The 144,179-nt window shown below is 37.2% G+C and overlaps 6 protein-coding genes across 14 annotated transcripts; 2 read left to right on the top strand and 4 right to left on the bottom strand.

The window, feature by feature from the left end:
- Positions 1–423: 423 nt before the first annotated feature.
- Positions 424–7,183, top strand: nprl2 (NPR2 like, GATOR1 complex subunit). Of its 3 annotated transcripts, none has more exons than XM_067459412.1 (11): positions 424–545; positions 726–817; positions 1,491–1,659; positions 1,740–1,848; positions 1,940–2,076; positions 2,638–2,735; positions 6,187–6,223; positions 6,299–6,392; positions 6,496–6,610; positions 6,816–6,958; positions 7,044–7,183. In XM_067459412.1, the coding sequence occupies exons 1-11, from the start codon at positions 468–470 to the stop codon at positions 7,109–7,111; spliced, it is 1,140 nt and encodes a 379-aa protein (XP_067315513.1). In that variant the 5' UTR covers positions 424–467; the 3' UTR covers positions 7,112–7,183. The 3 variants fall into 3 exon arrangements, with proteins under 3 accessions (XP_067315513.1, XP_067315515.1, XP_067315514.1); XM_067459413.1 differs by having other exon boundaries at positions 452–545; positions 726–770; XM_067459414.1 differs by lacking the exon at positions 726–817 and having other exon boundaries at positions 436–545.
- Positions 7,184–7,694: 511 nt separating this feature from the next.
- uqcrc1 (ubiquinol-cytochrome c reductase core protein 1) lies at positions 7,695–19,624 on the bottom strand. The gene is made up of 13 exons (XM_067459411.1): positions 19,523–19,624; positions 17,417–17,557; positions 17,133–17,219; positions 16,608–16,737; positions 16,276–16,474; positions 13,848–13,927; positions 13,626–13,741; positions 13,402–13,545; positions 11,122–11,282; positions 10,936–11,021; positions 8,671–8,759; positions 8,484–8,559; positions 7,695–8,063 (listed from the first exon to the last, which is right to left on the bottom strand). The coding sequence occupies exons 1-13, from the start codon at positions 19,583–19,585 to the stop codon at positions 7,999–8,001; spliced, it is 1,437 nt and encodes a 478-aa protein (XP_067315512.1). The 5' UTR covers positions 19,586–19,624; the 3' UTR covers positions 7,695–7,998.
- A 5,213-nt stretch (positions 19,625–24,837) lies between these two features.
- On the bottom strand, positions 24,838–41,784 carry rae1 (ribonucleic acid export 1). Of its 5 annotated transcripts, XM_067458363.1 has the most exons (13): positions 41,658–41,784; positions 41,207–41,312; positions 41,027–41,131; positions 39,909–40,001; positions 39,174–39,260; positions 38,932–39,018; positions 37,665–37,736; positions 37,311–37,418; positions 34,417–34,523; positions 34,234–34,309; positions 33,858–34,052; positions 26,735–26,820; positions 24,838–25,205 (listed from the first exon to the last, which is right to left on the bottom strand). In XM_067458363.1, coding segments are annotated over exons 2-13 (1,107 nt in total). In that variant the 5' UTR covers positions 41,297–41,312; positions 41,658–41,784; the 3' UTR covers positions 24,838–25,204. The 5 variants fall into 5 exon arrangements, with proteins under 5 accessions (XP_067314464.1, XP_067314460.1, XP_067314461.1 ...); XM_067458359.1 differs by lacking the exon at positions 24,838–25,205 and having other exon boundaries at positions 26,731–26,820; XM_067458360.1 differs by lacking the exon at positions 24,838–25,205 and having other exon boundaries at positions 26,731–26,820; positions 41,654–41,778.
- A 12,524-nt stretch (positions 41,785–54,308) lies between these two features.
- gga1 (golgi-associated, gamma adaptin ear containing, ARF binding protein 1) lies at positions 54,309–100,114 on the top strand. Its single transcript, XM_067459410.1, has 17 exons — positions 54,309–54,448; positions 56,080–56,164; positions 64,581–64,656; positions 65,695–65,793; positions 75,119–75,242; positions 75,499–75,602; positions 75,850–75,930; positions 76,614–76,751; positions 76,938–77,019; positions 77,131–77,241; positions 78,017–78,154; positions 88,774–88,844; positions 91,859–92,040; positions 92,186–92,403; positions 93,718–93,887; positions 93,965–94,075; positions 98,827–100,114. Exons 1-17 carry the CDS (start codon positions 54,406–54,408, stop codon positions 98,935–98,937), a joined length of 1,944 nt encoding a protein of 647 aa, XP_067315511.1. The 5' UTR covers positions 54,309–54,405; the 3' UTR covers positions 98,938–100,114.
- A 544-nt stretch (positions 100,115–100,658) lies between these two features.
- On the bottom strand, positions 100,659–118,085 carry ddx17 (DEAD-box helicase 17). 3 transcript variants are annotated; one of them, XM_067459408.1, is made up of 14 exons: positions 117,969–118,085; positions 117,736–117,866; positions 117,374–117,530; positions 117,084–117,180; positions 115,669–115,802; positions 115,505–115,570; positions 115,203–115,344; positions 107,535–107,695; positions 107,133–107,305; positions 106,862–106,972; positions 106,714–106,775; positions 106,559–106,618; positions 101,802–102,035; positions 100,659–101,611 (listed from the first exon to the last, which is right to left on the bottom strand). In XM_067459408.1, exons 2-14 carry the CDS (start codon positions 117,789–117,791, stop codon positions 101,061–101,063), a joined length of 2,004 nt encoding a protein of 667 aa, XP_067315509.1. In that variant the 5' UTR covers positions 117,792–117,866; positions 117,969–118,085; the 3' UTR covers positions 100,659–101,060. The 3 variants fall into 3 exon arrangements, 2 of the variants coding, with proteins under 2 accessions (XP_067315509.1, XP_067315508.1); XM_067459407.1 differs by having other exon boundaries at positions 117,736–117,843; positions 117,969–118,079; XR_010908597.1 differs by having other exon boundaries at positions 101,474–101,611; positions 101,689–102,035; positions 117,736–118,081.
- Positions 118,086–119,648: 1,563 nt separating this feature from the next.
- Positions 119,649–143,026, bottom strand: aldh1l1 (aldehyde dehydrogenase 1 family, member L1). The gene is made up of 23 exons (XM_067459406.1): positions 142,880–143,026; positions 139,179–139,324; positions 138,657–138,891; positions 135,767–135,932; positions 135,563–135,664; positions 134,274–134,363; positions 134,034–134,174; positions 132,282–132,407; positions 132,015–132,106; positions 131,749–131,893; positions 127,385–127,504; positions 127,157–127,284; positions 126,485–126,635; positions 125,015–125,085; positions 124,783–124,888; positions 124,604–124,691; positions 124,327–124,420; positions 123,950–124,049; positions 123,730–123,828; positions 120,955–121,120; positions 120,775–120,880; positions 120,373–120,572; positions 119,649–120,259 (listed from the first exon to the last, which is right to left on the bottom strand). The coding sequence occupies exons 2-23, from the start codon at positions 139,303–139,305 to the stop codon at positions 120,204–120,206; spliced, it is 2,709 nt and encodes a 902-aa protein (XP_067315507.1). The 5' UTR covers positions 139,306–139,324; positions 142,880–143,026; the 3' UTR covers positions 119,649–120,203.
- Positions 143,027–144,179: the final 1,153 nt, after the last annotated feature.

The following is a 144,179-nucleotide window of genomic DNA, read 5'->3' as shown; positions in this document are numbered from 1 at the left end:
GGTCGGGAATCCTTTTGCAGAAATGACTGCTTCAATGCGGCGTGGCATATATATATATATATATATATATATATATATATATATATATATATATATATATATATATATATATATATATATATATATATATATATATATATATAATTCACTGCAATTGTGTAAAGGTGATCATGAAATAAAACAAAGTGATGATGCAAAGCTATTGTAAAAAGCAATATAATCTAGCTACAAGAACTTTTTTGGAATCTGATTATGTAAACCAGATTACGATCACTTACTACCCAGCAGTCGTTATATATTTTTGCAAATACCATGATACTGTTAAGCCACATTTGAATTTTAAAATCAGTAGCGGAGGAGCACAGTAGGTGGCGGTATGCACCCATTTTGTTATTTTGTTACCCTTCCGTGAACACACTGAAGAAGACGTTACATCAACATTAGACGAGTTCAGTTCGGTACTGAACATGGGTACATACAGAAGAATAGATTGTATATTTTTCAGTGAGTTTCATCCAACTTTAGGACCAAAGATCACATATCAGGTAACATCATAGATTTTTTTTTTTTTTTTTTTTGCGAAAGAGAATAAATAAGTACAAGTAGGCTATGTTTGACAGCCTGGTTTTGATTTTGTAATCGAGACGCCCATTATGCACACAATCATATGAATGTTTATTCATTATATTGGAACAAAATTATATATAATTTGTGTTTCATCGAAGGTCCCGGAAGAATATATTTCGAGGGAACTTTTTGATACTGTGCAGGTATACATCATCACCAAACCTGAACTGCAGAACAAGCTAATAACAGTGTACGTACTAAACTTTACTTAACAGTTACCAAGTCATCTCATTGCGGCACGGATTTTATTTGTTAAATTGTATTTATATATGCGCTGTTGTTTTAGAGCACACATATCATCCCAACTTTACGCTTAATTGTGCATTTAAGAATCATTTCTTCAACTTTACTAAACAATTAAAACTGTGAACAGTGTATTTCTATTGATAAAAATGTATATCATTGACGAATTAGCTCTCGTCTATACATAACCGTTATGACTTACTGTCTTCAGCGAACACAAATCAGCTCCACATAAAAAAAATATTTTTTTGTCGTCAAAAATAGTTAGACTTATGGCTTTTGATTTCTAAATTTGACGTTTGAAATGGATCTAAAATTTCATTTTTTGTTTTGTTTTCTTTATAAGGCTATAACGAAAAAGTGCATATACTCAACCATAAAAAATCCACAAGCATAAAATGGAAAATATATTAGCATTATAAAAACTATTTAGGAGGCAAACATCCACAATTTAAAAAGAAAATTCTCCTAGTATGGCAAAAACACAAGGGATAATTTCAGTCCTTCCTCATTCATGTATACTAGAGCTTTACTACCATGGTAAAAAATTAAACTGCCTGACAATTGAACTGATTTGCCTTAAATGACTTTTATCTGTTTTATCTGTGTAACTGATTAAGGACTGCCATGGAGAAGAAACTAATTGGCTGTCCAGTGTGCATTGAGCATAAGAAGTACAGCCGGAATGCCTTGCTCTTCAATTTGGGTTTAGTCTGTGATGCCAGGACAAAAACATGTGCTTTAGAACCTATCGTCAAAAAACTGTCTGGCTACCTCACAACTCTGGAGGTAAAAATTTATTTTATACGTATTTCTGTTGTGGTACTTCAACAATTGGTCTAACATCAGTCTTAAATGTTTTTGATTAGCTTGAGAGTGGATTCATTTCAAACGAGGAGAGTAAACAGAAGCTGTTGCCTATCCTTTCCACACTTCTTGAGGAACTTAATGTTACAGGAGCCTGCACCCTACCAATTGGTTATATATGTTTGTTTGTTTTTCTCTCTCTGTTTCCATGTCAGTGATTGTCACTGTTTTTATAATCACTCTTCTTCCTCTCTCATAACAGATGACTCTAACACCATTCACTTGAAGCTAATTGAGCAAAGAAAGGATCCTCTAGTTGTTCAGGAGTATGATGTACCAGTATTTACCAAGAATAAGGACCACTTTATAAAGTCACAATGGGATCTCACCACACAACAGGTCTACAAAAAATGTTCCCCACTGTTTAATTTTAATCTTACTATTTGACTTGATATCATTTTTTGTTTTGTATAAAATCAGACTTGGAAAATTAGGCTCTGTTTCAAATTGCACATGTTAGTGGTGCATGAGCAGAGTGGTGTTTTTGTTGTTTTTGCCACCCATGTTAACAAACGGGAGTGTTCACTTTGGAAGCAGGAGAAATTATACATTTTGCAAAATTGATTTGTAGTGTAGTGTGTTTTGTTATGGAGTACTTCTGAAAAGTAAGGGAGAAACATACTCATTGTTTGAAAAGGTTCTAGGTTTTAGCTTGGAGTAACCCAAAATCTAAGCAGTTTATAAACTCAAGGTTTGGTTATACAGCAAGGTTTGATTTTTACAATTTAGGTATGTTACAAGATTTTACAAAAAAATAAGTTTGTAATACTGACCATTGATTACCAGTTGTTTGCAGTGTGAAACAGGTGTACTATTTTATTTGGCATATTGTCTTCAAATATTTGTTACCATCAAATTCTCATTTATATTATTTTCCTTTTTCTTTTCTTTTTTTTGCAGATCCTACCCTTTGTAGATGGATATCGACACATTCAAAAGATCTCTGCTGAGGCTGATGTTGAGCTTAATTTGGTGCGGATTGCTGTTCAGAATTTATTGTAAGTGCGATATTATTCCTATTTTGAGTAGCTGTCATAATCTCAATAATAACTTATTAAAAGGAATATTCTGTGTTAAGGCGTGCTTCCACTGAAATTAACAGGAACAATTTGTCCAAGTAACATTTTCCCCCAGACCTCCTTTAGAACTTTTTTTCCAGCTGTCTAAAGTACGGTGAAGATTAGGCAAATTAGTCCTGCGATGTAGGACTGTGCGCGACTTTCCAGTTCCCGCTGGACTTCGTCCTCTGCATATAAGCTTGATAAAGTCTGAACCTCGTTGTTGGTCCATTGGTCGTATTTTACTACTCAATTGTTGATTTGAATAGCTAAAACTCTTACGGCATGCAGCACAACAGACTTTTAAAAATGTTGGTTGAAATAATATGCTGCATGAACCAATACCAATCAGCATGTTCAGCAAGTCCCACCCCCGAAAGTTTTTTTTTTTTTAAACTATAAATTAATTTAGATCCTGATCCCTGTGGTCGAAATACACAGAGTACCGTCCCGAAGTCCCTAGTACCTGGGTTAAAATGCGTCTTTAAATACAGATTAACTCTACTGCATTTTTTCTCAGCTGGCTTTGTACAGTTTTCATTTTGAAAAAATGCATAATAGTAATTCATAACAAAACAAAAATGTCTTTAAAGTGTCATTAAAATCCTCCTGTCTTATTACTTTCTATTACATTCTAACCTCATATTTAAAAAAAAAAAAAGTTTAATTAAATAAAAAAGTGTGTAAAGCTGTGGAAAAGTGGAAGTGTAGACGGTGGGAAGAGGGGAGACAATAGCAGACCTACAACACACTCATTATACAGACAAATGACAATTAAAATATGAGCAGAGAAAAACAACAGAGCTAGGTGCACTGATGTATTTAAATGTAACTATCCCACTGTATATATATATATATATATATATATATATATATATATATATATATATATAATATCAGTGTTTCCCACAGAAGAAAACAATGTGTGGTGGTGGCGGTGAGGGGGGGTTGTTCCATGTCAAAAGGGGGTGGGGGGGTCACTAAAATTTCACATTTAAAGAAATCTAGTATTTGACCATGTCTGACATGTATTCAAATGTAAAACCTTCAAATAAGTAAGCAGTTATGATCTGCAATACTTTAAGCAACTTGACTATTATTTATTAAAGACCAACTTAAGTGCTTTGGAATGTGCCGAATTATTCAATGTTACCCCCTTTCCACCAGAATGAACCGGGTGCTAGTTCAGAGCCAGTGCTAGTGCCAGTTTGTAGTTAGTTCTACTTTTCCACATGCTGAGAGCCACAACAGGGCCATTTCTTAAATGTCTCTCTCTGAGTGAGTGAGTGAGTGAGTGAGTGAGATAATTTTTGTATTTAAATACACCTTTATTAAAACAATAACATGTTCACAATAATAGTACTAACTTACAAACTCAAAAACAAAATAATAAAATAAAATAAAATAAACCATTTTAAAATGCAAGCATTAAATCATCATTTTCATTTACTGTACAAAGGACCTCATTTATCCCCCAAATGTACATGACACATTCCACACATGTTCTATTCTAAGCCGAGCTGCCACCAAGCCTTTGAAAATCTTCAACTCATCCAGAGAACCCTGCCCAGACAATTTATTCTTTCTAGATTTCCAAATAGCCAGTTTTGATGTACCAGACAAAAAATTCTACAAAATCAACTGACTTTTTCCTGTATACTTTGGCCCATATATAAACATTTCAAATGATAACGCTTCACCAATTTCAAAAAACCATTGAGATAAAAATGAAAACAAAACATTTAGCCGAGCACACTTATAATGAAAAAAACGTTTCAATGTCTGCACAGAAGGGACAACCCATCCCTACAGAAGGATCAATGTGCATCACGTATCTGTTTGTGACTATCGCCCCATGTACAATCTTCAGCTGAAGGTCGCCGTTCTTTTATCAATTGGGCCTTAATTTTAATTTTTTACATTTGCAAATCATTTAAACAAACTTCTTTCATGTTGTTATTATGGGGTATTGTTTGTAGAATTGATGAAAAACAAATATGAATTTAATTAATTTTGGAACATGTCTGTAACAACAAAATGTGGAAAAAGGGAAAAGCTGTGTATATATGTATATATATGTGTGTGTGTATATTTTTCCCAGAACATTGCTTAAACTATCACACTGCCTCTGCCGGCTTACTTTCCTCCCATAGTGCATTCTGGTGCCATATGTTCCCCAAGTAAGAGAAGCACACGCACCCAGCCATCCACATGATGTTAAAGAAAACGTGATTGATCAGACCAGGCCACCTTCTTCCATTGCCCCATGGTCCAGTTGTAATGTTCACGTGGCCACTTTTGGTGCTTTCGGTGGTGGAAAGGGTTCATCATGGGCACCCTGACCGGTCTGTGGCTATGCAGCCCCATACACTACAAAGTCCGATGCACAGTGTATTTTGACACCTTTCAGCATTAACGTTTTGAGCAATCTGAGCTACAGTTGCTCTTCTTGATCGGACCACACAGGCCAGCCTTCGCTCCCCACTTGCATCAATGAGCCATGGCTGCCTGTGACCCTGTCACCAGTTCACCACTGTTTCTTCCTTGGACCACTTTTGATAGATAATGAAACACCATCTTAATATTGTGTTGGTCCCCCGTTTGCTGCAAAAACAGCCCTGACCCACCAAGGCATGGATTCCACTAGACTGAAAGTGTGCTGTGGTATCTGGCACCAAGATGTTAGCAGCAAATCCATTAAAGGATTAGTTCACTTCAAAATTAAGTTTTCCTGATATTTTACTCACCCCATCTCATCCAGTATGTTAATGTCTTTCTTTCTTTAGTCAAAAAGAAAGTGGTTGTTGTTTTTTTGAGGAAAAAAAAGGATTTGAAAATGTGACTGAAAGGTTAGGTGTGTTGTTGTTTACAGGCTACTTTGTTCATATTTACCAAAAGGGGCAATAATTGTATATAATAATAATTATTAGAATTTCAATAATAACTTGAAACACTAACACATGCGCTCTGTTACATATAGAAAATATTGTTTGTCATATGCTGTGTTTTGTTAGTCAAACTTCATCTCTGACCATTGTGGGTGAAACCTGGAGTGAAGTGGAAACCAATACAAATACAATACATTTCTGGCACTTTTGGTTGTGGTTTGCATTTTGCCAATTCTGCTTTTAAACTTTTTGCAAATGCCTATTTGTTTTAAACCCAGTATATTTTTGTAATTTGGAAATACCTCCTGACATGAGGCATCATTTGACCCTTGACACAAATGAATAGAAACAATGATGAATGCACCTGATTCATTTTTAAATATGCAATGCACTAAAACCTTGAATAGATCATTACAATAGTTATAGTGTTGCAGAAACTACACATTTCATACATGTAAAAGGAGCTAAAGTGTAATGGACTAAACAATGGTACTGTTTCACAGGTATTATGAAGTGGTAACTCTGGTATCCATATTTCAGGTAAGTTTTTGTTGTTTATTCTAAATTTTATTATAATCTTTTTCTTACATTGTTTTTGGTTTTCATATTCTACAGTACTCAAATGTTTACTGCACAACACCTAAAGTACAAAACTTGATAGATAAGAAGTGCCTTCAGGAAGAGTGTCTACATTACGTCAGTAAGCTAGGTGAGCAAGTACAGAGATTGTAAATGTGCGTGACATGAATGTGTAAGTATGAGTGAAATGTTTCTAATTCACAGTAGACATTTTACTATGTGTATGTCACCAGGTCAGAGAACAAGTCTCAGGGATGTGTTCCAGTTGTATTGTGGTTTGACCCCAGGTACAACTGTGCGCGACCTGTGTTCTCGCTATTCTCATCAGCTACAGAGGGTGGATGAAAGGCAAGGCCATTTGAATATTGTTGTCCACAGTTAACATGCCACTAATAAGACATGTCAGTCGTGTTTTCTGTTAACTTACAGAATAGTATGTAGAGATTAGAAATTAAGAATGTTTGTGTCCTTTTGGCTCATTTAGTTGTTGGTTAAGTACTAGTTTGAGCTTAAGAAAATATGCCGTATTTTTATTTTATTCATGTTGTTGTAGGAAGTTGATTCAGTTTGGCTTGATGAAAGGTCTGATTCGGCGCCTCCAGAAGTATCCAGTCAAGGTTGTTAGAGATGACCGGAGTCGTCCACCTAGACTTTACACTGGCTGCCATAGTTATGATGAAATCTGTTGCAAAACTGGCAAGTATTATGTATGCTATTGCTTTTTCACATAAATATTCCTTTAAAAATTAAAGTGCTGATTATTTCTTCCATGTGTTTTCAGGAATGAGTTACAGGGAGTTGGATGAGCGCTTGGAGAATGATCCGAACATTGTTGTTTGCTGGAAATAATGCTGGTGGGACAAAGTTATGATTACAGAGTAAAAGAATTATGGTTTCAGATATTCTGTTCTGTACCTTTTTATTTATGTATATATTTCACATGTATTTGATGCTATTATATTTAGTTCAAAATCTGAACACACAAGCTTGCTGATTGAATTAGAAGACAAGGCCTCCTGAGACCAAGTTTCCTGTTGATCTTAAATACATTGTTTTAAAAGTGTTAACTTGTGCATTCACGTTTAAATAAAGCTTAGAATAAACAAATTTAAACAAAAAATGTTTTTTTTACTTTACAGATTATGTAATCTGTGGTTGATTATGATATTTGATTACGTCACTCCATAGCTGTCCCAATAAAAGTGTGAACACATTTTTTTTTTCCTCTGACAGAATCACTAGATTGACATCCACAAAATGCTCCCCAATACAAAACTAAAAGTATGTGTGCTTGTGTATTTTGATAGTATCAAAAAATAACCAATCATCCTTAAATGGAAAATTTGTTGTAAAATATTTTAACACCACTGTCAGGTAAATGTCCTTTATTCTTCAACTATTTCTTCTTTTTCACGAAGGTAACCAAAGCAAATTCAATAAACACTGATGTGACTGTTTTATTTGAAGTTGGTATGAGAGCTATTGCTATATACAAAATGACAGAAATAAAACAAATCAGATAAATTCATAAATAGCTCTGCTCCATGTCTGACATTGTAGATGTAAAGGTTTCAAATTATTACTTTCGATCTCTTCACTAGAGCTTTTGGAAAGAGATAAATGGGCAAACATGCTACCCATCAAATTCATATAAAGACAAGGTATGAATATGACGGGAGGGCAAAAGTTGCAAAGAGAGACAACACATCAGTGAAAGCTGATGGCCCAAGGAACATTTAAAACCGGAGCCAGTACATAGCACTTCTCATTCTGTTATAATCTGGCAGCTGCTCTACTGGACCTGCATAAAGAAAGAAAAGTGTACAAGGTTACAAAAGTTTAGTTGTCAATACCAGGTAATTGTTATTATTCTTGATACCAATTTCAGGAAATAAATAAATGGTGATATTTAACTGTAAAATCTAAATTTGTATAGATAGAAACTATATATTCAGAGTTACATTTATATATTCAGTTATAACTATATGCAGGATTTACTTTTATATATTCAGACTTACAAATTAATTTATATATTCAGTAATTATATATTGATGATTTAAATATAAATGGCTGCATATATTGGGGGGGGGGGGGGGGGGGGGCAAGAAAATATATGACATGCTAAAATAAAAGAAGCCCACGTGTATTCACTTCAAATGTAGAATTGCAAAAAAATATGAAGCATAAAATGTATATTAAATATAAAAATAAATGGACCCACCGACTGCAGACACAGCTGGACATTTGTCATAGATGTATTTAGAGCAGACATCCCGGACAACCCTGGGAGTCACAGCCTAGTAAGACAAACAAACAAAATTGTATTTCTTAAAATTAAACAATCTTCAAATTAATCTCAAAAAGTGCATTTACTCATCCACTGTGGGATTGTTTGGTAGACAATTTACCTCAATTCTGGCATCCCACTCTGCCAATGGGATACGGCGACCATAGTTTAGTATGTGCCTGCCAATATCATCACAAACAGGTGTAGTTCCTGAGAACAGAAAGAAGAAACATTTTATATATTAGTCAAAGACGTATTACAGTTAAGTAATACACATTACAGTAATACACTTTTTTTCAGGAAATTACTAGCCCTATTGTTGTTGTACATAATGTATTATTGGACAACAATGGATAAAATAAATCATACTTTTCTTGATACCTTCACTTAAAATTGTTATAAGAATACACGCATGCAGGAATTTTAAACGTTACAAAAGTGAGAACTTTTTAAAAATCTTATAAAGCATTTTTTTCAAGTAATTACTACATGAATGATGTAAATAACATAACATGGTACTTAAATGCTAAATGGTGAATGAATGACCTTCAAATGTACTCCGATATATCGTTAATTGCGAGTTCCAAGCACATGAATGACCAAGTCATATTTACAAATGGGAAACTTGGAATTCTAAGGCTATATCGGTGCATGCCTAGTTTAAAGTTCTTCTATGTAATTGGTGCACATTCAATTTAACTTCAACTTATAAGCAGAGCTGAATCAATTTAGAGCATTCAGGTCACACCAAAAAATTGCCGGTAAACTTGACAACATACTTCCCAGTATGGAAATGCCATTTTACCTGAAAGTCACAACACGAATGAAGCCCAAAGCTTTGTTTACAAAATAAATAATAGGTTAGCAATTAAATGTTACATAGCAACCATGGAAACATTTGGATAAAGACCCATAAATGTAAGCCATTTGTCAGCTTTATATTGTGTTTTGTGATCTGGTAACCCAATCTTCCAAGCATTTAACAATTTAACCAATAACGGGCACCTGCATATGTTGTTAAAGGTTTCTTTTTAACAACAGACCAACTGGTGGCACACCACTACTAAAAAGAAGCCAAAAACGATAAGCAATTGATTAAACCAGACAGACGGTTAAAAAAAAAAAAAAAAAGACTAAAAAGATAAGCCAATTAATGTGTAATAATAGGTTGTAAACAAACAGTAAGACTGTATAATAATGAGAAGTTTTGAAAGAGAGGGTTAGATGTTGTATAAGCATCTCGGCTTTGTTGTCTTCCCAATAGGAAACTTTTTCCACGACACTGGCAGTGCAACATCAAATATAGCCCCTATGTCTTACACCTGCAGAAGACCTTTTAGAACAAGTGTCAGTTGCTATAGAATATCAGGATGGTCTCTGTTCTGCTCATGTCCCACATCCCTCTCAAATGTGCCGAGCACTATATCTGACAACAGGTTTTTTCTGTATAAAGGGAAACTGCCAGTGACTTAGAGAAACGATGTGAAATTGACTGTTAAGCAGCATTAAAATGATCTTTAAATTGTGATTAAATTATATACAGAACAAGAAAAAAGAACAATCCCTTTATAATCGCCTGAGCTTTAAAATCACACAGCATGAGTTTATCAGTGACGCCCAAACTCCCAGTGTAATCAATAATGCTGCACTGCACAATGTTTCTCTTTTTTACATTGTTTGCACTGTTATTGTGATGAAAGTATTTTAGAGAGAGTGCAGAAATCGAGGTGCAATGACAATATCACTGCATTAGTTCTACGCATTAAATGCGTCTTTCATGCGACAGCATTAAATCTAAATATAATGCTAAAATCAGCACACTTCACAATTAGTAAATTTCGCAAGCTGTAATAGTAAAAATGTAGTAAAAGTTTGAGAGAGTTCCACACGCATTGCCCCTTCCATATGCAAAGATGTTAGCCAATCAAAACTGGGCATTTACATTGAATTCTCATAGCAGACACACCTCTTCCATCAGTTTTCAAATCTAGGGCTAAAATTAGGGTATAAATTAGCCTTTTATTTCTAAATTATGATGTAATTTATGTTAAAAAAAAATCATAGTAACATTATAACTGCACCCCATAAAACAAAATAATAATAAAAATGCAGTTCATGACCCCTTTAAGCCAAGTAGTGAATGTTTTCTGAGCAGTGAGATATCCATATTTATCCACACACTCACGCAGAGCCAAAGCACGCAATCTACTGCAAAATGCATGCAGTTTTCTTTAACAGCTAATCAAAAGTTACATAGTGTGCCTTTAAAAATAACACACTGTACTAAAAAATGTTTTGTGATCAGTATCCTTGAATGACTTATGGGTTTTGATGCAAAGACAATGTATACACTGTATGGGTAAATGAGTATGTTTAAGTTTATTACCATTGAGCTGTCCCACTAAGCTAGCTTTCAAAGCATTTTTGGCTCGAGCCACATCACTCTCAGTCACTGTGGTGCACAAATTCATCCTGTAATACAGAAACATCAACAGTATTCATCAGCTCAAATATTACTACAACACAAAAGATGACAACAGATGATCTTGTGTCAAGGATGCCAGTGACTTACCAGGCATTCTGTGCCCAGTGCATCATGTCCTCTATTTTATGTTTGTCAGTAACAAAATAAATACCCAGCAGTCCAGTGTCACTGTATGAGGAGTGGAAAGCTTGGAAACTGTGACACAGGTTCAGTTCTGCAGCCAGGCGAGCCAGGCGACTGCTTAAGTGCTATTTACAACATAAAAATAAAGAGTAGCATTATTTCATGATCATAATGCAACCACCACTATATTTGATAAATTAAGTGGCGTAAGTTAGCATGGGTACCCGCCACTACAGCAGTAACAAAGAGGGAAAATGGAATGAGCAGTATGTATGTATGCATGTATGTGTAATTCAGCCATTCAACCTAGAGGCTAGGGCTAGATCTCCTCCTCCACACTTGATCACATCAACTGTTATTTTGTTACTTTTGTTGTCTATGATATTATATAAGAATGATAAGAACAACCAGGAAATACAAGAAAGATAAATAAAATTAGCAGTGCATTACTTTTTTCAGGTACATAATATTTAAGAGAAGCATTCAAGAATACTACAGAAATTTAAAGGTGCACTATGTAGTATTTTTGCAGTAAAATATCCAAAAACCACTAGGCCAGTGTTCAGTTGAGTACCTACAATATCCCAAATATCCCAAAACTATTTGTAAATTGTGAGAAAATTGCTATTTTAACTAAGGACCGGGACGTTTCAGCATAGTGTTTGAGGAAGTTGCCTGTCAATTGCGTCATATTACCCTCGTTGTCATGTTTTATTTGGCAGAAGCGATTTACTCTTAGCAGTGTGAACAAGTGAACGCACGGAGTATTGTCATAACGTCACTTTCAACACACTTAAATGTATCTAATATGATAAACAGAGCTGCATTACCTCATAATCATAACCGCAAGAGCAGAAATACTGCAGACGCCCCGGCGACTGTGCCCGTCCCGTCATAATAATAGTCCCGGTGTTCGCGAGGCGGTATTTGTATAACAATCACTCCAGCAGTCTTGCTCAGGTCCACAACACTCGGTCCTGCTCTGCTTCATACTACAGTAGCATTAATAACCGCATACATGAACATGATTTCTGCTCGTGTCCTATTTTCCACCGGCTGTGAGGTGAAGAATATGATCTAATATGATAAAACAGAGCTGCGTTACCTCATACTAATGACTGAAAAATTAGAAAAAGAAAAACTGTCTGTGTCCCGTCATAATAAATGTCAAATTGCTCGCGAGCAGTGTTCGGAAACAATCGCTCCAGCAGTCTTGCTCAACTCCACCACACTAGGTCCTGCTCTGCTTCATACTACAGTAACGTTAATAACCGCATGATCCGCATCCATGAACATGATTTCTGCCAGAGTCCTATCCTGATTCTTTTCCACCGGCTGTGAAGTGAGGACCACATGTCACAGCTCAAACTTGCGTCATCAAACTACACCTTTGTTTTGAATAGGCGACCTCTTAGCGGACGGAAAAATTACATAGTGCAGCTTTAATTTGTGTTCTTAAGATGAACGAAGATCTTATGGGTTTGGAATAACATGACAGTGAGTAATTTCTGACATGGGGGGGGGGGGGACTAACCCTTTGAGACAAAACCAACTGCATTTATGCAAATACCCACCCAGGCTGGCATTGTGACAATATTCTGTGTAAATAGTACCTTTTGGTTCGATTCCTCAGTTATTGTGATACATTTCTAGTATCCTACAGGCTTATGTAATATATTGATACAATACCATATCAGTTATTTTTTATGGTACCCATACAATGTACCAATATTGGTCAATATTGGACAAACACTGGCCAATTTTGTATATATAATTAATTATATTCATTTCCACAATGTTTACCTTTAGATTACTTCAGTCATCTTACACTGAAAAATGTAATCTTTAAAAACATGAATATAATTTTTTCCCATATTGCACACTATAATGTTGTGATTTTTTATTTACTTAGACAAAATAGTATAAATGGCATTAAAATAATGATCAGTTTTCAAAACATCATGAAAAAAATGTAATTTATCATTCCTGTGCATGTAGAAATCAAGAGACAAGCTGATTAACAATGGGTTTTTAGAGTTGCTCTCTGCTGCATTTCATTAAAACAGAAAGAAAGCCTCTCATACTAGAATTTCCCTAGAGCCGTTTGCCAGAGATTGCATGAGGAATCAAGAATCCCTGAAGCTAATCAGAATCAAATCACAAGGTACCTAGATTCCCACTTCTACTCCATACATGCAAAAATAGGTTTAGGGGATTGAAGTTTAACCAAAGTAATAAACTAACCTTTCCACCACCGAATGTGATGTCATAGCTACCAATGATGGAATTGGCAACCATGAGTGGCACGATATCAGGACTTGCAGCTCCAGCTCCCTCTACAGCAATAGCAACGTGCGCTAGTGGCATGGCATCATCACGCATACGAATCTAAAAGCAAGACAGGATAAGATGGCAAGTCAAGACAAAGTCAATGGCAAGAAAACAAGACCCTCTCATGCAATTCATACCTCACTCCCAGTGAAACGGCACGTGGACAGAACAGGTACAGCATCACCCTCGTATTCAAAAGAAACACCACTGAAATGCTGCTTAGCTAGAGCCACAAGCTCATCATGATTCACTCCTACAGCGGAACAGAGACAGTGTTTAAGCAATAAACTTTGGTATCTGTGGCTTTTCTATTATTACACTACTACATGACGAGTTTGATAATTGTCCAAGAGCAGTACCTCCAGCTGTAGCCAGGACCATGCGAGGAGCTTTATAATGGCTATTGATGTATTCCACCAAATCATTACGAGTTAGTGTCCTTGAAAATTCAGAGGAAACAAAAAAGAAAGAAACAAATCTGATTAAATATGGTTGTCAATCCAGCCACTTTGCAGTGTACCAAGCAGCATAAAAAACTAAACTTTGTACTCTTTAGATTATGAATAGGTAATAAACAGAAAGCAAAAGAAGAGCTGTTAATCTCTGCAATAATTAGTGCAAGTTCACAGAATTCTGCACTCTAGCAAAAACTCGTGTTGTAATGAAAATAAGCTGTCTTAATTGTACAATCAAGATCTTGTTTACACTGTTGGTTATATAAAAGGATTTGCAAGTGTGCGGCTCATGTTAAACTAAACCTTGTGCATTTTCAGTGTTGATAAGTGGATTCTGACTAATATAGTGACTAGCACCTTTGATAGGCCATTGCATTTACATTCTAAACAGATAAGATTGTGTATGGCTACAATGCTCAACATGAAAAAACATGAACGGCAGGTGCCGGTAGTAGGCTGCTGGTACGTTTGACAACCCTATTTACATGCACTAATTTTCATCAATCCAAATTGATACAATCCAGTTATACCATTATAGAGTTAGTGTATAAAGTTAAAACCAGTAAATGTGGTTTACAGGTTTCATAGAAAGAGAATGGTATGAGCCAAATCAGTCACGGTAAGAATACTGCCATGTTTGCGAACTAAATAGCTCAATACAAGAAGCAAAGCGAAACACAAAGACGTGAAGTAAAGCGTCATCATGTTTTAAGAGGGCTTTGATTAAGTGGTGGAAATAATGGATGAAGGGAAAAGAACTAACAGCTTACATCTATACACCCACCACAGGTGTAGTGTGCAAACTCAAAATACATCAGTTACATAGCTCAGATTTGTGTGTGTGGATTTCAGGGATGTTTAGATAACTATAAAAGTTCACATGTTCACTTTTCTTTTAGCTATCAGATCTATTTAAAGGTGCACTATGTAGTATTTTTGCAGTAAAATATCCAAAAACCACTAGGCCAGTGTTATATATTTTGTTCAGTTGAGTGCCTACAATATCCCAAATGTTTCCAACTAAATTGTAAATTGTGAGAAAATTGCTATTTTAACTATGGACCAGGACATTTCAGCATAGCATTTGAGCGAGTCGCCTGTCAATCGCGTCATATCTGCACTACCCTCGGTTTTATTCTACAGAAGCGCTTTTCTCTTAGCAGTGTGAACATGTCACAGCAGCACCGAGCAAACACACAGAGTAACGTCATAACAATTTTAAACACGCTTAAATGTATCTAATATGATAAACAGAGCTGCTTTACCTTATAATTATGACCGGAAAAAGCGGAAGTGCGCGCGCCCGACGACTGTGTCCCGTCACGTCATAATAAAAGTCCCGGTACTCGCGAGCCATGTGTTTGTATGCCAATCGCTCCAGCGGTCATGTTCAGCTCCACAACACTCGGTCCTGCTCTGCTTTACACTACAGTAAGGTTAATAATCGCATCCATGAACATGATTTCTGCCCATGTCCTATTTTCCACCGGCTGTGAGGTGAAGGCGACATTTCCCAAGATACTGCGCTCACACTTGGCGTCATCAAACTACACCTTTGTTTAGAATAGGCGCCCTCCAGCGGACGGAAAGTTGCATAGTGCACCTTTAAATGCTTCAGTTTGTTTTTATATAATCATATTAAGCATTTAGAACTCAATTACATTACTCATTTTATTATAAGCCTAATAAAGAATTTCTCACAAGGGAATTTTTTTGGATTCTTGCCATTTAAAAGTTAGAAAATCTTGGAAATTCATAAGCAATAAACATTTAATAAGTAATAAAATTATTAATTCATAAGTAATAAACATTTAAATTTGATGATTTAATGCTGCCTCAAGCCATTAACACTGTACAAAAACACTTTAAGGTTATCCCAAATCATCTTAGTGTAACTGCTTAATTTTCTTTTCATATTATATTATATTATATTATATTATATTATATTATATTATATTATATTATATTATAGAATTGAACTCTCCAGTGGGAGATTAAATACATTTCTTTTGTAAAGACTGGTACAGTTAACAGCACTGAAAAAAAAAAGTTTTATTTAGGGACTTCTAAATTAACTGCTTTTCAAAGTATGATTTGATATCACCAAGTTACATCAAAGAATGTTTTTGTTTAGGTGGCCAAAATGATCACCCACCCAATAAAGAAAAGTTTTGCTCTACAATAAAAAAATGGTGAACACTGGTCACCGGAGCTATCGCGAGCATAAGCGTTTTTTGGCTTTAATGACATGCCTAAAAGGAAAGCTGACAAATATATGAAAAGGTAATTTACATGACGTCTTTCAATCCAATTGATGAGGCGGTGTGCATACCTGGCGTTGACAGAGGGACCAAGAACACTATGGCCCAAAGGAGTACCCTGGAAAGCAGTAGCATGAAGCAGATCCAGGCAAACATCCTGCAAGCTACCTTCCACCTCCTCCAGCTCTCTTAGCACCACACTCCTCTGCTGCTCCATCTCAGCCTCACTCAAAGATGAGTTCTGCACTACTTCTGCCAACAGCTCTACCGCTAGAGGGAATGATACAACAAGAGACATAATTAATAACATAAAATACCATTTTAGATTAATTAATATATATTAGAATAAATAAGCTGCACCAGTTGGAGAAATGGGTCAATTTTATTATTTTAGTTCTTTAACCTTTAGGCAAGTCCTTGGCAAGGGTCTTCATGTAGTAAGCGGTATGTTCCCGAGAGGTGTATGCACTCAGGTGAGCTCCTATAGACTCCACTGCCTGTTCAAGAGCAGACTGAGGGTGTTTCTTTGTGCCCTTGATCCAAGAATAGTTTGGAATAGGAAGGAAAAAATGCAAATTAGTCAATCTGTTTTTAATTCTTCAATTGTTTTGCAAGCATTTTTTCATTTGAATAAAGTAATTTGTATTTCTGGTTTGGTTTATAATTTTCATTGAGTAATAAAGTGTTTAAACAGCATTAAGGAAGGAAAAGCCTTCAGGAAGAACATAAAAGCTATTTTAAAAACAAATAGGGCTGTAACAATCATTTAGTGAGATATTTTACAGAGACAGTTTTTCTTCTGACAACTGTTGCGGTATACGCTGCTGTTTTAGAAGAATCTTAACAGCATAATATAACACACTTTTAGTAAGCAGCAATACCCCAGCAACATTAATTTAGAGGGAACAAGTAAAGATATCATGTATACTTTAAATGCCATATGCTCCAGGAAAAATCCAGCACCATTATTCTTCTCAGACTCATATCTGCTCCCACAACCTATCCAAAGGCCGACCTGTAAAAGCCAGGGAAAAAATAGCATAAAGGATTAAGTTAACAGTATTCAGCACTTTTGTTGTTGATTTCCTTTTGGCTAAACATGTAAATGGAAAAAGATCACCATTTATGTTTTCTACTCCTTCTATTTTTATAAACACACGCATACATACATATACACATATAAACATAAGTTTATTAAAAAAATCTAATCACCGTGCATGTGGCCTGGTTAGTCTCTTCAGAGGCAACCCTCAAGCCATTGCTTAGGGTAGTGACCCGAGTTTCTGGAGCTCCGAGCAGGCTCTGAGCATATGACACAGAGGCCTGTCCTCGTCTCAGAGACAGCAGAAGAGGCTAAAATAAAAACAAAGATAGACATAATGGTGCACATTCCTTGTAGCAATTTCAAAAAGCAAATGACAAAAACAAAACAAAAGATTTTCACAGAATAATGCAATGATATAGCCTAGAAATCTAGATGCACCCCAGCAGCAGCAAATCTAATCTGCCCGCGAGTGTTGTCTAGCAACTCTCAATACCCTGCTGAGCTGTAAACAGCAAACTCTTGTCGGGCCAATCACATCGTGTATAGAGTCGTGGGCGGGGCCATAATGACGACGGCCGAGTTGCGTTTGCGTGCTTCTAGTAAACACAGAAACTGGCGAATGGCAGTCTTTCGAATCACCTTTGACCACAACCCTGGAAGACTTTGAGTTAAGCTTTTCTCTGAGAAAAGAACGGCACTGAAGTCATTCTCAAAAAGTGAAGATGTGTTCGGAGTTTTGCCAACCGGGTACGGCGAATGTTTAATCTATCAACGAGCTCCGTTTCACCTTCGTTGCTCTGGTTGGTTATATCGCTATTCTATCGTGTGCAGAGGGAGTTTGAAAGACAACCGTTTATCCCGCTCCTCGGATTGACCCCTGTCAATGGTGAGTTTCCAGACCAAACATCTTGATGTGGGTCTGGCTTGTCAGGCTAGCAATGATTTGGACTAGAAGTTTTTTTAATGAAGCGTTTGATTTGGCCTGTAGCTCAGAGATTTCCAGGTTTTGTTTTTGTGTTTACACTTTAAAATTAAAATAATAAATGTCAGTGTGTCAGTAGTAGGGAAGCATAGCTATGTTTTATATTCATAAGAAAATACATACACAAATATACAAAGAGGAGAGAAAAAAAAGTGATGTGAACATTACGCTATGTTAATGTTTTAGATTTATGTATTAGACCATTTTCCATAAATGTAAACGGCTGTTTCTGTGCTCATCATTGATGTTTTCTGATGCCACTTCCCCACTTTAGAGGCATCCCAGTAAACACTGCTAATAGGGAATAGAAGTGAAGGTGGGAGAAATTGGATTTTATAGCATCCATGTGAAAACAAACTTAAAAAGAGAAAATCTAGAAATCCATAGTGCATTCCAGTAAATTACTCATGGGACGTATTAATTGTCTCTTTAATTTAGAGGACAGACCAAAATTGCACAGTATCTATCTGTTGTCTTTGTGATATTTTTCATACTGATATATTTATATCTTCTTTGTTTTGCCCCTTAGGCCCCTACGCCTTTTTTTGGGTTAATAATATTATTATAATTTTTTTCTATAAATATTTCAATACTTACATATGACATTTAAAAAAATGCTGTCAAAAAGATCAGGGTGTACTAACAAAATCTCTATTATTAACTAAAAATTGTAAACAGTATTGACTCAAAATGACCGAACAGCTCACTTTAAAGAACAGCATATTAATTGAATGTTCTTTGTGAACAGTCAAAATAAGTGAGCTCTTCTACGTTAAACCAGATTCTATGTTGTTGTGTTGTAATTGTTTGATGCCCCATTGGGGACAGCCCTCCAGTTAACGTATTATTGTTATTTGATTTAAATTGACGAAAGAGAAATCTCACAAAGTAATAAGTTACACGTTTAACGTCTACAGTTTAACTATATAAAACGAAAACATGATCTATATCAGGACGACGTCCGTTTTCATTGACCTTGTCAGCTAAAAGTTCAGATTGTTAAACTTACCAAGAAGAAAAAATAAACATAAAAGTGCAATATCTAACTTAGTAGAGATACAAAGTGATTTGCACACAGAACTATTAAAAACTCGTGTATTGATCCTCAAAACACACACCGGTAAGTGATCTAACCTTCAGTAACTGAGCTATCAGCTAGCTAACCGGCATTGACAAGGCCAATGACAGCCACTGTGACTATGGAGATCGACTGGTTAATATGCGTGTACTTAAATATGATGTTGGAAATTCCTAAAGCCAGCAACACATTTCAAACACATAAAATACTCACATAGCCAGCTTTAGCAAAAGCTCGATTCACTGCCCCAGTGATCCGCCACATAGAGGCAACCATCTTGTCTACAGTGTGCACCTTCTTCCGTCTTCTTCCTTTTTTTTTTGTTGGGCCGATTCGCATCGATTTCGCACATTACTGCCACCTACTGTAAATTTGATCCAGAGACTCTAACCTCTCACTCCCCGTCCTTACCCAGTTTTTTTTACAGATTAAAACCTTATGCTACAGCCAGCGCTGCATGTTCAGATCCTCTGGCTTATTTTTATTTTTATTGTTTTACAAAATAAAATAAAATAAAATAAAATAAAAAGTCTTCTTCTTCGCCGTCTGGATTTAATTGCGGTTGGCAAAACATTTTAGTGCATTACCGCCACCTAATGGGGTGGAGTGTGAAGAGTTTATGTAGAAGGGAAAAAAGGAAAACAAAACAAAAACCTATTTTTTTCTGAACAGGGTCAGAAGGGTTTCTATGAGAATTTCCAGACTTGAGTCAGATTTTCCTTCTTTTTGGGCTTATACGGCTTGATAAGATTTAAGAGCAAATAAAAACCTTGTAGCAAATCAACCTCTTCACCCACTGAATAGCAATCAATTCTGAGAAGTACACAAACAAGAAATTAGATATTCTTTTACCTACAGTATTTTAAAGTCCATGCTGTGTCTACTGCAGCTGAGATCTTTCTTCCAGCAAGTACAGACTGACCAATGGCATTGGGAATATGGAGGTATAGCTTGCCACTGTTTGACTAATTCCATAATCAAAATTCCCGTTCCAATTCAGATTTTGATGCAAGACTTTTATTTTTGAAAGATGAGCGTAAAAGCAATTTATAGTTTTGTCAGACCTAGTAAAGAATGGCTGAAAAAACAAGTTCTGATTCAGCATCTGCAGTCAGATGAGATGTTGTCAGGACAGGTTATATGTCCGTTTGATTATTCTAAAACTATTTTCATTCCTTGTTACAAAATAAAAAGTCTCTCACCTGAGAAAAAAAGTGGCAAATCTCTATACCTATCATCTTCTGATTCTGGTGAAACACCTTTATTTCTCTTTTCCAGCAAAACATTTACTCAGTCAAGGTTTTTAATTTCAAAAACATTTTATGTTGCAGGCCTATAATAAACTCACAGGCTTTCTTGCAAGAAGATTGTGATGTTATTTTTTCTTTAAATTTGGTCATATACATGTAACCCAGCCAAGTTTAACCAACAAAAGGTTATTTGTAGTCAAGTGTCCTTTATTTATATAGCGCTTTTTACGACATAGATTTTTTTCAAAGCAGCTTTACAGTTTTAACAGGAAAATAATGCAGCAAAGTTTTGGCTGTACAGCCGCTCTAGAAGAAAATAAGAGTCATGTCGGTTATGTTGATTAATTTCTGTTGTAAAAAGGTTATTAATTTATATGACAGCTCTGGAGAAAAGTGATGTCATAGCGATGGGTAAAACTGGTGTCAATGCAGATAGATGAATAATACTGTTGAATATTATGTGCCCCCAACTAAGCAAGCCAGAGGCGACAGTGGCAAGGAACCCAAACTCTCCAGGTGACATGGAAAAAATGGAAAAGATGAAAAAGGAAAGAAAAAAACTTGGAAGAAACTACGCTCAGTCAGGGGACCAGTTCTCCTCTGGCCAACAAATGAACAGTATATGATTATGATTCAAGTGGCATTACAGGTCAGAAGAACATTCAAAATATTTACCCAGTTCCATCTGGTTAAAAACTGGATTCATCACGCCAGTAAGTACAACAATAACAAAGAAATACTTAGGTCTAGCATGTTTAGATGTTACATGTAATGATTAATTTTGTAATTTGAAAATGAAAATTTACTATCCCATGAGGCTACTGGAACCGCAGTGAAGCGACATAAAGTTGGTAGATCACATAATGGCAGCATAGCAAATGTAGTATGTCTGGATTATGTTCTTACTACACACACACTCATATTTTATATTTATAATAAAAATGTGAAATTGCTGTAGGCCAGCTGAGGCCTAAAAGAGTTCGTTAAAATTTCGAGAAGTCAGTTTTCAGCACTGTGGAACAACCTTTCAAACACATGCTGAAAGCAGTAGACCAATCACAACAACCCGGGTCGTCAGAGCAAAGTAGGCTGGTGGAAGAAGGGGTTCGGAGAAACCATTTTCAGATTCTTTAAGAAATTATGTGATGTGCAATGCGTGTTCTTTGACATTTGATGCATGTAAATCTATTGTAGGAGAAAAACAAAATTATATATAATTTTGATAGAGCTTTTATTATACCGGAGATGACCTCTTCCTTTCATACGCATGTGGGGTAACCCAGCACTGTTTTATATTAGACACATTATTTGAGTGTGTTGAAAGTCATAATACTATTCTGTACGTTTGCTCGTCAGCTACTATGAGACACTTGTTGCATACTGCAGTAAGCTAGATCGATATTAGGCATGGTAAAACGTGGAACTTATGTTTAAAACGAGATTTAAACAATAACACTAACTGTGTTAAGCTTTATAATGATTAGTTTATAAGGATATATAACTATTAGATTTCTGTTGATGAATGTATCCAAACAGTTGCTCATCTAATGAAACATAATATATTAAAGCATCTTAGGTGTTTCTATCGTTTCCACAACAAAACAGATATCTAGCATAACGCAGGTATGATGTCATTGATAAGCAGGCAGGCATGGACAGGCAGTCCATGTCCTGGTTAAAAAATAGCTTTTTACTTTTAAATTTAAAAAAGGTTAAAATTGCTTATTTTAGAAAATATGGCCACATCACACCAGTCCTCAGGTCTTTACACTAGCTTGCAGTTACATTTAGGATGGCTATTAAAATACTATTACTTGTTTAAATCACTCAATGACCTAGGACCCCAATACATTGCAGATATGCTGATTAAATACAAACCCAACAACTCACTCAGATCAGCAGAATCAAATCAGTTAGAAATACCAAGAGTTCACTCAAAGAAATGTCTGCTTTTAGCTTTTTTGCCAGCCGTAGTTGGAACCAGTTTCCTGAACAGATCAGATGTGCTCCAACAGTAGCCACAAATCCAGACTGAAAACACATCTGTTTAGCTGTGCAATACTGAATGAGCTCTTTGCCACTGTACGTCTGACAGATTGCACCTCATCTTATCTATGCATCATCTTTTTAATCTTTTAATAACCGCTTTAGTTTACCTTTGCTCTTATCTGTGGTTATCATTTTATTATTTTTAATTCTCTTTATTTCTCTCTTATACATCAGTTGATTATTATTTTTGGTTAGGGCTGTCTGACTGGAAGAGATTGGAAAAGGAGAGCAATGTGTTTGCTTCATTCTGCTTGTGGTAGCGGACTCAAGAAAGGGGAGGCCCTGTGGGGCAAAGGTAACGTCCCCTGTAGGAGCCCGTCCTGGACCAACTTGTAAGATCCAGGAAACATTGCAAAACCTGCTCCAATTCTTCCATATCTCAGATAGGAGTAGAATCAGGCAGATAGGGATCTATTTATTACCATGTCCTCCTTTTTATATATATCGGCAAACAAGTTACCAATAGGTTCAGTAGATTGTCAGAAAACAAACAAGACCCAGCATTCATGATATGCACGCTCTTAAGGCTGTGCAATTGGGCAATTAGTTGAAAGGGGTGTGTTCAAAAAAATAGCAGTGTCAACCTTTGACTGTACAAACTCAAAACTATTTTGTACAAACATTTTTTTTTCTGGGATTTAGCAATCCTGTGAATCACTAAACTAATATTTAGTTGTATGACCACAGTTTTTTAAAACTGCTTGACATCTGTGTGGCATGGAGTCAACCAACTTGTGGCACCTCTCAGCTGTTATTCCCCTCCATGATTCTTTAACAACATTCCACAATTCATTCACATTTCTTGGTTTTGCTTCAGAAACAGCATTTTTGATATCACCCCACAAGTTCTCAATTGGATTAAGTTCTGGAGATTGGGCTGGCCACTCCATAACATTAATTTTGTTGGTTTGGAACCAAGACTTTGCCCGTTTACTAGTGTGTTTTGGGTGTCATTGTCTTGTTGAAACAACCGTTTCAAGGGCATGTCCTCTTCAGCATAGGGCAACATGACCTCTTCAAGTATTTTAACATATGCAAACTGATCCATGATCCCTGGTATGCGATAAATAGGCCCAACACCATAGTAGGAGAAACATGCCCATATCATGATGCTTGCACCTCCATGCTTCACTGTCTTCACTGTGTACTGTGACTTGAATTCAGAGTTTGGGGGTCGTCTCACAAAACTGCCTGTGGCCCTTGGACCCAAAAAGAACAATTTTACTCTCATCAGTCCACAAAATGTTCCTCCATTTCTCTTTAGGCCAGTTGATGTGTTCTTTGGCAAATTGTAACCTCTTCTGCACATGCCTTTTTTTTAACAGAGGGACTTTGCGGGGGATTCTTGAAAATAGATTAGCTTCACACAGACGTCTTCTAACTGTCACAGTACTTACAGGTAACTCCAGACTGTCTTTGATCATCCTGGAGGTGATCATTGGCTGAGCCTTTGCCATTCTGGTTATTCTTCTATCCATTTTGATGGTTGTCTTCCGTTTTCTTCCACGTCTCTCTGGTTTTGCTCTCCATTTTAAGGCATTGGAGATCATTTTAGCTAAACAGCCTATCATTTTTTGCACCTCTTTATAGGTTTTCCCCTCTCTAATCAACTTTTTTATCAAAGTACACTGTTCTTCTGAACAATGTCTTGAACGACCCATTTTCCTCAGCTTTCAAATGCATGTTCAACAAGTGTTGGCTTTATCCTTAAATAGGGGCCACCTGATTCACACCTGTTTCTTCACAAAATTGATGACCTCAGTGTTTGAATGCCACACTGCTATTTTTTTGAACACACCCCTTTCAACTAATTCAACTAATTGCCCAATTGCACAGCCTTAAGAGCGTGCATATCCTGAATGCTGGGTCTCATTTGTTTTCTGAGAATCTACTGAACCTACTGGTAACTTGTTTGCCACGTAGCAATAAAAAAATATACGAAAAACCTTGATTATTCTGGTTAGTCACATTGTACTGCTATTATTTTGAACAAGACTGTATATATATATATATATATATATATATATATATATATATATATATATATATATATATATATATATATAGTGCCTTTTGGCGTCAATACATTTCTTTTACAAATGAACGTGAAATACCTTCTCAAGCACAGTAGTTTCTAAGAGCAATGTGCATGTGTGTGCTTATTTTTTTTTATTAAAATCTGCATCTTTTTCCCACCTGCAAGACATTAAGACAAGTGCGATGTCAAAATGCAGAGAAAGCTTAAGATAGATTTATTATTGGTTACATAACGTGATTATACACCAAGCAGAGAAAGAAAAGCAAAGATGAAAATGCATTTCCTTTGTAAGGCAGTATCAAGAGAAACGAGCTGCAAGTAATGAAGAAAAAAGGTACATCAAATTACACCAGAAATGCTAAAGCATGGCTTCCTTACTCATATCAAAAGCCACTGCCCACATCACCATTGCTTATGAGCAGTTGGCCCCCTTCTGATTGGTCCATAAAAATTACACATTGCCATGCCATTGGTCCAGGTGTTAGCCCAACTGAGGTCTCGCTCCCATATTTACACACTAAAGCAGGTCTTCCAAGAGGTGATGTGAAGCTTGACGAATCTAAAGACAAGGAGGGGCAGGCGTCAGTCAATACATCATTCTGCTATTCAAATCAATTTATTTTTGGTTTTGTGTTCCCATGAACAAAAGTAAAGTGAGGTCAAGAGAGGCATAATGCTTCATTATTATGTCTTTATTCTCTGACAGGCCAATTCCAATGACTCAAAGTTTTACAGATCATTTTCCTGTATTAAGAGAGATTTTTCTAATAAGCAGATCAGAGACCATAATTAATTTATATTCTCGTCTGCATAGAATATCCACACACAGTCACCCAAACACCTGAGACTAGTCAATTTATCAGCACAAGAAAAGAAACGCAGACATGCCATAAATGTTAATTATAAATGTTAAATTAGCGCCTTGCTCAATATCAATATACTGCACATTGCGGCACAGATCATGCTACCTCAAAACAGCACATCTGTGTGTGGCTGTACAGGGTCATCAGACCAATACAGACAGCCAAAAGCAGATGTTTCTTAAGACCAATTCTCTGACTCCCTAACATGTCTGGCAGTATTTCCAGAAAAATTAAGCCATGAAAGCAAAGTCATTAAACAAAACAAAAAAACACTTATCTATAGAAGACCAGCAGACATATCATTCAAAAGTAAAGCATCCAATACAAATCTTTTTAATTATTCACATAAGATTAAAATCCTAGATGATCAAATCTGATTTACGAGCTCCATTTAGAAGAATTTGAGTGTTAAATTGGAAGTGGAAGTAACGAATTGTCCTCTTCAATTCATTACTTGACTACTGGAGTCAACTATTATTTACACCAGTAAAAGAGTCAATACACAGTTTTTTTCCCTAATAAGTGCATGGAAAAATGTGTCATCATTTTCAAAGTCCATTTTGTGCAGGCACACAACATTAGGTTTCAGAAGTTAAAAAAATATATATATATTCTTCTGTAAAACAACAATTGAGTGGACAGTTAAAATAAAATATGTTTGTGCATGATGTAGAGTTTAATTTCTAGCTTTTTCTTTTATTTTGATCAAACAAATTTTAAATAGTTTCTTAAATAAAAATCTTATGGCTCCATCTGAAGTTTGCTTAGGGCTCCAAGCAGCCCTACCTTTCAGCTTGAGAACAATTAAAATAGAAAAGAAACATCACAGCTAGATTTATGAATATTACTACAGCACTGCAACAAAAAGATTAAATGGTAAATTTACTTACTAGGAAAGTTACTTCCCTAGCATTGCTTTGATTTATATAGTGGCTTTCCACTAGTAAACAAATGATTCACCATTATACTCAATGGGTATTACACTTCAATCCTGAACGTTTCATTTCAAACTTAAATAGAATCTTTCCATTTACCATTTTATAAACAATTTTATGCTTCTTCATAATTTATCCCACTAAACTAAGAGCAACTTATTTATCCATAATGAGATACCGAAAGAAAGCATCACTACTGCACGCAAAGGAAAGTCAGGGCAAGTCAGGAAGCACATCAGCCCTTGCCCAGTGAAAGACAGTCTCCATGGTAATGGATATCCCGCTCTCACCATTTCTTGTTCCGAGGCTTCAGTTCCTCAGCTGCATTCCTCAAGAAGATGTAATTCTTTTTCTGAGGATTGTAATATTCGTGTCCCTGTTTAAGCAGAAGGGGAAAAAAGTGAGCAGAGGTCACAGGTTATCACTTTAGTTCACTAAAAAGACCTAGAAGTTAAAGGGTTAGTTCACCCAAAAAATGTAAATTTAATGTTTATCTGCTTACCCCCAAGGTATCTAAGATGTAGGTGCGTTTGTTTCTTCAGTAGAACACAAATTAAGATTTTTAACTCCCGAACATTATTTATGGTATTTTTTTTTACCTTATAGCAAACGAATCTCATCTAATATTCCAAACACCATTAATTCCGTAGAGCAAGGTCAAAACCCTACGCGATCATTGGATGGATGGATGGATGGATGGATGGATGGATGTATATATGAGATTTGCCTGATATGAGGTAAAAAAAAAAAAAAAAACATAAATTCTGCTCGGTTTCTCGCAGAAATCAAACGTTTCGTGTCTTAACAAATCAATGCCGTCGTCACGAGCCACGGGGTGGATTCGTATGTCTATGTGCTTTTTACTCGGTTGGAGTTAAAAATCTTCATTTGTGTTCTACTGAAGAAACAAACACACCTCAGATGCCCTGCGGGTAAGCAGATAAACATCACTTTCATTTTTGTGTCTGTGTTCATTTTCATCTCTGGATCACTTGCCGACAACAGCAACGCCCCTACCATTGTGTTCATTTTCATAAAATAATATAGTTCAGTTAGAGAACAGACACTACAATTAAAAACTGAACATCTCTGTTCAATATAATTTGAGCAGGTGTAGCAGGATGCAGCAAGCAGGAGTAGGGGTGTCCATGGTTAACCGATTGACCGATTAACCGTTAAAAATTGCGTAACCGAGTGAAACATTTTGCTCGGTTAAGTGGCGTCAATGACGTGCCTTGAATTTAGTTGTAATATATGTTTTCACCCCTAGAGACCGCCAGAGCGCTCCCAGACATTTGTAATATCCACAAGAAGAAGTCATGACCAGCTTTCTAAGCGGGCAAAGAAAGCGTGGGAGCACTTTAAAAATGAGAGTGACGGGGCAAAATGCAAGTATTGCAATGCAGTGCTTACCGCATTTTTCAGGCTATAAGTTGCTCCGGACTATGAGTCGCATCAGTCAAAATATACGTCATGAAGAGGAAAATAACATACGTCGCACTGGAAAGGAGTCTAAAAGTCGCATTAGGGCAGAAGCAGAGCGCGAGCCGCGCGCGCTGTGCATAACGGATCAGAAGAAAGAAAGTTTGAAGTGAGAAACTTGTGAATGACTAGAGAAAAGCAGACGTTACTTTAACTGTAACGTTAATGAAGAAAACAAAAAAGCTAATCGCGGACTGAAAGCAAGATGGCCAGAGCTGAAGGGACGAGTCCACAGATGCTTGAACTATCTGCCGGGAGAGGCTCAGCCGCGCGAGTCAAACGCTGTGTCTGTGTGAATCATTCTCGGCTGCATATTTTACTAACGTTACATGCTCTAATCGTGCAGGCGCCCTCGCGGCCACTCGCATTGCTCGTGAACTGGAGCGCATCTCATCCTAATTTAACGAAACTCAGCGTACGCCTCGCAGACATGAAATAGATCTTAAGAAACTTGAAATGTCTTTTAACAATTTAAAACGAAAAGAAATAGGCTACTCTCTGATTGTGTAATCCATGATGTGCATTTCTCTCTATAGGCGCGTTCACTACGAAGATGGTGGTCGTCAAATTAATAAACTAAAAATAACCCTGACGCACACTATGGTTAAGCGAGTATTAACCGCTAAGGGCCTCGGTTAACGGTTAATGAAAAACTTGAAAACGTGCAGGCCTAAGCAGGAGTCAGATTACATTCATCACGAGAGCTAATGTAAACGTGGCCGCAGTATACATTCACAGCGCGTGTTCAGTCTGCCGTGTTTTTAGTTCATGACTTTGGAAGCTTAACTTTCATGGGAATTAATTTGAAAATTACGATGATACGAATATACTCCCAGGTTTCTACTGATACAAAGCCATATGCTAAATCACTGAAGTAACCCTTTAATGGGCCTATTGGGCAGTTGTGCAATTGAATTATATTGTTGGTTGGATGCTAAAAATATTTAAATTAAAGACTTATTGAGCTAAAATAAAGATATTATGGCTGCATAAGATAATTTTTTATGTTTAGCCACTTCCACATTTGTTGTGGAAATGTATCACATTATGTGTTTTATTACATAAATCTATTTATTATAGAAAGAATGTGTTTTATGTTAACTAATTCAGACAACCTAGACTTGATTTTGAACACATTAAAAGCGAATCCTTTGCAGTCTCTTTAGGAATTATTTTTTTCCTGATCACTTTAGCATCATTGTTTGGGCTCTAAAAGCAATAATGATGAAATTGACAATAGGAGCTTACCGTAATTTAAAGGGTTAGTTCACCCAAAAATGAAAAATCTCGTATTAATTACTAACCCTAATGTCGTTTGACACCCATAAGACCTCAGTTCATCTTCTGAACACAAATAAAATATTTTTGTTGAATTCCGATGGCTCAGAAAGGCCTTCCTTGACACCAATGTCATTTCCTCTCTAGAGACCCATAAAAGGCACTAAAGACGTCATTACAAAGCCCATCTCACTACAGTGGTTCTACAATAATTTTATGAAGTGACAAGAAAAGTTTGTGCACAAAAAAAAAAAAAACTAAATAATGACATATAGTGATGGGCCGATTTCAAAGCAAAGTTTCGAACATTATGATTCAGCGTATAGAGGGAATGCATTGACGTCACTTTCCCGCCGGAACACACCCAAGTTGAGCAAACGATTATCATTTAAAAAAAAGTTTGGGCTCAATATAGTGGTCTACAATTTACCACAGATTCAGTGATCCATGGATCCATGGACATGCAGCCAGGAATCGTGTTTTCCTGACATTTTTATGGACCTGATTTACGGTTAATAAAAAATAAACAATAAAAGCGGTCAATCATTCAATAAACGCTATCTCACAGATTTCCGCAGTGAAGCTGGTGTACAATGAATCTCTTATTTTACAATGTCTGCATTTATAGAGACGCGCGTGTGTTAACCAAGCGGCAACCTCCCGCGATCTCTCTTGAAGCCAATACGGAAGTAATGTAAACTGTAATTCCTTAACTGGCCACTAGAGGCAGGCTCCAGAAGGGAGCAGAATCTCATTGAGCCCCATGTTAAAATTCTCAACTTTAAAGCAGAAAAAAACATGTTTACAGCCTGGTACAAATTGTGGTTTTGGCTTATAAGGCTAATTTTAATCTTCATGACAACTCTGAGGGGGGTGAATTTTTTTATAACTCATTCGTTTCCGTTATATAAAGCCTTAAGGTTCTGCATAATTAAGGGCGTGGTTACAAGTGGATAGCCATTTATCCGCCGTCTATAGTTATTGCGTCACCTCAGCTCCGCGCACATCCCGCCTTTTTGCCCATTTTCTGTTATCCGGGAGTGACACGCGTTGACTCGCTCACAAGATGGCAACGCCCAGCTCGCCCCTACTTTAAGCTTCAGAACGGCTTATCAGAATCCTATGGGTGACGTCACGGACACTACGTCCATATTTTTTTACAGTCTATGGTGTTAACTGAACTCAGCGCCTGCTGGACAAACACTCGAGAGTGAGTGAGGGATTCCAAGTTTAACACCTGTGATTGGCCAATTCTGTTGTAGATATCTACAAACATGTCTGTGATTGGTTACATTACTCACTGAGGCGAAAACATGTTGGAAATGAAATCATTTGACGAGTGCAAATACAGATACACACTGGATTAGTGTTGTCAAAAATATCGATATTTCGATATATATCGATACTGGAATATCTGAAACGATACGATTCTCAGTTTTTACAGTATCGATATCAGCTGCGCTCTCCTCTCTGACCGTCAGCGAGTTGACACACACACCGGCATATTCTCACTCAGCCCGGTTAACCTCTGAGCACGGCGAACGCGCGTTCTGCTGGACTTTTTCCTCATGACAGTGTGTTAGTGTTAGTGTGTGATCGGTCTGAATTTCGCGCGGGATTGCACATAAATTAATTCTACTAATCCACGCAGATTTCGTGCTCCACATCTGAAGCGCACACACACAGCCTACCGTAATAAAGCCGCCTCTGACATGATACAAGTGCAAACATTTGCTTCCTTTTCCAGCTTATTATTGGTCAAATACACTCAAAGAATTATCAGTGCACATCTGGAAGAGTATTGACGTAAACACAGTCGCAAACAGTTCAGGAAGAACGAGTAACAGGAACAGTGTTTAGGACTAACATGCGTCTGTTAGTCTTAAAGGGACCGCAGTCATTTGCTATTCAAACTACAAAAAGACAAACGATCAATCTGCTCTCTTATTTTTTTACGGTCTATGCTCTTGACTGATCAACTTGTGTAACTTTAACAGTTTCATCTGTACGCTATTGAATTTTTTTACAAAGAACATTATCCAATGTTGTTTTAAATGTAATTACTATGCATTTTTTTAATTCAGTTTCTTATCTGAATGTTAGACTTACCTGAAAAAATAAAGCAGTCTGTTTAATTTGTATCTTCTATTCTATTGCATTTATTTGTGCTATTGTTTGTAATCTGTTTATTTGTTCTTATTTTATTACTGTTTACTCGTCTTTTTAAATTCAATTTACCATTCGAAATCAAGCTTTCTTGTGCTGTGTGTAAGCTATTGCAACACAATTACCCCATTGTAAAAAATACATTGAGATAGCAAAAATTTGTGAGATAATTTTAATAGTAATTGATCAATTGATCAATAATTGTTCAAATCAAAACGATGCCCAACCCTAAGGAACATGCTGGCCACATGAATTTTTAGTAAAAAATAACAATGAATAATAAGTTCTGTTGTCATATTAAGCATCTTATTTATTTTTTTATTTTTTTACTGTGGTATCGATTTAGTATCGATATATCGATATTTTAGTCTGATATCGTACCAAAGTCATAATTTTGGTATCGTGACAACACTACACTGGATCATTTGCTAGCTCCTTTTCACTAATATGCTATTATTATGAATTCTTACGGAGGATTACATATCCTAGACAAGCAGTTCTGGGCAGCGTTTCCCTCCTAAAGCAGAAGCAGCAGCAGGTTGGGTGTGGTTTGAGTGAGAAAATTACAAGCTATTATCAAATCCGTCTCAAGCTCGGAACGGCGATGTCCATTGGGTCCGTGGATAAGCCAGGCCTGGTTTTGTGTGTTTTTGCTGCATTCACGCTGTAAACCAGTGCTGCCTCTCAGTTTTTGCCACTTAGTAGGGCGTAATCGCAGTCGCTCCAGCTGACGATGACGTCAAGTGCATTCCCTCTATTGATAATAATACAATACGCTGATTCATAACCGTTCAAAACTTTGTTTTAAAATCGTCCCATCTCTATATAAGTCGTTATTTAGTTTTTAGCGCACAAACTAGGGGTGGGCGATCTCTCTATATTTTAAATATATCGAGATATTTTTTAAACTCGATATGGATTTTGACATATCGTATATATCGATATATTGTTTATATTTAATTCTGATTCCGCCACTTTGCATGTTTGCCTTCTCTGTGTTGTGCTCGCGCGCCTCCCGCCTCCTTGCGAACACGGCAGCGTCCGCAACCAGGTTAGGATTGGTCATCATGTTGACAAGCGCGCGTGTTGTTCAGGACTCAGTTTAGAGACCACGATTTTCCTTCTAACACAACTGCTTGCTAAAATTCATAAAGAAATATTAATGTTCATCATAGTTCAAATCGCAAGTTTCACCCACTGTCAGGTGATTGACATTACTGGTGCGAGATTTATGATTTGTGTCTAACTGATCGCATGGTTTTCGGTTAAAATGTCAAAATGATCGCATATTATTTAAAAACATTTAAAAATTATTGCAATATCATTATTATTATTATTATTTTGTCAGCTTTATCACAGGATTATGATGAATCTATGCATGTTTTAACCAAGAGGGAAAGACGCGACATCCCGGTTGTCCTGAGACACAGTGGAGTGCTCTTCTGTAAGTTGTACTATATCATATAGTCTACCTTCTGACGTTCATATTTCGTTCTGTAACTGGAAAAGAAGGGAAGCTCGCCTCACGTGTAGCCTACATGATCTGCATTATGAGGCGCTCATGCTTTATATTAGAAAAGAGCGCGACATCTAGCCTACTGTTTGAATTTTGATACAAATTTAACAGGAAGTGGTGTTATGACAAAATCAGTTTATTTATATCTCAGTCATGCCCCAATCTTTCTGCAAAATGCTTACTGTTTACTTTAACTGTAAAAAAGGAGTCTTTGATTCATGTTTTGAAGGCATGAAATGAATGAAAAGAATTAAGGCTATATGTATTATTTCTTTTATTTTACAGTTAAATTATTATTATTTATGTAATCAGGGAGTTTTTTTATGTCAAAAGCACATTGTTCCTACATGAACTGACTACCTCTTTGCACTTCAATAAAAATATTATGACTTTATGATATATGGCATATTTGTTTTTGCTGTAGTTTTTAGGGGGTTATTTTTCCTGTAAAGATATCGAGATATATATCGTATATCGAGATATATTTTTTGCTCCATATCGCCCAGCCCTAGCACAAACTAATTCTCCTCGCTTCATAAAATGATTGTAGAACCCCTGTTGTGAGATGGGCTTTGTAAAGACGTCTTTAGTGCCTTTTATGGGTCCGTGAGAGAGGAAATGACATTGGTGTCAATGAAGGCCTGTCTGAGCCATCAGATTTCAACAAATATATCTTAACTTGTGTTCCGAAGATGAACGGAGGTCTTACGGGTGTCTAACGACATTAGGGTAAGTAATTGATGAGAGAATTTTCATTTTTGGGTGAACTAACCCTTTGAGGTTAATTAATTAGGCCCGAACTGCCTATAATACTACTACAATTGTTTTATACTTCAACAAACAAATCTAAAATCAAATCTAAAGACAATTGTCTGACATTAGGAAAAAGATCAGTTATTTTATTTTACTCTCTAAAACTCTCCTATTATTTCCTATTATATACAAATGTTAAATATGTATTGAGAATGTACCTTAGACCAGTCATAGCTGGAGGCATAGGCAAATATGTTTCCATTGTTGTTGAAGCAACAGGCTGTTATTGGTTGATCTAATTGTTCAGAGGTCTTCAGCTTAGTGCGGGCATCTTTGTCCCAGAAACTGAAGCGCCCATCAGAGCCTACTGTTGCCAGAGTGCCATGGACAGGGTGAAAGGAGATAGCATTTACCTACAACAGAAAAACAAACAGCAATACCATTTCAGTTTGATTAACAACAGACAAATTAGGCAAGTATTATTTACTGAATATTGTCTTTGATACTGCAACAATGGCCAGCCTTAAACTAGACTATATACTCGAGCAAAATTTGCATTGCATTTAAAAAGTACACAAAACCTAGAACACTCACAGCATAAATATCTTGAGGTGTGGCAGTATTGGTTCCATTGGACCTGTGACACTTAAAGGTGAAATTGTCCTTGGCTCTAAGTCAAAATATATATATTAGTTAGATAAAAAGATAGCATACATATTTAATCAGTGTTACTGTATTAGCGGTTACATTTATAAACCAGATCAGATACAGACTCACGGGTTAGGTGGGTTTATGTAGTGAATGGCAACTCGGCCCTCAATGCTGCCCAGTGCAAATCCAGTAGGTTTACTCTGCTTATCCTTAAAGATAGCCACACAGCGGTGCTAAACAAAAAAAAGACAAGTTTAATACACTGTTTGCAACAGTATCTGCAGAGAAGGACAAATGAGCAATGAATCAACACAAAAAACACAGTAGAGCAGAATGTATGCAAACCAACTACAGAGAGGTTGGTAAACGGAAGAGATTGCCCAAAATTAAACAAAATGACAAAAATAAAAAGTAAGTACCATAAAAATACTGACAATAAAGCTTATGTGCTATATTCAAAGTCCTCTTAAGGCATGCAATAGTATTCCTCAATCCTCACACAAAACTAAAACAACTAAAAGTAGTTATTCACCAGAATTTTTTTTTATTTTTTATGTTAATTTGTGCCTCCATATATTCAAACTTGGCAAATAACAGATGGTTACAAGATAAAAGTGAAACAACAGCATTGATTCCTGATTCATATAATTTAAATGCCAATAATCTATTTAAAATGCTAAATATTGATCATAATTTGAAGTAGTGTATAGAGCTGTCAGAATATCAGATTTTTCACTACACTGTTATCGTGACATCAATAGAAATTACTTTTTTTTTTAAATAATGCATTCGAATAGAAATTAAAAGGAAATGATTCAATAATTAATATATGAAAATACCCAAGACATCTTGACCACAGATAAAACAAATTTCACCATAAAACATACGATAATCCACAAAACTTTATCCAAATGAGCACACTTTTGGACTAAAAGCCCTGATGCATAATAAAACACAAAAGACATTAGCACTAGCAGTTAACGTTACTTTTAAATGTAACATTTCCTGTTTAAGGAGGACTAGTAAAATAATGGCAACTTACTCTCTGTACAGTGCAAGATAATACTATTGATCAGTAAGTCCTGCAGACTGGTTTGATTAATGTGTCACTTTCACAGAATCCCAGGCAAGCTAACTTTTTAGTGAGGGTAAAGTGTCTCGTCTATCATATCTGATGATGTTTTATGCAGGAGTAGCAGCTGCATGCCGTGTCTGCCTTTGTTTTAAGACAGATGGCAACCAGCATTTAGGTTCAATACCAAAATCTACATTGGTAACGTCTGGATGTCAAACAGAGACTACACCTCTAGTAGAGTGTAAAAGCCAAAATTTATTTTTAATTTTTAATTAAACATTTCTGACTTGCCAAAAACAATGGCAAAATACACAAGTTATTATAATACAGTTTTTACTCCAAATAGTTTTTTTTTTTTTTTTGAATTGTGTAAAATATGGTGCATATAGTTAGCAAAATGCTCCTTTCTAGTCATTTTTGTATCAATTAAGTTTGTTCATAGAATGGATTTTCTGAGGTAAACTTAAAATGACATGACATTGTTATGAAATGACGCTGAGCAGAACTTCGCATCCGTTATTCAACGGTGTTCGATATTGCAGGTTAGAGACTCCAGTGAGTCAGTGTATATAAAAATAATGTAGGACCTAGATTTTATTTAAAATATACTTGTAAATACGCTAATAAGGCTTTTTGAGTCGTTTTTGTGAGAAATTTTTACTTCCGCATCTAAAAATGCCCAAACCGGAAGTGACATAACGAGAGGGAGTGTGGTGAATATAAACGATAGGAAAACAATGGATCGCAATGACAGTTCGGACGCTGAGGAAATTATAAATGTTTATTAATACTCATATGGCAGACCACAGCCATAAACAATTATGCCACATAATAAGGGACAGGCCAGGATTAGACAGAACAATGATTAGAGATGAATTGAGTTGTTGTTTTCTTTGCTCAGATTACAATACTTTACAGATAATTATCATGTATCAGGCAATTGCAAAGCTGGTATTGGCCATCTAGGAGTATTGATACCAATAACAGAAACTAATAATAAGTTGACCATCTGGCAAAAGTCACACTAGTTAATATTTATCTACACTAAACCTTAAAAGCCTGGCGTATATTACACAGTGCGGTTTTGGCTGTCATACGAGCTCGTAGAGGATTTTTTTATCTTGCGTGGAGATCGTGGATGCTCGTATGGTCGTGGCTCGCAGCATGTGAGTGGAAATACGAGCTGAGCACATTTCTCGCACCTCCCGCTCTCACAATATTTTTTAAACATAATATATATATTATTATTTTTTTTCACCAGCATATGACTGTCCCCTATTGCAGGGGTTTTGAAAATACATGTTATAGAATATAGTTCGATTATGACACGTTATTATGTCCCCATGCCACGCTATGTTCTCCAACATCCAATCATAGCGTGACTTTGGCAGGTCTGTTAATTTTATGGGCTCAGGAAACCCGCTGTAAATTCACCTGTGGGTGTCGCTGTTGGACAGTGTTACTTTACATTAAGAAGTATAAAAAACCACTCGTTTTTATAATGTTTTATATACATTTACGTTACTTTAATTTTGTAATATGTATCGTCTCTTTCTGTTTTTTTGAAGAGACACTGCCCCTCTATCCTCCTTATTGACTAGTGTCATGCCCCTCCCAACCCATTCACACACACACACACACACACACACACACACACACACACACACACACACGATTTGACTATCAGTCGACCATAGAGATTCAACAATTCTGATTCGAATGTCTAAATCCTTAGTCGGGAACACCCCTAGCCATTTATTACATAAATAGATAACCAGATACTAACCCTGAAACTACCCCCTAAACCTAACCGATGTATTTACATTATATTAGCCAGTACTTTCTTAGGCAAGTACACTGCAAGTTGACGCAAGTGCACATACTGTATTCATCATGCATTTGCTCTTCATTTAAAAAATTACATGTTTAGAAAATTAATACGAACCTGATGCTTCAGAGGAGACTCTATACGTCGAAACTCTGAAGGCTGATTTTCCAACTGGTAAACAATAAGACCACGTTCAGCAGTGGCTACAACAGCCATTGGATATACCTATAAAAGAACAAAGAGATCAGCATAAAATGCTTTTAAGATACAATTTCAGAAAAACTATTTTATGTACCATGTACTGCCATTTTAGTGCTCAGATGTTTTGACAGGAAGTTAATTTTGCTAGACAAGTACACACACACACAAAATGAACTGAAGCTGTCAATTACACTGTGAGAGTAACAGATAACTTTCCAAATTAAATATTTAACAAGTAATAAATAAATAAGAAATATCACACTGCTTTACCACATCTGCACAGTAACACCTCTCTGGCATCTGCAGGGATAGCATGGGGTTTGGGGAACGTGTATCCCAAAACTGTCAAAAAACAGAAACGTAGAGAAACAGTTGCTAATCTACTCTAGACAAAGGCTGCAATATTTGGTCAACTAAATATTTTGCAATTGTGTCAAATACTGCACAATAATTTCACATTTAACAACATTCTGCATTTTAAAACTTAAGGTACAGTGGACTAAAAGAGAGCAAAGTACACTTCTGCCCTACAAAGGCAAAAGGCAGTAACTTAATTTTTGGTCAAAAATGATTTATTGATATTTATGGTTCATTCAAGACCTCCTTTATCATATGGATAAGTATATTGAGTAAATTCTGTTGTTTTATTTAGATGATAATGGGTTGTCTTAACAGTAACTTCCAAAGCCCAGGAGAAACCAAGGTAGAACACCTTAACACCAGTTACTGCTCTTTGCCTTAGTTTTAGAATGCTCAAATTGAGTTACAGTATTCTGCTATTGTTCAGCCATTGTTTAGAAGTTGCTGTGCCAGGCTGGAGTTACAGCATTCTGCCTTCGTTTTACTGTCCATTAAAGTTTGGTGCTTTTAAAATTCACTGACACACTTGTGTAGGTAAAACAAAGTTGAGTGGTTGTTTTTAATAATAGCATTTAAAGATGGCCCATTGCTCTCAAAGGAAAATTATGGTTGAGATTGCTTTTAAATGCAGACATCAAGGACAAGATAAGAAATTGTGTAACACAAAAGCTGCATTAGATTAGCAAATTAGATAGATCACAATCTACTTCATTTAGCTAGCTAGCAACCTATAGCATAAATAGGCTAGTTAGCCATCCAGTGAACAGGCTACCAAACTGCTCCATATAAAAAAGCAATTCTAAATCATCCATAATAAATACCATGATCACCAGATTTTATACAGGTGTTATAAGAATGATTTTTTAAATAGTGATCAGCAACAAAATAGTGATAATGTGGAAGGTACTGCTAACATCTAAATGCCAAATTCAATTTTCCTACCTAGAAATAGGTAGGCTAGAATTAGGTAGTAGGTAGGCTGGACAACTAAAAATCTTTCGAGTCATTTTTCTCAGTTCCACACTCTAGCAAGTAAAGGTCTTTTGCCTTTTGTAGGGCAGCCTTGCAAGCCCAGTTTGATGAAAACTTGCACCAGGCCATAAGGATTTACGATTTCGATTTAATTGTTCGATTTAAACTGTGCAGCCTTAAAGACATCAAAGATGGGTTCCAGCACCTTTAGTGTTTTGTCCCAGCTGCCACTCATAATACAGCTGTAGTTTGGTGCTTTTATCCAGTGAATTGTCTTGATTGGGCCTTCATGCTGGTCAAAGAAAAAGGTTGTAAAACCTGTTAATCATACTGTAAACCAACACAACTGAAATACATGCACTAAAATGTATGGGCTTTGCTAATAAATGACTAATAGGCCTATTATACAGAAGCATACAATCATAAAATGAACAATTAACTACTTACCTGAGCTATTTGAATGGTCTGATTGCTGTTCAGATCCCACATTTTGGCAGTTTTGTCACAGGAGGCTGTAAATACTTTACTGCCATCCTGTTATTACAAAGCACAGAAGCAGAACCAGGTAAGAAAATGCATGTCAGTTAATAATAAAAATAATATGGAAAATAGGACTCTAGGTTCTTTGGTTCAAGATGTTCTTTAAAACATTTTTTGTGTGTAGAACTACATTTCTGACAAGAAATGCCACATTGTTTTCAAGCAACAACAAAAAGTTGTCAAACAATTCCTTATTAATAATCATTAAGCACCTCCATTCGATTTAGGAAATCCTAACTGGATTGCAAAAATTCTTGTACCTCTCATAAAAATTAAGCAAAGTATTTAAAATTCTATGCTAGCTATGACTCAACAGAAATAAAGTAAACAACCATAACAGTCTAGATCAGAGGCAGTATTGATTCTGTGCAAATTTAAGGTCTAATGCGAGTCTGTGTATTGTAGCTTTTAGTGTAAATGAAATGTCTAATCTGAGCAACCAGCACAAGAAGTGTATTTTTCTGAATTAATGCATGTCTTGTTTTCTGAGATTGTGCACAAGAACAATTTGTGCATTTGCTAAAATGTGTCCAGTGAGTGAGATTTACATTTATTTCCATTAAAATAGACTTTAGGATGAAGAATGTTGGTTGGTTTGAAGTCTTTAAGATCCTAATATTTATAACGTTTGCATGATCTTACATCACTCCAGCACACATCCAGAACTGGGCCTGTGTGCATTTGCTGAGCTTTAGGGACAGTTTGACCATTATCTTGAACCTCCCAGCATCGCACCTGAGTTAAACAAAACATTCAAATGTACATTTAACATTTAGCAGAACAATAGAAGCAATCAGACCAACCATATACAACTGCTATAACAAGTCTCAGTTAGTCTAGCATGGTACACATAGAAAGGTTGTTGTTTTTTTATCAGGAAAAAAACGGATAGAATAGGTAAGTGCTAGTAATAGTATTAAAGGGTTAGTTTAACCAAAAATGTAAATTATGTCATTAATTAATCTCCCTCATGTCGTTCCGATCCCGTAAGACCTTTATTCATCTTCAGAACACAAATGAAGATATTTTTGATGAAATCTGAGAGCTCAGGCCCCTCCATAGACAGCTATTTAATTAACACTTTCGAAGGACCAGAAAGGCCTTGTTAAAATAGTCAATGTGACTCTAGTGGTTCGATCTTAATTTTATAAAGTAACAAGAATAATTAGTTTTTACGCATAAATAAAAAGTATTGGCGTAACGATTTCTTCATGTCTGTGTCATTCTCCTACGCCGTTAACATAGTAAATAGAGTGGAGCGCTTCTGAGTTACGGCAGAGCTACGCCAGAAGACGGCTTACCATTGGCCAATGCTGTTCATGTGAGCACCACAACACATACCACACAACGTAAACAGCGTAGCAGACTGACATAGACAAGAAGAAATTAACTGCTTTTGTTCGCAAAAAAACAAAAACTAATTTGTGTCACTTCTTAACATAAAGGTTGAACCACTGGAGTTACATGGACTATTTTAACAATGTCTCTTCTACGTTTCTGGGCTTTGAAAGTGTTAATTAAATAACTGTCTATGGAGGGGTCAGAGAGCTCTTGGATTTCATCAAAAATATCTTCATTTGTGTTCCGAAGATGAACAAAGGTCTTACAGGTTGGGAATGACATGAGGGTGAGTAATTAATGACATTATTTGAATCTTTGCTGGAAAAAAATGATTATTTAACGACTACAATATGAGAGACAGAAAGAAATAAAGTTTAAAATGATATGTAGGACAGGATAAATGACTTTCAACGGCTTACATCATTGGCCCATGAGCCTCCGACGAGAAAGTTTCCAGGCATCGTAGGAGGACTGAATGCCAAGCAGCTTATGCTGTCATCAGGTGGCGATGTTACTTCAACATCCTGTTATCAAAGACACCTCGATTAAATTAACAGGCACATATAATATTTGTACGGATATTATATTTCTATATTCACCTTCATTGGATTATGACTATCTGTGGTGGTGCTGCCAAATACACCTGTTCCTCCGGATCCAAAACCCGTGTTCGTCCCGAATAAACTCATTTCAGTCCGTTAAGAGCTGACCAAACAACAAGGATAAGCTGTATATAACGTTACACGTAAAAAACAGTATAGCATTAACATGTGACAACAAAGATCATCTTCAATACCTACACCGATTCAAGTCAAATTAATGGTAACGTCAACAAGTTACTATTTTGGCAGTGCTATTTTCATAGTCAGGTTATGAAAAGTGATTCAATTTAAAATTGCAGTCAATTCTCACGTTCACATGCATACAACCACAAACCGTGCGGTTGTTCTTAATAGCTTTCCGAAAATACAATTAAATGATAGGCCTGGGTAAGATCTACATTAATGCAAATAATCTATAAAAATATCTTAACCAGCTTAACCTACTAACAGTTAACTGCCGCGGAAATGTTTGATTATTCCCATAAAACCGGTTCCCGCTTTAGAAACGACACACACACACACACACACTGGTAAAGGCACTTCCGTCGCTCAGTTAGTGAGGACGTGCTTTGATGACGTCATTCGTTGGTTTCAAAACCGAGAGATTTATTTTATTACAAGGATTTTTGTTTGAAAAATGTATCTGTATGCCATGCTAAAGAGTTGTACACAGTTTTAAAAGAGATTTTTTCACACTACTCTGTATCCTAACATGCTCTCTCCCATCTACTTATTCATAAATGCAGATTTTTGAAAGCCCCTCCGTCCTTTCCTCATTTTACTAAGCTTTTGCTGTTTCACTTAGTACACTTTCAAATTAAAAAGCCACTACAGTAGCCAATTTCTTCAATGAGCTAAGTCCAATATAGCTTCTTACTATACCCCTTGCAAGAACTTAATTCTCCATAAATGTTCCTTTAATTAATATTGATTTTGTTTACTTTTTATTTATTTATTTTAAAAATTATTAATTTCATTAATTTAATTCCTTATTTACTTCCTTGCCCTACTTGGTTGTTTGATTTGAGACATCATCGCTATTGTAATTTGCAATTGTCTGCCTTTTGACTATTGTAAATAGTTAATATTGTTTGTTCAATGCCTAATTTGTATGTGCATTTGATTATTTTCAATACAAAATATTTATTGTATTTTATTGTACCAGTCGCATATCATTTTTATCCCATTACAAAATTTCAGTTGTGCATCAAGATTAAAAAAAATGATTATGAGATTGGTCCAAAAAAAGATAATCCAATGTAGCCTATATTTAAATATAAAAAGCCTAATATTTATAATGTAATATATTGTGTGTGTGAAACCCAATAAATTAGCAGTTTCTGAAATGCTCTAAACAACCTGTCTAGGACCAACAACCATGTCACATTCAAAGTCACTTAAATCACAATACTACCCCATTCTGATACTAAGTTTGAATTTCAGAATTATTATTTTTTTTGACAATGTCTATAAATGCATTGAGTATGTGCTGATTTGTGCAATAGTAGTTCAACAGGTGTATCTAATAAAGGGGCAGTAAGTGCGTGTTCATGTGAAATTGTGTGATTGTGTTCATGGGTGAAACTGTGTTCTGGTTGTGTTCATAGGTTAAATTGTGTTGTGATTGTGTTCGTGTGTGTGTGAGAATAGAAGTGATGACCTCTTCTGACTTTGGCCTCCCTTCTGATATCACCTCTTCAGTGAGAAGTAGATCATTAGCGTTGTTGCATATAAACTATGGTGTTTGCTTCCCTGATTACTTGTTAATAATAGCTCTGAATTCAAATTGCTACTCAAAAGTCACTTTTTTTTGGAATGTTATTATTCTTAAGTTGTGTTCTGTATATCATTGATGATATACTGTTGTATGTTGCCCTGTCTATGCTCTTTTATTGTTCTGTATGTTTTTATTGTTATTATTGTCTACCCTATTGGTGTTATCCTTTTCTTATTGCATGTACACTATAAAATGTCCTTGAGCACTGAAAAGGTACTATATAAATAATGAATTATTCTTATGAATAAACAAGAAAAATTAAGTTTGCTACTCCTGTCTTGTGAGCTTTATTACTTAATTCCTGACAGACATTGTTAGATATCGTAAGTCTGTATTTTGATCTTTTTTTTGATGACCAATTGACCAATTCCAAACCACATCAATCTTAACAACTTCTGTTGATTTTGTAATAATCATTTAAGTGATAAATAATTGTTAACAAGGGGCTGGAAGTGAAAATAATCCTTAGTAGATGTCCATAATTATTAGGTAAAATGGGCTAAAAATATAGACTCATACTGAAAAGTAAAAGAAAGAAAAAATTGCCCAAGAGAAGGATGGAATAGATTTTGCTAAATTAAGAAATTAAGGTGACCATTAGACAAAAAATGGTCATTGGGGTGCCACGGCAGGTTTACCATAAACAGGTTTGAGAGGAAAATATATTAACTGTAAATAACTTTAAGAATTAAGGTGAAAAATTAGGAGTGAAACCATCTGGAACACTTAAGTATCTGCTACCATTTAAGAATCACAAACTGAAGTGTTTAAAGGCAGACAAAAAGTGTGAGACTGATTATTGAGAGACCATGTATCACTGTTTGAAAAATGTATCTTCCAGAATCTGACAGTAAGTTTTGGAAGTGAATCTGTTGACCTTGAAAGGTCAATCCTGCTCATTGTTATATAGCAGCTCAGAGCATTATACTTCTTACCGCTATTGTTGTCGGACTTTAACTGGTGCTGGTATCTCGAGTAACTTTCAAATATCTGTCCATAAAAGGGTGTTTTTTTGTTTTGTTTTTTATCAGTCTTCATCTATTTCATGATGACACTAGCTAGTGATTATTCTTGTAGCTTGCAGCTTATTCATTTTTCTGGATTCTTTGCCCTATAAAGTCTTTGAGAAACTGACAGCTTAGCCTATACTTCTGAAAACTCCAGGTTTTTTGCAGTTCTGTAAAAGATTGCACTGGAGACTAAGAATTAGGTGAAAATTAAGTATGAAGCCACCAGAAAGTGCTTTAAAATCTGTTGCAGTTAACATTTCTTTCTTTTCTTCTTGACCTGTTTTTTTGACACTGCCAACCCAATGAGCATTTTTTTTGTCAAGTGGTTATGCCTTAATTTTACAATTACTTGCATCCAACTCATGATCATTTAATATATAGGCCTTTTTTTTTTTTTTTTTTTTTTACTTTTCACTGAGCTAAATCTCTTTTTTGGCCCATTTTACCTGCCTGAAAACCATGCTTAATAATTATCCACATGTGAATTTAAGGCATTTTCACTTCCAGCTCTTGTGCAGTTATAAATTATTATATACAAAATATATAGCAGTTATGATTGATGTGGTTTGGAATTGGTCAAATGTGTTTTGGGGGAAATATGATCCGAAGATTGACTTGCATGCATAATATGTATTGATGGAGTCGTGGGCCGACACCCTTGCCTCTTCATCATCTGCCTCTTATCCTTTTGAATGATTTTTAATAACCTCATAAATTAAATAATCAGTTATTACCATTTCAAAATAATTAATTATTGACAATCAATTAGAACTTCCAAGAGGTGAATCCTGCCTGTTGTTAGTAACCCCAGGACAGGAAGGGGTGGGAGTATTTGAGTCTCCCAATTGTGATTTCTTCCCTTTTATACAGTGTGATTTTTCCCATTGATAGAAGTACATTTTTGTCTTTATATTTCTTTATATTTCTTTATAGAATGAGGTAGATGATATTAGTCATACTTTTCTTTCTGGAGATTCGTTGTCATGTGGTGTTGATATTTTGTCCTGTTGATAAGCTCACAGGACACACCAACCTTGGAGGAGAGATGTCCCCTAGAGTCTTGTGTGTGTGTGTTGCATGTTCTGTGCAGGTCTTCCGACTGGATTAGCCCGCTTTTTTTTTACACCCTAGACCTCTCTGCGCCTTTCTAGGACTCCCCAGAAGTCAACACAACCCCAATCTTGGGATTGTCTGATGTATACATCCTGATTAACAACAACAACATCTCCTATCTATTCTTGCGTGACAAATTGTTTAGACTTACTGCCAATCAATAATATTCTACGTGTCCATAATGATTCCGTGCCCTTGAAACGGGTATAATTGGTGTAAATTTTTTGTGTAAGCTAGAGTCTGGCCTGCCACCGCCCCGAGAGACTCTGAAGCTGACTCTAACGATGAAACTGCAAACTATTCTTCAGTAAAATTCTCTTCGATATCGATATGGTAATATCCTGACTCCTGGTCTTCATTTCGCATATCTGGTCTCTGGGTCTTAAACTGTTAACTCCTAACAGTATACACATATATTTATATACATTCACATTTAATCATTTAGAAGATGCTTTTATCCAAATTGACTTACAAATGTGGAGAGCAATAGAATCAGTCAAGCCAACAATAGGACAAAATTGTTACGAACAGAGAGGACACGGAGACACAGAGTTTATTAACACAACCAGGATGAGAAGTGAGTGCTGGCAAGTAGAATCCAATGGGAGTGACACAAGGCTAATACAATACGTCTCTGTTGCAGGTGTTTGGGCCAAAGACCCCAAGGCCATGGTGGTCTATCTCTACCGGAGGTGCCGGTCGATTTGGACGAGTGGAGTGGAAGGTCTCAAGTAGGTTCGGATCTAGGATGTCATGTCTGGGTACCCATGATCGCTCTTCTGGGCCGTAACCCTCCCAGTCCACGACATATTGGAGCTAACCACCACGACGCCGGGAGTCTGGGGGTAACGCCAGGGTCTGTGGAAACAGAAACAGATGGGTGGTGAGGTTTTAACAAAGACACATGGAAAGTGGGGTGAATCCGGTTGATCTGCTGCAGGATGGTGAAGGGGCCAACAAATCTGGGACTCAACTTCTTGCACTGCAGACGCAGTCTAATGTCCCGGGTGTTTATGGTCTGTGAGTACCAGAAATGGATGCTTAGCGCCCTCTAATCAGTGCCTACACTCCTCCAAAGCCAGCTTGATGGCGAGGAGTTCATGGTTGCCAATGTCATAGTTGATTTTCGCCGGCTTCAGCTTGCGGGAGAAGAAGGCACATGGATGGAGGCGACTGGGATTCCCCTGCTGCTAAGACAGGACTGCTCCCACTCCTGTGGTGAAGGCATCCACCTCCACGATGAACGGGAGATCCGGATCGGGAAATGGGGGAAGTGTTGCTGTAAAGGGTAAAGGTAAAGGGGGAGGTGTTGCTGTAATTTATAATAATATCTTCAGTATTACTCAGAAAGTCTAGTTTCAAATATAATTTACATTTACATTTACATTTAATCATTTAGCAGACGCTTTTATCCAAAGCGACTTACAAAAAAGGGGAGAGTAATAGAAGCAACGAAACAGACAAGGCCAACAACCTGTAAGAGCTGTAAGAAATCTCAATTAATTAGCACAGTACACAATTTTTTTTTTTTTTTTTTTTAGACATCTACAACAAAAACTCACGTACGCAAAATGCCGAACACTGGATTTTGATAGCTATGATAACAACCCATTAGGACTAAGGCTGTTGCCCCAGCTGTTGTCGTTAATGCAGATTCAGTGGCCCAATGGGGGTTTTTTTGTATGGCATTCTAGCTAAACGCGCAGCAATAGCCATCTACAACAAAAACTCACGTACGCAAAATACAGAACACTGGATTTTGATAGTTATGATAACTATGTAACACACCCGCCTGAAGGCACAAATCCGGATGAGAGACGTAGATATGATCCCGGAGTGTGCGCTTTTTGGTCGTTGCTGTGGTGATCAGTAAGTGCTATTCTGTATTGGTCAAGTGCAATTGGAAAAGATGTGTCTTAAGATGTTTTTTTAAAAATGGCTACAGACTCGGCAGCACGAATTGAGATCGGCAGGTCATTCCACCAGGTGGGAACGGTCCAGGAAAATGTCCGTGAGAGCGATTTCATGCCTCTTTGGGATGGAACCACAGGGATATAATTCCTTTGAAGTTTTGGTGCTTTATGTAACATTGTGTAGTGTAAATGATAAATCCTGTTTGACATTTGTGTTGGCTACTGTATACAGGCCACTAGGGCACAATACAGACTTCATCAAAGAATTTGCTGGTTTTCTATGAGAGTTAGTTAGTACTAATCATACTTTAGATCTAATGTCACATGGAATAAATGTTGATACTGTTACAATTCTGCAGTAGAGCGATGACATCTCAGATAATTACCTAATATCATGTATACTTGATTTAACTAAGGCTGCAAAGCCATCCCCTCGCTTCAAATATGGCAGGACTATAACCGCTGCGACTAAAGATTGCTTTGTATATAAACTTCCTCATCAGTTCCATCTCCTCAGCATTACAGATAGCCAAGAGGAACTTGATGTTGCAACAGAAACTATTGACTCTCTCTTTACTAGCACTTTAGACATAGTTGCTCCCTGGCGCTTAAAGAAGATTAAAGCAAATAATCCAACAACACCGTGGTACAATGAGCACACTCGGGCCCTTAAAACAGCAGCCAGAAAAATGGAGTGCAGCTGGAAGAAAACAAAACAGGAGGTTTTTCACAATTTGTGAAAAGAGAGGATGATTGCATACAGAAAGGCCATAAAAACTGCTAGATCTGCTTATTTCGCAACTCTTTTAGAAGAAAACAAACACAACCCTAGGTATTTATTCGATACAGTGGCTAAATTAACAAAAAATAAAGCTTCAACTGCTGACATTTGTAAACAACACAGCAGTAATGACTTTATGAACTTCTTTAATAGTAAAGAATTAGGAATAAAATTATAACTATGTAGCCTACTACAGTTTCCCTTCAGACAGAGCATTGTAGTGTCACTGAGGAAAAATTACACTCATTCACTGCTATAGGAGGAGAAGAATTGGCTAAACTTGTTAAATCATCAAAATCAACAACATGTATGCTTGACCCTATACCAACTAGGCTATTTAAAATGATACTTCCAGAGGTCATAGATCCTCTGCTTAATATTATTAATTCATCCTTGACATTAGGATATGTACCGAAAACTTTTAAGTTGGCTATAATTAAACCGCAACTTGATCCTAAAGAATTAGTCAATTACAGGCCAATCTCAAATCTACCATTTTTATCAAAAATACTAGAAAAGGCTGTGTCCTCACAATTATTTTCCTTTTTAGAAAGAAATGGTATATGTGAAGATTTCCAGTCAGGATTTAGACCGTATCATAGTACTGAGACTGCTCTAATTAGAGTTACAAATGATTTACTCTTATCATCTAATCGTGGTTGTATCTCTCTATTAGTGTTACTCAATCTTAGCACTGCATTCGATACTATCGATCACAATATTATTTTGAATAGAATAAAAAATTATGTTGGCATTGGTGGAACTGCATTGGCATGGTTTAAATCGTACTTATCTGACTGCTATCAGTTTGTAGAAGTAAATAAAGAGATGTCACACCGATCACAGGTTCAGTATGGAGTACCGCAAGGCTCAGTGTTAGGACTGTTATTGTTAATTATTGGACAGAAAAGCTCCACAAGTAGTAACCGAGAATACTGTCTAACACTTGATGACTGCTCTATCAAGCCCTCATCGTCAGTCAGGAATCTGGGTGTGCTCTTTGATACCAATCTTCCATTTGAAAGCCACGTTTCTAGCATCTGTAAAACTGCATTCTACCATCTTAAAAATATATCTAATCTATGGCACATGCTTTCAATGCAAAATGCTGAACAGTTAGTACATGCGTTCATGAGCTCAAGGCTAGATTATTGTAATGCTCTACTGGGTGGTTGCCCTGCTTGCTGTCCAAAACGCAGCAGCTCGAGTTCTTACTAGAACCATGCAGGAAGTACGATCATATTAGCCCAGTTCTGTCAACACTGCACTGGCTCCCTATTAAACATCGCATACATTTTAAAATTTTGCTTATTACTTACAAAGCACTAAATGGTTAAGCTCCCCAGTACTTAAGCGAGCTCTTAACACATTATATTCCATCACGTCTATTGCAGTCTCAAAACTCTGGCCAGTTGATAATACCTAGAATATCTAAATCAACTGCAGGCGGTCAATCCTTTTCCTATTTAGCACCTAAACTCTGGAACAGTCTTCCTAGCATTGTTCGGGAGGCAGACACACTGTGTCATTTTAAATAAAGACTTAAATCGCATCTCTTTATTATGGCATACACATAGAATATTTTTTACTTTCATTATTCAAATCAATTGACTGATTGTTAGGCTGCATTAACTAGGTCAGCCGGAACCGGGAAAACGTCCCATAACACCTGATGTACTCGTTACATCATAAAAAGAGTGGCATCCACACCAATGTTAGTCTCTCTGTTTATCCCGTGGTTTACTGTAGTCGGCCGGATCCAGGCCGTGTCCGGATCGGATGGTGGACCTGCGTCTGGAAATGACCAGCTCATCCTGGAATGTCTGCTGAGTCTGTGTCAATTGGTGTCTCCTCTGAATTTGCCTCACCGGCAGGTCATCCTCAATAAACCTTCCGGCACAATAACTAGGATCTTTCAAGTATTCATATTCTTGTTTAATCGACGCCCCATCCTAAATTAACCCATCTCTTGCGTGATACCCAAAATTTTGAATATTCCTATTTTAATATGATTTATGACTTGCAGGGTTGGCAGAATAATAATTATACACTGTTTAATAATAGGCCAGAGGAGAACTGGCACCCCGACTGAGTCTGGTTTCTCCCAAGGTTTATTTTTCTCCATCATGCCCTGATGGAGTTTTGGTTCCTTGCCACTGTCGCCTTTGGCTTGGCTTGCTCAGTTGGGGACACTAAAATTATGATCCAAGTTATTCAACTAAATATACAAATTAAATGTATTAATTAGGTAATAATTACATTATTTAATTATATTATTTAATTAACATATTTAATTCTATAAACTATCCAAATCAAAGTAACCAAATAAAATTTTGTTGCAATATTGTCCTGTTTAACACAGGACAATATTGTTTAACATCTGGCATGACCAGATATTCATAAAGGCCGGTGGGCGTGACAAAGGCGGTCTTCCACTCGTCCCCCTCACATATCCGGATGAGGTTGTACACGCTGCGGAGGTCCAGCTTCATGAACACAGTGGCACCACGGAGATGTTCCAGGGCAAAGAGAACCTCAACATCTTCAGCTCTGCTACCTCTAACTCTTCTAACTCTTCCTCCTGTCTTTTCCTCAGTACAACTATCTCCAAACCATACAACATCACTGGTCTCACTACTGTTCTGTACACCTTTCCTTTCATTCTTGCTGGTACACTTTTATCACACAACAGACCTGACACTTTTCTCCACCCATTCCAACCTGCCTGCACATGCTTCTTCACCTCTTTTCCACACTCCCCATTGCTCTGGACTATTGACCTTAAGTATTTAAAATCCTGCACCTTCTTTACCTCTTCTCCCTGTAACCTCACTGTTCTACTTGGTTCCCTCTCATTCACACACATGTATTCTGTCTTGCTACGACTAACCTTCATTCCTCTTCTCTCCAAAGTAAACCTCCACCTCTCTAGACTTGCCACCTGGTCCCTGCTCTCAACTACAGATCACAATGTCATCTGCAAACATCATAGTCCATGGAGATTCCTGTCTGACCTCATCTGTCAGCCTGTCCATCACCACCGAAAACAAGAAGGAGCTCAGGGCCCATCCTTGATGCAGTCCCACCTTCATAATGAAGTCCTCTGTCTCACCTACGGCACACCTGACCACTGTCCTACTGCTCTCCTACATATACACCACTCTAACATACTTCTCTGCCACTCCAGACCTCCTCATACAATACCACAGCTCCTCTCTTGGCACTCTGTCATATGCTTTCTCTAAATCTACAAAGACACAATGCAGCTCTTTCTGACCCTCTCTGTACTTCTCCATTAACATTCTCAAAGAAAATAATGCATCTGTAGTGCACTTTCTTGGCATGAAACCATACTGTTGCTCACAAATGTCCACTTCTCCCCTTAGCCTGGCTTCCACTACTCTTTACCACAACTTAATTGTATGGCTCATCAGCTTAATACCTCTGTAGTTTCCACAACTCTGCACATCTCCCTTGCTCTTAAAAATCGGCACACCAAAACACTTCTCCTCCATTCCTCAGGCATCATCTCACTCTCTAAAACCGTGTTGAACAACCTAGTTAAAAACTCTACTGCCATTTCTCCTAAACATTTCCATACCTCCACTGGTATGTCATCAGGACCAACGGACTTTCCTCTCTTCATCTTCGTCAAAGCTCTCCTAACTTCACCCTTGCTAATATCCTGGTCAACAATATTTGCCTCTACAACACTTCTCTCCCTGTCATTTTCCTCATTCATCAGTTCCTCAAAGTACTCCTTCCATCTTTCCCGCACCCTCCTCTCACCTGTCAAAACATTTCCATCTCTATCTTTAATCACTCTAACCTGCTGCACATCCTTTACATCTCTATCACTCTGCCTCACCAAGCAATACACATCCCTCTCACCTTCCTTACTATGTAACATTGCCTACATGTCCTTATACTCTTTCTGTTTGGCCTTTGCCACCTCTATCTTAACCTCACGCTGCATCACCCTATATTCCTGTCTACTTTCCTCCGTCCTCTCACTGTCCTACCTTCCTCGGACATGCCTTCCTCCTCTAACACACTTTCCTCCTCTCCTTCTTTGACTAACAGTAGTCTAATTTCCACCAGTGCCCTGTAGGTCAATGGCACTGGTGGCGGTTGGTGTTAACCCGGGACCCAAACGATCCGGTATGGAAGTCATATTTGTGATTAGCATAATGAATTTGGCAAAAAAAATTACGTCGGATGCCCTTCCTGACACAACCCTCTCTATTTATCCGGGCTTGGGACCGGCACAAAAGGTACACTGGCGTGTGACCTCCTGTGGCTAGATTGACCTCCTGTGGCTAGATTTGACCTCATGTGGCTAGATTATCACTATCGCTATATATTGCTAGATATCACTATACACCGATCATAAAATTATGACAGATGAAGTGAATAACACTGATTATCTCTTCATCATAGCACCTGTTAGTGGGTGGGATATATTGTCCTCAGATTTGATGTGTTAGAAGCAGGAAAAATGGACAAGTGTAAGGATTTGAGCGAGTTTTTTACAAGGGCCAAATTGTGATGGATTGACGAGTGGGTCAGAGCTTTTCCAAAACTGCAGCTCTTCTTCAGTGTTCCTGGTCTGCAGTGGTCAGTATCTATCAAAAGTGGTCCAAGGAAGGAACAGTGGTGAACTGGCAACAGGGTCATGGGTGACCAAGCCTCATTGATGCACATGGGGACTGAAAGCTGGCCCGTGTGGTCTGATCAAATAGACAAAATACTGTAGTAGATCAAATTGCTCAAGAAGTTAAGGCTGGTTCTGATATGGGTGTCAGAATACACAGTGCACTGCTAAAACTACCTGGACGACGGAGCAATGGAAGAAGGTGGCCTGGTCTGATGAATCATGTTTTCTTTTACATCATGTGGCTGGGTGTATGTGTGTTGTTTACCTGTTTACCTATAGGAAAAGAAGGCAAGCCAGTGGAGGCAGTGTGATGCTTTGGGCAATGTTCTGCTAAAAGACCTTGGGTCCTGCCATCCATGTGGATGTTACTTCACATACCAGACCTTGTTGAAGACTATGTACACCTTTTCATGGAAATGGTATTCCCAAGTGGCTGTTGCCTAGTGCCTGTTTTAGCAGGATAATGTAGCCTGCCACAATGCAAAAATGGTTCAGGAATGGTTTGAGAAAACAACAAGTTTAAGGTGTTGACTTGGCCTCCAAATTGCCCAGATTTCAACCCAATCAAGCATCTGTGGGATGTGTTGAATAAACAAGTCCGATCCATTGAGGCCCCACCTCGCAACTTACAGGGTTTAAAGGATCTGCTGCTAACATCTTGGTTCCAGATACCACAGCACACCTTCAGTGGTCTAGTGGAGTCCATGACTCGACGGATCAGGACTGTTTTGGCAGCAAAAGGGGGGCCAACACAATATTAGGAAGGTGGTCATAATGTTATGATATAGAGTCGATGTCAATTTATTTGTATTTGTGTCAATCTAAATACTTAAATACTGTTATTTTATCCTGGCATGACAAACAATGTTGTATAGTCTTTCTAATACAGCTGCTGAGAGAGTGACAGTACATTTTCTTTAAAACAATAAAACTTCCCATTTGACCTTGCATGCCAAGCCAGTGTCAAAGGATACTGGCAATGTAATGTGCTCAGGATTCTCATTACCGTTCTTGCGCAAGGCGGTCTTGCAACCAGCCAACATGCTGCAAATTTTCCCTTGGGGTCTTACAGAGGGAATAATTATCTTCTGTGTTTTACTATTGAAAATTTGCTTGGAAGAGTGTGTCATCTGTGTATTTACTTCAAGCAATATGCAAAATTATTAACATTAAGGCTAAATATAAAAATTGGGATTGTAATGCAACAACATCAAAAGTGTCATTTGCACAATATTTAATGTAGTGTGGATCTTCATTGTAAAATTATTAGATACACTGTATTTAAAGGTTGATTGAACTATCTACCACATAAAATTGGGATTAAAAAATAATGTAAGTAAAACGTTTAAATAATTAAGTTTTAACTGCCAAACTAAGGCTAAGTACTCTGAACCACATTTTTAATTGTATATTACTGAGCATGCACAATGGAGAAGTTAGCTCTACCCATAACCCTGTCCACTTTGCAAACACATTTACCAAAACATTTACATTGTTACATTTTTATATGTACATTTTAGAAAATTTTAAGTTTTGTTGTTGTCATAAGCTAAAAATGTTGTTCCAACCCCACAATTATAGGCATATGATGAAAAGTAGCTTTAGAAACACAGTAACCCACATTCTCACATTTTGCTGTAAAACCACGACTCCACTAGGCTACTTGACCGTCAAGAACAGCATGTAGCCTACTACCAAAGGCACCAAAAGGCCACCATAAAAAGTTTAAACTTTAGCTACAGACAAAATCAGTTACACTATTCGTACACGTTAATATGTAGTTATATATAGTGTAGTTAAATGAACCATGTGAAATGAGTGTGGTTTCAAGGTCATGGCCACATTATCGTAATATATTTTTTAATGAAAAATGCAGAAGTACTTCTGTAGGTAGAGATGTCACGTGTTTCATCGCGAGAATTGGGTCTTGTGATCTCGGGTGAAGATGGCGGCTCCGCCTGACGAGCAGAGCTTAGAGTCCCGCATCAGTAAGTCAAACACATTTAAACTACAGATTTATTACATTCTAACGTGACATTGCGAATATCAAGGACATGTATTAGCATAGGTTAACGTTAATGCCTTGGCGCAGGCGCTTTGTTGAGCGCAGATGCGGAGTGTCATGTTATTGTTGGTAGTTGAGTTATTACGTTAGCTTGCTAACGACGATATAGTTAAGTTTCTGACACACTTTTGTTTTCAGTGTGTTTTGTGTGTATCTTTCCTGTTGTGGGAGTGTGTGTTCTGTGATGGACAGGTAAAGAAGAGTTGTACAATTTCTAGCTATCCGTGAGTCAAAAAAGGGAGGAGTCTTTAAGAAAGCAGACACATATGATCTAATAATTTTAAAATAATGTTAAATGAAGACATTCAATAACATAATATATAATATTTACTATATGTAAAGTCCCCTTTTATACCATCTTTCCGTTCTGCCACCCAACATGTCAGTCAAGAAAAGATGATTCATTTGCCGTTTCCTTAAAGGGGCCATATCCGACCCACACTTCTGTCAGTTTTGTTATGTAGCCCACTTGTGATGCTAGTGAAGATTACTTTCTCCAAATAAATAAAAATACACAACGACATTTTTATACCCTCCAACCCATTTGAATTACGGTATTGTCATGGACCAAAAACCCATAACATTACTGATTACATGTGCACTCAGTACTTATTATTTATTTTATTTATAATCTTAATAATAATTTTAATAGCATCAAATTAAAATTTAGTTCTATATATTGTCTTTAATTATGTCACTAGTTTTATTGTGAGTGATTTATCCATGCACATAATCTTTTTTCGTTTATTCTTTCTTTTTTTATATTTAATTTTATTGACCTTGTCTTTATTAAAAATGCTATAACTTGCTCTTCTTGTGCTTTGCTTTGTTCCTGCTTTGTCTTCACTTCTCTCTGCTGACATTTACACGGTCAAACTGCAGTTTAGCCAATCACATTTAGAGCTGCCTCCATTCTGGTATACAATGGCCACTTTTCACAATCCAATCAACAACCGATGGATAAAATCAAGCCTTGCTTTTTTTCTTTTTTGTTATGCCACCTCACTCAGAAATATACTGAAGTTAAGTCATTTGTAACTTTAAGTTAAGGTTTTTTTTTTTTGTTCTTGTATCTTTTTAAACAGGTCAGCTCATTGTACATAATTTATATAGGAATTAATTTAGTAATTGTGAGTGTTAATATGCTCATGGTTCTGACATCATAACCATGAAGAATCCTAAACTAGTGTGGTTTTGGGTTATTGGAGAGTGACATTTGACTTTGATGGTAATTACATTTTTGATTGTATGTAAATAATGGGTTACTTTTCAAATGAGCAAGGAACATATTTTTATGTGATATAAAAATGCTTTTTTGGTCAGCTTCTTGGTTTCATATATATATATATATATATATATATATATATATATATATATATATATATATAATTTTTTTTTTTTTTTTTTTTTTTTTTATTAAAATTTTTAAAATCTTATCAGGTATTGTTTTTTTTTATACTTAGACATGATTTCTTATTGTCTGCTTTTATATCTTAACTGTTGATATACACTTTCTGACTTTTTTTTTTTGCTTAACTGTTCTGTTACCTTTAGACAAAGCGACCAACCCTTTAAATCGAGAAACTGACTGGGAGAGTATTCAACTGTTCTGTGACCAGCTCAGCAATGAACCTGAAGGGTGCGTCAACAATTCAATAATTTTTAAACTTAAATGTATTTATTAAAATATGCACAGTGAGAAATCTTTCTCACAGAATTTGTTTTTGCATTTTACTGTAAAGATTTAAATCGTTTTTAAATGTAAACGTGTATGTGGCATTTATGAATGTGTATGTTATTGTATTGTTTTTATTGTATTATATATATTGTTGTTCATAAACACAATGTCCACCATCAGGGGTTGTTGATGTCTCACTGCCTGGCCTGTAAAATGCCATGCTAGATGATCCCATAATTTACTCACCCCTCAAGCCATGAAATCTTTCAGACTAATACAATCAGAGTAAAAAAAAATGGCCTGGCTAATCCAAGCATTTTAATGGCTGTGAATTATGTTAAATAAGGATATTTTTCCGTAAAACCCCCCCCAACGATTTGCTTCAGAAGGCCTTTATTAAAGGGTTAGTTCACCCAAAAATGAAATTGATGTCATTAATGACTCACCCTAATGTCGTTCCACACCCGTAAGACCTTCTTTCATCATCGGAACACAGTTATATTTTAGTCCCAAAGCATATGCAGTCAATGCCCACTTCACTGTCCATGTCCAGAAAGTTAATAAAAACATCATCAAAGTAGTCCATATGTGACATCAGTTGGTTGATTAGAGTCTCTTGAAGCATCGAAAATACATTTTGGTCTAAAAATATCAAAAACTACGATTTTATTCAGCATTGTCTTCTCCTCCATGTGCCTCCAAAAAGAATCAAACGATTAATGAATCAGTGAATCGTTCAATGATTCGGGTCACCAATGTCACGTGATTTCAGCAGTTCTGAAGCGCCAAACTGCTGAAATCACGTGACATTAGGCTTTTTTGAGATGCGCCTTGCCTCGCCTGAAATAAAGGCGAGACTAGGCGGCTGCAGTGAGGGGAGGAGTGAAAAAAGCGCAGGCAAGCCGGACAATTCTCTCTTCTCGTAGTGGATCAGACACCTGCGGGATAAGTTGCGGATATCGCGGGATTCACACTCGTGCGCTCTGTTGCTGATAAACTGAATGTAATTTAAGTTCTGTTGCTTTTCTATGCTTTTAAATAAATATAAACAAGACACCCAAAGTGTTTGTTATTTATTTCCTTTCGAAAGGCCTGTTTATCAAGCATTTTTACTTTAATTTCACACGTTTTTATATATTTTATTAATATGACAACAATCACATAACCCACAGAAAGATTGCACTGTCCGAGAGTTTGAGAATATGCACACATAATTTATACACATAAAAACTTGATATCAGAGTTTTAAAATCAAATATTTTAAAAAACAACCTTACATCACAGTTGTTTAAACCAATAAGCATTAAGCTGTGTCGTCAGCAAGTCGTTTCCCATCGTGCTTTTGGCCAGCGCAGTCGGTGGAGAGCAACTGCGCTCGACTGCAGAATCCGACACATCCGCCTTTCGCTCGCTCGCGAAAGATTTTTGACATACGTCAGCATGACATCAGAGCAAGGCGGACCGCCCTCGGACACATTTCTAACCGGCATGCATCTCGCGCTGATCACCAGTGATCGGTTCTGCGCAGATTTTGCTCATCTCAAACAAGCCTATTGGCGACCCGAATCATGTGAGAGTCATTAATGACATCAATTTCATTTTTGGGTGAACTAACCCTTTAACCCCCCAGAGCAGTGTAGATCACTTTTATAATGGATGGAAACTCCTTTTTTGGGGCCTTCAAATTGGACTGCCATAGTAATAATAATAATAATAATAATATACATTTTACTTATAAAGCACTTTAGATTTAAAAAAAAATCTCAGTGCTACAGAGGGATAAAAATAAAATAAAGCAGCTAGAGCAATTAAGAATCAAGTTAAAATCAACATAACATATAAAGCTTGGAAGAGCCAGGATATTTTTTTATATAACTCTGATTGTATTCGTCTGGAAGAAGAAAGTCATATGCTTGAGGGTGAATAAATCTTGGGGTAATTTGATATTTTTAATTTTTGGGTGAACTATCCCTTTAAGCAGTAGCTCAAAAGAGTGCTGCAGGGATGATGCCAAAACAGGCAAGACTAATTTGCTACTGGTTCTCTCAGTATTTCCCTATGGGGGTTTTCATTGTATGAGTAAAATAAGGCCTGTGAAACATAACTTGGCAATACTTGAATGTTTTCTACTACAACATAAAATGCACACATTACACCTCAAACATTCTTATCTAGTTTCTTTTCAGAAACGTGTGTTTTTTTGTTTGTTGTTTTGTGTGTATTTTTTCCAAATACAAATAACAGCTTCACAATTTGTGTTTTCGATATGTGTACAGCACTGGATATTACTAGCCACTTAGCATTTTCTCTGGCCATAGTTTTGATTTTGTATGTATTGCATTTAATTAGGGGTTCTAACGAGAACGAAACAACATTTTAACACTATTTTAAAGAATTTTTTAAAGAAACACTTGAGATTTAAAAAAATAAATTCTTTTTTCCCAACTCTCCTATAGTTAAAAGTAGGATAGGTAGGAATTGGTTAAAAAACTTTTTTGCCAAATTTGTTTAAACTTTCTTTATATATCAATACATGATTAAAATGTAAGTACTCTGAAAAAGAAAGAATAAAAAATGAGTGTCTGTAGACCTCTCATGACGTTTTAAAGACAGCTCATTATTTCCATTCACTCCACCTTCTCCCTTCTGGGCTCTTTCCAAAGCCACGCCCCCAAAATACATGAACGCGCCTCACCGACCAATCAGCTGGAAGACACATTATTTACCTCAGGTGCGCATTGTGCATAGTGATATCATGTCAGAATCACATGTTATAAAAACTTTATAAGTATGAATATAAACAAATAAGATGTCTTTTAGTACTCACTATCAAGCTGGAATACCGGTACTGGTAAAGTTTAATATATTTTTGTTTGATTTGGTAACGAGCTAGTTATATTTATAAGGCAAAGAAAACGGGTAGCACGGTGTACTAGCCTTTACACATGCATTTTGTTATCTAAAGTTAAATTTTGCGAAATTCAACACAACAGCGATCCACTTGAGCTAAACATATTGAGTATTTATCTTCTCTACTAATGGCTAAGTGTATAATATTGTAACTTTATGCTAAGTAATGTTATGTTAGCTATATTAGGCAGCTTCATGTGCTCTTGATACATGCTTCATGAAAACATAAACCAATTTTTTTTAAATCAAAATGAAAGATTACCTGTCCAGCAGAAATACAGCCAGCAATAAGTCGTTTTTCAGGTCCCTCAGTTCTTACCATCGTTGAAAAGCCACGCAGATATTTACTCGCTTGATTTCTTTGTTTATCCAAAAAAAGGCATTGTCTTTTCTCGTACTGTCTTCCTTTTTTGCATTGTTTGCCTTCGCTCACTGTAAAACCCTGCACTGTGAATTTTGAATGCTCTTTCTCTGCCATTATTTTGCCTAGGTTTCTTGCCTCTTGCATGTGGGCAGATCCTGTAGAGCGGTGGTCGCCATGGTAGCGAGAGAGAGTGGCAGTCGCCCAAGCCAATCATTTGTTTCGTCCCGAACGAAAATAATGAGCGGTGTTTATTGCAGATTAAAAAGTCTAGAGTCACACGATTTTTATACTCTCCTTTTCAGAGTACTTACATTTTAATTATGTATTGACATATAAAGAAAGTTTAAACAAATTTGGACAAAAGTGTTTTAGATCAGTTCTACCTATCCCACCTTTAAAACTGCTCTCCATAACTTTTTTTTGGGTTAAAAATGATCCAAAATCATTTTTTGAGCAAGTACATAACCAGCCAGGGTTCAAAACTATCTGCTTACCGTAGCTCGATTTACAAAGATATGCAAATGCAATGCAATGGGAAAACAAGTATTAAAAAAAAGGGCTTTTTAAAGGTGGCGTGAACCGTGTTTTAAAGGTTTTTTTCTGCTGGACAGATAAGACATTTCAGTGGTTGAATTAGGCTACGTAACAGTAGCAGACTTGTTCGCTTAATTCATACAGTGACAGAGTTTTCTTTGTTGTGCCTTTCTCAGTTTGCTGTGTGCATTATGGTAAACATCAATTATTTTTGAAACCTGAGCAGTGCACCACTCCACATTAATTTGTTGGTATTTGTTGGTTCAAATAGTAGAGTCTGTGATTTCCAATTGACAGTATTCACCCTGGCACGGTGACTGACAGCTGGATATTCTCCTCAAAACATTGGATTACTCCGCGCTGTGCTGAGGCACAACCAGTGCACAACTCATGTAAAGTTGATAATTCTGTGATAACTGCAATTACAGTTTTCGAATATAGATGGCGACAAAGAGATTGTGATTACAGGTGCTGTGCGTAATATCATTGCGCCTGCTGCACCCATAGTTCAGCAGCTAAGTTCCTTAAAGGGGTACTTCAGCGCTGAAAAGATGAATCTGTATCTAAACTGGGTCATTAATGTAGTAGAAATGTGAAATTGTTTTTGAATTTGGTGCCTTCTAGACTGAGAAAAGACAGAAAATGTATTTTTGTTTAATGGGGACAAGACTACAATTCCCAGAATGCTTCGCTGCCATGTGAGGCCACTCCTAAAGCCACCGCTACTGGATTACAGTGACTGAGTTAGAGAACAGACACTACAATTAAAGCAGCACTGGGTAACTTTTGCTCTCGGGGTCCCCCTACAGTTGGGAAAAAATAATGTCCTCAATTACTGTCATCCTACAACATGGGATGCCATCGCGCGTGCATTTGTTGACATGACAACCCTGATAGCCCTTAACTAGTGATGTGTAGGGGTGTAAGAAAATATCGATACACGTGAATACCGCGATATTATGTTTGGCGATACTGTATCGATTCTCAAAAACGCTGTATCGATATTTATATATTTATTTATTTACATCCAAGATTCGTGGCTTTGTGTTCGGTTTAAACCACAGACTGTGTAACACCCAACCGCTAGATGGCAGTGTTATCTCAGAACGTATAACTGACGCGGAGCCGGAGAAGCGCAGAGTAAAAGTGCGTGCATCACTAGTGTTTACATTAGCAAACCCAGCTCTCAAGACGATAGAATTATTCCACTCTTGCAGTATACAGAGCTGAAGTGTGGACTCATGTTGGCTTCAGCTAAAAAGAAGCCACTAAGGAAATCGACAAGAATCATTTTGTTTGCAAAATAGGTCAAGTTATAATCTAATACTCGGGAAACACATTGAAACAGAGAGCTCACTTAACATCCTGAGCAGACGTCACCCGCGCTGCTGAGAAGCATTTCGATAGAATGTACTGCACGCTTTCCTCTCAGTAACAAAATAAACACACTCCAAAACTGACAGCGGTGGCAGGAGAACGAAAGATAATAGCGATGTGGATATGGATGCACCAGTTCTGCAGTTCAGTAACGTTACTTGAAATAGCACTTTATACAATAGACTGCTTATTGAAAACAGCTTTAGGGTCCGATCACACAGAACGCGTTTTTCAGGTTCGAAAATGCGAGGTGCACTGCACTTTTTTGGTCTGCGTTTTCTCATTCAAAAATGAGCAGTGCGCTTTAATGTTTCTAGGCAACCCCCGAATCACCTGTACAAATCAATCAATGTCAAATCAATGTAACGGTCAACACAACGGAAGGCCTGCCGCTTCATTAATTCGATTGGACAACAGAAAAATTTCCGCTCCGAGTTGACTTTTTTTCAACTTCATGCGCTCGGAGCGCTCCTTCAAAAACGCGAGGCGCCCAGGGCGCATAAGCAGCGCGCATAACGCTCTCTGCCAAACGAAATTCATTCAAAAAAGGCACCTCTCGCTGCAAAAACGCGTTCTGTGTGATCGGGGCTACTGTGTTAAATATAAAACAAACAGTCATTCAGTCATTAAATGGACTGCACTTTCTGTTGTTAAATAGCCACTGCTATACTGTGAACCTTTAAAACATTTACACAAAGAATCCTGCAGTAACTTTACATTTCCCTCAACTTAGATTGCACTTTGCATATGATTAGTGATATAAATTATACTGTATTAATTAAATAAAATACTTTGTCTCGTGTTTTAGGCTTATGGTTGTGTTCTTTATTCTTTTAAAGAGCATATTGCAGGTTAGAGACTCCAGTGAGTCAGTGTATAGAAAAATAATGTATTTCTTTAAAATATACTTGTAAATACGCTAATAAGGCTTTTTGAGTCGTTTTTGTGAGAGAATTTTACTTCCGCATCTAAAAATGCGCAAACCGGAAGTGACATAACGAGAGGGAGTGCCGTGACTTTCAACCATAGGAAAACAATGAATCGCAATGGCAGTTCGGACGCTGAGGAAATTATAAATGTTTATTAATACTCATATGGCAGACCACAGCCATGCAATTATGACACACAATAAGGGACAGGCCAGGATTAGACAGAACAACGATTAGAGGAGATGATTTGAATTGTTGTGTGAGGAGAAACGGTGGAAAACAGAGCAGGTGAGAGAGTCGGCTCATAACATTATACGCTAACACTGTGCTCAGATTACAATACTTCGCAGATAATTATGTATCAGGCAATCGCAAAGCTGCTATTGGTCATCTAGGAGTACTGATACCAATAACAGAAACTAATAATAAGTTCAGACCATCTGGCTTAAGTCACACTCGCTGTCCACATTAGACGTAAAAGCCGGGCGCGGGGCGTAACGTTACCCGGTGCTGTTTTTGCTGACATATGAGCTCGCAGCCGATGTTTTTCCCTCACGTGGACATTGTGGATGCTCATATGGTCGTGGCTCGCAGCATGTGAGGAAAAACACGACGAGCCGAGCACGTTTCTCGCACCTCCCTCTCTCACGATATTTTATAAACATACAAAATCAAAAAAATCGGGAGTCGGCTTGATTTTCACCAGCATGGCTGTCCCCTATTGCAATGTTAAACTTCATCATATCGCTGATAATCCGCGGTGTAAAGTGAACACACACACACCACCGCGTGTCAAAGCAGATGCAGAAGTGAAGTACCGTCTCTTCACCTGCACAAAACGCCACAATGCAGCTTTTCTAACTTTTTTTTAGGAAACCTGTGGACTTAATGTCCTGAGAGGCTGGACACAATAATTTTCCATGACAATGATAAAATAATACACCGAAAATACACTGATTACTACAGAATACCAGCCTATTCTGCACTGAGCCAATGCAGAGCTCGGCAGACGACTCCCTCTCGTGACGTAATATGACGCGATGTTGAAAAAAACAGCGGTTTTACAAACAGCCAACGAAACGGCCACTTTATCTGCTAAATTTGTGCTCTTATGTCTTTTAAAAACATTTTAAATCCTGCATTACCTTTTCATATGGCATTTTCATACAAGGTTATATGTTTATCTAAAAAAAATGTAACCTGCAATATGCTCTTTATATTATAAAAAACAATATATTGCCTCTCTTACAATATCGCAATATATTGCAATATATCGTACCGTAACCCATGTATCGTGATACGTATTGTATCGCCAGAGTCTTGGCAATACACAGCCCTAGTGATGTGCGGGTCGTCTCATAACCCGCGGACCCTGTATGTCTATTTAATGGTCACGGGTGCAGGGCGGGTTGTAAAAATATATACAGTGGTGCGGGGCGGGCCAAATAATTTCATAAAAGCGGCCCCGCGGGTTGGTGCAGCACTAACAGTTACCCTGAAAACAGCAGAAGGAGTTCACATGCAGGTGTTCTTTTGGCGTCGCGTGTGAAATGTCTTCATCCCAGGCACAGTCAGTGGCAAATGTTTCAGCATGTCATATGAATATAATTTCATGGGTTTTCAAGGGGAGCACAATCATTTGATTATACTTCAGGGTTTTTACTGGTACAAAGCCATATGCTAATCGCTGAAGTAACCTTTTAATTATTATGCAGGAATGAGAGTGTAGTTCCTAGCCATATCGGTCTAGAAAATGGCAACAAGTGTAACTACAGAAGAGTCGAGTTTTAAATATATATTATGCTTATATTTAAACAAGTCATAAAATGAGAGTAGAAGAAGGACCATTTGTGATTATTGAATGTGATTGTTTTTGTCATTGTGGCTGTCATGCTCATTTAACGGTCCCAAATGTAGAAACACACAGTGTAAAGTTACACCTACCCTTATTTTGGAAAGCTTCACATGACAGGATAACCTAGAGAAAGCCAAGTAGTCTTGTCACCCCTCTGCCATTTTGTATTAGTGTATTAGTGTCAGACCTTTGACAGAAGAGAGTGAGATTAAATCAAATGTGGAACACCTCAGTCTCTTAAAGCTACTGATAAAAACCACATATGCTCAAACTTAATTAGGATTTTTAAAATAAAATCTATTACAATCATATATCTATATATGGCATTTGTTTGTAATTATTCAATATGTAAATGTTCAAGGTTCCTGTTTTGCAGATTGTTCTTTTTATTGTGAAATGTGTGTGTAGTCCACAGTTGGCCACCAGGCTTCTTGCTCACAAGATTCAATCACCTCAGGAGTGGGAGGCCATGCAGGCACTCATGGTAAGATTGGCATTCAGGGTGTGACTGAATATGTGGAAACCCTATTGTATTTGTACTTGAGTTTTTGCTTATTTCCTGCTGAATTATTTTGATTTCTCAAAGTACTGCAAAGATATAAGCCAATTAAATTGTCTGGAATTGCCCATGTTGACTAATTGACTTATAACTGCTGAATGCAGACACATTCGCTACAAATAATAACATAATAAATCAACAACTGTTTGATCGAGGAAAATTTAATTAGACATATCTAAGGACAAGTGGAAACCAAGCCATGAAAAATGAATGGTACAAATTGTGGGCCGCCAGGAACCAATCAAGTTTCAGCAGTTAATCATTATGATCATTATAAAACTTAGCATGTTCAAGGTAACTGCATAATGAGGCTTTGTTTAATTGATTGACCGTAGAACTGTGATGACTAGAAAGTTACTGTTAGAATGTTACAGCTGGATACCTAAAAACAGAAACTCATATTTGTGTCATGGAAACAAGATCCAGTCAATGACATTGACCCCGCAAAATATGCAAATGGTACAATAACCCATGGTTTAGGAATGTACAGTGTAAAACACCAATTTATGAATACCCAGGACTAATTGTTAACCCTGGGTAAATTATGACTGGTGTGAAACGTGAAGCAAGATAACCCAGGATTCCGTTTACCCAGTGTTTAGAATGACCCAGTGTTAACTATTTCAAGAGTGAAAAGCCCTATTATGAATTATTTATTCATGAATGTCCTTACACAACTTTTATAACCTTCCCATGTAAAAGATCAAACTATTTGATATTTTAAGAGACTTATTGACCTTGGCAAACAACTATTTTATTATAATATTTTTTTTAATATATTAAATGGGATCTCTCATCAATACACATCACACATCACATCATTGGCTTATCTACAAATTTGTCATAATTCATGGTGTACATGTTCTGTACGAATCATACAGCTTAGATTAATAGATGATCTGCCTAAATTATTCTTTCTATTAGAAGTTATTTAACTGTTTGTCACTGTGTGTTTGTCATAAGGTTCTAGAAACCTGTGTGAAGAACTGTGGGAAAAGATTTCATAATGAGGTTGGGAAGTTCCGTTTCCTGAATGAGCTCATCAAAGTGGTTTCCCCTAAGGTATGTTTTGTCTGTGTGTGTATATAAATGAGCAGTTTTGCTTTGCTTGAATTCGCATAAAGGATGTTAGCGTAAACACAAAATGTCATAATATTGAACAAAGTGATAGTTGCTCTATTTTAAAGACTTATTTTTTGACACACTGAGTCCATAAATGCTGGTTTATTCAAAGATTTTAAATTTTGTTGTTTTAATAATGCAAATGCTGTCAATGTTTAACCACTGCAATTAAGATATGGACAACAGCACTTCTGAACAATCTGTATTGAGCAGTTCTTTAGTTTGACAGCTAAAGTTATTTGGCCTATACATTTTTCATTTTGGTGCCAAAAAAAAACAAAGATCTGGGTTACAGTGCGGCACTTACAGTAGAAGTACATGGAGCGTTATACATTAAAATACTCAATGTTTCAAAGATATAAGAGGCATGTTAACATGAGTTTAGTGTGATAAAATGGGTTACAAAACCAACGTTTTTGATTAAATCCGAGAGCTCTGACCATTCCATAGACAGCAATATAATGAACCCAAGGCCCAAAAAGGTAGTAAGGACCTTGTTAAAATAGTCCATGTGACTAGTAGTTCAACCTTAATTTTATGAAGCGATGAGAATAAACAAACAAAAATAATGCAAAAAACAACAACTTAAAGGGTTAGTTCACCCAAAAATGAAATCTATGCCATTAATGACTCACCCACACCTGTAAGACCTCCGTTCATCTTCTGAACACAGTTTAAGATATTTTAGTCTGAGAGCGTATCCAAGTGTATGCACACTTTACTGTCCATGTCCAGAAAGGTAATACAAACATCATCAAAATAGTCCATATGTGACATCAGTAAGTTAATTAGAATCTCTTGAAGCATTGAAAATACATTTTGGACCAAAAATCACAAAAAAACTCCAACTATTCAGCACTGTCTTCTCTTCCTTGTTTGTGTTCAATCCTCAAATAAAGATTCGAACGGTTATGAATCAGCGTATTGATTCATGATTTGAAACGCGTGTCAAACTGCTGAAATCAAGAGGCATTGGCGATGGAGGTCTTAAGGATGTGGAACAACATTAGGTTGGAGTCATTAATGACATAAAATACATTTTTGCCTGAACTAACCCTTTAATTCAACAATTTTGTTCTAGCATGTGCCAGTCTCCTAAGCAGTTTACTTTGAAAATATAGTGTGAATCTCCTGCGTCATCATCACACGCAAGAGTCAGCACAATTAACATGACAGCTGATGGTGACCGTTATGGACAGTAAAAAGAATTCAAACACACATGCACAGCACAAGAAATTATTATAAAATGCAGAATTTAAAAATAATTACACAGGGAAAAGGAAACACTACTGCCACTACAACAGTTAGAGAGGAATACTAAAGGAAGAGCAGAATAGCTTAATAAAATTTATAAAAACATCTGATATATTGATTAGCATGTATATTTATATGGGACCAAAAGGATAACTTTGCTTATTCAATTTAGAAATGTTTACATACACCTTGCAGGATTTGCTAAATGTTATCATGATATAATCATTTTAACAAAAATGAAGGATCATAAAAATTGCATGTTTTTTTTACAGAGTTGTTTTTTTCCCTCCCTAACTTGCATACAACACTTCATTCAACAATAAAAAATGTATGCATTTATTGCACATCCTATTTGTTCAAACCTGACTTTATTGCATGAGGAACTCGAAGAACTGGAAAAACATGAAATCCAAAGAGAGAACACTAGAGTCATCTAGTGCCATTAGGCTAAGAAAAGAGGTTGTTAAAACTATTATTGTAACTTGTATTGAATGCAGAATTTCTTAAAGGGGACATATTATGCCCCCTTTCCCATCTCTAGTGTCCCCAGAATATGTCTGTGAAGTTTCAGCTCAAAATATCCCCCAAATCATTTATTATAGCTTGTAAAATTTGCCCCTGTTTGGGTGTGAGCAAAATGCGCCATTTTAGTGTGTCCCTTTTAAATGCAAATTAGCTGCTGCTCCCCGCCCCCCTTCCAGAAATGGCAAAACTTCGAACACATCATGCCTTTTTAAAGGGGGGGTGAAATGCTGTTTCATGCATACTGATCTTTTTACACTGTTAAAGACTTGGAATCCCATACTAAACATAGACAAAGTTTCAAAAGTTAAGGTGGACGTTTGATGGGAGTATTTCTTTGTCAAAAATACTACTTCCGGTTAGTCATAAGTTTCGGCAAGTTTTTTGAGATCATGCGTCCCCATTGACGTTAGTGGGGGCGGAATTTCCTTGTATGGGCCTTACGGACAATTCTACCGGAAGCGCGTGAGAGAGAGCGAAAGCAACAGCCTACGCCCATCAAAGCGCTGGTTTGTAGGATGCTAAACAGGTGATATAACCAGTAGCTACTGACTTACCCACTGATAGGCCGGCGGTCGATCTGTATTAGCACTTTCCTCACGCGACGGGCGAATCACTTTCCTCACAGAGCGACTCACTTTCCTCACGCGACGGGCGAATCACTTTCCTCACTGAGCGAATCACTTTCCTCACAGAGCGACTCACTTTCCTCACGCGGCAGGCGAATCACTTTCCTCACTGAGCGAATCACTTTCCTCACAGAGCGACTCACTTTCCTCACGCGGCGGGCGAATCACTTTCCTCACTGAGCGAATCACTTTCCTCACAGAGCGAATCACTTTCCTCACAGAGCGACTCACTTTCCTCACGCGGCGGGCGAATCACTTTCCTCACAGAGCGAATCACTTTCCTCACAGAGCGAATCACTTTCCTCACAGAGCGAATCACTTTCCTCACGCGGCGGGCGAATCACTTTCCTCACGCGGCGGGCGAATCACTTTCCTCACTGAGCGAATCACTTTCCTCACAGAGCGAATCACTTTCCTCACAGAGCGAATCACTTTCCTCACAGAGCGACTCACTTTCCTCACGCGGCGGGCGAATCACTTTCCTCACTGAGCGAATCACTTTCCTCACAGAGCGAATCACTTTCCTCACGCGGCGGGCGAATCACTTTCCTCACAGAGCGAATCACTTTCCTCACTGCAGCGCGCTGCTGCACACGTCATTATTTAGCTCCGCTCACACGACACGCCCCCACCCGCTCGGCTTTTTTCAGAAAGACTCGGAACAGCGCATCTTTCTTATATAATTATAAAAAAAATAAAGACTTTTCGGAGATATGCAGGATGCAATGCTACTCTATAGCTACTCAAGATTGACATGACACTGACTGAAACTGAGTGTTTCACCCCCCCTTTAAGAATGACTTAAGTGCCGTTCTTTGTTCTTTTCTCAGAGAAAAGCTTAACTCCAAGTCTTCCAGAGTCGCGGCCAAAGCCGATTCGAAAGACCACCGTTCGACAGCCTCTATGTTTACTAGCAAGTGCAACTCTGCCATCACTATGTTAAGCCCTGCCCACAGACTCTATACACGATGTGATTGGACTGACCGGAGTTTGGTTTTTACAGCTCAGAACTGTATTGAGAGTTGCTAGACGACACTCGCGGCATATTAGATTTGCTGCCACTAGGGTGCGTCTAGATTTCTAGGCTAGCTAGCTGATACAGCGGTAAATGGAATAACTCTGTTATTCTCACTCAGGGTTGTGTCTATGCTAAAAGGGCAGATCATTGGTGGGGTTTCCTTTACGTTGGAGTAGGGGGAAATATGAAACTGTGAGTTATCAGAGATTGATATTTATCGATGGGGATTATAAAAATATTGGGTTGATTTTTACAATTATAGGCTGGTTGTTTACACACAACTGTGGATACACATCTGTGTTAAACGAGGCATTTTTATAGTTGTGTGGTGAGTGATATACACAAATTTAAAGGACAACTCCGGCTCATTTTTAAGTTGATCTTGATCGTTATATCTTTGTGAGTACAGTCTATAGAAGAAGAAAAAAAAACAGATTGGTGCTTGCAACACGGAGCTATTACAGTAATCAGTGAAAAAGGCCATGGTGAATGCCGCATCAGTCTATTATTTACATATGGGTCTTGCAGGACTTAACTTACAAAAACTCACTCAACTCTAGTCAAAGCCCAAAAAAGTTATAATAATAAAAGGCTTGTTTTGTTCTACTCTCCGAGACCTTTCAAATGACATGAAACATGTTATAACAGGGTATCTGCGGGGTCTTGAAAAGTCTTGAAAGGTGATAAATCAATTTTGGGAAAATTAAGACCCTTATAAAGTATTAAAAAGTCTTATCACGGCTTTATAAAGTCTTAAATTGTGAAAGTATTTTGTTCAAGCTTTGTCAAAAGAGTTTGACTCCAAAAAGTATTTATGAATATATTTATTTTGATCCCCATAAGTATTAAAAAACAACGGGGCGCTCAGTCTGAGATCGGCTCGGAGCGCCGCGCCAGGGATGGACATTAGCACCCATTAGTTGTGGCGGGTAAACTCGCTTCACCTACCGAGCTGATTCACCTCTTTGTAAACTTTGTTCAATGCATGCGAGTGCTGCCGTATGTGCGCATATAACCAGCCGTTTTCTCCGTCATCACTCGCGTGAAGACGCGCTGTGAGACTCGCGCGCTGAGAGAAGATCTGACGCTGTGCATCATCCGAAAGCGCGCGCTCGTCTCTCAATATTAAGTTCTCTTTCAAGTCTTGCGCTTATATGGACAAACTCACACAAGAAGTATGTCAACATGTCCATCTTGATGAGTATCCAAGCAGACATAGTCTGAATATGCCTTGAGAGAAAGACGAGCATATCCCTGCATCAGGTCTTAAAGGCGCAGTAGCCTTTACTGCTGCCTGAGTGTTGTCCTTATATTTAGTTTGACATTAAACAATGCTCTTATTTGGATAGCTTTTGTAAGTTTAATAAGGATTAATCTTTCATTTAAACAGTTAAATATGCAGTTATTTTACATTTGATTACTTTATTCAATCCTTTCTGCAGGCCAGTAGGCATGAACATTATTATTTAATGTAGGCCTACACATGAGTGAGGTCGAGTTAAACATTTTAGTTCGATTTTTTTTTTCCGGTTTTCGGCTTTGGTTTCGGTGCATCCCTACTGACAATGTTCTGCTCAGTATGTTGTCAACACGCTTCAAAGATGCCAGAATGAATAGTTTCATTGTTGGGACTAAAAACCATAAAACTGGAAGCCATAAAAGACCACAAAATCATTGTGAAAATGTCAGTATTTCATTGAGACTTGAGATTAAATAAACTGCTTACGTATTGTAGAGCTTGTAGTATTAATTTTCACATGCAGTTACACATTGTTACAAAAAGTGGCTGGTAAAAACATTGAGCGGTAGACTTTGAAAAAAGTTAATTTCCAACCCTGGCGAGCGCTGTCTACGGGTGACGTCATGTATTTTGAGAAATGTGCATTTAGGTAATGTGTCGCCCTCCATACGTTGCGAAACAGATATGCAATATAAACGATACAAAATTGGCCTACGATAGAGATTTTAAGTCTACATTCGACTGCAACTGTTTATTAAAGGTTTGTTGCCGATTAGAACTTGGTGCGATGAGGTCTTAAAATATTTTGAGAAGGTCTTAAAAAAGTCTTAAAAAGGTCTTGAAATTAACTTCAGGATTCCTGCATATACCCTGTATAAAACATATGAAACATCAGGCTTCACATTTATAAAGCGTGCGTGCGCACAAAACGGGGTTGAAAACGTATATATGCCAGTTCCCACTCAAAGGTTGTGATCTATAAAAAAAAAAACTTGACAGGAGAATGTGTGTACCTTTAAGCAAACTTTGAGCTGTGCGTACGCACATTCTGGAGACAAAGGGAATTGGCGACACAGATGGTGAAATCGTTAACTGAAGTTAGATCGTGAACTGAAGTTAGAACTGTAGAAAATAAATGTGAGAAAAACGATTATAAGAATTAATAATTTTCACTCCATTGAATACATTTTAACCACATTATCATGAAGATTAAATCCAACAGTGTTTTTTGTGCCGATTGTTTTAGGCTATATAGTACGTCTAGTAAAATCCAAACGGAATTCAAAATATATTTAAAATATTATAATAATAGCATATGCCTTATAGTCACATTGTCCATAACAGGAGCGCAGGAGGAGATGGCGCGACTACCTGTGATACAGAATAGCATGAAATATCCTTTTATTAGAGAACTGCACAACACAGTGTAAAAACAAAATATTTACCTTAATGTACATATATCATAAAGTCGAAGTCTGCAAATACAGTCATGAAGCACAATCGCTCATCGGTCCTAACTATTATGGTGTTCATTACAAAACCATCATGAAGAAGCATGTGTTTACTATAACATTTTCGTCTTAAATTTTCGCCTACAAATTAATTCTGTGATTTTGTCAAGGTGTTAACGATCAGTCTATTTGTTAGAAACATATAAATCCTCCTGTGACCCGGTATGTAATGTTTCATGATGGCAGTGTTGGAGGATTACGCCAATGGCAGAATAAGGAGAGAATGAGTTTTCATTCAGGGACATTATCAGCAAAACTGCATGAATTTTATTTGATTTGAAGTGTTTAAAATTAAAATAACACTTTATTTAAAAAAAAAAAACCCTGAGAATTATTTTATACAATTTTGTTTTTATGGATATTTTGATATATTTATTCTACAACATAAAAAGGATATTCAATGATTTTCAGCAATGTAATGTGTAAGGCACAAATGGCATTTATATTCCGAATCTAATATTTTTCAATGTCTTTTACCTTTGACAGTGATAAACATGGTTTCAGATGAATGAGAATATGCATGCAAATAATATGCAGATGGGGTCATGCATAGTAAAACTAGGCGGCAGTGGCTCAGTGGTTCATGTAGGTTGTCTACAAACCAGAAGGTTGGTGGTTCAATCCCCGGTTCCACCTGACCAAGTGTCGAAGTGTCCATGAGCAAGACACCTAACCCCAGCTGCTCCCGACGAGCTGGATGGCGCCTTACATGGCTGACGTCACCGTCGGTGTATGAATGGGTGAATGTGAGGCAAAAATGTAAAGCACTTTGGATAAAAGCGCTATATAAATGCAGTCCATTTAGGCGTTGTAAGCTCCACATATGGTTATTTCGGGGAGGAGACAGGCTGGAGAAGCACGTACGCACTATGGCCCTCATTTATCAAAAGTGCGTACACCAAATTTCCAGCGTACACCTTGCGTACACCCAAACCCACGGTGACTTTGAGATTTATCAATATGGACGTTGGCGTACGGCACGCTCAAATCCTACGCCAGCTCAGGAGGTGGTGTACGCACTTTTGAGTTAGTGGGAAAATGCGCAGAAAAGCAATTCCTAACATTACAAAACGCACTGACAAGATATGCTATATGACCCACTGTTAAAAACCACAACAACAACATTCAGTGTTTATTTTTGTGCAACATGAATGTCAATGTTTAATTTGTGTGACTTTACCAAAGCGTTTGATTTGTAGGCATATGTATTCCTCCAGTCGCGAGCCTGTGCGCTTTACCTGACGTTTCAGGCCCGCCTGGCCCGGCAGCTGCGCACGGACTGAGACTAAAATAATTCAGACTGACAAAATAATAAAAATGACCTTCTTCTTTTAAATAATAATAAAATCAATAAAAACGACATTCTTCTTCTAAATAACAAGCGTCATTAAGAATAATAATCATAATAATAAGAAGAAGAATCTTACAAATTGTTATGTAATTATTAATGTGAATGAATGGTAGTACTCCACATCACATCATCATCACTACTGTACACCCCAATACATGTGCCGTGATACGAAATTAAATGCTAATTTTTTCAAAACGTGCTGTAAAATAATGCAGTGATGGTAATTTATCATCCAAACAGCTTTAAACTGCTGGAGTGCGCTTCTCAACCTCCACACTATTAACAGTACTCGTTATTTGTGTCCATATTTTGTTTTTGTAGGTGCCTTTAATTCCACTCTTTAAACTCTCAAATAAAACAATTTCGGGGTTTTTTTACCACTTCCCTGGTGATCTCGATAGGCGCGGCTCAATCATCTCAATAGTTCAGTAGTCAGAGCACTGATCCGGGAGTCAGCCCATTGACTTATGTCCTAGTCAGTGCCCTGAATAGTGGACTAGTGAGATGATTGAGCACGCCCGATCTCCACGTCGGAGAAGTTTCGCTTCTTTGCCGTCTTCTGTTTGACCATGGCGTAAAATGAGGGCGTGGGGGAGGCGGAGACTTCAATATAAAGGGGCGTGTTATTCTAATGACGATCGTTTTAAGCCGCGGCATTTATCAAGGGCAGGTGTTGCGTACACCTGGATTGCAGAGGTACGCACAGCTTCATAAATCAGGCGGTGAGAGGAGTGTAAGCATAATCTTACGACAACATATACACCAGTTTCTACGCAAGATTGATAAATGAGGGCCAATCTGCTGCTGGCTGTAATTTTTAAATGGATGTTTTGTGCAGGTTCTGGCATACGCATGGTTTTATGAATCAGACATTTTTTTGTGTGTATGCAAAATCTAGCTTTTGTACATACGTACACTTTTAGGATGAAATCTACGCAAAGTAAATGAGACCCCTGAGCTGTATGATGTTTTTGACACATTGCAGTTTTTTTTCTTTCTATTTTATCTGCACTACTTTTGGAGATAATCATGCCAATCATTGGACTCTATTAGCAAGCAAGCAACTTTATTTATATAACACATTTTTAAACAACAGCCGTTGCCCCAAAGTGCCCCACTATTAGACTCTAAGCTTTCAAATTACACTTATTTTGTGTTGATCAGTGCAATAGTTTTGCATTGAAATGAGCTGACGACATCACGGTTTCACCAGAGTGGCTGTACAGCCAAATCAAATTCTGTTTGCATTATTTTCCTGTTAACACTGTGAAACTGCTTTAAAACAGTCGGCATTGTAAAAAGCGCTATATAAATAAAGGTGACTTGACTATTTCAAAATATGACAATTCATTTTTTCGCAGCTAGGTGGCACCCGCCGGCAGTACACTCTTTTTTTAGAGGAATGACTCCGAGATCAAAATGGATAGATGCATTGAGATTGAGAAACTGAGATTCTAAGCTTTATGATGCCTATTAGGTGTTATTACATTTAGTGGTTGCATAGGAATTTGATTAGGATTTTTTTTCTTTCTTTTTTTCGGGTGTTTACCGTCAGCAATACACTTTGGGTTTAAGGAGTTAAACACCTTGTAAAAGTGAAATTTGCATAATAGATCCCCTTTAAATGTAGTGCTAATTATCATAACTAATAAGTTATGCTAATTTGTTAGATTGCACATGTGAACACAAGCCCCTAAAGCATTTGCCAATAACTTTACCTGTATCCTATTTCTTTTACAGTATCTTGGTTCTCGAGCCCCAGAACCAGTGAAGAAAAAAGTTTTAGAAGTAATGTACAGCTGGACTGTGAGTTTACCAGAAGAGACAAAGATTTCTGATGCTTATCAGATGCTTAAGAAACAAGGTAACATGATGTGTAGGGTGCTGATTTCTCATAACTGACCTATTTAGCCATGTCTCAGCTGATATATGTATTTGTCAATAGACATATTGCCATTTGTATTGTCACAAGTGCTGTTAAAAATTATGTAAAAGTTTCATATGTGTTAAACAAGTTCTCTTGTGGAACTCACTGTGTTGGTGTTGTGGAATGATTTGTATACATCTATGCCTATAGGCTACATTGTTTATGCATGTTACTGATCTGCATCTCTTCCCAGGTATTATTAAACAGGATCCAGATCTTCCAGATCTTGACAAACCCTGTCCTCCTCCACCACCCAGACCCAAGAACGCCATCTTTGAGGATGAGGAGAAATCAAAGGTAGTTCAGATGCAGTAATGCAGTTTAATTTGAGTATGCCTGTTCCTTTTCCTAATATGACTTCACTGTCTATAGCTGTACTGTGATTGAAACCTCAGGATTCAGGAATTCAACCTGACCTATGTGACATGCACAAAACCATTGCTAAGATCTGTGTAAACTCTGAGTCAGTGAAGTATTTTAAAATAAGTCCAGGTGCGTTTTCTTTTAACGTTTTCTCCCGTACTTTCTTCCTCTGATTCAATAGATGTTGTCCCGTCTTCTGAATAGCTCTCACCCTGAGGACCTGCGGGCAGCAAATAAACTAATCAAAGAAATGGTTCAGGAGGTGAGTAGATGTGTATTTTGTATGTCTTAGATATTTCATTAACTTTTGGGGGGGTTCTTAGTGTCTATTTCCCAGGCGAGCGATGTGCAAAAATCAAATGGCCTGGTCACACTAAAAACAACGAATTCAGGCAAGTACAATAGATGCTGCAATGCAGAGTTCACCTTTCAGTTGAACTGTCAGAAGAACAGAAGCAGGGAATGCAAGTTTAACATTCTAATTTTAGCACAAAAAACCCTAAATAGCATTGTGTTTGAAGCAGAGTATATACACGTTTAGACAAATTTGACTGCACACTGGGCTGATGATTAAATCTGCTTCATGCACTCTGACACTATATGAGAACTGAACTGAGCTGGACGATGACATTACCACTTTCTTCAGAGCGGCTGTACAGCTGAAACAAATTCTGTTGGATTATTTTACTGTTAACGCTGTGAAGCTGCTTTGAAACAATGTGCCTTGTAAAATGTGGCGTGCTTTATAAATAAAGGTGACTTGACTTTACACATACCCTAGTATATGCATAAAAACTGAAATATATTTTTTATAATAGCATTATTTTTTTTATGTTGATGGAGTGAGTCTGTAATTGCTGGTTTTTATTGCACAGTACCTTTTTTGTGAGCTTTTGCCTGAACTCTGAGGAACTGCTGTGTGTAATGCATACAGTTTGTTTTCAGGATCAGAAGCGCATGGAGAAGGTGTCGAAAAGGGTGAATGCTATTCAGGAAGTAAAGGAGAGTGTTGGGCTTCTCACACAACTACTGGCAGATTACAGCAAAGACAGTAGCTCACATAGCAATGAGGAGCTCATCAAGGTTGGTAACACACACACACACACACACACACACAGCAAAAAAGCCTGTCGCACTCCTGAAATGGTAGGGATGGACTCAGAATACTGTCACTCAACACAATCAGAGCAGCAAATACATTTTTTTATTATTTATTTTTTATTTATCTGTATGTTAAATAATTCTGTATGGTCTGTTGTGTCATTGTAGGATTTGTACCAGCGCTGTGAGAAAATGAGACCCACTCTGTTCAGGTTGGCCAGTGATACTGAGGACAACGATGAAGCTCTCGGTGAGGCATACAAGTCGAAGGGCAAAATCAATAATTTCACAAAGAGAGCCCATGAGTTGATGTATAGGGTCAATTTCTGACACTGTCTTTGTTTTATGTGTTTGTCTGCAGCTGAGATCTTACAGGCGAATGACAGCTTAACACAGGTGATTAATCTGTACAGACAGCTAGTAAAGGGGGAAGAGGTGAATGGAGACACCAGCAATACAGCCACACTCCCAGGTACAGCACTGATGCCATCCATGAGCTCTACGATGTATAGAGAGACTCATAGAAAAAATAAAATAAAAGATTGTTAATTGGGTAATTCACTGCTTGCAAAATGGGTATTTAATAAAACTTGACTGTCTATGCAGTAGAAAGAAAAACTTCAACACCCATAATGGCGTTTTGACATCAAAGACCACTCCCATCATTTTGCTATGGATACCCTTGAACAGATTCAAATACTATGGTGACCGGGAGGGGACATGTTCGGTTCATTTAGTTATGTCATGGCCACGACATATAAACTTGTGGGAACGTCATATTAACTTGTGGAAACGTGATACTAAGGTGTGGCTACAAGATCATTTTGTTGGGGTAACGACGACATGTCATGGCCATGTGATTATAGTCATATGTCGAGGGAACAATATATTTTTCTAGTTGCCGTGACTTCATATTTTGAGGGAATGACATCTATTTCTAATGGCCACATGTTAAATGCATAAAGAACAACAAACTGGAAATGAATAGACCTATAATAATATTTATTATGTAGGACTCCAGACTAACTATTTTTACTAGGAACATTGTAGCCCCTAACTGAATTTAGGAGTACAAGCAGAAAATGTACGGCCACACCTTGAATCAACCTATAACAGGGTTATTCACATTTTCCCCTATTTTGACTGTATTAATGAGAAATGCCTTGGTAATAAATGTACTTAACATAAAGAAATTACAATGTGCAGTTTTATTCTATGTTTATTCAGTTTTATTTTTTTGTTCATAGGCAGCAGTACCGCTTTGTTGGACCTGACAGGACTGGACACTTCCCTTTCAGCTCAGTCTTTCTCTGAATTTCCCTCTCAGACACCATCTTCGCTGGAGCTGGGCATTAGCCTTTTGGATGATGAGCTCATGTCCCTGGGTAAGAAATCTGTGATGATCACTTTGCCATGTATTTTCTTCATATAATATGGATTGCGAATTGAGGCACATGAAGGATTGCATGAAAAGTGGGTGGACTTAAAGGGATAGTTCACCCAATTTTTTTTAAAATTGTATGTTTATCTGCTTACCCCCAGGGCATCCAAGATGTAGGTTTCTTTGTTTCTTCAGTTTCTTTGTTTCTTCATTCTTCAATCTTCACACAAATGAAGATTTTTAGCTCCAACCGTTGCAGTGTCATAGTCGCATGTAAATGATGTGTAATTCTATGAGGGCTAAAAAAAACATGCACAACAACTTCATATTAAAGGTCCCATGGCATGGATTTTTTAATTTTTTTATAATGTTTCTTGAGGTGTACTTATATTGTTAGTATGATTTTTAGATCCTAAAATGTCATACTTTAGGGAAAAAAGGCATTTTTCTTTCCTGATATTAGCCCTCTGGCTTGATTGCTCTGTTTCAAGGCCCGTGTCTGCTGTGAGATTTTCTGTCCGAGCCCAGCCTGCGTCGGACAGAGCCGTAACCGAACCCGACCTGAGCCCGACAGGCATTTAAGATGTTTATGTCAGAGACCGACAGTTAATTTCTATTTTTTTTCCTCATATACATATACTAGTGACACATATAGCTACGTTTGTTTGTGTTGAAAGCCCACTTTTATTAAGCAACTGTAGGAAGGCATTCTGAAATGTTTACAGACAAGTGCATCAGCACGCGCATGGGGCATCAAATGTTACACAGAGCCCAATCAAATAGCCAACTGAAATTAAATGAACAAAGGGCTACTAAAAATGGCCCAAGCTAACAAAACAAAACATTAACGTAACACACTTGAAATGCTTATTGAAATGAGTCACTCTTACCATTTTTCTTAAAATGTGGTTCCTAAACTGCAACATTGGATCTATTTACATAATCTATCCATCAAAGTTTAGGCTAATCAAGGTTTTATGATAGAGATCACTGAGAAAGTTACATTCTAATGAGTTGTTGAGAGCGCAAGTTTATTTAGTTTGTATCTGAGAGTCCCAGTCACGCCAACCCTGCATTCTTCCTCCTTTGAGCATTGAGTAGCCTACACGGGGAGCCTGTTGATCGCGTGAATGCAGTGATCTCGTCATTGCAACGTTATTTCTCTCACAAAATGCTTTGACCAAAACTAACAGCAAACATGACATCGATATTATGAATACAGTAAGAGCTTTGTTGTTGAGCATAACCGCGTCATGCATTAATTTATAATGGCAGTTTGGACAAGTGTGAAGTCGACATTTATGTGATGAAAGTCGAGTCAGCGTCGACTAGTCACTGATGACATCATCAATGAACAAATAAGCCTTATTCTTGAGCTGAGATGCGAACACGGGTCTTCTTGTGCACAAGACAGCTATGGCATATGACACAGCACTGGCCATAAGGTTATTGCTCCTACATAACAGCTTTTGTATCAGTTCTTTTGTCTTATGGTCGTTATATTTCTCACAGATTTCTGCTCGTTCTGAATAAGATACAGATGAAGTAGCACAATAAATATTACATGTATATGATTGCATTAGTGAGTGATTGCATGTGAATTAATTCTACCTGTCTCTCTACTAATAGTGAAGCTGTGAGTTTTAGTTATCAATAAATATATGCTAGAACTTTTCAGTTTATAAGCTATTTTATTGATAAATAACAGAACAGTGTTGACAATACATTTCTGCACTACTGAATGGTTTTGTGAGGGACACTATGTGTGTGCGTTGCAATGCAGCACGCATTAGTTTAGCGCGATGATTAACTTATGTGTACAATAAGCGTGCATTCTCCCGATCAGTTTTGAGCATCCAGATGGTACAAAAATATGTCTTGTGGAGAGCTCTCAGAGCATGCATGTATTTGTCATTTTTAACTGTTAAAAGCAAAGCCTGCGTATCAGGAAATTGCGTATCCTGTTGCGCCCTCTATAGGCCTGCGACCAGTCGATGTCGAGCTTAAAGCATCATGACAGAGCATTAAAGTCGACTAGTTGGTGCAACCCCTAGTCTGAGCTGTAAAATCAATCTGTGTATAGAGTCGGTGGGTGGGGCTTAACATAATGGCCAAGTTGCGCTTGCGTGTTACTAGTAAACACAGAAGATGGCAAACGGTGGTCGAATCAGCTCTGACCGCGACTCTGGAAGACTTGGAGTTAAGCTTTTCTCTGAGAAAAGAACAAAGAACGGCACTGAAGTCATTCTTAAAAAGGGAAGATGTGTTCAGAGTTTTGCCGCCCAGATACAGCAAATGTATAATCTATCAACGAGCTCCGCTTCACGTTGCTCTGGTTGGTTGTAGTGCTATCCAATCGCGTTCAGAGGGAGTTTGAAAGACAACCGTTTATCCCGCCCCTCGGATTGAGCCCTGTCAATGGTGAGTTTCCAGACCAAACATCTTGATGTGGGTCTGGCTTGTCAGACTAGACAATATATGGCGAAAGATTCAGTTTCAAAGCTAAATGTAAAAGCACCCATTTAAGCGAGCTTGTCATTGTACTGTTCTGTTATGTTTTTCCATTAAGAATAGTATTGATATTAATATTAAACAAACCATTCAAGCAATTTGCTCCAAGTATATAATCCGTGCAGGAATTCATAACAGTGCGCATTATGAATGCAGCCTCCATTCTTCGTGAAAGATACAGATAGAAATGTGCATAGGAAACAAAAACCTTATCACAGGACCTCGTGTTCGGTGAAATATGGTAGGTAATTTGTGGGGGAATTTTTACTTTACAAATTACAGTCGATTGGCACAAGATTAAGATCACAGTCATTCTCTGCAATTATTACAAATTACCAGAGGTCCCCAGATAATACTAATCCTGTGCAAATAGAGCAAAGAGTGTTTCTTTGATCTCGCTCTGTAATTATTTAAATAACAAATTTGTTTAATGCTACAGGGTATCCGCGGGGTCTTGAAAAGTCTTAAAAGGTGATAAATCAATTCTGGGAAAATTAAGACCCTTATAAAGTATTAAAAAGTCTTACCATGGCTTTATAAAGTCTTACATTTTGAAAGTATTTTGTTCAAGCTTTGTCAAAAGAGTTTGACTCCAAAAAGTATTTATGAATATATTTCTTTTCATCCCCATAAGTATTAAAAAACAACGGGGCGCTCAGTCTGAGATCGGCTCGGAGCGCCGCGCCAGGGATGGAAATTAGCACCGCCACCAGCCAAATGTGGCTGATTTTGAGTTGTGGCGGGTAAACTCGCTTCACCTACCAAACTGTTTCACCTCTTTGTAAACTTTGTTCAATTCATGCGAGTGCTGCCGTATGTGCGCATATAACCAGTCGTTTTCTCCGTCATTACTCGCGTGAAGACGCGTTGTGAGACTCGCGCGCTGAGAGAAGATCTGGCGCTGTGCATCATCCAAGAGCGCGCGCGAGTCTCACAGCGCGCAAATATTGAGTTCTCTTTCAAGTCTTGCGCTTAAACGGACAAACTCACACAAGAAGTATGTCAACATGTCCATCTTGATGAGTATCCTAGCAGACATAGTCTGAATATGCCTTAAGTGAACTGTATAGTATGCACAGTCGAGAAAGACGAGCATATCCCTGCATTAGGTCTTAAAGGCGCAGTAGCCTTTACTGCTGCCTGAGTGATGTCCTTATATTTAGTTTGACATTAAACAATGCTCTTGATTGAATATCTTTTGTAAGTTTAATAAGGATTAATCTTTCATTTAAACAGTTAAATATGCAGTTATTTTACATTTGATTACTTTATTCAATTTCTGTACCTTTCTGCAGGCCAGTAGGCCTGTACATTATTATTTAATGTACACATGAGTGAGGTCGAGTTAAACATTCTAGTTTGAATTTTATTTTTCAGTTTTTGGCTTTGGTTTCTTCTTTTTTTGTTTCGGCCAAGAATTTTGATTTCGGTGCATCCCTACTGACAATGTTCTGCTCAGTATGTTGTCAACACGCTTCAAAGATGCCAAAATGAATAGTTTCATTCTTGGAACTAAAAACCATAAAACTGGAAGCCATATAAGACCACAAATCATTGTGAAAATGTCAGTATTTCATTGAGACTTGAGATTAAATTAACTGCTTAAGTATTGTAGAGCTTGTAGTATTAATTTGTTAAAAACAAAAAAGAGGCTGGTAAAAACATTGAGTGGTAGACTTTGAAAAAAGTTAATCTCCATCCCTGGCGAGCGCTGTCTACGGGTGACGTCATGTATTTTGCTGAATGCGCAGTTAGGTGTATGTGTCGCCCTCCATACGTTGTAAAACAGATATGCAATATAAACAATACAAAATTGGCCTACGATAGAGATTTTAAGTCTACATTCGACTACAACTATTTATTAATGGTTTGTTGCCGATTAGAACTTAAAGTGCGATGAGGTCTTAAAATATTTTGAGAAGGTCTTTAAAAAGTCTTAAAAAGGTATTGAAATTAACTTCAGGATTCCTGCATATACCCTGTGCTACTGACAGAAACAATGTGATGATGTTCGTTTACTCACTGGCTTGATTCACTGATGCATAAACAACATTAAACCATTTAGAAAGAAAGTTTGTGTGAACTTGAATGATTAGCTACTCATCAGAAATCACTGATCACAGATCAGGAAATTTCCAGAGAAAATAAAATTAGCCCTCTGTTTGTTCTGAGGCTCAGATGAAGGAACTGAAAAAAAGACTTCTGTTTTCATCTGTACATCCAAACACTGAGCAACTACCATGCTTCGCTTGTTCACAAGCCATGATCTCTCGAGGACAAACAAATAAAGTGCCTGCATGGGCGTGCCAAATCTCTCTGGGTGGAGGAAAGGGAGGTAACCGTTCCTGGTATGATGTCATAACAGGACAATTCGAGATCGGCTCGTCTGAGCTCTCATTCTCTCAAAAGCAGAAAAAGACAGAACAGAGAGACAGAACTCGGTTAGTACTAATCAAAATTTCTAGCCACTTGGGGACGAGACAGCATGTCTGCTCTCTGGTTCAACTTGCCCGGTACATGCGCTGCTCTTAGTGAGTGCAAGTTGGCCTGTTTTCATTGCAGGAGACATTTGGCCATGGCATGAGCCACATTGCTCCTTACTGATGTGTTGACCATAGATTGAAAGCACGGAGATCTGCGAGTGGATTGGAAGCAATTCCCGATGTGTCAGAATAAAATGAGGTTACTCACTCCAAAGCCTTGGCCCGAGTGGTTAGGAGTTGAATAAAGCTGCCATCATGGAGGTCTTCCTCCGATCCAACAAACAAGACAAGTCCACTTGCCTCAAATGAGGGGCGTTGGTCTGTCTGAGTGAAGAGCACCAGCAAAGCCTCTTTATTTGGAGAGAATAAAGGGCACTCGGGATCTGGGCCTGTGTGAGCTCCTTCTTGTCTGTGCGCTTGTCTGTGAGTCCTCTGACCCGCTGGTTTCTTCCTCTGAGGTTTCTGGGAGGTTAGAAAGGGGAGGGCGTGAGGGGCGGGTCGCCCACTGAATAGAAAGCTAGTTTCAGCGTGGAACTTTCCCAGGCAGGAAATGCACTCACTGTTCTCTAACTGAACTAAATTACTTTATTACTAAAAAAAAAATCAAAACCATGGTGTGCAGGAATCTTATTCTGTCATCTTCACCCAAGTGTTTAGTTGGCTCAGCAGCGCGCGTCTCTCGTCCGTTCTTCGCAAGCGTTACTGAAAATGTACCGAGTAAAATATTACTGAAAATTCATTAGTAATGCCTTACACTACTGCGTTACATCAAAAAGTAATAAGTTACTGCAATGTATTACTTTTGTAATGCGTTACTCCTAACACTGGAAACAGGCGAAGGGCGCATCACATACGTCACGACCAAACGTTAGCGATTGGTTATGGCAGATCCAGAGTGGCTCAGGCCAGATTTAATAGATTTAAATATCAACAGAGTACCCGCCTTCACGAAAATAAACGCTTATGGAGAGTGGCCAGACTCTATGTACAAATATAATTTATGAGAGTCTGGTAAGACCAGGCTACTTCAGAGCAGAAGAAATCCGCAAATAGAATAAATCTGATGCCTATGGTGAAATGGGCAGCTTTTATAGCCAGTAGCTTCGCCCACTTTGTCAGGCTCAGCTTGTGGTGTGAAGCGCCCCATTGGTCTGTGCACGCCGCCTCGCCATAGGTCCGTGCAGTTCTCACAGCCCAACCAATCAGTGTGCTTATATCTCTGCTCTATAATGGCTGTGCAGCTGAACTGCCTTTTAAAAATAAGGCTTCAATAGTTAGAGAAAAGGAGTGTCTTCCCATAGCATCTTTAACACAGGGGGGAACCAAAAGTTGCAGGTTCGATTTAGGGTTGCACAATTAATCTATTTTTTTTTAACGTGATTATAATTACGGATGCCACGATTATGTAATCGTTTAATGCCGTGATCACAATTTGTTAAATATTATTCTGTATGCTTAAGAGGTAGGTTTAGAGAATGTTACGTTGTGAGAGGCAAATCTCGACTACTTCAGAGTAGGATAGTGTGTACTTCTATTCACCGCTGTTTCCTGATGCTTTATAGAACAATTACTCCAAGCTGCCCTCTGCCGTTTCAAAGAATAGCACAACAGTGAGCGTATTAAGTATAAACACCTCCCCAAATGGAGGAGGCGGACGTGCAGTCAGTGGAGGCTTGCGCTGCAGAGCCAGACGAAAGTATAAACAAGGCTTAACCCAGCACAATAGGAACTACCAGTGACCAAAGTATGGAAGCCCGTTTCCGCCACTAAATAATAAAAAAATAATAATAATTGCGACTTTTTATCTCACAATTCTGACTTTTTTTCTCACAATTGCGAGTTGTAAAGTCACAATTCTGACTTTTTTTCTCACAATTGCGAGTTAGAAAGTCAGAATTCTTAGGTATAAAGTCGCAATTACGAGTTATAAAGTCAGAATTCTGAGATATAATGTCGCAATTGCGTGATATAAAGTCAGAATTCTGAGATATAAAGTCGCAATTGCGTGATATAAAGTCAGAATTCTGAGATATAAAGTCGCAATTGCGTGATATAAAGTCAGAATTCTGAGATATAAAGTCGCAATTGCGTGATATAAAGTCAGAATTCTGAGATATAAAGTCGCAATTGCGTGATATAAAGTCAGAATTCTGAGATATAAAGTCGCAATTGCGTGATATAAAGTCAGAATTCTGAGATATAAAGTCGCAATTGCGTGATATAAAGTCAGAATTCTGAGATATAAAGTCGCAATTGCGAGTTATAAAGTCAGAATTCTGAGATATAAAGTCGCAATTACGAGTTATAAAGTCAGAATTCTGAGATATAATGTCGCAATTGCGAGTTATAAAGTCAGAATTCTGAGATATAAAGTCGCAATTGCGTGATATAAAGTCAGAATTCTGAGATATAAAGTCGCAATTGCGTGATATAAAGTCAGAATTCTGAGATATAAAGTCGCAATTGCGTGATATAAAGTCAGAATTCTGAGATATAAAGTCGCAATTGCGTGATATAAAGTCAGAATTCTGAGATATAAAGTCGCAATTGCGTGATATAAAGTCATTGATCTGCCGCGTCCCGACACGAGTTGTGTCGTGAACACATTATAATAAGTATTTTAACTGTAGTTTTAGCTGATAATGATGGAATTATTGTCTTATTATCTGAGTGGCATTAATATCTCTGAGCAAACGCGCTCTTGAGGGGATTTTAAATGCAAGCTTTGGCACTGAAACAGAACGGATGTGAGGTGATAACGTTCATATTCTGATGTGTTATTATGGAAATATAATCCCCAGAACATCACCACCCTCAGAATGTGCTGTAATTCACGATTTCCTTAGAGAACGAGTGTGTTCAGTAATGACACGTCCAGTTGGGCCTATGACATGTCGCTATACATAGGCCTACAGTCACCTGAGCGTGGCGCTGCTGGGATCATATTTCATAAATAACGAATCATTAATAGCATATTTCATTAATAACGCATCAGAATATGCTGTAAGGCAGGATTTCGTTTGAGAATGAATGTTATTGACCTCCATATGTGCTCGGTTTTGATCATATTTGAAATAATAAATTAATCGATCTTTGGCTAATCTGTTACAAATTCTAATAAAGTAATATAATCGCATATCATTAAATCTCAGCTGCAAACATTATATAATGTCATATTTCTATGTGCTTTAAATATGTAAGACATGTTAAATGCCTCAAATGATAAATATGTACACTGGCACTTATAGCTTACTATATTTATTTGACAAGAACCTCTTACTCCATTCCCTGACTGTTAATTCTATATTATAGCCTATTCTGTTCCATAGCACACATGTACAAATTTGTCTATTTGTGTGTATTATGCATACGTGTATCTCACTCATTCATTTATTTGTCTTCTCTATTGTGTAGCTACTGGGGTATACTGGAAACTTCTGTCACTAAGACAGATTTCTTGTGTGTGCAAAAATGGCAATAAAGCTCCTATATTGATTATCTCTGATTCTGGTGTCACATGCGCCATTTATTGAAACAGTATCATTTGATCTTTTTAACGTTTAATGAAAACTGCTGCCCTATCACAACAGGTCAGTACTCTGTCGGTAGGCTACATACAGTCACCTGAGGGTGGCGCTATTCTGGGATCATATTTCATTAATAACGCAGCATATTAAAATAATCATATGCTGTAATTCAGGATTTTGAGAATAGAAGATAAATGCAAAGGGGTACTCTGGTTGAATTTGTCACGTGGGCCTTTTATTAAAACATATAAGATTATTATTTACAGGAGTAGGCTTTTAATGAAAACTGCTCCATCTCAACCTCATATTTCTGTTGCAACTGTTCGGCAGCAGAACTCACTGTTTCTCTGTCAGGTTCAATACCATTCAACCGCACGTGTGTGTGTGTGTGTGTGTGTGCTTGACATTGAGGTTTGAACTGAAGTGGTAACAGAGCCTTTTACAATTAATTTATTATTTCAAATATGATCAAAACCGAGCATATGGAGGTCAATAAAATTCATTCTCAAACGAAATCCTGCATTACAGCATATTCTGATGCGTTATTAATGAAATATGTTATTAATGATTCGTTATTTATAAAAAATATGATCCCAGCAGCGCCACGCTCAGGTGACTGTATAGCGACATGTCATAGGCCCAACTGGACGTGTCATTACACTCGTTCTCTAAGGAAATCGTGAATTACAGCACATTCTGAGGGTGGTGATGTTCTGGGGATTATATTTCCATAATAACACATCAGAATATGAACGTTATCACCTCACATCCGTTCTGTTTCAGTGCCAAAGCTTGCATTTAAAATCCCCTCAAGAGCGCGTTTGCTCAGAGATATTAATGCCACTCAGATAATAAGACAATAATTCCATCATTATCAGCTAAAACTACAGTTAAAATACTTATTATAATGTGTTCACGACACAACTCGTGTCGGGACGCGGCAGATCAATGACTTTATAACTCGCAATTGCGACTTTATATCTCAGAATTCTGACTTTATATCACGCAATTGTGAGAAAAAAAGTCAGAATTGTGAGATAAAAAGTCGCAATTATTATTATTTTTTTTAAATTTAGTGGCGGAAACGGGCTTCCATACCAAAGTGTATGCTAACTGGTAAAATGCACACAAAATAACATTTTTCAAAGCCCTGCACACAGCCTATATAAACTAACTAACATGAAAAACTGTGATATATGGACCTCTCAACTCTTATGCTAAGGAGACAATCCAACGCAACTTTGAGGGGAGCAAGATTATTTATTTCTGCTTAGCTAGTGACATTGAACATCAACCACATGACAAACGCTAATAGTTTTTCATATGTCTACCATCTTTGTATAACAGTTCTAACTAATAACATATTAGACAGGATTGTTAAAAAGATTCTAAGCTAATCAAGACGGAGAATGTGAGCGCTCTGTGCTCAGACTCTGGCGTTCTCCGCTCCGTCAAAATAAAGGTCACAACAATGTAGAGTGACTTATGTCACTTCAGAGTTCCTACTGGCGGTGTGAATGCAACAAGGAAAATTACCCTAGGGGAAAATTACTCTAGGGGAACATTTAGTTCTTGGGGAACCACCCTGATGCCTAGTTCCTATAACTAATTCCCCTATTTTTATATCCTATTTTTATATAAAAATATGGCATGCAGTTGCTTCAGGCAATGGTATATAGCTATTCAAAACATCATTCAATCTAAATTGTGATAATCGTATTTAATAATCACAATTACAATTTCAAGGAAATAATTGGATCGTTATGATTTTTGTCATAATTGTGCAGCCCTAGTTCGAGTCTCAATACAGAGAGGAGCTCTGTTGTCCAATGCTCTGGGTGTGTGTGTCCACGGATTGCAGTGATTCCATTTCAAATCATTAAATGCATTTTATATTTAGTATGTAATGATCAACAAATGTATACACACTGTATATCTGACTTTTGTTTGGATGGCACTGGCTTTCGTGGGCTGTCTTAGGCCACTAAACGTTCATTCCTTAAAATTAATTTTGTTTAAATAGAAAGCTAATTCAGCAAAAACTTTGCACACTGCAGTGACAAGAGCAAGTTTGGCTTAACATGTTTGAAACTCTGTTTCAGGCTTGACTGAAGTCAATTCTAACCTGGCACTATCCCAGTCTGGAGATGCTTTGACATGGAATACTTTTCAGGTGGGCTAGATTTAACTAATTTATCTAGATTTGTTTTCTAATTGTTGTTGTGGGCCGGTACACAAGCGGTATGGAATGCAATTCTATTAACAGTACAAGGGATTATTTACCATACCTTCCAGTCTATAACATGTCTGATATCTCATTGTCGGAACCCCCTTACCAGCCTGTTTTTGTACTGTTTTCTTGTACTATTTTTAGTGAAGTGATTTTGAAAGAATAATTTTTTTATTTAGTTTTTTGCAGGGTTTTTTTTTTTCTTCATTAAATTTGATGATTTTAAAAAGCGTATTTATTTGTTTGCCCACAATATCAAATTAACATTGGTTGTATGACACCATAACAAAGTTCTATTCATGTTACAAAATATAAAATAAAAAAAAACACAGGATGAAGTGAAAAACATAAGCATGACATTCCTTCAAAAATAAAAAATGTGTAATGTATACAAACATTTGACAGGTAACTTACCAGTTTCTAAATCAACCTCACACAGTTGTGGCGCATCATGTCAAAAATGTGCCTGGTGCAGATACTTTTGCTCTAGACTAAAGCAGTGTGTTAACTTGTACACAGTTTCTTACTTGTGATGCATAGAAACAGCTAAAAGTAAACAGTTGCAAGAAAAAGTATGTGAACCGCTTGCAGAATCTGTGAAAATGTGAATAATTTTAACAAAATTAAAGAGATCATACAAAATGTATAGATTTTTATTTAGTGCTATCCTAAATTGGACTTGGTAAACTCAGCCTGATCTGCCGGCGTTTTGATTTCACCCGGCAACCCATAGATACATTTTTTACTGCTTTTGCGGTAACCAATCACAGACTGGCTTATCCACTTGGCACGCTATAGACGGGTTTTAAATAAGCGGCAACCTCCCGCAATCTCTTTTGAAGCCAATACGGAAGTAATCTTGACTGTAATTCATCGACTTGCCACTAGGGACATGGTCCAAAAAGGAGCTGAATCTTATTAAGCCCCATGTTAAAATCCCCAACTTTACAGCCTGGTACAAATTGTGGTTTTGGCCTATACGGCTAATTTTGCCCTTCATGACAACTGTGAGGGGGTGATTTTTTATTTTTATTAACTCCTTCAGTTACATTATATAAAGCCTTAAAGTTCTGCATAATTAAGGGCGTGGTTACTTTGAGTGACCGTTTGTAGTAGGGCTGCACGTTTTCAAGTTTTTCATTAACCGTTAACCGAGGCCCTTAGCGGTTAATACTCGGTTAAACATAGTGTGCGTCAGGGTTATTTTTAGTTTATTAATTTGACGACCGCCATCTCCGTAGTGAACGCGCCTATAGAGAGAAATGCACATCATGGATTACACAATCAGAGAGTAGCCTATTTCTTTTCGTTTTAAATTGTTAAAAGACATTTCAAGTTTCTTAAGATCTATTTCATGTCTGCGAGGCGTACGCTGAGTTTCGTTAAATTAGGATGAGATGCGCTCCAGTTCACGAGCAATGCGAGTGGCCGCGAGGGCGCCTGCACGATTAGAGCATGTAACGTTAGTAAAATATGTAGCCGAGAATGATTCACACAGACACAGCGTTTGACTCGCGCGGCTGATGAGCCTCTCCCGGCAGAGAGTTCAAGCATCTGTGGACTCGTCCCTTCAGCTCTGGCCATCTTGCTTTCAGTCCGCGATCAGCTTTTTTGTTTTCTTCATTACAGTTAAAGTAACGTCTGCTTTTCTCTAGTCATTCACAAGTTTCTCACTTCAAACTTTCTTTCTTCTCATCCATTATGCACAGCGCGCGCGGCTCCCGCTCTGCTTCTGCCCTAATGCGACTTTTAGTCCAGTGCGACGTATGTTATTTTCCTCTTCATGACGCATATTTTGACTGATGCGACTCATACTCCGGAGCAACTTATAGCCTGAAAAATGCGGTAAGCACTGCGTTGCAATACTTGCATTTCGCCCCGTCACTCTCATTTTTAAAGTGCTCCCACGCTTTCTTTGCCCGCTTAGAAAGCTGGTCATGACTTCTTCTTGTGGATTCTACCCTAACCCTATGGATACTACAAATGTCTGGGAGCGCTCTGGCGGTCTATAGGGGTGCAAACATATATTACAACTAAATTCAAGGCACGTCATTGACGCCACTTAACCGAGCAAAATGTTTCACTCGGTTACGCAATTTTTAACGGTTAATCGGTCAATCGGTTAACCATGGACACCCCTAGTTTGTAGTCATTACAAGATGGCAACGCCCAGCTCGTCTCTACTTTACACTTCAGAACGGCTTATCGGAATCCTATGGGTGACGTCACTATGTCCATATTTTTTTTACAGTCTATGGCTTTACACGATGACAGATAGAGGAATGATGGGTCGTTGCCTGTTGATCACACCTCTTGTGGGCCGATTGGTCGAAGGACTATTCAATTGCTTACAGAGTTATTTGAATAATGCCAGTTGATTACGTCCCTTGTGCAGTAGAAAATACAGAGCAGACTCCCCAGACCAATGTTCAATTTTTAATTGAGCTTGGTCTGGTGATAGCCAGACAAGTCCTGAATAAGATATTTGACAAATTAATTATACAGAACTTTAAGGCTTTATATAATTTAAATGGATGTTATAAAAAAATTCAACCCCCTCAGTTATAAAGGGCAAAATTAGCTATAAAGACTATGGATCGTGATTGTTTGATCATTTGTATGAAATTTTGGTAAAGATTGCCTACCCCTACTCAGAATTGTTGAAGAGAGAATTAAGATGCATCAGAGAATATTTCAGAAGATTTCATATTTATTTATTTTATACCCCTAACGCTATCTTTTGTCCATTAACAATTAGGGCAACTGCAGAGCAAATGCACTCTGACTTTGCTGGCACATATTGAATGCAGTTTTGATAAGTTCCTCCTTCTAAAGGTCTTCCTTTAGAGTTCCCTGCATTCGATTATGAAAATGTGTAGATTTTCACACCCTAGTCCATTGATGATGAAATCTCATTTGGATCCCTGCTTACCATAACACTTTAAGGTTTCGTTTAGTCATCAGAGTCTGTCGACGCACCTGTTACGTCGGCCCCTGCCGTGCTGTTGCCAGTGGCAAGTGCTACCAAGACGCCTGTTACTGTGCCTGTGACATCCACTAAATCCTTAGACGAGTTAGACCTGTTGGGTAAGACCCTGCTGCAGCAGTCTCTACCCCCAGAAAATCTTCAGTTCAAATGGTAAATGTTTCCCTTTTTCCATTCATTATATATATATATTTTTTAAATGTGTAATTAAAAATATTATGGAGAACTTTCAGATAAATATTCATGGTTTATAAATACATTAGGCTATATCAGTGCAAAAAATTTACTTTTTCAACAGGGACAAACTTCAGTCTCAGTCCAAACCCACACTACGAGACCTTCAGACCAAATCTGTAAACAACTCTGCTACAACCCCCAGCCCTGTGTTGGCCTTTTCCTCTGAGCCAGGAGCTCTTCTGAATTCACAGCCCACAGCAGGCATAACTCCAGCCTCTACCCCCCAGGATGACATATCATTGGTGAATCTGACTGTTCCCCTGGAGTCGATTAAACCTAGTAAGACTTAGGGTAGACTTCTGTTTTTGTTTTAAATAGTTCACCCAAAAATGAGAATTGTCTCTCCTTTTGTACTCTTGTAAACAACATTTTAAAGAATTGGGATGGTTAATTTCCATGCAAATACTACCGGTTTCCTGAAGGTCTTTAAAAGTATTAAAATGACTTAAATTTAGTTTTAGAATTTAAAGGTTTAGTTCATCCAAAAATGAACAATCTGTAATTAATTACTCACCCTCATGTCATTCCAAACCCATAAGACCTTAGTTCATCTTCAGAACACAAATGAAGATAAAGGGTTAGTTTTTGCATCTTATTTTTGATGAAATTCAAAATCTCTAAGGCACTCTATAGACAGCTATTTCATGAACACTTTCAAGGTCCAGAAAGGTAGGAAAGACATTGTTAAAATAGTCCATGTGACTCCAGTGGTTCAACCTCAACAATGTCTTGTCACATGGACTATTTTAACAATGTCTTTACTATCTTTCTGAACCATGAATGTGTTAATTAAATTCCTGTCTATGGAAGGGTCAGAGAGCTCTTGGTTTTCATCAAAAATATCTTCATTTGTAATTTGAAGATGAATGAAGGTCTCACGGGTTTGGAACGTCATGAGGGCGAGTTTTTAATGACAGATTAAGATTTGATTGAATTACATAATTGGGTGAATCTTTAAGTTTGTAGGAAATCTTAAATTTCTTAAATCTTACCACAAAAAAAAATGATAGTTTGCAAATGTCTTAGATTTGGGGAAGTACTGACAGGAGACAATTCACATAAATTTATATCACAGATTTAACATGAGTCACATGATCTATTTATGTTAGGAAAAAGAACAGTCATTATCCACCGAAAAGCTTTACGTCTCCCCTAGATTTTTGTGGTGAGTTCATGACAGAAGTAGAGGTGAGCGAACTGTTCTATCGTTCGCTCAGTCAACAGCTTGAAATAAAGAATTAGCAGTTAAGTTTAACTGCTTTTTGGTGCTTTTGTGTTCTTTTTGACGCTTGAAAGCCTCAGTCTGCATAGGTACTAATTATATGGAAAATCATTTTTGAAGATGACTTGTGTGTTAAAAGGAAGAAAATAAAATGATAGTTTGGAATTAAATGAGCTTTAGTAAATGTTTAGCCGTCTGTAATGTGTAAATTATAGTGATGTTGTGGATGCTGTTTTTCCTTTTTGTTGTTTGTTTTTAAAATGAGGATGTGTTAACCCATTTGTTTCATTTAAGTGTTTTATTGCTGTTTAGAATATAAAATCAATTTAAGGTTAATTTAAAGGTTTCTATTTCTCTGTTTGACCTCACAGGTAGCTTGTTACCTGTGACAATCTTTGATAAACACAGTCTGCGAGTTTTGTTCCATTTTGCAAAAGACTCTCCACCAGCCCGGCCAGATGTTTTGGTGGTGATAATCTCCATGTTGTCATCTGCCCCTGTGCCCATCACGAATGTACGATTTCAGGCTGCTGTTCCTAAGGTAACTCTGTCTACTCATGCTTTTTCAGTAAATCTATATTGAATTTTGTATTAAATCTGTATTCTCTGTATGTGCAGAATATGAGAGTGAGGCTGCAGCCACCATCGGGATCAGATTTACCTGCCTTCAACCCTTTATTGCCCCCTGCCGCCATTACACAGGTCCTGCTTTTAGCCAATCCTCACAAGGTAAATAAATAGAGAATATTATGCAATTGTTGGGCTGCAACAGAACATGTATTTTGAATGCAGAAATAGTTATTTTGGTATGGCACACAAAATTACACTGATTGGAATAACATGTTATTAATTCCTTGGGTCAAGAAATAACATGCCCACAACTACTGGAAATAGAAAATGGGAACTCAATGCATTCTGGTACTTTCAGACACACACTACTGTAGAGACTGAGTAGTAGTGTAGATAGATGTTAATTTATATTATACAGTTAAAAACACAGAATGGTGGATGCTTGCTCTGTTATGAACTGCTCTCACAACCGGCGTGGACAACGTATCTCAAATTAAGTGCAATTTTTTTAGCTTTCCGGCATGGAAACAACACAATCGTGACATCGAAAGTAAAACTAGGGGAAAATAAACAACTAAAATGTGTCTTCATAATTTCTATGTAATATTTATTAAAGATGTATTATAGATTCAAAACCATTTGAATTTATAAGTGCATTTATAAGTTCATTTACACATAGCTACAACAAAATGAGGCAAACAACATCTAAATGATAAACTTGAAAATTTTACATAAAATATTTTAAGCCTGAGATTTGCAAGAGCAGCATCATTATTTTATTTTGTACAGAGATTGGTAAGTCTATTAGTAAAATCTATTAATAAAATCTGACTTTAAGTGGTTTTCGAGCACATAAGTTTGCACATTGAGCTGCATATCATATTGAGATCTATTTATTACTTCAGGAGTTACAGGCATGCAAACTTGAGACAAAAAACACTGTCAGCATATAATGCAACAAAGATAGCTAAAGTCAACAGATTTTACTAACAGACCTACCAATTTCTTTGTAAAATAAAATAAAATAAAATAATGTCATCTTTCTTAAATCATTTTTACCCCCCTGTAATTTGGATCCACATCTCAGGTGAACATCGCCTTTCATCACCATTTATTTTTGTCTTTCTACAGAAAAATATTAATAAAATCAAAAAAATTAACCAGGGATTGAGATGGCATGGAATGACCGTATTTTATTTCGGAATTTATTTCTGTGATGGCAAAGCTGAATTTTCAGCAACATTTTCTCCTCTCTTCCATCTTACCTTATCATATGCTGATATGGTGTTCAAAAAGCATTTCTACTCATTATTAATGTTGAAAACGGCTGCCTAATGTTTTCGTGTAAACTGAGATACTATTTCAAGTCTATGGTAAGATTTAAAAGAAATTAACACTTTTATTTAGCAAGGACATTAAACTGATCAAAAGTGACAGTAAAGACATTGTATAATGTTACAAGATTTATTTTAAGTGTTGTTCTTTGGAAACTTCTGTTCATCAAATAATCATATGAATAAAGGTTTCTTTTGGTTCTTAAAACAATCTGCATTGTTAAAAGCACTATATAAAGGTGACTTGACTTTTACATTTTGTTATCTTTTAATATTTCACAATGTTACTGTTTTACTGTATTTTTGATCAAATAAATGTAGCCTTGGTGAGACAATTCAAAAACATAAAAATATTAAAATAATAATCCAAACTTTTAAACAGTATACAGTATTGTTCAAAATAATAGCAGTACAATGTGACTAACCAGAATAATCAAGGTTTTTAGTATATTTTGTATTGCTACGTGGCAAACAAGTTACCAGTAGGTTCAGTAGATTCTCAGAAAACAAATGAGACCCAGCATTCATGATATGCACGCTCTTAAGGCTGTGCAATTGGGCAATTAGTTGAATTAGTTGAAAGGGGTGTGTTCAAAAAAATAGCAGTGTGGCATTCAATCACTGAGGTCATCAATTTTGTGAAGAAACAGGTGTGAATCAGGTGGCCCCTATTTAAGGATGAAGCCAACACTTGTTGAACATGCATTTGAAAGCTGAGGAAAATGGGTCGTTCAAGACATTGTTCAGAAGAACAGCGTACTTTGATAAAAAAGTTGATTAGAGAGGGGAAAACCTATAAAAAGGTGCAAAAAATGATAGGCTGTTCAGCTAAAATGATCTCCAATGCCTTAAAATGGAGAGCAAAACCAGAGAGACGTGGAAGAAAACGGAAGACAACCATCAAAATGGATAGAAGAATAACCAGAATGACAAAGGCTCAGCCAATGATCACCTCCAGGATGATCAAAGACAGTCTGGAGTTACCTGTAAGTACTGTGACAGTTAGAAGACGTCTGTGTGAAGCTAATCTATTTTCAAGAATCCCCCGCAAAGTCCCTCTGTTAAAAAAAAGGCATGTGCAGAAGAGGTTACAATTTGCCAAAGAACACATCAACTGGCCTAAAGAGAAATGGAGGAACATTTTGTGGACTGATGAGAGTAAAATTGTTCTTTTTGGGTCCAAGGGCCACAGGCAGTTTGTGAGACGACCCCCAAACTCTGAATTCAAGCCACAGTACACAGTCAAGACAGTGAAGCATGGAGGTGCAAGCATCATGATATGGGCATGTTTCTCCTACTATGGTGTTGGGCCTATTTATCGCATACCAGGGATCATGGATCAGTTTGCATATGTTAAAATACTTGAAGAGGTCATGTTGCCCTATGCTGAAGAGGACATGCCCTTGAAACGGTTGTTTCAACAAGACAATGACCCAAAACACACTAGTAAACGGGCAAAGTCTTGGTTCCAAACCAACAAAATTAATGTTATGGAGTGGCCAGCCCAATCTCCAGACCTTAATCCAATTGAGAACTTGTGGGGTGATATCAAAAATGCTGTTTCTGAAGCAAAACCAAGAAATGTGAATGAATTGTGGAATGTTGTTAAAGAATCATGGAGTGGAAAAACAGCTGAGAGGTGCCACAAGTTGGTTGACTCCATGCCACACAGATGTCAAGCAGTTTTAAAAAACTGTGGTCATACAACTAAATATTAGTTTAGTGATTCACAGGATTGCTAAATCCCAGAAAAAAAAAATGTTTGTACAAAATAGTTTTGAGTTTGTACAGTCAAAGGTAGACACTGCTATTTTTTTGAACACACCCCTTTCAACTAATTGCCCAATTGCACAGCCTTAAGAGCGTGCATATCATGAATGCTGGGTCTTGTTTGTTTTCTGACAATCTACTGAACCTACTGGTAACTTGTTTGCCACGTAGCAATAAAAAATACAGTCTTGTTCAAAATAATAGCAGTACAATGTGACTAACCAGAATAATCAAGGTTTTTAGTATATTTTTTATTGCTACGTGGCAAACAAGTTACCAGTAGGTTTTGTACAAACATTTTTTTTTCTGGGATTTAGCAATCCTGTGAATCACTAAACTAATATTTAGTTGTATGACCACAGTTTTTTAAAACTGCTTGACATCTGTGTGGCATGGAGTCAACCAACTTGTGGCACCTCTCAGCTGTTTTTCCACTCCATGATTCTTTAACAACATTCCACAATTCATTCACATTTCTCGGTTTTGCTTCAGAAACAGCATTTTTGATATCACCCCACAAGTTCTCAATTGGATTAAGGTCTGGAGATTGGGCTGGCCACTCCATAACATTAATTTTGTTGGTTTGGAACCAAGACTTTGCCCGTTTACTAGTGTGTTTTGGGTCATTGTCTTGTTGAAACAACCGTTTCAAGGGCATGTCCTCTTCAGCATAGGGCAACATGACCTCTTCAAGTATTTTAACATATGCAAACTGATCCATGATCCCTGGTATGCGATAAATAGGCCCAACACCATAGTAGGAGAAACATGCCCATATCATGATGCTTGCACCTCCATGCTTCACTGTCTTCACTGTGTACTGTGGCTTGAATTCAGAGTTTGGGGGTCGTCTCACAAACTGCCTGTGGCCCTTGGACCCAAAAAGAACAATTTTACTCTCATCAGTCCACAAAATGTTCCTCCATTTCTCTTTAGGCCAGTTGATGTGTTCTTTGGCAAATTGTAACCTCTTCTGCACATGCCTTTTTTTTAACAGAGGGACTTTGCGGGGGATTCTTGAAAATAGATTAGCTTCACACAGACGTCTTCTAACTGTCACAGTACTTACAGGTAACTCCAGACTGTCTTTGATCATCCTGGAGGTGATCATTGGCTGAGCCTTTGCCATTCTGGTTATTCTTCTATCCATTTTGATGGTTGTCTTCCGTTTTCTTCCTCGTCTCTCTGGTTTTGCTCTCCATTTTAAGGCATTGGAGATCATTTTAGCTGAACAGCCTATCATTTTTTGCACCTCTTTATAGGTTTTCCCCTCTCTAATCAACTTTTTAATCAAAGTACGCTGTTCTTCTGAACAATGTCTTGAACGACCCATTTTCCTCAGCTTTCAAATGCATGTTCAACAAGTGTTGGCTTCATCCTTAAATAGGGGCCACCTGATTCACACCTGTTTCTTCACAAAATTGATGACCTCAGTGATTGAATGCTCACTGCTATTTTTTTGAACACACCCCTTTCAACTTATTGCCCAATTGCACAGCCTTAAGAGCTTGCATATCCTGAATGCTGGGTCTCATTTGTTTTCTGAGAATCTACTGAACCTACTGGTAACTTGTTTGCCACGTAGCAATAAAAAATATACTAAAAACCTTGATTATTCTGGTTAGTCACATTGTACTGCTATTATTTTGAACAATACTGTACGTGAATGAATAATTTGTCAGTAAAGCTCACTAAATGTGCTGGTTATGGTTCATGGTGCATGTCAGATGTCTGTGGCCATCTTTGTTGATCTGATTATATGACATTTCTTCACATACTTACCAATACATTTTTTTCCCTTTATAGGAGAAGGTGCGGTTGAGATACAAATTGACATTTGATTTAGGAGAAGAATCACACGATGAGAGTGGAGATGTAGAGCAGTTCCCTCCACCAGAGTCCTGGGGAAACCTTTAAAAAAAATGAAAAGGACAAAAAAAAAGACTGATTTCCTGCTAGTGGCCCCTCTGCTTCCTGATGACAGTTCATATCCAGACTGTCAATGGCTCTGCCTTTGATCCACATCTCTCTCCTCTCCTTATTGTCCGGATGAGTGCTGAGAGGAGGCCTTTAAATTAACTTGTTTAATTTTTTATTTCAGTTCTAACTCTTTTTTTTTTCTCTCCCTTGTTGTTTTCAGCCCTTTTTGTATGAAGCTTTAAATGTTTGGAAGTTAGAGAGATGAGCTTTGTGGTCATTTATGACATTATTTCCACGTGTGAATTGAGATGCTGGAGTCTCCGTCAGCTGTAATGACATAGAACAGGTGAAATTTCTGCACTAATGGTTTCATTTTCATTGTGTTGATTTAATGGGTTTTGTTAACTTGCACACATTCTTGATCATATTTCTGTTTGTTGTGTGTTTGATTGTATTGTCAGGCTGCATGTGGTTTTACTGGTAACACACCAAACTTGAATCAATTTCTTAGCAAGAAATAACTAAATGATCTATATTACAAATCAAACAGCCCTTCATTCATTGTCGTTTTTGCATCTAATTAATTATGATTGTCCTCAGTCCTAAAATTGCCCTTCTATACACTGTACTGCTCTTGAACATCACGCCGATGTCTTGTTAATATTTACCGTACGTGCCTAATCAGTTTTTTTTTTTCATGTTAATGTGAATATAGACATTTAGTTTGATGCTTGTTTTTAATTGGCAGAATAACATTAGCATTTGCCCCTTTTGTTTTTGAGTCTTTGATGGTTCCACAATTAATCTGGGCTCTTTCAATACAGTAAAGTTTAATGAATACTGTTTCACTTTTGCTATGCTTGTAGAATTCTGTATTCAGAAGATAACAGAAATAATTGGTTGAGTCAGGATGGTGCTGCGTCAGAATTCTCTGCAGACAGGATTTTAAATCAATTCTCAAATGAAACAATTCTGGTTTGTGTCTCCCAACAGTTAAAGGTCTGTGATAAAGCCAGTTGCATTCCCGATTATGTCCTTCCAACCTGATGATGTAAATATCGGTATTGCTATTATGTACATTTGCCAAAAACGTATACAGAGATTAAACATATGGAGAAGTGAATGTAGTGCAAATATGTATTTAAGGGAAATAAAGTTATTCTTTTTCTCTGGGGTTTAAAATGCATGTTTTCATTTAATTATTTTAACTATTTGATAAAAAGTTGAATAAGGTAAAATATATGTTTTTATAATTATTATATAATTTAATACAAATTTAAAAAGCGATTGCTTATATATATAGTCAATCGCTATTTAACTTTAAAAGTGATTATATAAAAAGAATGTTCTTTTCCAGCTCCCTTCCAATCAGATGGTTGGTGTCATGAACAATTTGATTTTGTGGAGTTTGTCCAAGACCCCAGGGGTAGCTGTTTGTAACGCCTGCTCATACAATATAGTAATGCAATGATGCAAACAGTATTTAATGTTTGCATTGAATATGAGTAAGGTTAAGCATAGTAATTGGTTAATGCTATGCTAAGGTAAGTGTGGTTAGCTTTTTAAATGAAATTATGCTTAAAATAAAATAAAAAATTACTCCATCAGTGAATCATTTTGCTGGTTGATGACATTGAGTTGGCAGACATTGGTAGGTGGGATTTCCAGGGTGTGTGGTTGATGTTAGCAAAATGGCTGTAGTTAGAAAAACTAAGTAATTAAGAAATCAACAAAGTATCTTTAATGAAACAAATTACACTGCTTTTAAAAACATCAATAACAATGAATACATATTGACCAACTGTAATCAAAAATGTAATTAGAAAGATACACTTTAAAAAAAAAAAAATCACTATCTAAAGATACATTTAGTTATGACAAACTAAAGATGCTTAGTAGCTGGTTTTGTTTCAGTTAAATGTAATACAAAGTACTGTATTAAACAAACAGCCCTTCTCTTAAGACCCTGGACCACTGGCTTAACTAAATGCTTTTCTATGACTACACAACATAAAATAAGGAGCACACCATATTACATGGTTCAAATGTTCAGACTGGGAGCAGGGCAGATTACTATTACAACAAGAAAAGGTTTAAAAAGATGGCAATGGATCTTTATGCTACTTTCTGGGAGGGGGAGGAAGGGGTGGTGGTGAGGAAAACGGGTATGGCCCAGGACCCATGAAGCCCATGACCGGCTGTGGTGGTGGAGGAGGGAACTGTTGTGACATGAGTGGTTGCGGACCTGGACCTGGCCCAGGCTGAGGAGGAGTTGGAGGCGGTCCTCCAAACAGACCTTGGGGCGGTCCTGCCTGATCTTGTCCTCCGGCTCCTCCGTTACTGCCCCCACTTGGATGTGAGCCTCCCCCTCTAGAGCCATACTGCCCCCCTCCTCCGCCCCCATAACCCTGGTATTGGTCATCTCCTCCATTGTTGTAGGAGGGCCCTGAGTTATAGTTGTTTCGTCCATCCCTACTGCGATCTCTATAAGAAGAGGGCATACGGTCGTCGCGGCTGCTCCCACCCGACCTCCCATCACGACTAAAGTTGTTGCTGCGGCTGCCCTTGTTAACCCCCGTTGCAGAACGCATACGCCGATCACATTCATCCTGGTACATCATGTTGGGGTTATTTGAGCTTGAGTTGTTGCCACGGTAACGCATCCTCCCACCTACAGAAGTAGTCAGTGAGAGGTCAGGAATTAGGCTAGAGATACAAGAATTTGAAATGTGAAAAATAAGAACTTACCTTTAAATAGTGCCAATCTAGACTGGGAATCTAGTTTTTGCACTCAGTTTCTCAAGGACATAATACAAACTGAAATATGACTGCCCAACTGCAGCTCATCTTGAAACTCTCACCTCCACCTCCCCCACGTCCTGTGTCCACCAGCTGCAGTAGTTTGGGGTTGATGGCCTGTCTAGCCTCCTCAAGAACCCTGACCAGATCACGAGCCTGCCGGAGGTTCCCAGGTGTGAAGAAAGTGTAGGCTGTACCTTTGTTAGTGCTACGGGCTGTGCGCCCAATGCGATGAACATAATCCTCAGAAGAGTTTGGATAGTCATAGTTGATGACAAATTTAACATCCTCCACATCTTCATGGGGCCAAAGTAAAGAAATGTATGTAGGAAGAAAGAAAGAAAAATTGAAATTAGAAAGTGAGGTTGACAGAAGCAATGGACCATTGCCTAGTTCACCGTGACGTAGCACTGGAATTATTCACTCATCTGCGTTTGGGATCCTTTCATGGATTTGGAGTTAGGTTTCTATCACTAATAAAGCCAAGACAATTGACCAAGATCAATACAAGAAGGGAAATATTGATTAATTGGAATGCTCTAAAAAAGGAATTCAATTATAAAAGTTATCCAATGACCTGAATACAATTAAGTTTTGACGTATGCTGTCATTAACAGTTATAAATATCCAGGTGTTAATAATATATATATATATATATATATATATATATATATATATATATATATATATATATATATATATATATATATAAAATAAATAAACATAATCAACACCAAAACCAAAGTTTTCATAAAGGAAATTAATTTAGTCATAAAATTGACAATAAAAAAATAAAAACCTCTTATCAAACGTAACAAAGCTTGTTATTATCGCAAATGCGCTGCAAATGTTTTGTAATGTTTTGTTCATGTATTAACTGCAAACAGCATACACTAAATAAATTATCGTGGCCCATTCAAATTAAGATTTTTTTTAATTTTTATGATAAATTGATATTGTCAACCCAGCCCAAGTTGTAGCTTACCCACGTTGTGTACACAAAGTAGAAACTGATCCTAATTAAACCACCATTTCGGTCAAATAATTACTCTCTCCAAAACTAAATTTAATTTGCTTAAATTTTTGTGCATCACTATAATATTAATCATTCAGATAAAGCTGTCTTATTCAACCTAAAGACAGGGTCGCACTAGCCGATTTTTTCAGTCAAATTCCAATGGTTTGGAAAACAGTATTCCCAATCACATCATCCACGAACTGAACACTGACATCAAAAAAACAAACAAAAAAAAAACGGGTGCGCACCAAAGAGTGCTACTGTGAACAGAGAAGTGTGAGACAATTTTTCCTTTTTCTTTTTTTCAAATGGAAGTTTTTCCGTCGGCTAGTGAGAAACTGCCTTAAGGAGACAAACACTATACAGTAAAATAAATAAATAAATAATAATAAAACAAAATTTAGCTTTGAGCACTTACCTTTTCCAAAGATAAAAAGCTAATCTAACATTAAAAGGTTAGTTCACCTATTCTCGTCGCTTCATAAAATTAAGGTTAAACCACATGAGTGGACTATTTTAACAATGTCTTTCCTACCTTTCTGGGCCTTGAAAGTGTTCATTAAATAGCTGTCTATGGAGGGGTCAGAGAGCTCTCAGATCATCGTTTAGAACGACATTAGGCTGAGTAAATAATGACAATTTTCATTTTTGGGTGAACTAACTTACGTATTACATGAACTATCAATACAAAATTAACAATATGATTCAGTTTATATCCAAACTAATTGTGTCCAGCAATACTTGGTGTAATTAAAGAGGAGAAATGTCAGGAGTTCATTAAACAATGTGAAGATTTTTTTGACACATCTTAAAAGTCTGTTTCTCATTACAGTTTAAAAGGGGCTCTAACAACACTGCTATTGACCCTAAAAGAAAACAGTCTCCTTTTGGAAAATGACGATACTTGATTCTATTTTAGATGTCTAAAGCAATGTGCTAAAATGGACAATACAGTCATGTACAATAATGGCCTAATGGCACTTACCACACCCATTCAAACATACTTAAAGGACATTTACCACACTATGGAAACAGTTCTCATGAACAGGGCAGAGACTAGGGCATGATCAGGTACTTACCCTAGGTTAGGTTACTCTTGGCTGGGATCAGTCCTGGGTCCCGTGGAGCGGCCCAAGAGGAAGAGGTTAATGTGGGCTCACGCGTTGAGCTGCCCCCCCTTCACCCTCGGCCCTGCCCCAGCAACGCCAGGCGGGAGCAGAACCGGCTCTGCCCCAGTTCTCTCTCTCTCGCTGGGTTGCAGGGCCTCCACAAACCGGACCGGACTGTATCCAGCACTCTTAACTTTCTGTCTCCCTCTCTCTAGCACTCCGTGGGCAATTCAGCCCCAAATCTATCTTAGGGGCAGACTTTCCTGGAATCTAACAGAGCCCTGATGGGCCATAGTATCCTTTGAGATTTTTTTTATGGTCAATCCAGATTTGAAAAAAAAAAAAAAAGAAGTACGCTAGTTGTTGCCGCTAGCCTCAAGATAAATAGGGACGCAGCTGAGGGAGTTTATCCATATCAAGCCCTGTGCTAGTGTCTGGTAACATGGTAGAGGGAGGCCACTGTGTCAAATAAGCACAGCATGCCTGGGCTGGCAGTTAGGAAGTCAAAAATCCTGAAGGGGAAAAAGAACAATAATAGTGTAAGACCCTCTAGAATAACCCAGACATACCCAGACAAAACAAAATAGCAATTTCTGATATCTTTGTGTGGTCATTGTTCACCCAGATATAAATGATTCCAGAAAGAAGTTTAGCACAAAATAAAGTCAAATATTTATAATAAAACTTCTGACCAACTCTATTCTGACCTAAACACTACTGATTTAAATCTGATAGCTGGACAATTGCACACAATTTGTTCAGGAAGGAGACTGGCATTAGGACCCAGGGAAGAGGAGGGAAGGATATCAGCTCCCCTAGATCCGTGCTAGGGTCAACAGCGAGCCGGTGAGCCCCACATGTGCGAGGATTTTTACATTAGTAACAAGAAACAGACAGCACACGTTTAACATGTTTGGAACAGCTTGTGGATGTGGAAACTGACAAAACAGCCCACCAGTCAGTCACCGTCAGCCCAGAGTCCTTTTTACGACTAAATGTGAACCTGACAACTCATCAATAAATATGTATATTGCTCAAAACAAGTAAAGACTGGGAAGAAAAGATAAGACAGGAAAGGACAGGGTGGAATTAAGAGAGAGAGGTAAAAATGTCAAACCAAATATTCACAAAATGTATGTGATGTTTTTCCAACTGTAATGAGAGAAGCCATTAAGGTCCGAACCAAAATAATCCAAAACAAACAACCCCAAAAAAAACCTATAGATATAAATTTAGGTTAAAAACTTCTTAATGTCTATCCTCCTCCTTAAGTCTGACAACTCTTAATCTGAAGGCATACTTTTCCGCATTCCACTCCATATTGTGGACAGTCCATGTGACGCTTGTTTTTGTGCACACTGTCTACATGGCGTAGCCCAATTTTTGTATCTGTGGAGAATTGTATGCAGACCATGTGCAAGCGATTTGAGTGATTAAAAAAAAAGAAAGGTCCACTATATGCTCAAGATCAAGTGGAATGTGGAAAATGAAATACACTCTTCAATAAATATAAGCCTTCAAGTACACAAGACACTGCTCTCTGTTCATCAAATGAAGATGTCAAAAAGTAAAAGGGGCGTTCACACTGATTAAATAACTGGCTGTTGCCAAATCTCTGTGCAGTTGTGTTGGTTATAGTTCCTACTTGACTGATGACTATCCTGACTGTATCAGGTGGTGGATCACAGTTCATTTTTAGGAAGCGGAGTTCTACTCAACTTCATCACATTGCCAAAAGTCACACATTGATGGAAACCTTCAACTCTCTTTGAAAAATGAATATGTTTAAATAGTTGTCAATGTGAACACTCCTTCACCTTCGCTATTCCCCCAGAGTGAGGCATGATATATTTATATCATATTTTATTTTAATGATGTTCATGTCTAGAATATCTTAATATCTTCATAATTTCCTGTAAAGTTCTGAATCAATGGGTACTGTGAAAAGCACTACACAAATACATTTCATTTAATATATTTACAAAAAAAGAATTACACTAAGGTGCGTTCACACTTGACTGGTTGGTTCAATTAAAACAAACGTATCACTTACTATTTTGGTCTGGATCAAAAGAACCAAAGTGTGAACATGGGACTGGTTTATCGATCAACATTTATCCTATTACTTCAGTGATCATTTAGGTGTTTACCTGACATAATAATTACTTGAAAAAATCAGTTTGATGCAGGGATGCAAACTCCTAAGGTGTGAAAAAGGCCAAACGATTACATATCTGAGGACATGCTTTAGTGGGAATTACTTTTGAAAGAATACGTTTCTAGCAAACATTTCAATTAATTTCATGTTCATTAATATGATCTCATGTTTTTAAGGTTATTCAAGGATCTCACAAAAGCGATTTTGCTTTCAAAACACCAAAATTCTCCAAAAAGATGAGCAGTTTGCAGCCCTGTGTTTGTGTGAATAGGAATGACATCTGCTTAACCAGTGCATCTCTATTGGAACAAAGTTTGAGACTTTTTTTGAGTTTTGATCACTGAACATTACAAAATAATAATACTGACTGTGTGCATCAATGTTGTATATATCAGAGTGTTGTCTATATATTATTTAGTGGAGATCAGATGATAATTTGGTTTAGTTTTTTTTTTTTTGGAGGGGAGGGGGGGGGGGGTGTAGGGGGTGGATACAGAAATGATTCTATCAGAATCATTAAGTATCAGAACATACCCAGACCCCGTGAGGCAACGTCAGTAGCGATCAAAATTGGAGCTTTTCCACTGCGGAACTCTGGAAATACACAACACAGAGCAAAACAAAGTGAGAACTTTCAGGAGGAATTTTGACAGCCTGCTTCAATAAAATGTGAAGCTTAAATACTTCACCTGATAGTACCCAGTCCCTCTCTGGTTGGCTCTTGTCACCATGAATACACATTGCAGGCCACCTGGATAAAGACAGAACACACATCGCATCAGCATACAATATGATTTTATAAAAACCTTTAAGAGGGATTATAAAGATCTGTCTCACCCATCTCTTCGCATCCTGCGAGTCAGTTCATCACAGCGTTTCTTTGTCTCTACAAAGATGATGGTTTTGTTCTCCTTTTCAGCCATGATTTCCTCCATCAGCTGAATCAGCCTTTGCGCACAAAAAAAATATTTGAAACATTTTTGTCTTGATTTATACAGACAAATATTAAAATAAACCAACACAAATCGCAATAACTGAATAATATAATAAATGCTCAATAGAATTCATATCCAGTACTTTAATAGACATGACCGGTAAATCAGCTCACTTGTTGTCTTTTTCATTTTCCATGCAGACATCCACTATCTGCAGGATGTTGTGGTTGGCGCTCAGTTCTAGAGCTCCTATATTGATTTGGACATAGTCATGGAGGAAATCTTCAGCCAACTGACGCACCTCTTTGGGCCAGGTTGCACTCCACATGAGGGTCTGTCTGTCAGGCTGAATGAAAGAGGAATAGCAGCAAATGTAAAGATTAGGCTTAAATTGTATGTATTCAGAGAAAAGTGATGATGGGTAGCAATCTTAAACAATCTTTTTGAGTGCATTATCATTGCTGATTTTCCTAGATTTTCAGTATAGCATAGCTGTGTGTGTAATGTTAACATTCTTGAACTGTCAAATACTATAGTAAACACTGGAGACAGTCTCACAAAAGGACAGTACTTACTCTAATTTGGTCAAGAATTTTGCGGATTTGGGGTTCAAAACCCATGTCCAACATACGATCAGCCTCATCTAGCACCAGGTAAGTGCAACGACGCAGGTTGGTTTTTCCTACCTCCAGGAAGTCGATCAGACGGCCAGGTGTGGCAATGCAGATTTCAACACCTGTAGGAGGTAAAACAATGTTTATTGAAAAAAAGTCCTTAACTATTCCTACTCAGTCAGATTCTGCATTCTGAGCTGTTAACACTTTTTACACTGTTTACAGCTTTTACACTGTTAAAGACTTGGATTCCATGCTAAACATGGACAAAATTTTAAAACTTATGTTGGATGTTTGTTGGAGTATTTTTTGTGCCGGTGTTGAAGAATTACATTGATTTTATAAAAAATAAAACTAGGTTATGTATCAATAAAATAATGACTGGGCCTTCTGTAAGGAGAGGAAACATGGAAAACCACTGGAAGATCGCATAACTTGGTGTACAGGCACAGATGTGAGGCCTAGTTGACCAGTGAAGCGTTAAGAGAATGGTACATGATATGTATTGTTGGGAAAAAAAGAAACTCTGGGGATTTTCCACAGTAAATCAAAATGATGTAGAGGTTTGCATTAAAGTGTTGCAAAATCATAAGATGGTGTTGTGAAATCATGAGGTGGCTTTATGATGGCCTGGATCGGCACAGAATGGAATGGTTAGGCCGGCTACACACTGGCTGTGTGGTGTAAGTGTTCGGCCCAACAGTGGAAAAGCAGCTAGTCATTCGAGTGCAATAAGCTGCGAAAGAGAATTCGGGATTGCACGCTGTAACTTTCTGTGCACATGATTAGTTTATTGATTTTGAAAACTTTTTAATGTCAAGCAAATCACACACAAGTAACAGTCTCAGTCTTTTATTAGCTAAAAACGTCAACCTAAAAGTTTGACTTTGCACAACTTTTTGAAGTAGCCTATAAAAATCATTCAGATATAGCAATTCATTCCAATATACATATGACAATATTTCCATCTTTTGATATACAGGTCCTTCTTAAAAAATTAGCATATTGCGATAAAGTTAATTATTTTCCATAAAGTAATGATACAAAATAAACTTTCATACATTTTAAACTTTTCATATACTTTCATATATTCTAAAAAATTAGCATATTTCATCCAACCAATAAAAGAAAAGTGGTTTTAATACAAAAAAAGTCAACCTTCAAATAATTATGTTCAGTTATGCACTCAATACTTGGTCGGGAATCCTTTTGCAGAAATGACTGCTTCAATGCGGCGTGGCATGGAGGCAATCAGCCTGTGGCACTGCTGAGGTGTTATGGAGGCCCAGGATGCTTCGATAGCGGCCTTAAGCTCATCTTAAGCTTAAGAGTGTTGGGTCTTGCGTCTCTCAACTTTCTCTTCACAATATCCCACAGATTCTCTATGGGGTTCAGGTCAGGAGAGTTGGCAGGCCAATTGAGCACAGTAATACCATGGTCAGTAAACCATTTACCAGTGGTTTTGGCACTGTGAGCAGGTGCCAGGTTGTGCTGAAAAACGAAATCTTCATCTCCATACAGATTTTCAGCAGATGGAAGCATGAAGTGCTCCAAAATCTCCTGATAGCTAGCTGCATTGACCCTGCCCTTGATAAAACACAGTGGACCAACACCAGCAGCTGACATGGCACCCCAGACCATCACTGACTGTGGGTACTTGACACTGGACTTCAGGCATTTTGGCATTTCCTTCTCCCCAGTCTTCCACCAGACTCTGGCACCTTGATTTCCGAATGACATGCAAAATTTGCTTTCGTCTGAAAAAAGTACTTTGGACCACTGAGAACAGTCCAGTGCTCCTTCTCTGTAGCCCAAAAGTGGCTTGACCTGGGGAATGCGGCACCTGTAGCCCATTTCCTGCACACGCCTGTGCACGGTGGCTCTGGATGTTTCTACTCCAGACTCAGTCCACTGCTTCCGAAGGTCCCCCAAGGTCTGGAATCAGTCCTTCTCCACAATCTTCCTCAGGGTCCGGTCACCTCTTCTTGTTGTGCAGCGTTTTTTGCCACACTTTTTCCTTCCCACAGACTTCCCACTGAGGTGCCTTGATACAGGACTCTGGGAACAGCCTATTCTTTCAGAAATTTCTTTCTGTGTCTTACCCTCTCGCTTGAGGGTGTCAATGATGGCCTTCTGGACAGCAGTCAGGTCGGCAGTCTTACCCATGATTGCAGTTTTGAGTAATGAACCAGGCTGGGAGTTTTTAAAAGCTTCAGGAATCTTTTGCAGGTGTTTAGAGTTAATTAGTTGATTCAGATGATTAGGTTAATAGCTCGTTTAGAGAACCTTTTCATGATATGCTAAGTTTTTGAGATAGGATTTTGGGTTTTCTTGAGCTGTGTGCCAAAATCATCAATATTAAAACAATAAAAGACCTGAAATATTTCAGTTGGTGTGCAATGAATCTAAAATATATGCAAGTTAAATTTTTATCATTACATTATGGGAAATAATGAACTTTATCACAATGTGCTAATTTTTTGATAAGGACCTGTATATGGTGTAGCCCAAGTATACAGTCCCTGACAAAAGTCTTGTCGCTTATCTATTTTCTAGAAATACCTGATTGTAACCTGACTTTTAATTAATTAATTGGTGTTAGAAATAGCTCATTTGAAAAGCTAAAACCCTCCAAAATGATGTTTAATGCACTGAAATAAATAATGTTCACAGAAAAAATATTTATCATTTAATCAAGACGGAAAGGTCAAATTTTGGCAAGACAAAAGTTTTGTCGCCTATACAGAAATTGAACAAATTTACAGCAAATACAAAAATATGTCAGCAAATTAAGTTGTGGTGCTGTGAGATCCAAATTTAATATCTTGTATGACTTCCATGAGCTTGAAGGACTGCATCCATGCGGTTTGGCAAGGATTCATACAATTTATTGATGAAGTCATCAGGAATAGCTAAGAAAGCAGTCTTGCATGCCCCCCAGAGTTCATCAATATTCTTTGGTTTCGTCTTCCATGCGTCCTCTTTCATCCTACCTCACATATGCTCAATGATGTTCATGTCTGGTGACTGGGCTGGCCAATCCTGGAGCATCTTGATCTTCTTCGCCTTGAGGAACTTTGATGTGGAGATGAAAGTATGCGATGGAGCACCGTCCTGCTGCAGAATTTGGCCTCTTTTATGGTTGGGAATATAAGAGGTAGCTAAGATTTCTTGGTATTTTAGACTATTGATGTTGCCTTCCACCCTGCAGATCTCTCGCACACCCCCATTCTGGATGTAACCCCAGACCATGATTTTTCCGCCACCAAACTTCACTGTTTTCTGGGTGAATCTCGGATCCATTCTGGCACCAGTAGGTCTCCTGCAATATTTGCGGCGACTGTGGTGTAATTCAACAGAAGATTCATCTGAAAAATCCACCTTCTGCCACTTTTCCTGCGTCCATCCCAGGCTGTGGGCCTTGGCAAATGCTACACGGTTTTTCAATTGTCTTTTGTTTAGTGCTGGCTTTTGGGCACTGATTCGACCATGGAGGCCATTTCGAGACAGAATCAGACAAACTGTTCTGGTTGACACAGGGACTTCAGGTGACCAGGTCTCGTGGAGCTCTGCTGCAGTGGAAAATGGGCTGGCTTTGGATTTTCGAGCCAACAAACGGTCCTCTCGAGCAGTTGTATTGCGGGGTCTGCCTGACCTGGGCTTGTCAAAAACGTCTCCAGTCTCTTCAAATCTTTTTTTTATCCTCTGTATTTGACGCTGAGACACATTGAAGGTGTCTGCCACATCAGCAGTGAATCTGGTCTTCAGCCTCTTGATAATCAAAACTTTAGTCTCTGGGTGAATCTTAGGCATGTTTGCAGAGGTCTAGTTGCAGTTGATGTGAAGGTCTAGTGTACTGGGGTTCTTTTTATACACACTTGAGACCTAATTGATCCATTATTAGTCACAGGTGAAGCTCATATGACAACGCGACAACACTTATGTCCTTGCAAAAATTGACTCAATGGGCTTTACCAAGCTGTGAATATTAGAATACTTTTTGAAAGTTTAGTTTTTCACTGAAACATTATCACAAAAGCTGGTGGGATTAAAATGAGCCATTTCTTGTAAAAAAATCTTGATTAGAAATATATTTCAGCGGCACTTTAGGTCAATTTGTACACAAGCGACAAGACTTGTCAGGGACTGTCGATTACCGCAAGGCTCAGTACTAGGACAGTTGTTCTTCACCTTGTAAATGGTACCTTCGGGTGATATTAGGTATGATAATACTCAGCTATATATTTCTTTGCCCCCTGACAAAACATACCAATTTAAAAAAATGCAAAGATGACATTAAAAAAAATTGGGATTATTAGTAATGTACTACTATATTCTGGAAAATTTTTTGGTTTTATTTACTGAATCAATAACCTATCAATCACGTAATAACCTAGAATACTGTCTAACACTTGATGGCAACTCTGAAGTCTATGTCGTTAGTAAGTTACCTGGGTGTGTTATTTAATACCAACTTAATACCTACCCCCCACCCCCCAATCACTACTGCTTCACAGTAATGATGCTTTTCTTGGGATGGTTCTCATCATTCTTGTTCCTCCAAACACATTTAGTGGAATTATGAACAAAAAGTTATATTTTGGTCTCATCTGACCACATAACCTTGGAAACAGTGGTCCCAGCACTTTTCAGGTCATTGACCAGCACCTCCCGTGTAGTTCTGGGCTGATTTCTCACCTTTCTTAGGATCATTAAGACCCCACAAGGTGAGATCTTGCATGGAGCCCCAGTCCGAGGGAGATTGACAGTCATGTTTAGCATCTTCCATTCAAATACTTATTTACAGCTGTATCATAAAAATAAATAGTTTAAAAAAATCATATATTGTGATTTCTGGATTATTCTTTTTTAGATTATGTCTCTCACAGTGGACATTTTTGAAAAATGTTTTTGACACAGATGGCAATTTCATACCCCTCCATGATTACCAAGTGGGAGAACTTGCCAAATAGCAGGGTATTCAAATACATATTTTCCTCACTGTAAATCCAAAGGCTTACACATTTAGAAAAATATAGCTAAATCATATGTTTACATTACATTTCTTTAGAAAGAGTAAGAATTTCTATTATGCAATCTGAGGAGGTTTGAGTCATCTCTCCCATCTCACTATACTGTTATCAGTGATGTGCGGGTCAATGTATAAACAACCCGCACAGGACCAATGTTTTCAGGTAACCCGTCTGCAACTTGGACTGCAAAAAATAAAAATTGTGAGGTTACCCCGACCCGCTTCCTGACCCGCATTTTTTTAAAAGTAGTAAATGCTCCCTGGCATAATATCCATTAATCCAGCCTTTCGAGGAGAGAAATGTTTCAGGCCCTGGTGAGTGCTTAGAGGTGGAGCGGCGAAAGCAGGCTGTTCTTGAGGCGGCCCATCATTGTCCACTTCAGCTGTCTAGATCCATATTATTGATGAACGCGATATTTATGTTTCGACCGTGCTTGGAGAATTCATCAGCAGGTCAACTGAGAGCAAGCCCCCGTTTAGAAAAGTGTGAAAGCCCTTAGGAGTGCAAAGTCGCAAACTGTTCTTTTTCTGAATGCTGTATGATATAGCCTAATGTTGAGTAATAAAGGCTTGATTTATTCATTTATTTTGTTTAGTTTTCTTAACAATTAAGAGGCTGAGCAATGCGTGTTGGACATTACTGAGCTATATGTGTTTAAAAAAGGATAGCCTATTAAAATGGTAGCTACAATAGTAGGGATGCACCGATACCATTTTTCCAGAACTGATCCGATCCGATATTAAAAATGTTGAGTATCTGTCGATACCGATACTAAACCGATCCGATACCAATGCAGTTTTGTCTATGTAGAATTTCTAAGCCTTAGTGTGTAGAATTGAATAAATTAGATTAGTGAATAATACAGCAGCAAAAGCTATAAAATCACGAGTGCACAATAATTGTATAAAATCTAAACATTTAGTTAGGAAAAAATAAAGGAAACCACAAAAGTGAATAACTGTAGCTGTAAATCTGGTAAAATATGTAACACAAAATATATTCATGGAAAACAAGTAAATATATGTATAGAAATAGGGCCTATATACTAAGAAATTGCATTTATTTTCAATGTGTAGTGCATATTTTTAATGAGGCAGCAACATATAGATAGAGAAGAACAAGAAAGGGTATTAATAAGGCTTTCATAGCGCAACAGTAGCATAATACAGAGCGGCACAAAGCGCTTATGCGCATCCCGTGCGCAGGATGATGCGCTTGAAGCAACACGGAGTCACATGCTCACAGCCACAGTCATAGACGCTCACAGCGCGCCGCGCTCCGTCCGCATCGAGAAGTTTAAAACAAGATATAGACGCGTAGTATATCTATGCAGTATTCTTATAAGCCGTTTATTTTAACAGTTTAACATTTCAGTTACTGTGTGTGAAAAACAATATAATAACTAGTCCAGTGTTGTGAACTAACTGACACCCGGTAGAAAGTAACACGGTTTACAGCAATAAACGCCAACAGATAGCCATTTTTTTTTGAGAAACCATAACGTTAGAGCGTTATCTACAGATCAAGCATAATAACAGAAACAATAAATAATCTTGGAAAGTTTCATCGTGTTGAGTGTCGTAACCGAACGCGACAGTTTAAAGCTGAATGGAGAGTGACTGACAGCCGCAGTGGAGGGAAGCATTGACGTGAACTAATCTGTACTCGCATTAAACGATGGAATGGCTTCAGAACACTTATAATATAGTGCACGAATCGTTGATGCTTTATAAGGTTTTTGTGCCTTTTGTGGGGCGCTGGGGCTTAACAATAACACAGAATATTATGCGCACAGTATCGATTTTGGATCGGTCCTGTCTGTCCGATACCCGATCCGGCAAATAATGGCTGATCGGAGCCGATCCCGATCCCGAGTATCGGATCGGTGCATCCCTATACAATAGCATTGCTCAGTTCAACGTGTTGGGAAATCGGGCATTTTGTCCTGCGTCATCTTTATTTCAAATGACTCGACCGACCGCGACCTGAATATCATTAAAAATATTTTTGGATGACTCGTAACCGCGGATACCCGCGCATCGCTGACTGTTTTTGTTTCTGTACATTAACGTGTGTGCGTGCGGTAATCCGAGGCCTTTATCTTTGCAAGCACACAAGTAAATATGTGCACATGTAGATAATTTACATGCTCCTGAATGCTAAATATTTCTCATTTTAGATCTCCCCCATTCATTTTCAATGGATAGTCATTTTTGACCAATATAAGCTCAGATCAATGAGGTCAACATCAAAAATGTTCATTTTACAGCTAATTTGGACAGTTTACAGCTAAAACTGGCCAGGGCACTAAGTGTGACCATTAATGTTGTATTTGCGACCAGAAACTGTGTGTGAATTTTACTGGCAAAGGCTGCGATTTAATTATGTACATTTATAGCCTGAGACGCTGCATGTTTCAGAGCGCACTTTGTACTTTTACACACATTAATGACATTAGTGAGCTCACTATTGCTACTCTTTCAGTGTCTCAGATCGGCTTGGTTCACAGGAATAATAAATTAAAAAAACATTAACAACAGGTAAAACTCTATAGAGTAAAATTAAAAAAGTTGTAGATGTTGGTCTGTTCCCATACCTCTTTCTAAATCCCTGATCTGAGGACCTTTAGGGGCTCCACCATAAACACAGGTACTCTTGATTCGGGATGATTTGCCATAGTCATAAGCCACTTGCTGCACCTGCTGGGCTAATTCACGCGTGGGTGCCAAGACAAGACACTAAACGGAGCAGAAAGAAAGAAACACAACACAAGTTAAGAATATACAAAGCACTATGGATTCATTTTTATCCTAGTGTGCATCAACAATAGTACATCCTTCTGATTTTAAATCAGTGCCTAATTCTAATTATTGAGGTAAAAGTTGTATGGAAACTTACGATGGGCCCATCCCCTCTCTCTAGGTATGGCTGATGGTTAATGTGCACTATGGCAGGCAGCAAATACTGTGGAGGACATTGAAATAAGAAAACGTGAGTTTACTGGGAATGTGTATTAAGTATGGGTTTTCTCTGGCTGTTGTTTGTAGATGTAGGTCTCTTACAGCCAGTGTTTTTCCAGAGCCGGTCTGAGCAATGCCCACCATGTCCCTGCCACTGAGAGCCAAAGGAAAACCTTGAGCCTGGATCGCAGTGGGCTCCTTAAAGTTCTGCTGCAGCAGCACTTCCATCACATATTCTTAAACACACACGCACAAACAGAGAAACATCACCTTCAATATTACATATATGCAATATTGCCACTGCTCTACAAGTCCAGATTTTTTCATAGAACTGTTTTTAACATAAATTTTGTCTTATGACTGAACACAATTACAAAGCAATTTAGTTGTGTGAATTAGGCAGCAGAAGCAATGGGACAAAAGGTCATAATTATAAACAATAATAAATAAAAAAACATGCAGTGTTCAAAATCACCCCGTGCCCTCATTCATTATTCCCTACATGACTCCACTAATATTGTCCATTGAAGGAGTGAATGAAAACGTGAGTAAATTCAGACACTAAGTGCACCGGAAGGACTGCCGCTTTTGCATAGTTTGTGCTAGCTGTTTAATAATTATTTAAAACGTAGCTCCAGTATTAATGAAAACATGAATCTTGAACTCTGCTATGGAAACTAGCATATATAAACCTTAATTAACTATTTAATTATCAATTAAAAAGGAATGTATACTTGTATGATATTACACTCGACCATCGTGATTTGGAATATGGATGGATGTTTATGTCAGCATGCAGGCACAATCTACTGGCGAGACACGGGAATACATTCAGCGCAACTTTCACAGTGCCTTATGGGCATTCTCTAGCCGCAGTGCGTACATCAGATGTACACTAGTTATTGTGATGCAGTGTGGGATTGAATGATTGCACTTAATTGCAATTAAGGGTAAAGGGGGGCAATTTTAGAAGTAGCCCTAGTTATAGTTAAGGAAGTAATACATTTCAACAAATTGGGCCCAATGCACATACTGATTGTTTCTATGTGTGTAACTTAAATATGTTAAAGATAGTAAATAATTATTTGTAAATTAATACAGACTAGTGTAATTCCTTTTTTCTGACTCTCTGTTTCCTCTACAGGGCCTATGCAGTTTTTATGTTAGTTACAAACAAAAGGATGTTGTGCAGTTGTGTAAGCACAGCAAACAAAAAAGGAATGAAACACTCTCTGATAACTTGTTATTCTACAGTCAAATAAAAGACCTGTTCAAAATGAATGAATCATTCAAGAACAACCCATCACCACTAGCAGAAAATACAACAAGAAATAATATTAGTAAGTGTGTTTTCTTCACTGGATGAAAAAAAAAACTGTTACACTCACTGAAGAGAAAAAACCCTGGTGTCAATGAACAGATCCACCTTTTCCTTTCAAAATCGTGTTCATATATTTGTATTTATTATGAATGGTCTTTTGGAATAACACTGTGATTTACATGTGCATTAAACTCACGAGGGAACTGAGCTTGATGGAAGTTGGTGACAGGCTTTGGACAGCCGGAGCCTCTAACGGTGATCTCTTTCCTCTTGCGATATTCTTCAACATCATACTATTTAATACATGCAAAGAAAAATATAAATAAAAGCAAAATGGTAGATCACTAAAGTTTATTAAATTGATTTACCAAAATAACAGTTAATAATGTTTTTGCTGTAAATAAATTAATATGTAACGTTAGAGAAGTCCATTCCAGACTCAATTTTTTCTTTTTTCTCAGAATTTTTCTTTAGGTTCTTTATTACCTGACTCATGTGATGAACCTCTGGGTGTTCGCTGTAGAAGTTCTTCTCAAATTTAGGCAGCTGGTCCAGGTCCCATTTCTTCTTCCTTAGCCGATCTCCTGGGTTCCCAAACTTCTTAGGTGGAGGTTGGACAACTCGACTGGATCCAAAGCGAGGCCTGTGAGAGATACATAACTTTCAATCCTTTTCCTGACTGTGTTTGAGAGAAGTTTATAGACAAGTAAGCTAAATCTGTGAACTGAACACCTAAATATGAATGACTTAATATCGACTATCCAATTAAACTGATATTATTATTGTTTTTAATACACACAGATAAACAACATTTAACATTAAAACATTAAATAAATATAATATCCCACCCTCTGTCCCGTCCTCGATCTCTGTCTCGGTCCCCATATGAGGAGCTTCCTCTCATTTCCTACAGCAGAATATTCACCTCCTCCAGAACAACAGAACGCTGGTCCTACCTGGTTTGTGGAAATGTGTTTTTCTGGTAAGCGGTAGGTATGTAATATGTTTAATGAGGATGTTTTAGACAAGGTTAATATGCAAATTCTGCAAGTAACTCCTTACTGCATGAAAACACACTTACAAACAACAAACCCTCGAAAAATACACCAGCTTTGAGTTAGAAAAGCATATTCTTCGTGCGTACTCGGTTAAGTAAAATGTCGTCTACCACTAAGCAACTGGTCCCGCCCCGTTTAATGTCGTAGCATTTTGTACGTAGGGATGTATTGAAAGTACACAAACAACGCAACGAAAACCGCGTAGTGTGACGGTGAATTCACGTAAGTGCGTAAATAGGGTCGAACTCAAAACAATGGTGAACTTAATGGATTTAAATCTCTCTAGGAGGCTTTATAAAAATTATGTGTGCTTTGAATGACTCGACAAACAAATGTCATAGTTTAAATGAATACAAAATATTTTCAAAACTGTTCTATAGCAGTCGCAACAAAATATAGGATTGTACTTTTGTTGTGTCCGAAAAGAAACCGCCCCCTATCCAGTGCACTATAGTGTCGGCCATTTTGTAGTGGTGTCCGAAATCTGACTGAACAACCCCACTTGCTCTCTGATTTCGAGCGTACATATTTCCCAAAATCCAACGCGAAGAGTTTGCAGCTTTCTTATTTATTTCACGCCAGTTCTAGTTTGGCTTTTCATTACTTGATTCAAATCTTAAAATACGGAGACAATATTTGAAATTAAATGATTTGAAATTTGAAATGAAATTAAACAAATTATGTAACCTTAGTACAAAAAAAATATATATATAGGCACTAACTATATGTTTTACTAATTTGTGGGATTGTTGACTCAACACTGTAAGGTGGAGATGATAATTTAGATGATTTAATTCTTATTTGTATTTATTTATTAGGCCTTTTAATTCATATATTTAAGTTAATCACCTAGTGTATGCATGCTCAAAAAATGAAACTAAAAATCTTTACCAAACAATAAATGCATTCAATGATGCACACTTGCTGTTTGTTATTCTGTAAGTCATAATGATTAGGAGGTATTGCAAAGTCGATGCAGCAGGATTCCAACAGAACTTTAGCTCTGAGTAGCACTGCTGCCTAATAACAAAAAGGAGTAGCACTGCTGCCTAATAACAAAAAGGATCTTGGCTTTAAGTCAGGGTTGAAACATAAGTGTATGAGCCATGTGACTGGGTGTACCAGCCTACAATGGGATAGGATATTATTTGCCTATGGCTCTAAAATGCTGATTCTCTTCCTGGTTTTAGGACTACTAACTAACCAGGTCTGACATCATAGAGACATAGGAATTTCTTATTAAATTACTAATAACTATGTAAAAAAAAAAAAGGTAATTCATTAATTTAAAAAAAAACATCTGCACTAAATTTGTATTTTCAACATTTGTGCAAAATGTTTGCTTTAGCTTCTTTTCTATAATACAGCAATAATTAGTTGCTTAGAATACAGCAAAAGAATACTAAAATAATACACTCCACCTACACTCTTAAATTCTGTTTACAACAATATATTCATTCTAGTATGAAAAATGGTAGATAGATAAATTGGCAATTCTCAAATAACTTCTAAATAAGTATCAAACTATTATAACCATAACTGTGACAATGTAATAACTTACTTTGAATAACCAGCAGTTAAGCATAATAATGAATGAGGTTTAAAGTTGGATCTTGGCTCTTTTATAGTACATATTTTTTCATATAGTCAGGTACCTTTTTTACAACAGTCACAAATGCACATGAATTAAACTTTAAACAATGTAATAAGACAATGCTGGACAGCTTTTATTCTTTTGTGGCACATGTTTGGATAATGTTTATGAAGAAGATCTGATTCCTAAAGCATAAAATACACTTCAGTTACTTCTCTAGTTCAATATAAAATCTTTATAACAATCAAACAGTATCAGTGCAGTAAATAACAGTGTTGATAGCTAGTGAAGTATTATTTCATCCCATTATTTCATGTCTCTTACCGATTACATACCATCTCTAAATAAATTACATATAGTGATAGATCATTATAATATTGATAAAAAGTCTGCACTATGGAACTTGACTTTCTCTGAACTTATGTAGATATTTACAAGTACCATGTAAAACAAGAGAATATGCAGTCTTCAGAGTCACAAAATTTACCTCATGGTTTGATTTCCTATTGGCCTTGAACTGAAATGCAGTTCATCCATTAATAGAAAAAACAATTGTAATGACAATTTACTTTAAGGATGAACTGAAATGGTCTTTAGCTGCCACTTTAGCGCACTAAAATGCAATCATCTTTTGTTGTGCACTATATGTCCAGTATTTTATCAATTAGTACTCAACGGTGACACACTTAGTCTTCAGATACTCATTCAGAGCTTCTTGACCTGTTGGGGAGAAATACACAGTTAAACATAAACAACAAATGAAAAGTATTTCGCGAAAGATGAATAAGGATTGAAATGTAGTGCAATAACTATCAAAACAAGTCAATCATTACCCAGATCTTTGCCAAAGCCGGACTGTTTGAAGCCACCAAAAGGAGCTGCCACGTCGGTCTTGTTGTAAGTGTTGATAAACACAGTTCCGGCCTGAAGTTTTTCACTCACATACAGAGCCTTGCTGATGTCACGTGTAAAAACACCTGATGCTAAACCATATTCTGTAGCATTAGCCCTCTTCAGCACGTTGTCAACATCTCTGAATTGAGGAAAAGGCAGGTTACAATGTTGCTTTTTGTCATGTTGTTACAATTTTGAAAAATTGTATGATGTATACAGTTAAATCCATTACAAATCATTCATCGGTGCTGGAAGCTGAGTTTATATAGATTGACTGCTGTGAAACAATACGTTCAATCAATAAATCATTTTAGAGGTAAAAGTAGCTAGTTTCTACCAACCCATTGTTGAATTTGGAGATGATCATGATGGGCCCAAAGGACTCCTCAACAGCAATATACATATGATCCTGCACGTCACTGAAAACAGTTGGTTCAAAGAAGAAACCTGTAAGAGATGGAAAGTGTAAACAATATTGCATTTTCCCTCCACTAAGACTAATGCTCACACACTCCATTCACCTGGACGGTTCACTTGTTTCCCTCCACACACTAATTTTGCACCTTCTTTGACGCCTCTTTCACAGTATTCCACTAGTTTGTCCAGATGGGCTTTGTGGTTCTGGGGTCCGTGGTCTGTGGAACGGTCTAGTGGATCACCGATCTTCATCTTCTTTATTTCACTAACCTACATAGATGTAGTTCTATGATTTGCGTTAAGAATTAATTACGAAATTGTGATTTCTAAAATGATCACAAACTGGTCTAAGTTAAAGGGATTTTTCACCCAAAAATGAAAATGTTATGTTTATCTGCTTACCCCCAGCGCATCCAAGATGTAGAGATGTTTGTTTCTTCAGTCGAACACAAATTAAGATTTTTTTTACACTGTGCCAGTCATATAATGCATGTCAATGGGGTGTTTTTCTATGAGAGTCACTATAAGAGTAAAAAACACATGCACATCCGAACCCATATTAAACCCTGTGGCTCGTGACAATACATTGATGTCTTAAAACAGAGAAACCGAACAGTATTTATTTATTTTTTTACCTTATAGCAGATGAATATCATCTAGTATTCCCAACACCATTACTTCCGCCGGAGGAGGTCAAAACCCGGCGCCATCTTAGATATTCAGGTGCTGGTCATATAATTAGAATATCATCGAAAAGTTGATTTATTTCACTAGTTCCATTCAAAAAGTGAAACTTGTATATTATATTCATTTCATTAAACAGACTGATATTTCAAATGTTTATTTATTTTAATTTTGATGATTATAACTGACAACAGGAAAATCACAAATTCAGTATCTCAGAACATTTGAATATTATTTAAGACCAATACAAAGAACAGATTTTTAGAAGTCTTGGACAACTGAAAAGTATGAACATGTATAGTATGCAACACTTAATTGGGGCTCCTTTTGCCTGAATTACTGCAGCAATGTGGCGTGGCATGGAGTCGATCAGTCTGTGGCACTGCTCAGGTGTTATGAAAGCCCAGGTTGCTCTGATAGTGGCCTTCAGCTCTTCTACATTGTTGGGTCTGGCATAATCGCATCTTCCTCTTTACAATAGCCCATATATTTTCTATGGGGTTAAGGTCAAGCGAGTTTGCTGGCCAATTAAGAACAGGGTCTAACAGGTTGAATAGAATTCAACATGGTCCTTAAACCAGGTACTGGTTGTTATGGCACTGTGTGTAGGTGCCAAGTCCTGTTGGAAAATGAAATCTGCATCTCCATAAAGTTGGTCAGCAGCAGGAAGCATTAAGTGCTCTAAAACTTTGTAGCATACGGCTATGGTGAACTTGGACCTCAGAAAACAGTGGACTAACACCAGCAGATGAAATGGCACCCCAAACCATCACTGACTGGAAACTACACCGGACCTCAAGCAAGGTGGATTGTGTGCCTCTCCTCTCTTCCTCCAGACTCTGGGACTCTGATTGCCAAAGGAAATGCTAAATTTACTTTCATCAGATAACATAATTTTGGACCACTCAGCAGTCCTTTTGGTCTTTAGCACAGGAGAGACACTTCTGACCCTGTCTGTTGTTCAAGAGTGGCTTGACACAAGGAATATGACAGCTGAAACCCATGTCTTGCATACGTCTGTGCATAGTGGTTCTTGTAGCACTGACTCCAGCTGCAGTCCACTCTTTGTGAATCTCCCCCACATTTTTGAATGGGTATTGTTTCACAATCCTCTCCAGGGTGCGGTTATCCCTATTGCTTGTACACTTTCTTTTTTACCACATCCCTTTCCTTCCATTCGCCTCTCTATTAATGTGCTTGGGCATAGAGCTCTGTAAACAGCCAACTAACAGCCTCTTAACAATATTCAAATTTTCTGAGATACTGAATTTGGGATTTTTTTAGTTTAGTTGTCAGTTATAATCATCAACATTAAAATAAATAAATATTTGAAATATATCAGTCTGTGTTTAATGAATGAAAATAAAATACAAGTTTAACTTTTTGAATGGAATTAGTGAAATAAATCAACTTTTTGATGATATTCTAATTATATGACCAGCACCTGTATAGATAGAATCCTCATTAGTGCCTGTGCCGATGGCGCGGATCGATCAAATGAGGCATCTATGTACACATATCTATGATCGCGCTATCATTTTGACCTTCTTCAGCAGAAGTAATGGCATTGGGAATACTGGATTAGATTCGTCTGATATGAGGTAAAAAAATACTGTTCGTTTTCTCTAGAAACCAATCGTTTCTTGTCTTAAGACATCAACGTGTCGCACGAGCCACAGGGTTTAATTTGGATTTGTACATGTTTTTTTTTACTCTCATAGTGGTTCTCATAAAAAAACACCCCAATGACATGCATTATATGACTAGCACAGTGCAACGGTTGTAGTTAAAAATCTTCATTTGTGTTCTACTGAAGAAACAAACACACCTACATATTGGATTCCCTGGGGGTAAGCAGATAAACATCACATTTTCATTTTTTGGTGAAATATCCCTTTAAATTACTTTAGGCCATCCTAATAACATTCTTCTTTCAAAATAATACAATCAGTTATATTTTAAAAAAAATGTATGATGGATGCACTTCTTTGGGCTACAAATTTTGGGCTGCCATTCGCTGCTATTATAATGTTTGGATTAGCCAGGCCATTTTTAAATAGAACTCTGATTGTATTCATCTGAAAGAAGAATGTCATATACACCTAGGATGGCTTGAGGCTGAGTAAATTATGGGATACATTTTGGGTAAGCCATCCCTTTAGAAGCTATTAAATCCATGTATGTTGATTCTTTACCACTCTCTCCACAAAAGTGTCATGGATAGATTCCTCAATGAACAATCTCCCAGCAGCAATGCAGTTCTCTCCCTTATTAAAGAACACTGAACTCATACCCTGTAGACAAGAAATGTGTGTGGGAGGAAACATAGCATGTCTGAGATTACAACCAAATATCAACACACAAAGAATGCATTTTTAATGTGATCATGCATTCATGGTACTGAGGTTAACAAACCATTCTGACAGCCTTGTCCAGATCACAGTCAGCAAAGATGATGAGAGGAGATTTCCCTCCTAGCTCAAGAGAAACCTTCTTCACATTGCTGACTGCACAGCTACAACACAGATAAGACACACTTTATTTACACCCTATTTGTAATAAACTTAAATTAACCAATGGCAAAATATTGAAAGCATTTGATTAATTTATTCAGATTATTTGTTAAAATTAAAATATGATTATAATAATTAGATTACAATATGTGCCACTATTTAAGGATTAAATTTGTGGCTCAAATATGACATCAAGATATAATCTACATATAACAAAAACTCTGAAAAGAAAAGAAGAAAACAGTCACAACCCTGAGTGACAAAGAGATGCCCATTCACCTTTTCATTATCTGTTTGCCAATCTCAGTGGAGCCGGTGAAACCCAGTTTTCGAACATCAGGGTGGTCAGATAGCCGCTGACCAACCAGAGACCCTAAAATAGACATATTCAATAAATATTAAATTCATATACAAGCAGACAGCCTTACAAATAGACAAATTTACTTAAAAAAAGACATGCAAAGCATTTACAATAGTGATACTGAATTATATAAATCTTTTAAAAAAGTATATCAGTATATGAACTTTATCCTGTATGTTTTGCGTGTGTATGCACCGGATCCTGGTAGTATGTTCACCACGCCCTTTGGAAACTTTGCCAGCGCAGTTAATTCGGCAAACTTGACAGCAGTCAAAGGTGTGACCTAGAATTCAACACAGAAACACTCACACAAACTGTGTTTGAGATAAATAAGCCTTGTGCGTGTTTGTTTTCACATTAACTGCAATTTTTACCTGTGCAGGTTTAAGCACCACAGTATTTCCAGCTGCCAGGCAGGCTGCAGTCTTCCATGCCAACATCATCAATGGATAATTCCATGGAATGACAATGCCACACACACTGAATATAAACAAGCAAGAGCTAAATATTCTGTCCAGATATGCAAAATACATAGCAATGAAGGTGACTATTCATGGTGAGGTTGGAAGAAAGCTGGAAGATTTTTATGGGGAAGGTTGATTTTACCCAATTGGCTCTTTCTTGGTGAAGGTAAGGTTGCGATTAGGCCGAGCCTGGTTGATGGGAATAGTGCAGCCCTGTGGAAAATAATTTGATATTTTTCAGACACACACAAGGATAGGTTCATAATTTTTATTTATTTAATCTAACTAGAACAGTAGTTTCCAGTCTTATACTGTAATTTCAGTAGTTTCCAATCAGCAAATGATTGGAACCTCTTAGAACAATCATTTTCTTTTTCAGTTTTGTTCTGGAATGGAATGCAGTCAAATTAGCTTCCTCATATTAAAGCGATAGTTCACCCCCAAATGAAAATACTGTCATAATTTACTCATCCTCAAGTTGTTTCAAACCTGTAGCAATTTCTTTCTTCTGCTGAACACAAAAGAAAGTATTTTGAAGAATATGGGTAACCAAGCAGTTGATGGACCCCATTAAATTCCAAACCATAGTATGAAAAAAAAAATTGGAACAACTTGAGGATGAGTCCATGATGAGTTTTAATTTTTGGGTAAACTGTCCCTTTATGGAATCCTCTGGGTTCAATAGAAAGTTAGGCTGAATTTAACAGAATTCAGTGCATAATGATCCCAAAAAGTGAGGGATTTACGATAGTTAGTATTGAAGAACTAACATGCAGAAAGTGACATGACATGAAGGCCAAGTATAGTAACCAAGAATTTTTTTCTCTGTATTTAACCCATCCAAGTTAGTGCACAAACATCAGAATCAGTAAGTAGTGAACACAGTGGACAGTCTATGGGACAAACACACCCGGAGCAGTAGGCAGACTTTTTTTTTTTTTTTTTTTTTTTGCTGAGGTGCCCAGGGAGCAATTGGGGGTTAGATGCTTTGCTCAAGAGCATCCCAGTCATTTTGTGGCGATATTGAGATACTAACCCATAACCTTCGGGTTACCAGACTCTAACCATGGAGTTAATATGATACTTGAACACTTGATCAGAATGTTAGATCTCTTTTAAAATATTATTTGAGCTGTAAAGTTCTTATTATTATTTGTACAGCCATTTTAGGGGTCTTATTGTGTTGGTACGGCAACAAAATTGTAAAATTAGACTTTACCCAAAAAAGGTTAGTAAGCACCTTTTTCACACAATTAATTTTATCATGCATATATTTTACATTTTGTTAATATATCTTTAAAACCCATGAGTATTTTAATATACCGTAGGCTCCATGCACTTTCATTGTAAGTTCCTCACCGTAAACCATATTTTTGCTGTTTTTAAAGAAAACAAGGGACAACTTAATTTTCTATTGTAGTAATCAATACTGAACCTGGAATGTTCTTTTAAAGCTTTAAGGTCCCTCTTATTCTCATTTAACTAAAGCTTGAAAAACAGTATAGGCTACTTATAACAGAATAACCTAAATATGACAACTGTGGCATGAATCACAACTGATGGCTGATAAATCAATATTTTAAATAAATAATATAAACAGACACAAGCAAACCTGAATCTTGTCACACCAGCCAGCAAAGTATCTGAATGTCTGGATAGACATGCCAATGTGTGTTTTGAGGGCAAGAGTATAGACTGCTCCTGAGTCTATGGACTCAATAGTGGCCAGCTCTTCTTGATGCTGCTCCATTAGATCAGCCAGTCTGGAGAGTGCACACACACAGTTATTTTCATTCCATAACACGGTTTAGACTGATCTGTTGAAGAAACTTTAATAATATATGCATTACTGCAGTGCAACAAATAATCATCATCCATCACACATAGTTGTATATTTCCTTTCTGTTGTCATGTGAATGGTTTAATCTATCAAAAAGCTTTTTATATATTGATAACTTTTTGCCAGCGTGGACTGAGCAAATGTGATCTGAGTCAAATTTGATTTGCAGACGTTTGTTTTGCAAAACATTAACAGTTCAAATGCTTTTAGCATAAACACGTGCAAATTAAATTAAGTGCAACAGAATTCATTGGATTGGACAAAAAACTAGATGTGCTAAGCTTAAAAGCTTACCATGCGTTTACCATTCCTGTCAAAAATGACAAACAGTATTTGGAATGATGTCATTTATTACATAAATTCTGGAAAATAATTAACATTTTTGGGTAACAGGTCTATGTATAACCTGCAGTGTTAAATTAGAAAATGCAATTAATCCAGTACTTGTAGAGCAGTTTGCCTCTGTCTCTGGGGTTCATCTTGCCCCACTCTCCCTCCTCGAATGCTTCTTTAGCTGCAGCCACTGCCTTTTCCACATCAGAGATCTGAGCTAAGGACACATCGCAGATTGCCTACACAAAATCACAAGCTAAAATTGAGCATGTGAAAATTGACCAAAAAAAAGATAATGCAGATAGATTAAGAGTGGAAAAGTTTGTGTCCATTGTGTACCTGTCCATCGGTGGGGTTAATGGTCTTATAAGTCTTTCCCCCTTCAGCATCTACAAACTCCCCATTTATGAAAAGCTGGTGGGGGATTTGGATTGTCATATTGTTCAGTTTCTTTTCTACCTACAACAGACATGCAAATACTTAAATACAAAGTACAAAATTAGAAAAACACATTTAACAAAAATAAAAATAAAAAAACCTGTATAAACAACTGTTTTCATAAACATTCAGTCAGATGCCAGGAATGCGTTTCAAAACTTTGGCATGTCTATCATTTTGTTTTAATTTCAGACCTACGGTATCTCGGATTAAAAATGTGTAAGGCATTATGAAACAAAATATAACAATGGAGACTCCAGATTTCTAAGCAGCTTATTTCTTAAAGCAAGAATCGAAAAAAATGTAAAGGGTTAGTTCACCCAAAAATGAAATTGATGTCATTAATGACACCCTAATGTTGCTCCACATCCGTAAGACCTCCGTTCATCTTCGGAACACAGTTTAAGATATTTTATATTTTAGTCCCAAAGCATATGCTGTCTATGCCCACTTTACTGTCCATGTCTAGAAAGCTAATACAAACATCTTCAAAGTAGTCCATATGTGACATCAGTTGGTTGATTAGAATCTCTTGAAGCATCGAAAATACTTTTTGGTCCAAAAATATCAAAAAAATATTGGACTGCCAAACTGCTGAAATCACATGACATTGGCGATCCGAATCATTGAGCGATACATTGATTCATGGTCGTGATTCATCGTCTTTATTTGAGGGTTGAAAACAAATGCGGAAGAGAAGACAATGCTGAATAAAGTCGTAGTTTTTGGATATTTTTGGACCAAAATGTATTTTCGATGCTTCAAGAGATTCTAATCAACCAACTGATGTCACATATGGACTACTTTGATGATGATGTTTTTATTCCCTTTCTGGACATGGACAGTAAAGTGTGCATAGACTGCATATGCTCTGCGACTAAAATATAAAATATCTTAAACTGTGTTCTGAAGATGAACGGAGGTCTTACGGGTGTGAAACGACATTATGGTGAGTCATTAATGACATCAATTTCATTTTTGGGTGAACTAACCCTTAAATGTTTTTTCTTGATTGTTTCCCAAGTGTTCCTCATTTCTTGTGGATCCTCATAATCAGATTTATGGCTCTTTGAGTTCCCCATTTCGTTAAATGGATATACATGATCAGGCGTAACATAACCTTCCTAATTTTGTGTTGGTCCCCCTTTTGCTGCCTAAACAGCCCTGACCCATTAAGGCATGGACTCCACTAGACCCCTGAAGGTGTAGATCCTTTAAGTCCTGTAATTTGCAATGTGGGGTCTCAATAAAAAAGACTTGTTTGTTCAGCACATCCCACAGATGCTCGATTGGATTCAGATCTGGGGAATTTAGAGGCCAAGTCAACATCTCAAACATGTTGTTGTGCTCCTAAAACCATTCCTGAACCATTTTTGCTTTGTGGCTGTCTGCCGGTCACCTGCCATCAAGGCAGATGCAGATCAGGAAAACAAACTTAAAGGAACCAGACATCAAACTGTCGGGTTGCCTGGTGCAGGGAAACGCCGAACTGGCCTCAATCTTAGAATGACTTTATATTTGGACTTGGAACATGCCATTTAACATGTAATAAAAATAATGCAATTAATTAAGTACTTTCCAAGGCTATATGTTTTTTCTTTCCCACGTGGTAAAATACGAACATGTAGGATAAAGAGTACTATAGTCTGTCTGGTTAGCTGATTTTCATAACAGTAAAACTGTGAATAGCTTATTAAATTGGTTATAGTTCTTTTGATCACTCCACCTCAAACTTAGATAAATGGTTGCAGTTCTAGAGCTACTACATGCAACCGTGTGGCACAGAAAATTTATCAGTATAATCTCAAGTTAAGGTTAAAACAATGCTACCATGCAAATATAATTCATCATATACTTTATAATGCATTATATATTATATTGAATATATTCTATTCTTACTAAATAATTGCATATAGCATAAGGAACTGTAAAATAGCTACAGCATTGATGGACATGTTATATAAGTAATCATCTGTAAAATGCTGATACTGATAAAGAGCTGATACTCATTGTATTTTTGTTTATGAATTATACATACATGCATACATACATACATACGTATACATACATTTAAAGGATTATTAGGAACACCATACTAATACTGTGTTTGACCCCCTTTCGCCCTTCAGAACTGCCATAATTCTACGTGGCATTGATTCAACAAGGTGCTGAAAGCATTCTTTAGAAATGTTGGCCCATATTGATAGGATAGCATCTTGCAGTTAATAGAGATTTGTGGGATGCACATCCAGGGCACGAAGCTCCCGTTCCACCTCATCCCAAAGATGCTCTATTGGGTTGAGATCTGGTGACTGTGGGGGCCATTTTGGTACAGTGAACACATTGTCATGTTTAAGAAACCAATTTGAAATTATTTGAGCTTTGTGACATGGTGCATTATCCTGCTGGAAGTAGCCATCAGAGGATGGGTACATGGTGGTCATAAAGGGATGGACATGGTCAGAAACAATGCTTAGGTAGGCCGTGGCATTTAAACGATGCACTATTGGCACGAAGGGGCCTAAAGTGTGCCATTACACCACCACCAGCAGCCTGCACAGTGGTAACAAGGCATGATGGATCCATGCTTTAATTCTGTTTACGCCAAATTCTGACTCTACCCGGTGGGTACCACTCATCTCCACTACAAATAAGAAAAAGAGGCTACAATTTGCACAAGCTCACCAAAATTGGACAGTTGAAGACTGGAAAAATGTTGCCTGGTCTGATGAGTCTCGATTTCTGTTTTATTCTTCTGCTGTTGTAGCCCATCCGCCTCAAGGTTGTGCGCGTTGTGGCTAACAAATGATTTGCTGCATACCTCGGTTGTAACGAGTGGTTATTTCAGTCAAAGTTGCTCTTCTATCAGCTTGAATCAGTCGGCCAATTCTCCTCTGACCTCTAGCATCAACAAGGCATTTTCGCCCCCACAGGACTGCCGCATACTGTATGTTTTTCCCTTTTCACACCATTCTTTGTAAACCCTAGAAATGGTTGTGCGTGAAAATCCCAGTAACTGAACAGATCTCAGACCGGCCCGTCTGGCACCAACAACCATGCCACGCTTAAAATTGCTTAAAATCACCTTTCTTTCCCATTCTGACATTCAGTTTGGAGTTCAGAAGATTGTCTTGACCAGGACCACGCCCCTAAATGCATTGAAGCAACTGCCATGTGATTGGTTGATTAGATAATTGCATTAATGAGAAATTGAACAGGTGTTCCTAATAATCCTTTACACACACACACAAGTTGACACATTACTATTTGTAATGTTTTTGAAAGAGGTTTCTTCTGCTCATCAAGCCTGCATTTATTTGATCAAAAATACAGAAAAAAATGTAATATTGTGATATATTACAATTTAAAATAATTTATTTCTGTGATGCAAAGCTGAATTCTCAGTATCATTCCTTCAGTCACATTATCCTTCAGAAATCATTCTAATATGATGATTCATTTTCAAAGTTGGAAACAGTTCTGCTGCTTAATATTTTTTCAAAGTATTTTTACTTTGATGAATAAAAAGTAAAAAAAAAAAAAATAATAAAAAAGAAACAAAAGGAAAAAAAGAACCAAATGTTTTAAAAATAGAAATCTTTTGTAACAACAATATACACTACTGGTCAGTAATTTGGGGTCATTTTTTTTCTTTAAAAATAAATAAAATTAAATCAATAATTTTATTCAGCAAGGATGTGTTAAAATTATATTTTATGAAATTGAGAGTTATATATTATTTGAAAATATGTTTTTTATTTTGAATAAATGCAGTTCTTTTGAACCTTTTATTAATCAAATATATTAGGCAGCAGAACGGTTTCCAACACTCATAATAAATCTGAATATTAGAATGATTTCTGAAGGATCATGTGATGCTTGGACACTGGATGTCTGTGTGACACTGAAGACTGGAGTAACGATCCTGAAAATTTAGGCTTGCATCACAAAAATAAATGATCATTTAAAATATAATACATTAAAAACCAAATATTAATATTAAAAATATTATAATAAATAAATATTAAATTGTAATAATATATCACAATATTTAAAATAAAAATCTGTATTTTTGATCAAATAAATGCAGGCTTGATGAGCAAAAGAAAATTCTTTCAAAAACATTACAAATAGTAATGTGGCCAAAATTTTGGCATGCATTTTTTAATATTGTACATATGAGATGTACTTTTCAAGCAAGTGCAAAAATATAATACATAAACATAATAATAACCTAATATCCATTTATCAGGAGCAATACTTACATAGTCTACGTTGAACTCATCCTCATCCTCTCCTCGCAGCTTCCTCACACACATTTGAATGAACTCTTGAAAGCTTGTTGCCATGTAAACGTCCTCATTCTGCAACTGCAACTGTACCGCCCTCAACTTCACCTCTTCCACCAGCCTAAAATATGAAAATAAGGAAATTAATCTTTGAATAATATAAAGGGAAAAGTGAGGAAAATAATGTATTACACGTACAGTATATCATACGAATTTGAAAAATTATAGATGCACACAATTACCTGACTACATCCATCGAAGCAGCACCAGACTTAAAGAAGTCAGTAGTGTCTTCAATCTTCTCTACATTAGTCAAAATACTCTTCCACACTACCTGGACAAAAAATTCAATAACTACAACATTAGTCTTCTAACTACAACACGTTATCTCTTAGAAAGACAAAACGGAAAAAAAAAGCTTTTAATATGGGTGCTAGGTTTGTAACAAAGACACACAAACAAAGAATATTAAGGTGTCTATTGATGAAATTATTCAGATATTTCTTTACCCTCATCTGCTCAGCAAATTGTTTTTCATCCTCAGAAAGCTCCACAGTGGAACTGACACCAGCTTTAAAATACTGGGATGCAGCAATCATCTTCCCATCCTCAAACTGGAGGTTCTTCACAAGCAACTACATACAAATACATACACACTTTATGTATAAACATACATGCATCTACAACCTCATGAAAAACATTAAATTAAGTGTGAATGATGAAAGTCAATAAGGTTCAGTGTTGTTTTGGACCTCACTGACTTTCATGGTATTGTTGTCAAAAAGTTGAAACATTCTTCAAAATATATTTGTGCTCCCCCAGAAGAAAGAAAGTCATAAAGGTTTGGAACAACCTAAAGGTGAGCAAATCGTGAAATTTTTTTCAAAGTACATTTATATTTTTGCCCATTACCATGTGGGCTAGAATTTTGCTGAATCATTAAGTTAAGACAAAAAGAAATGTATAGCTAAGATTTCATTCTTATCTAGAAAATATATTTAATCTACATATTTTTTTATTTTCCACAAAAAATAACTTTTTTTAAGTATTCCTAGGTTGCTTGAACAGTTCATACAGCATATGGTACAGATCTTCTCATGACCCTCATGACACAGACTTGGTACATCATTTTTAACAAGTGATCCAATTCATTTTTCAGCTGTTGAGACGATTTTTTTATGGTTACGATATTTTATTCTGTCTAGCATGCTTACATGAAAGTGCTTCTGATGCTAGGGGCTACATCTTAAGCAAAACCTAATTTTGCAACTGGGATAAAAGAAGCTGACATCTGACAAAGAAGCAATTGTATCTACAGCATTAACATGATTTATTATTTTAAATTTGTATATTTTAATCATGGTCTCTTCTTCACATGTGATGACTGCAGCTTGCACTTAAAGTTAAGTGTTCAAATGTCACCAAAATATTTTGGTTACCAAAAATCTTCAAAATGTCTTTTTTTCTGCACAGTAGAACAATGAAATGCATACAGGTTTGGAACAACATGAGTAAATGACGACAATTATTATTTTTGCCATATGTACGTTTACGTTTTTTTCCATTCCTTTCACAAAAGCATTATTTACAAGCAGTTATAGGCAAATCTTAGCTTGACGTGGTCATACTCAATTCTAGTCAGAATATGAGTCTTGATACTGCTGCACTGGGCTGTGATTATGAGGCGTGTTTCAACCGAACCCGGAAAGACATCTCCTACAACCAATCAGAGCAACGAAGCAACGCATAACTTTAGTTGTCAAATGTCAACAGAACTCAACTGCACTGTGTTGCCAAGTCCGCAACTTTTTTCCGCGGGTTGTTTTCCATGGCCGCAGGTTGAAGTGACTATTATGTGATATATAGGCCCATGAATGCGAATTTTAGCAGGCAACCTTGCCAAAATAACACACATTTTAACACCCCCCAAACGCCATTTTTTTCCGGAGAACCCCCCTGAATGCATATACAAACAAGCTCTCCATTTAGGATTTGAACAAATATAACCCAAGCCCCTTTGATGACGTGCATGATTACGTTACAGTTTATCATCTGTCTGTCATCATCTAAAGCCCGCTCTGTTGATTTTTTTGTTTCATAACAATTTTTGGCATAATCACTCCTCTATGGATCAAGTCCAGACCGAACTGCCCAAGCTCAAATGTTGTGTGGGGGGGGGGCTGAGTTTGGCTGGCATCCAGGCTAGACAAATCTAGCAAATTTAGTACATTTTATAGCATAAACTTTCTGAAAGCCCTTACCGTCTTGCCATCATTCCCAAAAAGAACAAGGCCACTTTTGGTAACCAGACCGGGTCGACTTGCTCCAGGGATTTCCAGAGGTTGACCATTGCTGGAAGAATGATCATTTTCCAACAGTGTTGATCCATAAAATGACACATTCTACCAGGAGAATGAAAATAACATTGTTGCATTTGACTAAGAGCGTCTATATGTTTGGTGTGCTGTTGTGTGTGTTAAACAGTTAATAAAAACACTCACTTTGCCGTCAATCTCTGCCCAGGCTCCAGGTACTCTGTCATTCCCTCTGATCCAGTTATGAATGGCTTCTGCTGGCTGGCTCCAGTCAATCTATGCAACCAACCAAATATGTTAATTGTTTAAATGTGTAAAAAATTATTAAACAAACTATACATACACAATATTGCCAAACGTTTTGGGATGCCTTAACATGCACATGAACATCCCATTCTTAATCCGTAGGGTTTAATATGGAGTTGGCCCACCCATTGCAGTTATAACAGCTTCAACTCTTCTGGGAAGGCTTTTCACAAGGTTTAGAAGTGTGTTGATGGGGATTTTTGATCATTCTTCTAGAAGTGCATTAGTGAGGTCAGGCACTGATGTTGGACGAGAAGGCCTGGCATGCAGTCTCTGCTCTAATTGAACCCAAAGGTGTTCTATTAGGTTGTGCAGGCCAGTCAAGTTCTTCCACACCAAACTCACTCATCCATGTCTTTATGAACCTTGATTTGTGCCCTGATGAGCAGTCATGGTGGAACAGGAAGGGGCCATCCTAAAACTGTTCCCACAAAATTGGGAGAATTAAATTGTCCAAAATGTCTTAGTATGCTGAAGAATTAACAGTTTCTTTCACTGGAACTAAGTGCCCAAGCCCAACCCCTAAAATACAACCCCACATCATAATTCCCACCAAACTTTACACTTTGCACAAGGCAGTCAGGCAAATACTGTTCTCCTGGCAACGGCCAAACCCAAACGCGGTCATCGGATTGCCAGACAGAGAAGCATGCTATAGAGTCCAGAGGCGGTGTGCTTTACACCACTGCATCCAATGCTTTGCATTGCACTTGGTGATGTAAGGCTTGGGTGCAGCTGCTCGGCCATGGACACCCATTCCATGAAGCTCTCTGAACGCTGTTCTTGAGCTAATATTAAGGCCACACAAAGTGTAGCTATTGACTCTGTAGAAAGTTTGGTGACTTCTTTGCATTATGCTTCCACTTTGTTATAATACCACTAACGGTTAACCATGGAATATTTAGTAGTGAGAAAATTCCACGAATGGACTTATTGCAAAGGTGGCAACCACGGTGTCACGCTTTAATTCATTGAGCTTCTGAGAGCAACCCATTGTTTCAAAAATGTTTGTAGAAGCAGTCTACATGCCTTAGTACTTTATTTTCTTACATCTGTGGCCATGGAAGTGATTGGAACACCTGAATTCAATGGATTTGGAGGGTTGTCCCAATACTTTTGGCAATAAAGTGTATATATTGGCCGTTGTGCAGTGCTGGAAGAAACTCTACCTTTGAATTTTCTTTTTTCTGAATACACTCATATGTGGCTCCTTCCTCTGGTTGCTTGATTCTCGGAGCTGTACCAGCTGCAATTAACCTGACTGCCTCCACCTATGGTAACACACACACACACCTATAAAACAACTACATCAGACTAACTATGTAGAACAGAATAAAAGTTTAAAAAATAAAAGTTTGTGCAATAATCCGCACCATGCCTTTGACTCCCTCTGGGAATAGGAAACGTTTGTAGATGCTGTTTACGTTGTCGTTCGGCTCAACATCACATTCTCTTTGCAAAAGTATTGGTCCTGTGTCCAATCCATCGTCTGCCCAGAACACAGTAAACCCCCCCTTCTTATCACCATGAATCAGAGTCCTTAGAGAAATAGATACAAAATAATAAAACGGCAATTGTTAAAAAAAAAAATAATAATAATAATAATAATAATTTTACATACCGTAAATTCACTAGTGAAAAAAATCTTTTACCAACATGTATTTGAAATACATGCTAAATAATATTCTATGCTAAGTCTAGTACAAATACATTTACATATTTATGCGCTTAATAAAATGTACATACTTAAAGTCTGCTAAATTGGAACAACTAATTTTGTATTTAATGCAATTTAGTTATAGTAGTTTCAAGTAGTTCAATTTAGTTTAGTAGTGCTGAGGTCCAGATTTAAGTATACACTGATCAGATAACATTATGACCACCTTCCTTATTTTGTGTTGGTTCCCCTTTTGCTGCCAAAACAGCCCTGACCCATCAAGGCATGGACTCCAATAGACCCTGATGATGTGCTGTGGTATCTGGCACCAAGATGTTAGCTGCAGATCCTTTAAGTTCTGTAATTTGCGAGGTGGGGGCTCCATGGATCGGACTTGTTTGTTCAGCACATCCCACAGATCCTCGATTGGATTGAGGTCTGTGGAATTTGGAGGCTAAGTCAACACTTCAAACTCGTTGTTGTGCTCCTCAAACCATTCCGGTACCATTTTTGCTTTGTGGCAGGGCGCATTATCCTGCTGAAAGAGGCTACACCTACCAGGGAATACCATTTCCGTGAAAGGGTGTACATGCAACAATGCTTAGGTAAGTGAAACATGTCAAAATAAGGACCCAAGATTTCTCAGCAGGACATTGCCCAAACCAATGGTCCAATTCTGATGCTCACATGCCCACTGTTGGCGTTTTCGTCAGTGGTCACATGTCAGCATAGGCATCCTGAGTGGTCTGCGGCTATGCAGCCCCATATAAAACAAACTGCAATGCACTGTGTTTTCTGACACCTTTTTTATCAGAAACAGCATAAACTTCTTTAGCAATCTGAGCTACAGTAGCTTGTCTCTTTAATCGGACCACATGGACCAGCCTTTGCTCCCCACGTGCATCAATGAGCCTTGGCCACTCATGACCCTGTCACCGGTTCATCCCTGTTCCTTCCTTGGACCACTGTTGATAGATACTGACCACTGCAGACCGGGAGAGATAATCAGTGTTATTTTCTTCACCTGTCAGTGGTCATAATGTTATGCCTGATCAGTGTATTTGATTAAGCTAAAACTGAACTATTGAAAGTATATCTTAAGGTACACTCTTAAGGTACACTTTAAATGTCTTGCATTTAAAGACTGATATTATACAGTGATCATACTATCCTTACTAATAGTGATATTAAAACACATTTTAGGATTAATATTAAGAAATGTGCATTGCAGTAAAGAACTCTAAGTTAAGTTTAATTATAATATTTATGTCCGTAAGTCTCAAGCGATATGCCAGTAAATATGTTTAGGGACTTGTAGTATACTTAGTATGAAAATAATTTATTTTAAATACATTTTGGTATAGGTTTTTCAATAGGGTTACACATCTAAAAACAAAACTTCTAGGCAAGTTCCAAAAGGACAAAAGTAAAATATAAGTACAAGTACACATAAAAATATCATACAGTATTACATATGACTAATCTGCTAAATACTACATCTTGTGAAGCTAAAGCCAAATTAAGAGATCCCATGTACAGTACTGTGAAATTACAGTACTTGTGAAAACTGTGATTTTCACACCCCCCCCCCCATTTTTTTTAAAACCTGTTATTGATATATTTTGAAATAGTGTGTCAGTAGGTAATATCAGTTTACATTTTCAAACATTTTTTTTTTTTTTACCATTAATTTCAATCATCCATTCCAGTAAGATTTTTGTATGCAGAAGGAGTCTGACAACAGCTTTTTGACCCACACGGAGATCTAATCTCACCATAATAGAGTCCCTCTGCGATTACATGAAGAAACTGAAAAAAAATCCACAAGAACTGCAACAACATCTCCAAGACGCTTGGAAGAAACCCTCCTGCAAAGCTCCCAGAAAAACTATGAGCAAGTGTACCAGGACAAAAGCGGTTTAAAATGCAAATGGTGCTCACACAAATACTGATTTCATTTAGTTATAAGAAGTTAATTGATAAACAAAATCTATTTATGACATTGTAGGAAGGTTTCTTCAAGCGTCTTGGAGATGTCTCAGTTCTTGTGTATTTTGTCTTAGTGTTCCTCAAATAAAGATTCAAATGGTCATGATTCAAGATTCGGATCGCATCTCAAACTTGCAAACTGCTGAAATCACGTGACATTGACGATATGAATCACAAATCAATCTGCTGATTTACGACCATTTGAATCTTTATTTTGAGGAACACGGAAGAGAAGACAATGCTGAATAAATTCGTATTTTTTGTTATTTTTGGACCAAAATGTATTGTTGACGCTTCAAAAGAGTCTAACTAACCAACTGATGTCACATGGACAACTTTGATGATGTTTTCATTACCTTCTGGACGTGGACAGCAAGTGTGCATACACTTACATTCAAAGGACAGAAAGGCCTCAGACTAAATCTAAAATATCTTAAACTGTGTTCTGAGGATGAACGGAGGTCTTACGGGTGTGGAACGACATTAGGGTGAGTCATTAATAAAATAAATTTCATTTTTGGGTGAACTAACCCTTTAATATCATACTTCTAATTAGAGTTACCCACACATTCACACACAATCTCTAATAAAAACAAAGAGAACACACACATACTGACCAGTTAATGGCAGAGGCACCTCTGTGTCTGGGCAGCAAGGAGGGATGATAAATAATGGAGCCGTGTTTCGGGTGATCTATCACTTCCATAGGGATGAACTGAGAGCAGAAAGGTAGAACATTCAGTTCAGCACCAACTGCCTTATACTGATCCACCACTTCGGTGATAGCCTTTCCCTTAAGCCTCCAGCGGGGAAACTTGAACACTGGTATGCCATCCTTCTCTGCCTCGGTTGCTATGGAAAGAATTTGAAGATTTAGTTTAACTCCGTTTTATTTGTGTAACCAGGGAGTTTCCTCAAACCATCAAATTCATATGCTGACATGACATTTAACAACCTGCTGAAATAACCATGGTTTGTCATAAAAAGGTCCAATTATTTTATATTTTAAGAGACTTATTGACCAATCCTTGGAATCCATTTGCCATGAACAAATCATGTGAAAAGCACACCAAATTTTCATACCGAACATTTGTGTTGGTGTGAACAGTCCAAGTCACATGAAATTACAAGAGACTTACCAAGTGGATCTACTTTTCCATCTTTATCAGGAATGGTGAACACACCAACAATTGTGTGGCCGCCCTTCTTCAGTTCTTTATAAACTTCCTGTCCAAAGAGACTCTGGCCAATCACGGCAATCTTCATCGTAGATATTCACTGATGTCTATAGTAAAAGGAACACACATTATATTATTTACTACAAAAACTATTATAAACTACCATCATTGCTACACATGGTAGCATATTAAAATAGATTATGAAATAGTTTGAAGACCTTCCACAAGCAGTTTATTTAATCAAACAAATGCACTTCCTATAACAATTTATTATTAGTGAAAGAAAAAAAAAACATCCTTCTGCATTCCACTTCTCCAGCTTGCTTACTTCTCGGTCTTAAAATTAAAACATGGAATTTAGTATTGCAAATATTGTTGGTTCTTATGATGAATTGCTTGTCAAGTCACTTTGGAATGACTAAATGTAAATGTTTGAATGCTTCACAAGCCTATACTTGTTATACAAGACCATGTTCAAGGGAAAGTCAGGTAGCCTGAACTACCACTAACTTTGGTCAAACGTTGCTTAGTGAATCAGTGTGTGTGTTGGTAATAATGAGCAAAGTGTGAATAAGGAATTCACTTAGTAAACCCTAGATTGTGCTTTGGAGAATGGCATGTACCAAGCTAGTTGACAGATCTGTCACCAGCTCTTTTGGCACAGTGCTTACGTTCTTACACAACAACGATCTTACATTGATTACGTACATCTGTTTTCATGCCTTGCAAATGTAAATATTTAGTTTTACACTATATACCATAATTTTCCAGCAAAGATGTTTAGGGTGTTGCTATTAGCTTTCCCAAAAATACATAATATAATTAATAATGTATTCTTCTGAACGCTAGTATTAGCTATATAATAAATAGCACTAAAACGTCCAGCTTACACCACATAGAAATGTGAAATTTTACTTTACGGTCATTACTCTATTCTACTAAAAAGGGAATAAAACTGATGGCAGGTCGTAGAATTATTGAAAAATAATGCAAACCCATTATTACTCTTATTTTTCTTCTTATTTTTACGCTCTGCAGTAAATTATTCCCCTTGAACAATGTTTACCACACCTCAAGACATTTTTCAGGTTATCGTATGAGCAGAACTACAATCTTATAGATCCCACTACAAGCCTTGTTATGCAATTTCAGACCCAGCGTTTGTTTCCAAAGTCACACACACCACAAACAACACAGCAAGGAAAATATGTAATTGATTATGTGAGTTTTTCTGCCTTCAGAGGCCTATTATAGGGCAAACAAATAGCATTTGTTTGTGAATGACAACCAGCTGACCGAAACAGTAACTGGATAAAGGGGTCATTCAGTTCAGCATGTTAATCAATCTTGTTCATCAAGAAGCAATAGGAGAGCAGAACAATTATCAAAATGTATTAATTTGTAAAAACACTAATGGCCATACATTAGGATGGATTTAAGGACATTATTGAAACCCCCTGATACATTTCACCAAGACTACTATTTTTTATGTAACTTCTATTCGTTATAATATAATGTTTTCTATAAATTTGATCTACTATCATTGACATACTTAAACAGTATTTTGCTTGTGACAATAACAACTCTGTATTTTTAAACAAATATGTTGAGTGAATGATTTATTCAATGACAACACAAGACAATGGTCACCACTTACAGGTGCAATTAAGTAATCTTGAAAAAAAAGGTGAGTGGACATTTGAGAACTAAACTGAGATTCAATCCCCATTTAATTAAAAGATGTACTAGCCCCTTCTTGACTCACTTGCCTTGTCTTTTCACTACCACACACAACTCTAATTTATGAGAGAAATGTTATATTGAGATTTAACTACATAATACTTGTAGCTACCTTAATATGAATGTTTGTTTCACAGTTATACTTCATGTTATTGATACTATTTCTATTTGTACACATTTTCCCAACAGTTCAAGCACACCCATTTGCCTACTTTGGTTATTTAAACCCACTGCGTGGATTCCTGTCATAAACAATTGGGTCATCCCACACAAATGGGTCCACACTAGTGAGGCCTTTTAATATGTGCTCTACAGAGATCATGTATTTTGTAGGCCAAACCCAGAAAAGAGTTCACATTTTAAGCACTTCCATTTCCATTGTCCTGATGTCATTTTTTTTTTCTTTTTTCTAAGATATAAGAGAAGAGAAGCTTGAGTTTTCAATTGTTAGAGGTCAACCTTAGACCAGAACTTAACTATGGGGTGATTACATGATAAAGTTTTAAATATGGATTTTTCTAATAAAAACCCATCACTTCGCTTCAGAAGACATTTATTAACCCGGTGGAGCCGTATGGATTTCTTTTATGATGGATGCACTTTTTAGAGATTCAAAACGTTTTCTAAAGCTTTCACTTGTCTTGAAAGGGGCAGTTGCTAAAAATTGGCTAAATGAGATTTTCAGGGATATTAAAATCACAGGAAACTTAGTGATGCTGATGTTGAAGTCATGCAACTGCAGTGTGGCACATTTGTGAAGATTATGATGACGAACAAAATATGTAAGAACTTTTGTTGGTCACAGAGCATATTTTCTGCAAAAATCCCAAAGCCAATGTAATAATACTATTGGATTTTGTCAAAGGTACTAGGGTAATGTAAACTTCGGGGTTGGCCCATATGCCGACTTCCATGTTAAATATGTAAATACGAATAAAATTGCTATTTAAATATATATTACTTATAATTACAAATAAATAAAGATATAGTGTCAGATTAAATATTTCTCATTCTTTACCTGTTCAGCATAGGCTAGCTTAGTTTATTAAATCTATCATGTTTGATATATTTGGTCATTTGTTAAATACATGCAAGTAATAAAATACAGAGCAACTTAAATATTAAATACTTGTATTATAATTGTACTTATTTAATAAAATCATTCATTATCACATGACGACTCGAATGAAGTTCAAGTTAGCAAGGGCATCACCTTTCGAAGGCATTCCTAGACATTAGCTACTCGATCATCTAACTGGAGTTGGAATGTCGGACACGTCAGAGAGATCGGTTCTCTGATAGTATGCCTGATATCTTGACCCGAGAGTCCAACTCCTCGAAACGAATCAGTTCGAATTGGAGAACCGGTTCAACTGGTGCATTGAAAATAACTGTAACATTCCAAGCAGGACAAGTATTTAAAAATAAGAGACTCAATATGAAAATAACTAAATACCAAAGCGTAGGGAATAAGGGAACAATTAGAGATAGCTGTTCAACCCAAGTGAAGAAGACCAGGTTCAAACAAAGTTTGATCGTTGGGGAAAGATACGCCCACAACAATCGAAACATTTAACCTGACTTTTACTGCAGATAACGTGAAGCCACTTCATTCAGTTTCATGCATCAGCTAGCATGCCACAATTAAAGTGACCATTTTAATGAAATAAACAAGAATCAAATTTAGTGCCAACACATTAGTCAAATCATAAATTGTGACGTAAACTTTAAGTGATCGTGCATTCTCTTGCCTTATTTACGGAGCTTGCATGCACTGCACATTGGTTTATTTAATACGCTGTTATTATTAGGTTTCGCTAACACAAGACGACTACACGACACGAAACGAGTGTGACTTTTGGCAAGGGAATTTGTTATTGCAAAAACTAGTCTACATGTACTAAATATTAACTGTATCATACCTTTGCACGTCCAGATCAGAGCTGTTCCTCTGCAAAAAAGAAGGTTTGAGGAGACACTCTTGCTATTTATTTCAGCACAACTGTATTGCAGGCCAGCGATCAGACTACCAATAGCGTTATTGCAACCGCGAGGGGGCGGAACCGAAAGTTTCACTTCCAGAGTTTTAGAAAGATATGTTGAAATCATAGTTCAAAAACATGACAAATCAATAGGGATGCTAGCTTTTGAACTTTTTTTGTTGTTGCAAGTCTTCAAAAGAATAAGCCCAGCTTATAGTAGCTATATTATGTAGCCAGTGCTAAGAATTAAAGAGGCTATAATTAAGCTTTGTATAAAGTTTATTGACCTGACTATATCTGTCTGGGCAGGGATTTAGACATGGCAATTTAACAAGCCTTGGCTGAGGGAATTCTGGATTCTACTATTATTTTAGTCAAATATTGCATAATATGTGATAACATGCAGTCCACTGAAGTTCAAAATCCTCAAATGAAGTGCAAAAACCTTCAACATGTCTCCAATAGGCTATTGCCAATATATAATAGATAACTTTCTTTAAAAAAAAAAACAATAAAATAAAAAAACTAACAAGAGCTTGTCTAAAAAAAAAAATATGTACAATTATAAATAGACCTAAGAGCATAATACCATATACAGTCAAAACAAAATGTATTCAGACACCTTCAACATTTTCACACATCATCACAGTTTATTAGTTATAGTTTAGAAAATGGTAATAAAATATGGCAAGAACTCTGTGTTAGTTAAACTGTCAGAACAAATTCAGCTTGATGAAATTCAGCCATGTCAGATAGCTTTGATAGAAAGGTATGTAATTGATTACAATCAACCCATCAGCTGTCAGCTGTTAAATTTAAGTACATAATTAGATAATACAAATTTAGCTCAACCAATTACCAAGCAATGCTTAATTTTGTTCAGTGTGTGCTTTAAAATGTTGCATTAGCAATTAAAAAAAATGCTTAAGCAAAATGGCCAGTGTCTGAATAATTTTGGTCCCAATTTGTTTTAATAAATTCTACTGGGAGTCCACTGTATGAAGAAATTGTGGATAGATTACTGTCACAGATTACTTTATTTTGCTATCCTCAAGTGACATACATGAACTTTAGTTTTTTCTGCACCCACTATTTAAAAAAAATATCTGGCATCTGAATAATTTTTGATTTGACTGTATTTTATTTTAATTTGGATTTTTTTCTTTTCTCCAAACGATGTGTACCACAATAATTTGAGCACCTGGAAATTTCTGAGTAAAAATCTAACTGACTTATTTAA

Source organism: Pseudorasbora parva, chromosome 12 (assembly GCF_024679245.1).
Source record: "Pseudorasbora parva isolate DD20220531a chromosome 12, ASM2467924v1, whole genome shotgun sequence".
In the NCBI taxonomy this organism is placed as follows: Eukaryota; Metazoa; Chordata; class Actinopteri; order Cypriniformes; family Gobionidae; genus Pseudorasbora; species Pseudorasbora parva.
The sequence above is the reverse complement of the archived record's forward strand: the minus strand, read 5'-3'. Positions and strand labels throughout refer to the sequence as shown.

Bases quoted from the DNA above. Each gene is read 5' to 3' on its own strand.
- nprl2 (XM_067459412.1), top strand. From the start codon at position 468: ATGGGTACATACAGAAGAATAGATTGTATATTTTTCAGTGAGTTTCAT. The intron at 1,660-1,739 runs GTAAAAATTTAT...GTTTTTGATTAG, and splicing joins GCTACCTCACAACTCTGGAG to CTTGAGAGTGGATTCATTTC. The intron at 1,849-1,939 runs GTTATATATGTT...CTCTCATAACAG, and splicing joins AGCCTGCACCCTACCAATTG to ATGACTCTAACACCATTCAC.
- uqcrc1 (XM_067459411.1), bottom strand. From the start codon at position 19,585: ATGGTTGCCTCTATGTGGCGGATCACTGGGGCAGTGAATCGAGCTTTT. The intron at 17,558-19,522 runs GTGAGTATTTTA...TTTTTATTTTAG, and splicing joins CTTTTGCTAAAGCTGGCTAT to CCTCTTCTGCTGTCTCTGAG. The intron at 11,022-11,121 runs GTAAGTCACTGG...TCTGTATTACAG, and splicing joins CACTGGGCACAGAATGCCTG to GATGAATTTGTGCACCACAG.
- rae1 (XM_067458359.1), bottom strand. From the start codon at position 41,296: ATGAGTTTATTCGGGACGAACACGGGTTTTGGATCCGGAGGAACAGGT. The intron at 39,019-39,173 runs GTAAGTAGTTAA...TTCTTTGACCAG, and splicing joins AGACCATTCAAATAGCTCAG to CATGAAGGCCCAATCAAGAC. The intron at 37,419-37,664 runs GTAAAGCAGTGT...GTTCTTTTATAG, and splicing joins GGTGTTACTGTGCAGATGTG to GTATATCCAATGGCTGTTGT.
- gga1 (XM_067459410.1), top strand. From the start codon at position 54,406: ATGGCGGCTCCGCCTGACGAGCAGAGCTTAGAGTCCCGCATCA. The intron at 56,165-64,580 runs GTGCGTCAACAA...ATGTGTGTGTAG, and splicing joins CTCAGCAATGAACCTGAAGG to TCCACAGTTGGCCACCAGGC. The intron at 77,242-78,016 runs GTACAGCACTGA...TTTTGTTCATAG, and splicing joins CAATACAGCCACACTCCCAG to GCAGCAGTACCGCTTTGTTG.
- ddx17 (XM_067459408.1), bottom strand. From the start codon at position 117,791: ATGAGAGGAAGCTCCTCATATGGGGACCGAGACAGAGATCGAGGACGG. The intron at 106,973-107,132 runs GTGAGCTGATTT...TTGTGCGCAAAG, and splicing joins GAAAATGAAAAAGACAACAA to GCTGATTCAGCTGATGGAGG. The intron at 106,776-106,861 runs GTGAGACAGATC...GTCTTTATCCAG, and splicing joins CGCAGGATGCGAAGAGATGG to GTGGCCTGCAATGTGTATTC.
- aldh1l1 (XM_067459406.1), bottom strand. From the start codon at position 139,305: ATGAAGATTGCCGTGATTGGCCAGAGTCTCTTTGGACAGGAAGTTTAT. The intron at 127,285-127,384 runs GTACACAATGGA...GATTTTGTGTAG, and splicing joins TTAACCCCACCGATGGACAG to GCAATCTGCGATGTGTCCTT. The intron at 123,829-123,949 runs GTTTGTTAACCT...TCTTGTCTACAG, and splicing joins TGGACAAGGCTGTCAGAATG to GGTATGAGTTCAGTGTTCTT.